General features: G+C 39.7%; 3 protein-coding genes across 9 annotated transcripts; 1 reads left to right on the top strand and 2 right to left on the bottom strand.

The window, feature by feature from the left end:
• Window positions 1-5,491: 5,491 nt before the first annotated feature.
• CCDC25 (coiled-coil domain containing 25) lies at window positions 5,492-46,037 on the bottom strand. Of its 3 annotated transcripts, none has more exons than XM_019440852.2 (9): window positions 45,910-46,037; window positions 40,855-40,902; window positions 35,353-35,392; window positions 30,550-30,601; window positions 25,348-25,423; window positions 21,676-21,779; window positions 21,027-21,229; window positions 13,413-13,458; window positions 5,492-8,801 (listed from the first exon to the last, which is right to left on the bottom strand). In XM_019440852.2, exons 1-9 carry the CDS (start codon window positions 45,935-45,937, stop codon window positions 8,772-8,774), a joined length of 627 nt encoding a protein of 208 aa, XP_019296397.1. In that variant the 5' UTR covers window positions 45,938-46,037; the 3' UTR covers window positions 5,492-8,771. The 3 variants fall into 3 exon arrangements, with proteins under 3 accessions (XP_019296397.1, XP_053757064.1, XP_019296399.1); XM_053901089.1 differs by having other exon boundaries at window positions 40,815-40,902; window positions 45,910-45,979; XM_019440854.2 differs by lacking the exon at window positions 40,855-40,902.
• A 1,399-nt stretch (window positions 46,038-47,436) lies between these two features.
• ESCO2 (establishment of sister chromatid cohesion N-acetyltransferase 2) lies at window positions 47,437-77,077 on the top strand. Its single transcript, XM_019440855.2, has 11 exons — window positions 47,437-47,681; window positions 48,688-48,756; window positions 50,905-51,718; window positions 59,451-59,544; window positions 63,196-63,253; window positions 66,664-66,787; window positions 67,564-67,695; window positions 68,817-68,906; window positions 69,538-69,681; window positions 72,633-72,799; window positions 75,560-77,077. The coding sequence occupies exons 2-11, from the start codon at window positions 48,704-48,706 to the stop codon at window positions 75,690-75,692; spliced, it is 1,809 nt and encodes a 602-aa protein (XP_019296400.2). The 5' UTR covers window positions 47,437-47,681; window positions 48,688-48,703; the 3' UTR covers window positions 75,693-77,077.
• Window positions 77,078-82,935: 5,858 nt separating this feature from the next.
• Window positions 82,936-111,335, bottom strand: PBK (PDZ binding kinase). Of its 5 annotated transcripts, none has more exons than XM_019440856.2 (8): window positions 111,229-111,335; window positions 105,774-105,851; window positions 101,197-101,290; window positions 95,604-95,746; window positions 94,905-95,074; window positions 92,859-92,988; window positions 84,713-84,892; window positions 82,936-83,884 (listed from the first exon to the last, which is right to left on the bottom strand). In XM_019440856.2, the coding sequence occupies exons 2-8, from the start codon at window positions 105,829-105,831 to the stop codon at window positions 83,685-83,687; spliced, it is 975 nt and encodes a 324-aa protein (XP_019296401.1). In that variant the 5' UTR covers window positions 105,832-105,851; window positions 111,229-111,335; the 3' UTR covers window positions 82,936-83,684. The 5 variants fall into 5 exon arrangements, with proteins under 5 accessions (XP_019296401.1, XP_019296403.1, XP_019296406.1 ...); XM_019440858.2 differs by lacking the exon at window positions 111,229-111,335 and adding an exon at window positions 111,101-111,214; XM_019440861.2 differs by lacking the exon at window positions 111,229-111,335 and adding an exon at window positions 110,926-111,094.
• Window positions 111,336-144,179: the final 32,844 nt, after the last annotated feature.

Genomic DNA, 144,179 nt, shown 5'->3' on the forward strand with positions numbered 1-144,179 from the left:
TCAAACTCATTCTAAGCCAGAGCCCTCCAGTATAGCCCACAGATAGGCCTGGTTTGGCCCAGTGGCATTGAGTAATTTTGAGCTCGCATGTACAAATTTGACTTAAAAATCAGATTCATGATGTCATTTGCTATTTATTGGGTATTCGTGAAGTCGTAAAGCTGAGAGCAGTAAGTAGGTGAGTGAACTCCCATTCCAGTTGTGAGACCCACCAATAGTGAGATTACAACAGTCACAAAAGATCCCTACCCTTGGCCTTTGTCTATCTTTCTAGTCTCTGCCCTGCTTTGAGGGGAGCGACTGCTGGGGAAGAGGGGAACATCAGAGCATCTGGGGAGAGCTAGAAGAGGCGGTGACCAGTCGGACCTGAACTAGCAGGTGGGTTGAAGTTTTGAATTATATTTGTGACTAAAGTTTTGACTTAAATGATCAAGTTTTTAATATCTAAAAGGATGTTGTAATTTAAAAATGGAACCGTTCCATTTTGGGAAGTTGATCAGAAAGTCCCGGAATCTGATCTATTGGTACAAGATATCATCAGAGGGTGAGCAAGAGAATCCAGAGTACTACTGAAGAAAGGCCTGGAAGAAAACAGCCATTTCTTTTTTTCTGTCCTGTCAAGTTTAGCCCCTCTGGTGAATCGGTTAATAAAAACTTATTTCCCCCGTGGCGATCATTGGCCAGAGCTGAGAGGCAGCTGCCCCATTTAGAAGCTCATATGGGGTGTGTGTGTGCACTTGCCCACCTCACGGGCCCTCATTCCCATGACCTGCCTGATCCCCACGGCACTTGAATTTACCCTGCTCTCGTCCTACTCCCCATTTTCCAGCGGGCAAAGGGGAGCCCAGAGGGAACAACTGACTTGTGCTAAGTCACATAGAAAAGGAGCTGAGTGTTCCTGAAGTCCACACTCCTAAAGATAAAACCTAGGCACGGAAATGGTGTCCGGCTCCTTTTCCTTCATTTTACTGTGCAAATCCTCACCCTTCTGTGCCCTCTGCCCTTTTAAACCTAGTTAATAGAATTGAAAACATTTTATTTATTTATTTATTTATTTATTTATTTATTTTACTTATTTATTGGAAAACACTTTAAACATTCTTCACTAGATCTTTTTTCCCATCCTCTGTGTCATGGGAGGAAAAAGCACTGGGTGTTGGGCAGCTAAGGTAGTAGGTGGCAAGGACATCTTGACTTACTCGAGGCCAGTCCTGTCCCCATCACCCCCTCTCCCACCCTCAAGCACAAACTGAGATGAAAGCAAGCAGCCTTCTTCCTTTCCTTGTGTCCATTCTCCACAGAGCTCAGATTCAACTGGAACACAGGATTTCATTGAGGGACAGCCTGTCCTTTAACTCAGTGTCCAAGCAGAGGTGGTTCTGTGGGTGGGGACACCAAGGCACTCCTAATCCTCTTGTTCCTCTCCATTTCTCTCACTGCCTTCCCCTAAGCACCAGCAGCCAGGGAAGTCTGGGAAGTGGCTGCACTGTTTCTTTTGGCTTAGATGCCCCAGGAGGCAAAGGCAGAGAGAAGCCCCTCTCCCTCTCCTTGTTAGTTGAGCCACTGCTACATCCAGGCCAATAAACAGGCAGAAATTCCCCCAGCTAAAGCTGAGTCCAGATGGGGAAATTCTACCTTTGATAAAAAAAACTGGTGGTTTTTACTGGTTGCCTCCAAGAAGGAGAACTGGGAACACTTGTCCCGCTGTACCCTTTTCTTCTTTTAAGTAGACTTTGTTTTTTAGAACACTTTTACATTTGCTGCGCAACTGAGAAGATACAGAGGTTTCCCATTTATCACCTACCCCCACGCATACACACAACCTCTCTCATTATCAACATTCCCACCAGAGGGGTACATTTGTTACCATGGATGAACATCCACTGACCCATCCTCTGACACAGAGTCTAGTTTACCTTAGGGTTCCTTCTTGATGTACATCCATGGGTTTGGACAAATGGATATTGACATATATCCACCATACAGGATCACACAGAGTAGCTTCATTGCCCTAAAAAGCTGTGCCCTCTGCCCTTTTATATTTAATGAATATAACTGAAAACATTTTTTTTATATTTGTTTTTTGAAAACATTTTCAACATTCTTCCCAGTTCAGAATCCCAGGAGATCCTGGGGGTGGGGGGCTCCTCCAGTAGAGTTCATTCACGGCGCTTTCATGGAAGAGTGGGCAAACTGAAGTGCGGGAGGGTTTGTGTTTCCAGCACTTTCTTTAATCCCTGATGCATGAGAGGTTGTCTGAATAGAAACGAAGGAGAAAACAAGTCCAGGTAATCAATGTATTGTTCTGTTCACCAAGGTTTTACTGTTACCAATCTCCAATCGTTAACTGGTTTTAAACATGGTGGATAATGCTTTTCACCATGGCAGAAGAGGGACCAAGCAGGACCTCACTTTGGGGGTGAGGGGCAGGAACATGGATGTACTGCCTTCTCCCTTCTTGTTGAAAAAGGAAACATTTTCTAACCCCATGCACCTGTAAAGGCTTCTCTGTGACCAAAATTAAGCCCTATTTGAGACCTTCTACCCCTTTGCAAAGACTTTCCCCCCCCCTCCCCACATCAAACATTTTAATAATGTCCCAGAAAAGGTCAGGGAGAAGGAAATTTCACAGTTCCTAAGCAGGTAGCTGTAACTTCAGCTCCTCCTGCAGCAAAGGAGGTAGAAAGACCAGGCTGACCTCAGGAAAAGGCAGGGGCAGGGTGCTAGGTGTGGCCACAAAATTTACTACCTGCTAGGAGCTCTGGAAGCACCTTGGGGGAGACTGGGAGATGACGGTGGGTGGGGGTTGCCCAGGGATGCCTTCACATCCAACATTCACACCTCTGGACAGCAGCCTTGGGAGGTCTCATGCCCATTTGCAGATGAGGAAATGAAGCCTCTCAGAGGTGACGTGGATAGACCAGCACACAGCAAAGGCAAAGAGAGCAGGGCCCGCACAGTTTCATGCAAGGTCCGGAGCAGGACTGTCAGCACGGAGGTCCCCACGGTGACTTTTGTACACTGTACAGTGGCTGGCTGAAGATGGGCTGGTTGTCATTCTCATCGATGAGGGTGATCTTCACCTTGGCATAGCCCACACGGTTGGGCAAACTTTCATTGGCAAAGAGGTCAAAGTTGTGGCGGTCCGGAGTCTCAGAGTCCAGGAGGATGGCCACCCAAATGCGAATGTCTGCTTTCCCGTGGACAGAGGTCGGGGAGATGACACAGTGCTGGGAACTGTTCCCTACCAGGTACACCTTGACCATGCTGTTCAGGCCCGGGTTCCATTACTCTGTAATGGACCAGACAGCAGAGATGAAGGAACACTGGAGCTCGGAGCCCCCTCCAGAGGAAATGGAGTTCGGAGAGGTTGAGTGAGCCCTCCAAGGTTGCACAGGACATTGGAGGCAGTGAGGATAAAAGCCCAGGCCCAGCTTCTAGGCCAGGCTGCCTTCCGGGCCGAGGGAAGTGGGGTCAGGGCATCCCCCAGTTGTGGCTCCAGGGACCGGAACAGAGTACCACTGGGCACTCCAGGGCGGGTCTCAGTGAACATCTGCAGGTGAGGCCAAGCAGGGAAGGCTGCCCTGAGAAGGGGAGTTTTGAACTGGTTTTAGGAATAAAGGGAAAATGGATTAGACTCTTAAAACAGTTCTACTTTTGAAAGAGGTTATGTAAGCCTCACTGATACGGAGTACATTAACTATAAAATTAAAAAGTCAGAGTTTGAAGTGATAGAACAAAGCCAAGGGCTTCACAATGGAAGAGAATTCTGGCAAGGCTGAACTGGATAAAGGGCACTGCCTCTAACACTGTTTTTCTCTTTACCTTTTTCAGTCTGTAATTTTGACCCGTTGACCCTGGATTTGGCCAAGAAGCTAAAAAGGTTCAAGAATAACAGACCAGCCTTTAAAACCTGAAAGATCCTATTCTCATAAGCATATCCCAGAAGTCTTAAGCAATGTTAGCCTCCTCTATGCAGGGCAAACTGCTGAGGCAGAAACCAAAATACCAGCAGGAGTGCGGGCAGCGAAGGGTTCATCTAGGCAGGATGTGAAATGTCAGGCCATTAGTCTTATATTTTTACTGCAGTGGTTACAGGATGGGGTTGACATGGGAATGAAAACGCATACTGACTTGGGAGAGTTGTTTTTTTCTCCCCCCCCCCCCCCCCCCCCCGCCAGCCTCAAATATTGACACCCACGCACCAGGTTTGGGAACGAGTAAAAGCTACATAAGATTTCAAGGGTGAGCCTTCATTTCCCTTGGCCTCCATTCCTTGGCCATCAACAAAAGCAGAAAATGCCAGGTCAGTGCCAATCAGTATGTGCCAACAGCAGGGAGGTTTCTTATTTCACCTGGCCATGGGGCAGAACTAGAGTCACGGGCATGAAGGGGGGAAAGTTCCTCAAGTTATTGATACCATGAAATCAGAAAGACACAGTAAAGCAATCAATGAGAGGCAGAAAAACAGAGGGCAGTAGATTCTAATGATCAACCATGGTTAACACACAGTGTCAGATAAGCATTTGTGTTTTCAGTGTACCCTCGACTCTAACGGGTACGCATTCATCTCTACGTTTTTTTGTATGCAAATTCTGGTTTCAACCTATCTTTCCCATATGGGTTAATTTACTCAAAAACTTAAACCTCTTGGGGCGCCTGGGTGGCTCAGTCAGTTAAGCAACCAACTTTGGCTCAGGTCATGATCTCGCGGTTCTGGGAGTTCAAGCCCTACATTGGGCTGTGCTCAGAGCCTGGAGCCTGCTTCGTTCGGATTCTAAATTCTCTCTCTGCCCTTCCCCTACTCATGCTCTCTCCCAAAAATAAACATTAAAAAAAAGTAAAAAAAACCTTAAAACTCCAGAATTCTCATAGTGAAGGAGGTGAAAACCAAATGGATGTGGGTATTGCCCCGACCAGTGAGAAACAGAACTCAAATGTCTTCTAATAATCATTTAAGAATTCCAATATGCTTTTGCAGCTGGGAGAGAAACTTGAATGTTTCTGTGGCTCCCTCTACCCCCATACCTGCCTGCAAACGCACTCAGTTACAGAATAAGCACTGCCACAGAAGGGCTACAGCTGTCAACAACGCTGGTCTGGACCACTCCACTCCTCAAGGGTATCATTCCAGCAAGTCTTCACATTTGTAGCCTTGTCCTGGTCAAAATCTCAGCAGACCCCTAGGATTTGTGGCAGGCAGGATTATCAAGTCGTGAACTTCAAATACCAGAGCTCAAGTATCATGGCCCTTGAGCGCCAGGCTTTTGACTTCTCTTCCTGGAATCTCTTCCCGGATTCCTAGGCAATCTTCCCTTCACCCTAGTTTGTTCTTTTCCTCCCACTAAGAAGCAAAACTGTTTGAAGGGCATCATTTCAGGCAGCCAGGAACCTCCCCGTTCCTACTGGCCTAAAATAAGCATGCAGAGCCCATCAGTGAGCCTGAGGCTTGGAGGAGCAAAGTGAAAAGTAAAATCCCCTACACACTTGGTTCTACTCAAACTATAAGCTTTTATTGAATTTTACATATCATTCATCTAGGACATGATGACTATGCAGCTGGCATCTTCTCGTTCGTGAAATGATACAGCACACATAAAGTCTCTTGCCCCGTGCCGGGCCCACGTGTGCCGAGCAGAGAGCTGTCACGGAGTGAAACTCGAATGTGAGTCTGCCTGGGCACTGGCAGTGGCTTCCTCATCTCTGAGCTGTCACACTCGCTGGAGTTACACGGGTCAAGGCTGACAGCTTGGAATTTAAGTTTCTAATTTTACACTTCTGATTTTATTAAGTTACAGACTGTTTCATAGTCTACTTTAACATCAGAAGGTTGCCCACCGACTTTACTCATGTTGAGTATGAGATTTGTTATTCACCATGCTACACTTCCAACCAAACACAGAAAGAGCAGGCTTCGCATCACAGCTTAGGAAGAACTGGAGAAGTGTTCTATTTCCCTACCCTGTGCAGTTTTCCCCATAACCTGTTCTATGAGAACAAGGGTTTCCCCTCTCAGATGCAAACGTGGAGGGAGAGCACTGGCTCCGAGCTGGAGGCTAGGGCTTAATTCTCTCTACTCCTCTGCGTACTCCTGACGCCTTCCTTCCTGAGTGGGGAAACCCTGGCACTGAACAGTTAAAAGGCTCACCCAAACCTGTGCTTCGAGACAGAGTCATAAACAATACAACAAAATAAACGTGAGCTACCGATGGGGCTCAGCTAACGCTTATTGCCTATTCTGCTAATGTCAAAGCCTTCTGTGCTTTGGGAAGTTTCCGAATACGTGTTCCTGCACAGGAACTGTGACAGAGCTCCCTTGCCAGAAGATCGTGAGCCCAGGTCAACAAAGGTGGGTAAGAAACAAATTCTTTAGCTGTAAGAGTAAGACAGAGCAGAGTTTGTGAAGTAAATTCAATAATGTGAACCTCACCCACAGGCAGGTGAGTGGGGAAATGAGACAGTTAATAAGAGAAGCCCTCAGGAGGCAGGGATTTGATCAAGGGCACAGCTCATAAAAGTAACGATTGGGAATTTTCCTATAGCAAGTTTAGGAAACATGCCAATAGCAAGAAATGAGATGGCTCCAGTGCCAGAATTTTGACCTGTTGTCACTGAACCAGTGTCCTCAAGAGAAAATGTCCTTGTTGTTGTTTTTTTCCTGGGATCCTGGGTGCTGGGGAAAAGACTGCCCAACACACACAGGCAGGGAGCTAGGAATCCAACTTGGAGAATTCAGAGAGGCCTTGACGTTGTAAACCAGTGTGGGGAGAATTAGGACATGTTTGAAATTCGGACCCCAGGATCTCTCACACTGCACTCAAAATACAGGCCTGCTTCAAAAGGCCCAGCTACACCTGTTGTGACGTGGGTTACAGAGGAGTCCTTCGGAAGTGGTGGCAGGGTGAGGTGACGCAGGTGGGGCTAGAGGCAAGATGTCCCCGTTTTCGGTGTTTGCCGCAGCGTGAAAGACGTGCCTCCGTACCGGGCAGGGCGGCCAGCTCACTGAAGAGGCACCGCTATCAGCTCACACTCAATCCAGAGAGGGTTTGGGGAAGGTCATGCACTTTGGCCCAGCGGGCATCTGGTGTGGGGACGAGATGCACGTGACAGTGGGGGAGGAAGAAGATACCCCTCTAGAACCTGCCATGTTGAGTCTCAGATGGATGAGGGTATTTTTTTTTTAGAGCCAGATCATCCCCAAAACCAGCTTGGGGATGGGGATAATGAGCAGATTCTAAGAATTCATGTATCAATGTCCTTCCAAATAAAAAATGATTCTTTATTATTACATTTTTAAAATCACAGAACCCCAGGGTGAATATTATTACACACACACACACACACACACACACACGCACCATCATTAATTTCTGGAGTCATTTCCCATACCCCCTCTCAAAAATCTGGCTGAGCTATGCCTCAGGGAAATTTTCCAGTTTCCAACTCCACACACCAATTTGGGATAAATAGAAACACTGAAGTCTTTTGGTTTTACCCATAGTTCCAAAGTGCTATTATAGGTAGAGTATTTGTTGGAGGAGATAATTTTTGCTGGGTTAGAATACAGTGAAGAATAAAAGAAGTTGCGTGTAGAGCTCTGGGTGTGGTTAAAATGTGAATCTGCATGCCTCCTGACCTGCAGGCTTTATTCTTTTCCCCTTTCATGGTTTTGTTTTGTCTCTTCCTATAGGGACTGCAATAAAAATAGGTCTTCTATTTGGAATCACACTGAAGAGGAGGTGGTTCAGATGAGCAGTCTTGTTACATATTAAGTTATTGGGTCTACAATTGAGAAATCTGAACTCTGGGGTTACAAATCAAAATAAATATTATTTCAAGGTAAATAAACAAATTACTTGGCTGGCTCATGAAATGCTTAATGTTTTTTCCTAAAATCATAACCGCAACACGGACTTTTATTTTAGGCTGCATCCCAAGACAAAAATCAGGTAACCTACATCTTCAAAAGGACGCAGAGCATGCCTTCCGGTTTCTCCCCTCAGTGCTGAGAAATGGCTCCAGAGCCTGGAAGTCGTCAGGCACGTGGCTTGGGTTACGTGGTGTTCAGGTAAACACTGCCACACGCCCAACCTTGATGAACACTGACTACTTCTCTAAGTACGATGGTACCTGGGGGGGAGGCCCTCGCTCAGAGAAAGGATGCAGAAGGGAAAAGTTAGGACAAGCTGGGAGCTGAGGACAACTCCGCTAAGAGACTCAGGTGACACAATGGAACGGGAATACTGAAGCCAGCAACCTTCTGAAAATATCACCACCACCATCAAAACCCATAAGCTTTTTTTTTCTAGTCAGGAAATCAAGGCTGAGGGGAACATTCGCATATACTGCTCACTAATACATTCTTCTTAACAGAAGTGAAGCTATTTTAAGAACATGAAAAGGTTTTCAAGACATCTGTTTTCAGGGACAGAGCACAGTAACAAATACTTTTCAGAGCTGGTTCATTCTAAAGTCTATCCCAGGAACAAGGGCAGCCAAGTTTCATGAGGTACTAAGACATGTTCCGGCAAAAATATTTTCACTTTCCTAAAGTTATGTGCTATTTTCAAGTCCAAATATATTATAAATATCTGATCCTTTTCTGTTGGCAAAAAAGGAAACACTTTTTTTTTTTAAACTCTGAAGTTGGTAATATTTGTGTAGAATGAAGGTAGAATTTTACTCATTTTTTTATAACTCAGAACACAGATGAAATCAAAACGTCTGCAACTGTCCCTAAATTCACATCTTTAAAAGGTCCTTTCCTCCATTTACATGAATTCATCTGAATCATTGCCGTCCTGTAGGAAAGAGAAAAGGTACACTGTGAAAGTCTTCAAAATAAATAACTCCGTTTAAAAAATGTACACAATTAGTCTTAAGTAATAAGCTTCCTCATGCGTAACTGCAGCGGTCAGAAAGTAAAAAGTAAAATCACTAAATTCACTCACGAATTCTCTATCTGAAAGTAGGAGTTGTTTAAAAGAGCTGGCTTCTCTAAGTTGTTAATAACATAGTGACAAGTGACCAGTGGTTTCCAAAGTATGAAGTAAGGCTCCTTCAGCAAATACACCAAGATAGGAATCCAAACAGATCTTGCCTCAAACCTTCTGCCCATGATCCTGCCAGTATGCAAACCCTTCTTTGGTCTACATTCCATTATTTTGAGCCTCAAGGTTATCACAAGATGTTTTTTCTTTTTTTTTTTTTTTTCTAAATAGGAAAAGTGATTGGGAAGCCACAGGCTAGACACCAAGTTAGTTAGCCTGCCAAGTTATTGATTAAAAACCCGACATGATGGTATGTAGTATAAAGGCGCTGATTTTATTGTGTGGCTTATACACGAGTCCTGAAGGCCAAGTACAAAAGAGTGCCAGACTCCATTTTGAGCTACCGCATGCCCTGAACACTGCTCCAGGTGCCAATGTTTACTAATAGTGTAAGTTTGGGACATTCGCTTGAAAATGTCTCAACCTGAACATATCAATTGTTGCAGCTTCTCTTTCCCATTGCTTGATACCCGAGCTGTTAGAGAAGAGGAGAGGGCTCAGGCTTACAGGTGTATATGTTTTTCACCTTCTTAATAGCTCTTATGAAAGATGGGTAAGGAAACAGGAGATATAGGCAGGAAACAATGGTCTGAAGTTTGGTTTGATCTCCGGTTTCATTCAGTAGTTTCCTCTGTGCTTTTCTTCAATTAGCACAATGCACCCAGGCCACAGTAAAAATGTCTTAGATAACTGTACCCAGAGAAAACTCCTGTTGGTACTCTATGCCAGAACCAGAACTGTGACTGCTCTAGAGTCTGACGCTGACATCACAGCATTACAGATGTTCAGAGAGTCACCATCTGTCTCGAAGGTCAGCATTAGATCTGGAACACTGAGGAGGAAAAATGCTCTAAGATAATCTGGGCTGGTGACAATGAAAGTGTGTCACTCTCTATAAAAGCCGGGAGTCAGATCCGCAGAGTTCCGGCGTGTGTGCAGATCTGTATCTGGGGATTACAGTAACTTTTAAATATATGTCTGAGACCAAGACTTTATTTGGACAATTTTTACATTTAAGATTCCCTTTAACAGTCAATATGTTTTTCCTTCTTTTTTTTTTTTTTTTAAAGTTTATCTATTTTGAGAGAGAGCAAGTATGTGGCAAGTGTGAGTGGGGGAGAGGCAGAGAGAGAATCCCAAGCAGGCCCCATGCTGCCAGCTGCCAGCACAGAGCCCAACTCGGGGCTCGATCTCACAAATCGTGAGATAATGACCTAAGCTAAAATCAAGAGTCAGATACTTAACCAACGAGCCACCCAGGCGCCCCAATATGTTTTTCAATGTAGCAAAACAGGTATCCTGTCATCCACCTATAAAGTGATAAGGAAATAAAACTGAATTGAAAGTTAACTGTTTATTGGCACCAAATTTAGAAAGGCTAGGTAGAAGTTACAGATTGAAAAGAATTATTCTAAATAGAACAAAAGCTCAAAATTAAAACCAACTTCAGAGTGGAAGACTAATATTTTTCCTGATAAATTTATATGAGCTTAATTAAAAATCAAGTCCTTTGAGCGCCTGGCTGGCTCAGTCGGCTGAGCGTCTGACTCTTGATTTCAGCTCAGGTCATGATCCCAGAGTCGTGAGATCAAACTCAGCAATGGGCTCTGCACTGAGCATGGTTCTTGCTTAAGATTCTCTCTTCCTCTCTCCCTTTCCCTTTGCCCTCTCCCCAGCTCGTGCTCTCTCTCTCAAAAAAAGAAAAAAAAAAAAAAATCAAGTCCTATCTTATATAAACACTAGGCTTTAACTGAAAATCAACTGAGTGTGCAGCCAAATTAGATCATAAAAGGTCTGTAATCCCCTCAACAGCAGAAAGTTACAAGGAGAATTAAAACCTATTCTTTTGAAGTCGGGGGGAAAGCTGTAAGAGTCCTTCCACTACAAGAGAGAATAAAAATACCCAGTGCAAAAACTTCCTTGGAAATGTGAATCTGATTGAAACCTGGAACTCAGGGACAGAGGAATAAGCAACAGAGGGAAGGGGAAAGGTAGAAGAGTTCGTGATCCTTTGTTCTACAAATCTGACTTGCTAATCCTGGAACTTTTAACATCTGTCACTAATCAGATCACGTGTATGTGTGTGTATGGATATATGTATGTATATTTGTCTGTGTGTATTAATTCCAGAACGCTCAAACTTTAAAAATCAACAATGATGGAAATGAAAATGCCTAATGTCGTACATAACATTATATAGGTGCCAGATTTCTGCTGGCGTAGTCTCTAAATAACAGAACATTTTGATAAACAACAATAAGCACAAAACAAAGACATTAGATTTAGGGTATGTTAAAGACTTGTTTGACTATTAAGCTGTTTTAAGAGTTCCAAGAAATCCAAGAGTAGTTTCCAGAAGCAATTAAATACATCTCATCGTCATTAATCCTGATACTGTGTGGGGAAAGAGCAACTAAGGACTCTATCAGTAAGAAATAACAATGACTGGGGTGCCTGGGTGGCTCAGTTGGTTAAGTGTCCAACTCTTGATTTTGGCTCAGGTCCTGATCTCATGATTCTGAAATAGAGCCCCACATCGGGCTCCATGCTGGTGCATGAAGCCTGCTTAAGATTCTCTCTCCCTCTTCCTCCTTCCCTCCCCCGCTCATGCAGTATCTCTCTCTCTCAAAAAATAATAAAAAATAAAAAATAACAATGACCATTTATATTCATAGACTAAGGAAGAACTTTCATATATATGTCCTTGTTTAAATTTTAGTGCAGACCCATGAAGTAACAGGTCTCTTCCACTGCTGATGAAATCTCCCTCAGAGAGGTTACATCACTTCATTAGGCTTATCCAATTAGTAAATGACAGTTTAAGGCTCTAAACTTCAAATTCAAGGCTGTATTTAATTACATAATGCTACCCTGGAATGTTTCAGGATAAAGTACAAGGCTACATCTCTGACTCACAAAGAAGCCTCATAAATTTTGTTCTTCACAGAGACATGAATAAGAATATTGTTCTTACTCATTTTTAGAAGGACATCCAGATATGAACAAGGTGTAAAGTCCTACTAAGAATTCCAATTTATGAACTAAATATGGGGTTTGACTAGATGACCTTTAAGGGATCTTACATTCTATTAATTCTTTCTAAGCATCTGAAGCAATACTGCTTAACAGTATTTTCTGTGATGATGGAAATGTTCTATTTCTGCACCATCCAATATGGTAACCACTAGCCATATGTGGCTAGTATGACTGAGGAACTGAGTTTTTAAATTAAATTAAGTTTTCATTAAATTTAAATAGCCACACGTAATTAGTGCCTAGTATCCTACACAACACAGATCTAAAGCATATATAGTTGATCCTTGAAAAACATGGTTTTGAACCACACAGGTCCACTTTTACAGATCTTTTTCAATAAATATAGTACAGCACTGTAAATGTATAAACTTTTTATGATTTTATATTCTTGTCTCTAGCTTCCTTTATTGTATGAATACAGTACATAATATGTATAACATAAGATATGTGTTAATTGGGGCGCCTGGGTGGCTCAGTCAGTTAAGCATCCAACTCTTGATTTCGGCTCAGGTCATGAACTCTTGGTGTGTGAGCTCAAGCCCCGCATCGGGCTCTGCACTGACAGTGTGGAGCCTGCTTGGGATATTCTCTCTCTCTCTGCCCCTCCCTTGCTCACTCATGCTCCCTCTTTCTCTCTCTCAAAAATAAATAAAAAAAAAAAAAAAAAAAGGGGGGGCATGTGTTAAATTGACTGTTTATGTTACGGGTAAAGCTTGTGGTCAATAGTAGGCTACCAGTAGTTAAGTTCTGGGAGAGTCAAAAGTTATATGCAGATTTTCAACTGCGTAAGGGGTTGGGGTACCTAACCCCATATTGTTCAAGGGTCAACTATATTTGTAAACTACACTATAAAATATGCAATATAGCAAATATATCCACCCAGTTTCAATCTTCTGCAGACTGTTAAGTGATAGCTAAATTGTGCTATCGCCAGTCACTTGAAAATAAATTCGGGGAAGATAGTACTCATGGACAAGAAGTCTCTGACATGGTTCTAAGAAAATAATTAGGTGCTAATGCTAAGAAGATTCTTTCAGTACTGTAATATGGATCATCGTTGCTTTTTATCTTAGGAAGTACTATCAGACCACACTTCACAACAACGTACAACAATCTCTTTCCACAAGGTGACCTACTTTAAAAACACATGAGCGAGTCCACAGGGGAGGAGGGGCGATGCCTCATAGAATCCACTTGAGTGTACGATGGTTACCAAATCATGTCAAGCCATCAGCAACACACGAGTCGGTATTGGCTAGTAACTCAATTATTAAAAACTCTTAATTATTTTAAGGCACAACATTAGAGCAAATAACTTGAACATACCTGATTTGAAGACATATTCTCAACTTTCATTAGCGACGAATAGCTCCTAGAAGAAGAAACACACATTTGCAATCAGGTTATCGAGCCAACAAGTATTTCCTGAACATCTACCATGCATCCAGCACTGTTGAGGGTCTTTTTGGAAGAAAATATAATCACTGCCCTCAAGGAGAGTGCAACAGAAAAGAGGCAGAGATCTCTGAACAGTAAATAAGATGTGCCCAGTGCTTTATAGTTTACAAAGTGCTTCCTCAGACTCATGTCATCTCCACACTGACTGGGAGGTAGGTGGCATTATTCAGATGAGGAAATCCATCTACAGCCAAGAGCAGATCGGATTCCTAGTCGGGGCATACTGCCCAGGTCGCAGATGCTACAGGAATTCAAGCGGAAATGCATCAGCGTGGGCAGGGCTGCTGGGGCCCTCTCCTCAGATGAGGCAGAACCCAAAGGGAGCCTAATAAATATGTGGGATCAGTGAGGGAGGCAGACGCAGAGAATGGTAGGGGCAAAGACAAAGAGTTGGTGTTTATAATGACATTTCAAACCAATTCAAGTGGAGTCTGAAGGCCAAGTAGGGAATTAGGCTGAATGTGTAGGGCCCAATTATGTTGTCCTAATTGAGTGAGTTAACACAATGTGAACAGCAAGAAGCCACAATATAAGATGGGAGTAGAGAAGAGACATAAGAGATTCAACAAGCATTTAGTAAATATCCGTGATGTATAAAGCCCTATGCTAAGCCTGGGTGGAGGATAAGACAGGAAGAAAACAGAAAATGATGAATAAGCCAAAGCCTTGCTCCCAAAGAGCTTACCAGGAAGGGAGATAAGGCCTATTCAAGCCACAGCTATACAAAAAGTTCAATTAAAAATACACAAAGAGACAAAGGAAAGTGATACCACATAATACCAGTGTTTTAAAAAGGGTAATCTGTAGTAGACAGAAAAGAGGGAGAAGGGAAATAAAGGCAAGGAGATTAGTTAATAATAACAGTATTTACCATTTACCAAGTATTCTTTATTTGCTAGAATCTGCGTTATATGCTTCAAAAATTACTACTAACCCCAACCACCTTATAAGGCAATTGATAGTACTATGCCTACTGAATACCCTATGATTTCACTCATGTGGAATTTAAGAAACAAAACAAATGAACATACGGAAAGGGGGTAAAAAAAAGAGAGAAGGAAACAAACCACGAGAGATGATTAAATATGGAGAACAAACTGAGGGTTGCTGGAGGGAGGTGGGTGAGGGATGGGCTAAATGGGTGATGGGTACTAAAGACGGCACTTGTGATGAACACTGGGTATTGTGTTTAAGGGATGAATCACTAAATTCTACTCCTGAAACCAAAATTACACTACATGTTAACTGGAATTTAAAAATTTGAAATGAAAAAAAAAAAAAAATGAACATACAGGAGGCAGAGTCAGGGAAGTTAAGGAAGCTGTCCAAAGTCTCCCAGCTAACCAACTAATGGAGAAGCGGGCTTTTGCACCCACATCAGACTCCTGAGCTCACACTCTTGCCATCATGCTCCAGGCTGCTGCAACGTCCCCACCTGAGGACACGAGTCCATGCTGTTAGCAGCTGTCCTGGTAAGAAAGGATAAAGCTCAAAGAATCAAGGATGACATCAAGGTTTCTAGCTTGGGCAATTTGAAGAAAGTAACGCCACAGCTGAGATATATCCAAGTAGATGTGTACTGTAGAAACTGAAAACTGAGAACTCGAGAGAAGAAATGTCACAGTTAGAGACAACCATCTGGGAGATAACTGGAGACAGATCAGGTGAAGGATGTCAGACAAAGTGGTGTCTGGAAGAAATAAATAGGTAAGATCCATACACTACATGAAAGGCATGCTGAGAAAAGAGTGGGCAGGGCAGGAAATCTCAATCATGGCTGCACTGTTAAACCACCTGTGGAGGTTAAAATGACGATGAGTACTCACAAGCCAGGTTCCAGTACCAATGGGTCTGAGGGCCCCTCCTCCGAGCTCCATCCCACCCATCCAATGGCCTATCTGACACTTTTTTGGGTACCTCAAAGGTATTTTCAGATTCATATGTCCCTGTGCAACCCATGGTCACCCCACTACCAAAAAGTTTGGTTCTTTTCCAGGACTCCCTGGCTCAAAGAATTGTATCACTATCCATTCCATTTCATAGACCAGAAACCCAGGAGCCATTCTTTTTCTCTGCCCCCACACCCTCAATCTGAACTATCTTCAGATCTTGTGATTTTATCTACAAAGTTACTTCTCCCTGGTCCACTTCTCTCCACCTCCACATCACCACCCTATTTCAAGCTACCAACATCTGTCGTGTGGACGACTGCACAAGCTTGCTAGCTGGCCCCGACACACCTACCTGGTTCCCTTCCCAATCTTGCTAGCTGGCCTCGCCACACCTACCTGGTTCCCTTCCCAATCTGGTCAGCAAAGCAAGATTTCCAAAACATAAACCTTTATCATACTTGGGTTCAAATTTCAACCTTCTAGGCTCCCAATTTTGAAAAATCTCTATCTCAGGTAGTCATAGTCCCTATCTTTTTCTTTTCTGATTTGTTACTCACTTACCCTCTATTAACTACATTTCTCCATTATTTATTTCTTCTGGCTTCAACATCCACATGGTGGAACCTGGTCTTGATGTTAATAGTGTTTGTCACACTACCACAAAGGCCAAATAAGTGAACACAAGACTGAAATGGAGTAGGTAAGCTTTTACTTGGATGTGACAACAAGTTCAGCTATGGAGATGAAACCACACTACTGGACACACTGAAGACAGCCATGGATACTCTTCCCCAGTATATGCCAATAAATGATGGTGTCTACTGGGAGACTCCCAGGTAACCTGCTTAAAGGTTTTCTCCAAATGCCTGCTCACTAAAACCAAAGGTAGACTGAGTAGAAGCTGTTCTCCTTCTCTCACTCTCCAAGCCAAAGTCACTTCTAAGACTCCAACTACTTTGAAAACCTGTGTGGAGTCTCTCCTGTTATTTTCTCTTACTCTATGTATGGCTTATAAGGTAGCAGTCATGGAAAGAAAATAACATGTGAGGATTCCTCCCTACACCTAACTCTATGCAAAGAATCTCTAAACCAGAACCCCATTAGATCCTAGCCTGACAGGGCATGTGTGAGCTACAAAAACTGTTTAAGGAGCTAACGAATAAGGTGGTGAGAATTAACACACAAAGTCTAAGGAAGGGGAATTTTTACAAAATGGTTAACAGAGGGTGTTAATATACTACCCTCCCAACAACTCAAATATTTCTAAAACCTACCTGAGAAGATGGTCTTTATGGAGACTTATGTACATTACCAGATCATTACAATTTCTGCACACTGAGGACAAGGAGTAAAGGGCTCCATCTACAAGAACAAGATGGAGTTGTCTCCAGGGGCTACTGTTGTGCCTCTGAAAAGGAAGTCAGTGCCTTCTGTGTGGTAGGCTTTGCCTTGTTCACTGCTGAGCTGAAGGCTGATGGATAAGATCCTACCTAGAGCTCAAAGAACTTGGGACAATGCAATGGCAATTTGATCCACTTTTTTCCATTGCCATTCTTGTTCAAAAAGCTGAGAGGGTAAAGGAGACCAGAGTCTGAATAATGGTTTCAGAATTGGAAGGAAGCTGGAGATCTGTGGATGTGAGGCTGTTGAGTGTTTCTTCACTGAAACCATCTGGAAGCACTGGGGATAGCTTCCAAGATAAGAATAGCTTCCTGGCTTCTCTGTAGAATCCCCTGCAGATTCAAAAGTCAATTTCTTAAGCAATCAGAGCAACTAAAGTGGACATTCCCTACCAGATGTTCCAAATAAAAGAACCAACTGCTGGTGAAACTTAATAAAATTTTCGCTGTCAGAAAGCCAAGAGAAAGACTTTGGAATGAGAGGCTTCTGTAGGCACAGCATTTGACCTCTCAGGTGGAAGAGTCAAAGACCAAAATTAAAGTGACGTATGAAGCCCTACGGATGTGAGAAAAGATTCTAAAACAGCTCAGAAGCGCGGAGCTTGCTGCTGGGATCTCGCCAAAGCTGCGGAACACGGCACCCAGACGGCAGCGGTGAGCCTGCCAAGCCAACACGTGCTAGGTCACTGCGTCGGTCCCCAGCCCCGCAGCTCTGCCCCGCCTCCTGCTACCTTCCGGCAGCTTGTGAAAGCAAGTCAGTTTTGCGGCGTCGGTTTCACAGAAATGAACACCAAAAAAGTGGGGTCTTTTGGTTTCCTGAGATCCGTGAAAGTGTATTAAAAAGAAAGCGGTAGGGACGAAGTAGAAAAACACAGAATAGAAAAGTGATTTTTCCATTTATTCCACTTACGTTTTCTTTTTGATATATATGTTACCAGAGTGATAAGAGGATAAAAATTTGTGTCTGAGAAAACAAATGGAAAAAATACAAGTGACTAGGGACAACTTAGAAAATAGGATTGATTAGGAGCACCTGGGTGGCTCAGTTGGTTAAGTGTCAAACTCTTGATTTTGGCTCAGGTCATGATCCCATGGTTGGTGGGATCAAGCCCCACATCTGGCTCTGTGGGGATTCTCTCTCTTTCCCTCTCTCTCTGCCCCTCCCCTGCTCACACGTGTGCTCTCTCTCAAATAAATAAATCAACATTTTTAAAAAAAGAAAGAAAATGGGACTGACTAAATTTGCTCTTGAAGCAAAAATTTCATTCAATAACAATGAGAATTTTCCCTCTCAGCTAATTTAAATGTTTTGTGTTGTTGAAACAATAAAAGAAAATTTGAGATATGAACATTGTGTTTTAATTTAAACTAGTAAAATCAAACATACAAAATTCCCTAAATTTTACAAGTACACAGCTTAATTTGAAACAAAAATGTAATGTATTTTAAGATAAATTGCCATAAGTTACTTGATTTATAGTAAAATTTTACTTTAATACTGAATAGACTGAACGAGGCAGAAAAGTGTGGTAATAGTGTGTACGAACTTGAGAATCAGATTAATTATGTGACTTTGGGTGAGTTACTTACATGCTTTTTAGGTTCAGTTTGCTCTTCTAGAAAACACCAATAACAATATTTGACTTACATGGCTATTGCTAGGATTAAATGAGATCACGCAGCTAAACCCAGTACAGTGTTTGGAAGATGACAAGTGTCCCAAAATGTTAGCTATTCTTAAGTTTTTAAAGTTTTTAAAAAAACTATTATTATTTTTTATTTTAGAGAGAATGTATGTGTGCAAGCAGGGCAGAGAGAGAGATGGAGAGGGGGAGAGGGAGAGAGGGAGAGACAGGGAGAAAGAGGGAGAGGGAGAGAGAGAGAGGGAGGGGGGAGAGAGAAAGGGAGGGAGGGAGAGAGGATCTTAAGCAGGCTCCATGCTTAGCATGGAGCCAGACACAGGGCTTGATCCCACCACCCTGGAATCATGATCAGAGCTGAAACCAAGAACTGGGCGCTCAAGTGACTGAGCCACCCAGGTGCCCCTCTTATTAAGTTTTCAAGTACATTAAGTGATATTATTATGCCTAACATATTAGGTTTCTAAACAAAATTGTTAGGTTTGTAAAGGGCACAAGAAGGCATGTTTTCGATCTTTCCTCCACTCCACACTAAAAACAAAAATGAGTAAGCTACTCTCAATCCCACACTGCTCAAAATTACACACATTTTACTGCACTGATCAAGTTGATAATTTTTCTTTCACTCACAACACAAAGCAGACTCACAATCTAGGTCAAAAGAAATCTGTGCATTTGTTTATCTCATGTTAGCAGATTATAACTCAAGATAACACTTCTGGAGTTCTCCATTTGAATATTATATTTTAAATGAGGCCACTTATCCTGTTTTAGCAGAACCCCCAACAGGAATACATGCATGCAGATAACTAATACCAGTACTTGATCATAATACCTGCATTCTGACCCAACAATCTTTCTAATAATCCAGTGTATTCTACGGAAATCAAGTCAGCATGTGGCAAGACAGCTCATTTTGATCCTATGCCATTTCCAAAGGCACAGCAATACATCTTTCCCAATTTCTTTTTGTTACATTTACACAAATGATATCTATGGAAAAATGTGGGAAAATCTAGAAATTCTATAAGTAGAAGTTGCAGGACTAGATTCCTTCTTCGACAAAGAAAACCTAAGAGCCTCCTCAGGTATAGCACAACATACCCAGTGGTAGGGAGAATAATGATCCTACTCAAAGATGTCTACATCCCAATATCCAGAACCTGCAAATATGTAACTTCATCTGGCAAAAGGGACTTTGCAGATGTGGTTGGGTTAAGGATCTTATATGGAGAGGTTGTGGATTGTCTGGGTGGGCCCAATGTCATCACCCTGGTCCTCAAAAGCAGAGAAGGTTGGAGAGGGGGCTGTGACTTTGGAAGGAGGATGTAAGAGATGCCAGATTGCCAGTTTTGACGATGGAGGAAGGGGCCACAAGCCAAGGAATGTGGATGGCCTCTAGGAGCTGGAAGAGGAAACAGATTCTCCCCTAGAGTTCCAGGAAGGAACACAGCCCTGCTAACACCTTCCTTTTAGCCCAGTGAGAACCATGTTGGACTTCTAATGTATGGATAGGTGGAACTGTAAAATAATAAATCTATGTTGTCTGAAGACACTAAATTTGTGATAATGTGTTACAGTAGCCACAGAAAACTAATACAGTCAGTATTCTTATACACTAGTATTTCAGGACCCAAATTGTATTTTAACTATGATTTATCATTTTACTTATTTTTATTTAGAAAAATTTTTTTTGATTTATCAACCAGCAGCCTTTTTATTCACAGTGTCATATATCTTTTTTTCCTATTTTTTAAATATGAAATTTATTGTCAAATTGGTTTCCATACTACACCCAGTGCTCATCCCAATAGGTGCCCTCCTCAATGCCTATCACCCACCTTCCCCTCCCTCTCAGCACCCATCAACCCTTAGTTTATTCTCAGTTTTTAGGAGTCTCTTATGGTTTGGCTCCCTCCCTAACTTTTTTTTTTGCTTCCTCTCCCCCTTGGTCTTATGTTTTCATTTCACTTATTTTTAAAAATTTTTATTTTTTTAAGTAGGTTCCATGCCCAACGTGAGGACTGAACTCACAATCCTAAGAGAGAGTCACACACTCTACTGACTGAGCCAGCCAGGCGCCCCTCCTGTTTACTATTTTAAAATGGAGTGTTTTGCGATAGGCCTCATGACATTAATTACTTCAAACTTTCAAAATATTAACAAAAACGGTTCTAAAAACAGATTTTAGGCACTGGTCTTTGGAGCTAAGACAACCTTATTCAAATATACTAATTGATGTTAATCCGTTAATATAGCATATTTTCTTCTGAAGAGGTTTACAAACCAAACTCTAAAGATAACCTATGATAGTTTAGCTAAGAATAAAACCAGCTATTTTATTTCACATGCTCTCATATCCTGCCCCTGTAAAAGCATGTCATTTGACCAACGCATCCGCATAACTACCTTTTTCTAAGCTGTTTAAGGCCCTGAGCTTGTCCTATGTCCCTCTCTCCACCAGTATATACTTCCTTCAGGTTGGTCCCTGGTGAAAATCAGCAGTGAGGAATCTCCAAGGTCAACACCAATACCGTAGCTCAGACATACCTAAGTTCGTCCATTTCTCGCTTCTTCTTCATCTCTTCCTTCTCTCTCCTTTTCATTTCCTGAATTTGGGCTTTTTTCTCATTCCTCTCTTCTCGGTCTCTGCATTCCTTCTCTGCCGCTAGGTCTGGAAACCGCTCCATTCTGGTCTTTTCTAATCGGTTCAGGATCTCATTCACTTTCTTCTCCACTGTCACAATTTTCACCTTTGAGAAAGGGGGGAACAAAACTGAAATCTTTTTTTTTTTTTTAATTTTTTATTTTTTTTAACATTTATTCATTTTTTTGAGAGAGGAGACAGAGTGTGAGCGGGGGACGGGCAGAGAGAGAGGGAGTCAGATTCTGAAGCAGGCTCCAGGCTCTGAGCTGTCATCACAGAATCCAACATGGGGCTTGAACCCATGAACTGCAAGATTGTGACCTGAGTCAAAGTCGGATACTTAACTGACGGAGCCACCCAGGCACCCCCAAAACTGAAATCTTAATCATACGTTTTCCCCCCCAGAACAAAGGAGTCGCTGTCTAGGGGGTGAGCAATGCAGCTGAGAGGGACTTAGAAAACATACATCATACTGAGCCTTTGACAATGAAAGTGTTAGACAGAAAAGACCAGGACTCCACTCCGTGTCCTCTGGTGGCGAACAACACTTACATCCTTCTGCCTGTGAAAGCCTATCTGTCCCACATCCATGTCAGCTGTTTTCTTCAGGTTAGACCACGGTGTATATACCACATTCACATTGTTCATCTTGCAGCCTGCCAAGAGAGACTGTCTTCAACATGCGGGTAGGACACTAAGCAATGCATTCCCTCACCCACTGGCAAATTACCAAAATCCAACAGAGGAAAAGGCTTCGCATAAATAGCCATCGAGTGATTCAAACCACAGAACACTTTTTTTTTTTTTAAACCCACCCACAAATGGCAAATGGCAAAGGTGAACAACACAATTCAAGCAAAAGTATTAGGAAGGAAAGCAGGGACTTCTGAGACTCCCTTATATCGGATGCAAAGTTTATGATATGCACTTTTTTTTTTTTTTTTTTTTACAGCGAAAAGGATCGAATAGGTTTCCTCAAAGGAGTCCTTGATCCAACAAAGGCTAAACAGCAAGATAAAGCAAAAGGCCAAGGTCTGGGATTTAAGGGACCTGCACCACCATGATCAGCTATGTCACTCAGGGAAAGTCCCCACAGCTCCCAGAATCCCATTGGAAACATGAGGAAACTGGACTGGTTCAGTAGAGGTGTTTTTTGTTTTGTTTTGTTTTGTTTTTTTAGTTTCTTTTAGCAGTGGCAACTCTGTTACCAAAGAAAACATATCAAAGTAATAAAAGCACAGATGCTTTGGAAGAGTGCAATGCATGCACTCTTGCTCAAGTGGAAGAATCAGACCAACCCAAATCACAAGACAGTCTACAACTGGTCTCCACTCAAGGTGTCAATGTCTTGAAAGACAAAGTAGTGCCTTTAGATAAAAAGAGACTAGAGACATGGTGAGGAACTATAACACATAATCCTGCATCAGAGAAAAAAAAAAAATGCTATAAAGGGACCATAGTGGGAGAACTGGAAAAACTTACATGTGGGCTGTGTATCAAATAACAGTATTCTATCCATGTTAAATTTCCTGAAATTTGATCACAGTAATACAGTCACTTAAAACAATGTCATTGCTCTTAGGACATGCTGAAGGGTTATAAGATCTATAATTTTCCTCCAAATGGTTCAGCTAAAAAAAAAAAAAAAGAAACCAAAAACCTAATAATTAGAGCATTATAGAGAGAAAGCAAATGCATACAGAAAAATTGTTGAATCTAACTACAGGGTATACAAGAGTTATATTTTTCTTGTAACTTTCCTGTAGGTTTGAAATTTTTTTTTCAAAATTAAGATTGAAAAAAATCTCCATGTGCATGGTGCTAGGGGAGATCCAATATGGATCAATGGGTCTTGCCTTCCAAAACTGAAGGAAGGCAGATAAGTACATAAATAACTATGATGAAAAACAGAACTTATCAAATGATATTGGAAAGGTATAGGTAGAATGGTGAAGTAGCTCAGAAAGGGCAGTGGTCACCCACACTGGAAGAAAGGAAAGGCTCCACGGGAGAGGTTAATACAGTCTAGTGGTTAAGACAGAAGACTACATAGACACTGTCTGACTTCAATGCAGCTACTGCCACACTTCAGAGCTCTGAGACCTTGGGCAGGTTCCTTAATTCCCTGAAGCTCAGCTCCCTCATCTACAGATGAAAATAATATGCATAACTCAGTAGGGTTGATAAATGAATTAATCTGTAATGTTCTTAGCACAGTGCCAGACATGTAATTAACATTCAACGGTAACTCTACTACCATTACCACAACTACTGGGTGGACCTTGAACCTTAGTTTGGCGCTAGACATGGGATGATTGACAGGGAAGACAAAACTGAGGGCAAAGGAGACAACATAAGCAAAGGCATAAGGTAGGAAAACAGCAAATACGTGCTTTGGCTGGACTGTGAAATAATCTGAAGGGAAACAAAGCCTGCCGTCAGATCAGAGATGCTTAACTTCCAGCTTAACAAGTCTGGACTCAATTGTACAGGTAAGGTGAGGCGTGTCACAGGGAGTGTCGAAGCTTTTAGAAAGTTTAATCTAGCAAAAGATTCTAAAATGAATAAACTGGCTGACCAGATTCTATGATGACAAACAAGATTAACCCAACGCCCTCGGTTCTGAGGTCAAGCAGGGGGGAAAATATTTCAACTGCACCGCAACAGGAATGGAGTGTCCCTAGCAAACCTCGCAGGAGAACCCCTTCTTCACTCCTTGGCATCCTCTGCTGGGGACTCACGAGTGAAGTTCCTGGGCTTGGCTCCTTATTTTGCTAAGTGAGCTCTCACTGTGGAAGGCCAAAGAGCGGAGAGAAGTAAGGCAGTATTCTCTTCTGTTTTCTCTAGAACTGGTAAACTATAAAGAGATTACAAAGCAAGAGACTGGGCCCAGAATAAAGAGTCCAAAGATCCTTTAATAAAGTTACATCTGCTAGCCAGGGGCATGGAAAGGGGACAAGAACATGTGAAAGAGGTTGCAACACACAGAGAATAATGATTGTTTTAACTTTATTATTTTTACTTTAATAAAAGAAGCTCTTAACTGGAAATCTTAAGAAACCCTGTCCCACTCATAAAAATGGAATGTCCTAAAACTAACTGCAACTTAATGATTTACGGGGCTGAAAGTCAGTGGCTCTACAAGACCAGCCTTCTACTTTCTTTGGCTAGGTATCTGACTCATTAAAGCTGCCCAAGTTAGATTTAGGAAACACAGTCTAAGCGATGGAGAAGGGGTACACAGTCAGCTCCTGTCCTGTAATCACCTACCCCTGGTACCTGCTCTCAGTCTGCCCTGTGCACTTATCCTCCACCCAAAGCAGATTTCTTTCCAACCCTCTGGATCACCTCTGACCCTCACATCAAACCAAACTTACCTCTACTCTACCTAGGTCTATGTCCTACACACCAAAATCCAACCTCCTAACTAGCTTAATCATTCTTGGCAGCATACCATCTCCTTCCTGGCTCCCCTTTTTAACTCTCATTTCCTCCCCAAAAGTTGTCCTTCTTGACCTATACTGACTACTGACAGATTAAATCTACTACTGACAGTAGAAACAAAGAAGCACCAAGCCCAGAATTACAGGCCTTACCTAAAACACTTAGAGCAATTGTTCTCAACCCTCTCTGCACATTATAATCTCCCGGAGAGCACTGTAAAAATATGGATACTCCTGGATCACCCCAGACCAACCAAGTAAGATTCTCTGGGAGATAAAAAGATCAACAGACTCGATACCTTCACAATTCGCAGGGAGAAAGAAGTATTTAGGAGGAGAAGGAGAGAAAGAAAAAGTAGGAAACAGGGATGTAGAGACTTGAGCTCTAGGATCTAAGGACAAATGACAGAAATAAAGACATCACACAACATTAAAAATAAAACCACGAGACACATTTCTTGCTTAGCCATTAACCTCATTTCTGAAAGCCTTTCTACATAACCTCAAGGGTAGGCAGGTCTAGACAACTTTCTAGTCAAAGGAAGGAAGACAGGGTAGAAAGAGCCAAGAAAGGGCCACCGTCATTAGAGGGGTGGGGAGATGGGTTTTTAGTTCTCTGATAGGTAGCAGAACTGCCACTTGAAAGGACAAAACAGGGGAAAGGCATACTACAAATTATTCCTTTGACTCCAGCCAAAGTCCCCGACATATTCTCTGAAAGTATTCTACTTCAGACACAGAAATCGGTGTTAATTCTGAAAACACCTCTAGGAAAACTGACCTTGAATGCTATTGGCCTTCACAAGATGGGCACAGTCCATCAAGACTTCCTTTGGGATGTCTTCTATCTTTTCCCCCTGAAACAAAAATAAACCAGATGGTCGACTACCTTGTAACTGATCGATACTGGAGCACTTACAGGGTTTTAGTGCCTTACGAAGCACAATTTTATTAAAAGCAGAGACTCTTCACTATATTTCAGAACACTGAAAAATGAAGTCTATTATGGGAATGTTTGAGAGAAGGCAGTACAAGTAATACAGAAAATACTAACACTTAAGAAGTGAGGAAAAAGGGTATTGAAAACCCCCCACCACAATATTAACTATAATTATGCCTGAGTAACTTTCCCCTCTTTCTTGTTACTTTCTTCTCTTCATTCTTACTTCTAGAAACCGTGTAGGGAAATGGTGCCCTATTTTTGATAAGTGGAAGTCTTCTTTGCTGAGGTCCTTACGACCCTGCTCACAAAGAGACACCTCATAGTTTTGGCTGTCAAACATCTGGTAGGTCATCTATCAGCCTTCATTAGAAACTCAGCTCTTAGTGTGTTAGATACAACCATCCACCCTAAGGGAAAAATAATATTGACTCATTTTCTGTACAGATAATGTAACAAAGTCAAAGCTGAATAAGCAAAGCCATCCCAAAACAACAAAAATACTTCAGAGGCAAGAGCAATGGAATCACCTCAGTACTGGCTCCAACCAGGCATGGGATTAAAGAAGCACTTCTGTATGGGAACGAAATGTTCTTCCTACTAAATACTTGAGATTAATTTATACCATCATGTTTCTAAATTTGTTTTTGTTTGAAAATGGGGATCTCTCAAATACATAAATTGTGACCAAAAAATAAGTGATTTAAGTTTGCCATTACTTCAATGACCTATCTCAGGCTGTGCAATTCTCTGACCACTAAAATAAAGGATTCTGAATTTCACATCTTGATAACACAATGTCATTATTAAGAATATCAAACATTACACCAGGTTATAATATGATGCCTTCAGGGACTTCTAAAATACACAGAAGCAGATTGACCCTACGCTAAATAAATCAAAATGAGTAATTAAAAAACAAAACAGCTACCATGTTTTAAGTACCCACCATGTGCCAGGCACTAAGTAAATAGCCATGTGAAATAGTTTACCTTCACTTTAGCAATGAAGAAACGAAGCTTAGCAAGGTTAAGTAACTGGGCCAAGGTCCCCTAAATCTAGTAAGTGACAGGACAGAGGTGAGAGATGAACCCAGGGCTAAAGCCATGTTGTAGCAACTGAGCCCAGAGTAGGGTGCTTAAGAAATTCTCGTGGAAACGTAATTTCTTGGTCCTTGATGTCAGGCTTCATCCTGATAGCCCTTCTTAATACCTGTGTCTGTCAGTATTCCTAAAGCAACCTCATCTTCCTGTTTTGCTACTTCTAATATAATATGAGCAGACTTAAAAAAAAATCACTCAGCTTAGCATTATGAGTAAAGTCAGAGTAAACTCTGTGGAGAGTGTGAGGTGCCCTCAATACGTAAACGTCAGAATGTAACTGTGGGTTTTGTGCCATCCATGTTAATGAGATTAGAGACTCTTCTATGGGTTTTCAAAAACCAAAGCAGCCTAGGAAAGAATACTGCTGAGTATCTGTGATCTTCAAGGTCTAGATTGAATTCAACAACAAAATTAACACATACGATGCTTAGCATGTGCCAGGCATTATCCTAACTGCCTCAGTCATGCTAGCTCACTTAATCCTCAGTAACATAGGTACCGATTGCTCCCTTTTACAGATGAGAAAACGGGCACAGCTAGGTAACTTGCTCAAAGTCACACAGCCAGTAAGCAGCAGAGCCAGGATTCAAATCCAGCAGTCTGGATCCTGAACCACTCTAGTCTTATTCCATCACTAACACGTACTTGGTACCTATTAAGTACAAAAGGCTATGCCGTTTACTACAGATCAACCATGTAAATGGTGCCTAAAAAGCATTTATTTTTACTGAGCACATTATGTGCTTCCAAAAGAAAATGAAATTAAATTTCTTTTCACACATGGAGAAACCGGTGGTAATGTCAACTTGGGACTACTGCTATTACTTCCATTTTCTGACACAGAGTCTAAAAGAAAAAAGTTTAATCTGAACCAAGAGGAAACTTGGTAATACCATACTTTATTTCCTCTAAACTTAAAGTAGTTCCAAAATGGCAAGAAGTTGCCAAGGAGAATCCAGAGTTTTGTTCCAGCACAGAGTTCACAATCTTTCTCATTTCCTTTACAACACAGTTCTCAAAAATATCAACAGTATAAATAAAGATGGGGCACAATGTTTAACCTTGCTAGTAAATTAAGAAGTGAATATTATAACCATAATGAAATAGCATCTTGCATTTATTGAAAAATTGTCAAAAGGTTGCTATATTTTTTAAGTTATAAAATCCCAGGAAGGTCTGGAAAACCTGTATATATCAGGTAGCATTTTAAGCTAGCGTAATATTTTTAGAGGGCAATCTGGTCTTTGAAACATCTCCCAAATGCTTCTATCTTCTGGCTCAGCGATTCTACTTCTGAAAAAAAAATTTTTTAAATGTTTTTATTTTTGAGACAGAGAGACAGAGCATGAGCAGGGGAGGGGCAGAGAGAGAGGGAGACACAGAATCCAAAGCAGACTCCAGGCTCTGAGCTGTCAGCACACAGCCTGACGCAGGGCTCGAACTCACAAACTGTGAGATCATGACCTGAGCTGAAGTCGGATGCTTAACCAACTGAGCCACGCAGGTACCCTGAGAATTATTGTAAAAAAACCCAATTCAAAAAGAAAAACAGAAAGTGGTTCATAAAAAAAAAACTTCGTGTTGGGGATTCATGATGCTGAAAACTATAAACAACTTATATTCTGACAGGGGAGCTTTCGGACAGGGGAGCCAGGTAACTGTGGCATATCAACTCAAAGCAGCCAGTCAAAACAATAAATATGAAAATAATACAGTAACATGAAAAAGTTTTCAAAACTGTCACGTGAAAGAGTAATACAATCAACTAGGGGAATTAAAAATTGTTGTAATAATACAATCAACAGGATGGAATATAAATGGAGACAAAAGAATTGGAGTGCATGGCATGACATCACTGAAAGGCATGGGGTAAAAAAAAAAGCAGCTTACAAATAACTTTGGAAAACAGCATTTCAACTGGAAACTGTAAGGCAAAAAGACAAAAATAACTGCACATATAAACAGCATACTTTAGTTGATAAAGTTGTTTCGTATGGGGATAAAGCTTAACACATCTGAAACCACTTCCACATATAGTGGGAGTCAAAAAGCAAATAGATGGTAGATGGTGGGAACCAGGCTTCTCACTGTGAGAAGGAATTAATAGAGAAGCAAAGAGAAAAGACTAAAATGGCCTCTATAATAACAGATTCATCACAGACATCAGTTTGAGCTCATGCTTAACATAGATACAGATAGAGAAACAATCCAACATACGAATTACTAACGTGGGTTAATATACATACATGTACTTCCTAGCTCTTTCTGCTGAGAGGGCCTAGAAGCAATGACACTCTAGGAGCAGTGAGCACACCAAGTCCAGATCTTGGCTCCTAAATACAATTCCCCAGTAAAAGGAATCAGGGTTCCTTGGAGAAAGGCCCGATTCTAGGACTGGGGCAGGGAAAATACAAGAAGAGCCTACACCATCTTAGAGTGTCACAAAGGAAGTGCTCAAAAACCAAAAGGATGGGAGCATATCAAAGCAACACAGGAGCCAAGCTGAAAGAGCTCCAACCAAAGCTGGAACAATTTCAGCAACCAAATAACATAGAACCGATTATAACCTGAAGTATAAAATAAATGTATGAGTCCATACTGATACACGTAAACTACTGTAATATGTAGGGGAGAAGAGATAGAATCTTCTTTCTAAGTTTATGTAGATACTCCCCACTCCAAGAAGTGAAGCTTAATTCCATCCCCTCCCCTACAAGTATGGGTTGGACTCGGTGATCTGTGTCCAAATAACAGAGTATGGGAGAGGGGAGGAAACCTGGCAAACACTGGCCTGGCCAGGAGATGAAGGTTAGCATCACTGGTGATAAATCCTACTAATGCACGTGCCCCTGACATGATGTGATGAGGAGGGCACTCCACTCCTGTGCTATTCTTCCTCCAAAACCCGTAACTCCAGTCATGAGAAAAACATCGGATAAACTCAAATTGAGGGGCCTTCGGTAAAAAAACCTGACCAGTACTTCTCAAATTGCCATGCTCATGAAAAACAGGGAAAATCTCACTTTCAGAGCGTGAACTGTCACAGACCAGAGACTAGGCAGACGTGACAACTAAACACAACATAGGACACTAGACTGGATCCTGGAACAGAAAAAGGACATTAACGGAAAAACTGGTGAAATCAAAATAGAGCCCGGAGCTTAGTGAACAGTAACATACCAATGTTGCTTTCTTGGTTCTGACAAATCTGCCATGGTCATGTTAAGACGTTAACGATGGGGGAAGCCAGGCATGGGGTATATGGGAACCCCATGTAGTATAGACTATTTCTGCAACTTCTCTGTAAATCTAAAAGCATTCCAAAATAGGACATTAAAAAAAAAAAAAAAAAAAGGCAATACACATACCAAGTACGTATACCCTATGATTCACCTGTATAAAACATATGAATGTTAAGGCATTAGAAATAATAGTGGTCTTATGTTACTAGGAAACATTGCATCTTTTTCCTTTACTATTATAATGCTGTGTTAAATGTCCCAAAGAAGCCCCGATAACTGGGAACATCTATCCTTGGTGAGGCAGGACAATCACATGAGTGTGAGAAAAAGGAACCACATGTGATCTCCACTGGAGAAGACAGAAGGTCCAGAACTGTCAACTGAAATGAAAGGGAGAGAGAGCAGAGGTGACGAACATACCTAAAGTTGCAGGATAATTAGAGCAGTGGTTCTAGCTAAGGTACATACACTATGTCCCCTTTCAAGTTTCAAAGTCACCAGAATTTCCCTTTGTCATTTTCTGGGTCAGGGGTAGGACAGCTCTTCATTTGCTACCTTTTTTTATCTTTTGCACATATTTATTATTTTAAGCAATTTAACTGCCAAAAAAAAAAAAAAAAAAAAAAAAAAGGACAGAGGACAAGAGAGGATGCTCATCACTAAAGAAAAAGCATGAGTCCATGTTTAAATCCAGTTACCTTATGTAATCGAAGGTATACATGAGCCGAAGAGAGTTTGTCCACGTGAAACCTACAAAGAATGAAAACTACTTTTAGCAAGAGGTACAAGACAACCATCTCCTCAGGCCCCTTTCATTTAAAGCATTCCAATCCAAAAAGTATTAACTCAGTGCTTACTACATGTGAAGCACCATGGGGAGTAAAAACACGATCACTGCCTCCAAAGGGCTCACTGTCAACTGGGAGAGGTAAGGTAAACAGGGCAAGTTCTGCAGCTGCATGAGACTAAGAGCCAAGCTGAATACTAGAGACAATAAATGGCAATGCCTTGGAAAGGGCAATTTTTTTTCAAGTGAGAAAGAGCTATCAGTGATCACAAACTTCACTGATCAACTGAGACTCAGAGGGTATCTGACTAAAACACAGGACGTAGAGAAAACACAGGGAAAGGAATTTCAGGTGAGGAGAGAAGGGAATGAAAGAAGTCATCAAGATCCACGGTGTTGCAAGCCTGGGAGACTGGCAGGACTATAGAGGAAAATACTTTACAGGTGGAGAAGGCACCAGTTTGGGAAAAAAGATGAGAGGAATGGTTTGGGACGTCCTAAGTTTAAAAACAATCCAAAGAGAAGTACAGAGTTGGACAAGCCATAAAATGGGTCAGACCAACAATTCATCCCTCCTTATATCTGACAATGGCACTAATATGTTTTCTGGGAAAGCACGGGGATTGCCCTTTATGATACAGTCCTAAAAAAATCCCAATGTCCTAAATTTACCTTTCATTAAGCCTCTATCATCCACCAATTGAAAGAAACCTTTCTAAACTTAATTCCTTTTACACCCTAGTCTAACATTTGGAGATATTTACCAAATAAAGTTGACGTTCTCTCTTTCCAGCTTCCAGAGATGCCCCCAGAATTCTCGCACCAAACAATGGTAACACATGATGGTCACTTTGGGATTCTGATAACATTAATCATCTCTTCCTTACTCCTCATCTTTCTAGACTGAAGAGTGTTCAGTAAAACCCTAAGGAGGCACCACTACACCCCATTATATATTTCTCTAGACATTTTCTTAGCATTAATGTGTTTTTAGAAGTGAAAATGGTCACACACTCATGCCTACTGTAAGACGTGGACAGCATGATTCTATACAAATGTTAAGATTATGGTGTTTCTAATGCCCTCTTAAGGAAGTTAAGCATTTTGCTAGTCACCATGGATACAGAAAAATACTACACATTTTTGGCAGTCTGTGATACCTCTAGGTTTTTTTTGTTGTTTGGTTTTTTTTTTTTTTTTTTTTTTAACATGTATTCATTTTTGAGAGACAGAGTGTGAGCAGGGGAGGGACAGAGAGAGAGGAAGACACAGAATCCAAAGCAGGCTCCAGGCTCTGAGCTGTCAGCACAAAGCCCAATGCGGGGCTCAAACTCACAGACCGTGAGATCATGACCTGAGCTGGAGTCCCACGTTTAACAGACTGAGCCACCCAGGCGCCCCCTCTAGGTTTTATTATTATCCATTACTGGTAACCAGAATTGGACATTGATTTATTTTTCTCATATAAGATTTATATTCCCTATAAGAGATTCCTACTGATTACTGTCTTTAGCTTGGCCTTTTCCACTGAAAAAAAAATGTGTTTTTGCAAATCCAGAAATTATGTATCTAATTATCCTCTTTCAGGATCTTAGGAAGCAAGTTCAGTTGAAAAGTAACTTGCCCCATTCTGACTTGTCTTAAGCCAATTCTCTATTTATAACAACTCTTTCCTACATACCCATAATAAATCAATTGTATCCTGATTTTTCTTAAAGGTCTGACATGGAATTTTGTCCAAAGAGATACATAAGTAATTCAATGTCTATCTGATGGAGTCATACAAAAGTAATCAAAATCCTAAAACACACACGGGAATATCACTGCTGATGCACAGAGCAACTCCAGGCTGGGAGGTATATTGCTACAAGGGCAGGGGGAATGTGTGGAAGTGTGGGGCTTTGGTTGCACTGTAAATCAAAAAAGCCAGCTCCCTAAACAAACTATCTTGGGGAGGTTCCTTAAAAAAAACCTTTCCAAACCTCCCAAAATGTTTACTCCGAAAAGTTTAAATTATGCGTAGTAGAGTTCCCTAGTTCCTTCTGGTCCTTGTTATCGTCCTCTCCCTACTTAATCACTGTTTTCTTTACTGAATGCAGAGACTAAAAAGTTCAGTAAATGAGCACCAATGACCTGGGGATGCGGACGCAGGGCCTCAGAAGCTGGGCAATTGAACTCCTGAAAGTGGGGTCCCTGGAGATACTATTCTTTGGGGGTTTGGAGGCAGTAAACACACACTATTTCTATCTTCTTTTGTTTAAAGATAAATTCATTTCCATTCTCATTTAGTCCTGGGAAAATCCTTTCCTTAAAGGTGTTTTCTGGTATAAACTCAGATGCTGATATCCACGCAGGTGAAGTTCTAAGGTTTACCTCAGAGTGAACCAGGTTGAAATGTGCCCTGGGGAATATCGATCAACTGAATCATTCTTAGCATGCCCAGGAATGTTTCCAGGATTGACACAACAGTCTTGAAATTTAGGGCTGGCTATTCTACCTCACAGCAGACCTCGAATAGCTTCTCAAAGTAAAAGTCAATCACTTCCAGCAAGAGTCATGAATTTCAGGGTGTCAAAATGGGTATCTGTAGACACCAGTTTGGTTAAGTAGCATTCCAGGAGATAGTCAACCATAATGAAATCAAAAACCCAACTGAGAATACATAGGGCGTAGGCTGTAAATTGGAAATTTCTCTTCCACTTATATAAGTGTAAAAAAAAAAAAAAAAATCAGGTAAAAGGCTGTGGCAAATTGACTTTTGTGGTACATCTGGATATGTAACCTTTTCTATGCAGGTGTTTATGCTTCAAACCTGACATGTTAAAACTTCACAGCAGATAACTACATAACAGATGCAGCCACGTAACAGATGCAGTAGCTCTAATCTCCCTTGACAGGATCTGGAGATCTCTGGGTTTTAAGAACAACCGGAATAATCCAGCCTGGTGACAGGTGCTCAAAATGGAGACACCAGAATGCAGTTACTATGAAGAAATGTCCAGCAGAGATCATTTCTACACAGGCAAAGAGTTAGTTAATTAGGAAGTCAACAAATATTTTTTGAACATGTACCAGGTGCCAGGTCCTATGCTAGGTAACGGGATGTGGGACTGAACAAAACAAGTGATCGCTGTCCTCGTGAGGCTTATGGTCTAGGGTTCTAGGAAGGGAAGCAGCATTCAATCCAGAAGCCCTCAGCAGTGCAAACTGAACACCTGAAGTGAAGGGGGTACCAAGCGGTGTCTCCCTTGATGACACTTGTTACCTGAGCTCAGCAGATGGGCCTGTGCTGGAACAGGGGGCAGATAAAAAAAAAAGACTTTAAAATTCCTCAGGTTTGTCGTGCCTCTTGGTTCCTGGAGTGTGGACATTTAGAGATGGCAGACAGGAAAGCATTTCCTGCTTTTTAAGTTAGTCTCTGTGTAATAGTTTTCCTAATAAATGTCCAATGCTGTCCACTTCATTGAAAATCAAGGAACTCTCCTAAAAAGTGACAACCTAAACTCTGTCTCTGTAGGGAATTAAATGAAGGATTCGGGCCCACACTTGGAGAAAAGAGGTCTGGAGAGAGTTGCAGCAATGGCCTGAGGAAGGAAGGAAGTCACCCTCAGACAAAGAGCAGTAGCCTAAGGGAAGAACAAAATTGGTGATTCAGAACTAGAGCCGGCTGGGGGGCCAGCAACAACCACAGCAGATCTGTTCAGTTTCTTTTAGCCTTAGTGTCCTCATCTGAAAAATGGGCACAGTACTAAGAACTATTTTACAGGGCACTGTGAAATTGAGTATATCAATAAGGTAAACACCTGCCAATACCTTGCATCTAGTTAGGTATTCAATAACTAATGACAGTGTTCATTATTACTATCATTAAAGCAAACAGGATCCATGTGCCTATCTTCAGGGACAGCATTTGGTAGAGGGGTGTTTGTGGAGTTGTGGAGACCACACCCCACTCTAGGTGTAGAATTAGGCACCAGGACTCAGCAAACTGAGTCCGAGAGTGTTACATCAAAGTAACAGGAGTCCAGGTCCTCCTAAAAGGTTCCAGGTCTGAGTGGTAGAAACTCCCACGTGGCATTCTAAGGCAGTTAGAAAAAGAAAAGAATGCAACTAAAATGAGGAGTTTTTGGTTTGTTCTGTCATTGCTTTTTGGGCTGGGTTTTGTGAGCAGCAAATGAAATTATCTCAGAAGGCAAAGAAAGCATGATTATTATTTTTTAAATTTCCAGAAAATATTTTAGAAAGAGGGGGTAGAGCCTGGATCGAGACAGGGCTAACCTCATGAGGGAGTTGAGAAGACAAAGGGAACCCAGCCTGTTTTCTTTAAAGCTGGACCTGGTCAGATGCCCTATCTATTCCATCCACATGGAAGCTTCTATTTCCCTCACCACTTCTTGTGAAGCCCTCATCCATCTTCTCAAGAAGAGTGGCCTGAGCACGTGAGTGTGGCGGTCTCACGAAACCACTCTGAGAAGACACACCATGAGGTAAAAGAAAGCTTCTGAGGTCCGGCCTCCAACCTCAGGGTTGCTGAGACATCATCCCCAGTTGACACGGCGATTAGAAATGAAGGGAGCTGGCAGTCAGCTACTTACCACCGAACATGAACAAGACACAAAGTAGGAGTTTCAGTTTTCATCATAAAAGTGAGGTGGTTGGCCAAATCCAAGAAAGTATATAATGCATAGAAAGCAGAACCGAAATTGTGACTTACCAAATATCTTCAGGCCAGCCATACTTTATTAGATCTTCGTCTAGAGTGAGATACAAGAAAACAAAGAAAAGGTTAAAAAAAAAAACCTGTCAAATGAAAATATGCCAGAGTTTATACCAATCCTTCCCACAACTGTTTCTCTCCCTTAATGGAGAAAAGAGTAGTTGAGAGAGGCTTTGATGCCTGAAAATAGAGAAAAAAAAATTTGTAAAAATAGCTTTTAGAGTTGTCATAATTGATATAATTTTTATAATACTTAAAAGAAAGTTCAAGATATTTATAATTTTTTAAAATTGTATTTATTTATTTTAGGGGGGAGGAGCAGAGAGAGAGGGAGAGAGAGAGTGCCAAGCAGGCTCCGCAGTGTCAGCATGGATCTCACAAGCTGTGAGATCATGACCTGAGCCAAAACCAAGAGTCAGACACTTAACCGACTGAGCCACCCAGGCACCCCCAAAGATATTTCTATTAAAAGTTAGTTAAACTTCAAATTAGAGCAGCTGAGAGGTTAGATGAGGTCTTGGGAAATTGATTCACTGTAATAAACTTATTTGTCAAAATGGTTTTGTTCATCAGTGAACTGTGTTTTACTTCTTAAAAGAGACCTCTTAATTATAAAATAGTAGAAAATTAGAAAATAAAACCACCACCAGAAGTATAAAAAAGGAAATAGAAATCACGTAAAATTCTGTCACATATGAAAGTAAAAATAAAACAGAAGAAATAGCTATAAGTTAAAAGTAACTGTCTCTGCAGGACAAAACAAGGACAGGATGGAAAATATTATTATGATACATATTCTGTTACTATTTGAATTCTAAAGCTATGTATTTCTTAGATAAAAGTAAAATTAAAAATTAAAAAGGTCTTTGGAAACAATGACTACTTAATTCTACCATATGAATAAACTTTTCTATTGTTCACATGTTTTGTTTATTTTTAACTTTATTTATGTATTTTGAGAGAGAGAGAGAGAGCAAGCAGGGGAGGGCTAGAGAACAAGGAAGAGAGAGAGAATCCCAAGCAGGCTCTGCACTGTCAATGCAGAGCCTAATGTGGGGCTCAAACCCACGAACTGGGAGATCATGACCTGAGCTTAGGTCAAAAGTCAGATGCTTAACTGACTGAGCTACCCAGGTACCCCTGGGCTGTTTTGATTACAAATGCTTCAGTAACTATTTTTAAAATAAATATGTTCATATTCCCGATTATTTCCTTAAAGCATACTTATATTTGTAAAAGGTAAATTATTAGTTCAAAATGTATACTTCTGTATTTTTAAGACTAATAACATATATCACTACAGAAAGGTAAGACCTATACACACGAACAGCCATGCTAATAATTAGAAATGACTAGTGTCTAATACAAAAGCATTAAAGTATTAGATACAAAGTTAAAAATTATAAGGCAAACAAAATGATTGATGTGATGACTTAAAATGTACCCAAGGAAGTATAATCTATCTAACTTGAATGGGGTATTCATTTTCCAGAAAAGCAAAAGGATGATAAATCTTGGATAATCTTAGAAACTGTAGACACTAGGGGCGCCTGGGTGGCTCAGTCAGTTAAGCCACTGACTTTAGCTCAGGTCATGATCTCGCGGTTTGTGAGTTCGCGCCCCACAGCCCCTCTGTGCTGACAGCTTGGAACCTGGAGCCTGCTTCCCATTCTGTGTCTCCCTCTCTAACCCTCCCCTGCTCACATTCTCTGTCTCTCAGAAATAAACAAATGCTAAAAAAAATTTAAAAAAAAACTGCAGACACCATACATTTTCTGAAGGGCTTTGTATTAGCTTACATGGGAAGCTGAGCCAATAGCCAACAAGTAATCAAAAAAAGGAAAGGGAAATATAAAAACCTCTTTTCCTCAGTCAGGCAATGTTTGGCCTCCTGGTGACACCTGCTGGCTAATAAAAGGAAAACATCTGAAAGCTTTTTAGTGAAAGAAAGTAAATTATTCAATTAAAAATGCACTGATGTTCCATCCAGCCCTTAGGCTGAAGTCATCAAGGCTATCACGAATAAGTATGATGTGCTAGGAGCACTAGGGAACAGGGTGCTTTAAAAATGTAATCTCTTTTTTACAAAGCAATCTAGGAAAGTTGGCACCTCCAAATGACTCCAAGGGCTCCTGGGTTTTTTTTTTCCCCACATACATTTTATTACTTTTTTTAAAATTTATTTTAAGAGAGACAGAGTGGGGGAGGGGCAGAGAGAGAGGGGAGACAGGGATACGAAGCAGGCTCTGCATTGTCAGCATGAAGCCTGAAGTTGGGCTTGAACCCACGAACCGTGAGATAACCACCTGAGCCAAAGTCGGACTCTTAACCGACACAGCAACTCAGGCACCCCTCTACATACATTTAAATGACAGCAAAACTCGACTCAAGTGGACTCTAGAAAGAATCTAAATTTATATCTGCAGACATAAATTCTATATTTAGATTTATATCTGTAGATATAAATTCCTACAACAGACATTTAAAGGATTCTATGTCAAGCCCACCCTAACCCACTCCTCCTTGGCTCTCCCTAATCACATTTATGCTGCCCCCTCCTCTACTTCTACAGCACTTATTCATATTGCTTCATTTCACCTATACTTTTTAAAATAGACATTTTTTATTTTACTCTTTCTTTTTGAGAGTGCGTGAGTGAGCAGGGAGGGGGAGGGAGAGGGAGAGAGAATCTTAAGCAGGCTCCACGCTCAGCACAGAGTCCGATGTGGGGCTCGGACTCATGAACCGTGAGATCATGACCTGAGTCAAAATCAAGAGTCTGCTGCTCAACCAACTGAGCCACACAGAGGCATCCCTAAATTAGACTTTATTTTTGAGAGCAGTTTCTAGGTGCAGAGCAAAATGACCGAATACTTGTTTTTGCATGTGCCTCTCCACCTTTAATACTATGAAAACAGAGACTACATCTTCCTCTTTGGATGCTCAGACAGGCTGGCGTATGGGTCCACACAGATAAGCTCTAGCAAACACTGAACTAAAATGGAAGGAAAGGGGCGCCTGGGTGGCTCAGTCGGTTGAGCGTCCGACTTCGGCTCAGGTCATGATCTCACAGTCCGTGAGTTCGAGCCCTGCATCGGGCTCTGTGCTGACAGCTCAGAGCCTGGAACCTGTTTCAGATTCTGTGTCTCCCTCTCTCTCTGACCCTCCCCTGTTCATGCTCTCTCTCTGTCTCAAAAATAAATAAATGTTAAAAAAATAAATAAATAAAAAATAAAACGGAAGGAAAAAAGAGACCTGGTGGGAATGTCACTGGCACAGCTGCCTTAGGTCAGTAACACTAGCAGCCCAGCAGTGTGAGCCAGTATCAAGGCAGTCCTTCACTGTAAGAAATGTATCAAGTCCCCTGCCCAGAGTTACACGGTGCAAAACCCAGGCAACCATACGTAGCAGCTCTCCTTTAGGTGCTTCTCAGTAACCTAAGTCTTGGGTTAGCATCCTTGATATGGTAGAAAGGAAAGCAGATTTGGTTAGGTGTGGATCCCTATCTACTGCAGATAACCATGGCTGGTTATAAACAGCCTCCTTGCTCGAGGTAATACAAGGAGATAGCATCCCTGGTCAGCTACATTCATCAGGATGGGGCTACGAAAAAAATACAAGTTGCCTCTGATGATGTAGGAGTTACTAAGAGAAACATAAAAACAAGTATACTGCAGACTGGGTGCCTCCATTAAGTCAGACTAGAGACAAGGTCATGAATTCATTATAATGAAAAACTGTTTAAAAATTAGTTATTTTATTCTGCTGGTTTTTTTCTCTTGGCTAGGATGTAACAGGCTTGCTTATTCTGATTCTGCCTTATGGTAACCAGTATTACCACACAGTTCTAAACCATTTATATAGATCCGATTAAGAACTATATATATTTAAATATCGGGGTGCCTGGGTGGCTCAGTTGATTGAAGGTCTGACTTTGGTTCAGGTCATGATTTCACAGTTGGTGAGTTTGAGCCCCACACTGGGCTCGCTGCTGTCAGCGTGGAGCCCACTTTGGATCCTCTGTACCCCTCTCTCTCTGCCACTCCCCACTCACACTCTCTCTCTCAAAATTAAACAAAAAAATTTTAAAAATAATATTTAAAAATAGCTATTACATATATCACGTTATATATTTTATACATGTTTTATACATGTTTATTACTTTTTATGTTATGCATACATATATGTTTATGTTATGTTGTATGTTAATCATATATATGCGTTAATTATACAGTTATATATTTACACATATCATAGTTATACATAACATTACTGTTCTTTGACATCTTTTAATTTTTGGCCTTACTTATTTCATTAATGTCAAATGTCCCATACTGAAGAATGTTATTCTTGTCTCTTTTAAAGAATCAAGTTTAAACTGTTGTCAGTTTCAAACTGCACCTAGAACAGACACTGATGGTTGTAGGGGGGAAAAAGAGCTAAAGAAGCTCCAGTGGTGACAGCTGCCATTACTGAGTGCCTACCCTGGGCCAGGCACTTTACCCAGGCTCTTTGGTTTCACCTTCACGACCCTGCAAGGCAGATACTGTCTCATGATCCTCTTCTTCCATTTCAGCAATGTGAGGTTCAAAAAGGTTAAGTAACTATAGCTACTTTATTAAGAGCTGGGATTTTAACCCAGATGGGCCAGACTTCAGGGCTGTCTTTTCTAGAAAATTACACTAGCCCTGTGAGAAGAGCGATTGTATCTTCTCCAAGCGTGAAGAAGTGTAATTCTGTCATTTCTCCAAGCTCCCTTGTTGCAGATGTTTTCTCCCTCAGCCCAGTGCTGTCAACTCAATGCTCTAGAGCAAGAAACCTAAACTTCTCCCTCTTCACTCATGCAGTCAAAAGGCCATCCCCTTAAACGTTTTTTCCTTTTAAGCTTTAGTTCAAATTCATTAGTGGGTAAAAAAATTAATTGAGCAGGTTGAGACTAGCTTTTGAAAAACAAAACAAGAGGGCACAGCAAAGAGTATGGGTATTTTTTGTAAATTTTTGTTTTAGTTACATAAATGTATGCAATATGGAATAATGTAGTTCATTCTGAGGAGAGTGGTCAATAAAGTCTGAAAAAACTGTTAACATTTCATGACTCAAAAAGAGCCATCTTCGGCCTCAAAAAACATAATAGATATGTTTCCTCTATTCCTAAATGTGGTAAAAATGTACACAAAATGAGCTTTTCAACCAAGTCACAGATTATTTTTACTTGACATAAACTAGCATAGGTTAACCTGATTCGTATCACCGTAAATCAAATGATACCACAAAAACTCTTAATAAAGTTAACTTTCTAATCAGCAACAAATGGTCCAAGAGGCTCTAATGTTATTTGATATAACTAAATTCTAGGAAAGTAACCCACTGGAGTTAATGGGCCTAACTAGTAGTAGTTAGTTGAAAACTCATATCCAACCAACCATGTGGGGTGGGGGGAGGGGGCAATTGACACTTACCTGTTAGAAATTTCAAAATCAAATGCTTTTGAAAACTTACTTTCATATTTATCCTTTCCCATGTAAATAGTGTAAGCAGATGAGTTAACTAAGACAAAACAAAAATATAAAAAACAGTTAGATAACTTCATCCCCAGCAAAACTGCTTCATGGGAAAATCAAGTGACAAATGCTTCGATTAGGGGTTGCAAGACATGGCCTGTAGGTCAGATCCAGCCCTGTCTTTGGATAGCACACAAGCTAAGAAATGACTTCTACATTTTTAAAGAGTCGAAAACACAAAATGAAGAAGAATAAAGCTACAGAGATGTGGCTCACAAAGTCTAGAATATTTACTACTGGGTCCAAAGAGGAAACGTTTACTGATCCTTACTATAGAAGCTACTTCCCTACTTTCATCAGGACATAGTTTAATACAACTCCAGTTTAGTCCTATAATTTTGCCGTCTTCAAAACAGTTAAAAACAAAACGAAACAAAAAACCCAACCTTCACCTCAACCATTTAAAAACAGGTTCCTATACTTAGCTAAGCCTTTTCATTATTTAGCCAATATTAGTTTTTTCCAGGTGTGCTACACATTATAATGGGCTCCTAACCTATTCTGGGGAAACACGGTTTTCAAACATCTTCTAAATCAGTGATTCTGAACCCTCATTACACATTAGAACCACCTAATTGTGTCCCAGCTCCATTAAGACTAACCAAATCCAAATCTCTGGTGGGTAAGCAATAGTGTTTTTTTAAAAGGATCTCCAACTATTTCCAATGTGAACTCAGTGTTAGGAACTCAGTGTAAGTCAAACTGAATATTCTAGGTATGGCTTACCTTAGAAATGACATTTGCTTTACTAAGCTAGTGTCTTTTAATGTAGGCATCTTCCAATCTGGGGTCAACTAAAAAGTTAACTTTCCTAATTGAAATTCTATCTGGGTTCTGGGCTTCCAAGCTGGTCTACCAAAACTTGTTTGACCCCATTTGTAGCAAAACTCCTGAATTAATGGTCACTGGGCCCCTAGTCTGGGCAGTTTGTTGACTGTCACTAGACAGCACAGAACCAGGATGTGTGAGTGGAGCTCTAAAGGCCAGGGAGCAGCACTCTTTCATTTATAAATTCTTAAATAAATTGCCTGTACTTCCAGTAATGAGAAGCTCTCTAAATTATCATAGTTGCCTCTCTTGGGGAGGGAAAAATCTCAGATCCTTCAGTCAACAGTTATAATGACTACAACCCAAAATTACTTGGAAGTAGTTGAGAGAACTAATTGGAAAGGAGAGAGTATTTGCATTCACAGAAATATCTGCCTATAATTGAGCATTACATTAGCTTGGTAAGGCCTTAGCATAGCCAGAACAGCCATTATAACAAATACCAGAAGTGCACAAATAAAACCATTTCAGATTCTCTCTGCACGACCTAGCAATATTCACCCTTTGATCCTACAATGTCACCATTAAGTACATACTATAATTACTCTATCAAGCAATGATGTTCTTTTTACAAACTAAACACTCATTAATTGAGACTGGTTAAACACACTATAGAATATCCATAAACAAATACCAGGCACCCACCGAAAAGAAGAGGTAGCAGCAATTAAATAGAACAGCATTTTTGTATGTATAAAGCAAGATTCAATTTGTAAAAAATGAATATATAGTTGTATGTACATATTTACAAATATATTTTTAATATATGCACCTATTTTCTGTATATGTATGGAAAAATATACATATAACTGTTAATAATACTTACCTTGGCTAGCTCACTCATGAAATATGTAGATGGTTTTGTAATCAGACTGAAAGTAATTTTTAAAATGATTAAAATAAAATAAAGCTGTTTGTGCAGGCTAAGCCATCTAAATCACAACCAAGAGAACGACACACTATTGTTTGGACGGTTGACCTATAAAATGAGGTGATTAAGAACATAACTCAAATGCAAACTGAAGAATATTCTACAAAATAATTCAACAACAGTGTCATGAAAGGCAAAGGCTGAGCAACTGCTCCAGATTAGAATAGACTAAAGAGTAATGAATGACAGTGGAATGCAACAATGATTGGTAATTGCCCTTTGTTATAAATGCATTAGGACACTAATGCAAACTGAACAAAAGCTGCTGATTATATCATAGTATTGCTGCAATGTTAATTTCCTAATTTTGATAATGAGGAATGTTTTGTGATTTTAGAGCGGGGGAGGAAACCTGAAGTATTTAGGGGTAAACTGCAAATTACCAACAAATGGTTCAAGAAAAAAATGTCTGTGTGTTTGGAGAGAGAGGTAAAGAGAAAGGAAAAGAAAGAAACAGAAGTTGAAATGTTAGAATCTGGGGGAGAGGTTATAAAGGAAATCTTTTATTATTTTTGAACTTTTCTTAAAGACTGAAATTAGTCAAAATAGAAAATTGAAAACAAAAAGGAGCAAGAATTCTCAATGAAGTTCCTGTCTATGTTAACAAGGATGAAAGAAAAGTAAATTGAATTATTCTAGTACTTTTGTTATTCTTGCCCAAATAATATGTTTGATTAGTATGGAAAGTAATTATCTTGAAGGTACTGGATTCAGGTATAGCACCAGTCCACTTTAGAGACTCTGATAATTTCATAATTTACAGAACAATCTATCTGGATATAGAGGCAATTAAAAGGTACTAAAAGTACAGGAGGACTCAATGAGCTAAGTGTTGATACCTTGTGGGTCCATAAATCAGATGGTCTTGAATTAGTGGAAATACAGAAAGGCTAATGTTTCATTATTCCATTATGACAGGGCATGAAACATGAATGAAGTTAAAGAGATTTTAGTCAGATACTAATTTTAAAAGGAAAGGCAGAAAAACAAAACAAAACAAAAACACCCTCAGATTTTCTCCCCATTTAAAAAATTTTTAAACAGTGGGGCACCTGGGTGGTTCAGTGGGTTAAGCACCTGACTTCAGCTCAGATCATGATCTCACAGCTTGTGGGTTCAAGCCCCACATCAGGCTCTGTGCTGAGAGCTCGGAGCCTGGAGCCTGCTTCAGATTCTTTGTCTCCCTCTCTCAAAAATAAAATAAAATATTAAAAAAATTAAAGAATATCTTTAAAAATTTTTTTAAATGGTAAACCATAAGTTGGTTGAAATGCTTGGCTATCTATAAGAAGTCATTTCCTGAAGATTCTGTATGTTCGAGCTCTTTTCTGTAATGGAATTATGTAGTTTTACCACTATTTAACTGAAAAGGTTATAATTTTTCCATTAACTTTGTAGTTTTAAAAGATTTGCTGCACAAGTGCATTTTTGTTAAAGACCAAATATTTTTCCAACAGGAAGCAACTGTGACCTTATAACAGAAGCCAATGAGAAAAATATGACCCATAATCTGTGGGCACCTGGGTAAGTATGACTAGTGCTCAAAAAATTTAGAATGGTTTTAAGGAGAATTAGGCAGCTAGCATAAAATACATTTAGTACCTATATACGCTGCCTGTATTTTTTTTAATGTTGATTCATTTTTCAAAGTGAGCGGGGGGTGGGGGGGAAGAGAATGGAATAGAGGAGCCTAAGTGGGGTCTGTGCTGACAGCAGAAAGCCTGATGCGAGGCTCAAACTCACAAACCAGGAGATCATGACCTGAGCTGAAGTCAGACTCAACCAACTGAGCCACCCAGGCACCGCACCACCCCCCCCCCCCCGCCTGTATTTTTTTATTCCATTGTTGAGCCTGTACAGATATCTGTGTTGTTGGGAAGCTAAAAACTGATGCAAACAAAACAGAACAGAAAAGACGAAGGATGAAAATGCTACCAGGGGCCTGTAACGATTTTTCAGGCTAGTGTGAATTTTATTTTTGATAATTTTAATAATATGGGTAAGACAAGCCAAATCTATAAAGGCAGAGAAATAGCTTATGGCACACTGTGGCAGTCTAGACTACTGAACAAAATGGTGCGATGTGGCAGTGTGATGGTACAGGAGGGGTGAGTGGAAGCTATCTGTATTACAGATTCCTTGGGTCTTACTGTTCTCATCTTTACATTATCACCCTATTCGAACCCACACAAGCAACATGGAACTAGTTAAACTTAAATCTCACCTTTTACAAGCAAGAAGTGAGAGTAGCAATAGAATAGCATGCGTTTTGACTAAGTTAAAAAAAAAAAACAAAACACACACACACACATTAGTTTATTCAACAAGCATTTATTAAGTGCTATGAGCCAGGCACTAGGCTAGGGAAACAAGATAAGGAGATCCTGCCCCTGTCCTCAAGAAGTTTACACTCTATCCAGATCAAGCAGACAGCATTTAATACTATATAAGAGCAACGCCAAAAGTACACATGCGGTGTTGGTGGGGTGCCCCAAAGAGGTTTATCTAAGCAATCTCGGGGGGGGGGGGGAGGGGAGTAAGATCGGGAAAGGCATTTGAAAAAGATGGGGCAAAGTTGTCTTAAGGAAGTTAATTGGGGATTGACCAGGCAAAGGGAACAACATAAGCAGGAAAAACGAGGTCCAGACCGTAGCATTTCCTGGGAACTAAAATCACCCTTTTCTTGTCAGCCAAAGACAAATCAGAAACACTATCACATGTCAATTTTTGATATCTGGGACATCAACTCTGCCGCTTTTTATTGTTTTCTGTTGCCTTCCAAGCCCTACCACCCTATCCTAGAACGGTACGGTGCCCTTCCTGTAAGGCAGAGTTCTTGGCAGGTATTTCCTTTCTCCCTCAAAGTGGATAATTACCAGGACGCAGCCAGAATAAAGGCTAAGGAGGTGAGGGTGAGACCTGGGATGGGGGTGTGAAAAAGCCCACAAACTCTGCCCAATTCCAGATAGCGAAAGGAGGTCTCTCCAAAGGAAAAGAACTTCCGAATGCAAAGACAGCAGGTGTGACTGTCCATTTACCTCCCCGCAGGCCGTGGTCAGGGGCACACGGGGACGACAGGGACAGATCCAAGTGGGGACCGAGAAGGGGAGGGAAGAAGCACCCAGTGACGAGGAGGCGCTTTAGGCGAAGTGCAGGCTGAACAGCAGCCTGGGGGTCCCGGCTACAGAGCCCCGTTGTCGAGCTGTGACTGAGGAGGTCACAGCGCCCACTCACCGCTGCTGCTGGTAAAGTAGAACACCATGATCCCGGCGGCGGCACAGCGACTCCAGCGCGGAGTAGGAGCACTCAACTCGCAAGATACCAGGATACCAGAAGCGCGGAGGCCGCCTGTCCCCCGGAACTCCTCGCTCACTTCCGGCGGACGTCGGGTCGCGTCATAACGCCAGCCCGTCGGCGCCATCTTTAATCCTGGCGAGGAGGAAGTTATAGGCGGGCTAAGAGGCTATATTGGCTTGGGGGTTGAGAAGGAAAGATGGAGCTAGGGCAATTCGTGGTTGGAAGACACAGCGAGAAAACTCTGTCTTCTTGAAAGAAAAACACCTTTGGCCGATTTTATTTGCAGAACTTTCACCGAGTGGGCAGTCTTATCTTGAGGCTTATGTATTGGTTATATCTGCCACCCATCACCGCCTTACGGGTTCCCTGGCAGCAGAAACTGTTTGCCTTCTTCACAGGTGTTCACTGTGCTATTCACAGTACTTGACACTGAGTAGAAGCTCATTTTACTTGGAAATGAACCCGAATTCCTCCACCTTTCGCATTCTAGTTCCGCCACTTGTAAGGCGCTCCTTGAGCACACTGTGCTTCACTTACCAAATCTGCTAAATGGAGATGAATAGACCAACTAATACATAGGTTATCTTGCTAAGGTTAAGTTAATAGGCGTAAAGGGTTTAGAACTTAGTGCTCAACCAAAGTGGTTTGTTAGTGATATTCCCCAGAGGCATATGCTTATTGAGGTTTGGACTCTTGGACTGTTCTGCCTTTAAATCTGAGATCTCCCATCTATTACCTGTGTGTGATAGGGCAAATTCCAAACCTCGAACCTCGAGATCTAACTGCTTTTGTCAAGTTGGAATAATTGTACTCACGTAAAGCTCCTCAGCAGTTAGTTTTGACCTGATTTTTTTCTCTTCATTCCAACAGACTATAGTCTATTAAGTGAAGTGCATCACTTAACTAAGAATGTGCCAAAGACTGTACCAGGAGTTAGTGATCCAAAGATAATAACAGCAGCTGACAACCCAGGAGTACTTTAAGAACCATACGGCTTCCCAAAGCAAGAACCTAAGCTATATTCTATAAATAGTAATTGTTTCTAGGCCCTCAGTTTTATTCTCAGTAAAATGGGAAAGATAATACATATCTCAGATTGTGACCAGAAGTGAATGAAATAAAACTCGTAAAGCGTGTGAGACTGCCTGGCACATCACAGATGTTCAGTGCCATGATTTAATTTTTTTAATTTAAGTTGAAAAATAAAAAAAAATGAACTAGAAATCTAACGTTATTACCAATAAAAAAAACGTTAAACTAAAGACAAAGTTTTAATTGTGGAAGATAACTGCCTCGAAAATCTTGGGGAGACTCCTTTGCAAAAACATGCTAAGCCAAGCGACCCCAGAATGTACCTGGAGTTCAGGAGCGTGCCTTTATTCTGCCGAAAACTACATTTCCCAGAATGCATCTAAACAAGACCACGGGAAAGGAGCGCTGCGCTGCCGCAAGGGATTATGGAAGGCGTGGATTCCCAGCGGGGAGAGTGAGTTTCACCTGCCAAGGGCGGGAGAATGTTTGGAGACCGCCTTTCGCACCGACCCGGCCAGCGCTAGTGAGCGACCAATCACCGAGCCAGCCCCCTGGAAGGTCTGAAAAGCGGCGAATCAGAACGCAGAGGCTTCAGCCTTCATGGGCGCGCGGTAATTTGAATACAGTGGAGGAGACACTGGCTCCGCTGGAGAGTGGTCGCCGGCTCTGAGGCTCAGGTGAGTGCTGCGGCGGGCCGAGGCGTGGGGTGGAAGACCGAAGAGAACGGGAGACTCTGTGGAACGTGGGGGTGCATGTCGAGGACAAAGAGCTTTAGCTCAGGGCTTGGCTGCTGGAGACCGAAGCCACCCACAGGTTCTCCGCACTTAGAGGTCACCGGGTTTCCATCTTTCTGACGCACTTTTCTGTCATGCCTTCTCTCATTCAGCCCCAGAAGAGTTTTCTCTTAAGCCGCGGCTGGACATTGAGTTCCAGAGACCCTGGTTTTCCTTTTAACCTCGAACGTGCTTGTGTAATACTTTTTTAAACGTACCTGATCCGAAGGAAGGGGAGGGGAAACCTTCTGTTGAGCCAACATACCATGCTGTCTCATGCTCGAGAATGAACGTGCATGATTTTATTTTCAGCAGCCTTAGGAGGTCCGAGGATTTTACAAACTAGGAAACAAGCGGCTTGTTCAAGGCTCCTCAGCCAGGAAAATGGGAGGGGATTATGCTAAACCCGTTTTCTTGCTGAACTCTGAAGGAAAGGCTAGAAACTGGTCTCTGCCTTCACTGAACAGTCAGGCTGTTGGGGGAAGACAGTTAAGCCAGCAAGAAAATGCCTTAAATGGCATATTAAAGAAGTGTGGGGTCTGGCGAGGGTAGTCACAGGAAGATATCCCCGCAGAATATTTTAACTTGGTGTGAATTAATCAGGCTAATTAAAGAGGAAACTGTGCCCTGAAATGGGGTTAAAAAAAATACTTCCTCCTTGGGAGGACTATTTTCCAGCCTGAAACGGATGTACTAATTCTTTTATTTCTTGTTCCTAATTGTTACTGTGATGCAGTGTTTTCCTTTTTTTTTTAACCTCCATGCTTAAATGTTTATTAAAGTGATTTGCTTTTTAAAATACCCTCACCCATCTAAAAACTTTTTCAGACTCTTAAAGTAAAATTTTGATATGGTGATTTTTATACAAATTGGATACATTTGGTTATTATAATTTTCCTATTGATTTTAGGAGTTCAGTTAAGAAGATGTCAGCTTTTACTCCAAGAAAAAAGAAGCAGCGTTCTTTGAGCTGTGACAAGTGAGTCTCATCTTATGGGTAGAAACTCTTAAAAAAGAAAAATCCAACTTCTTGTCTGTCTTATCTTCTCTCTTCTATTTCTTAAAATTTCCACTATTCCACTTGTCTGCTCCTTGTGGCTATAGTATATTCTTTTTTTTTTTTAACGTTTATTTTTGAAAGAGAGAGAGTGAGACAGAGCATGAGTAGAGGAGGGGCAGAGAGAGAGAGGGAGACAGAATCTGAAGCAGGCTCCAGGCTTTGCGCTGTCAGCACAGAGCCAGATGCAGGGCTCGAACCTACAGACTGAGATTAAAACCGAGCTGAAGTCGAATGCTTAACCGACTGTGCCACTGAGGCGCCCCCGCTATAGTATGTTCTAATTCTAGTATGGAAATATTGTAAGCTTTCAAAATTAATTATTTGGTGCCTTTGGAGAGAATCAGAAAGAGCTGTTTTCTATGACTTGGAAATGTATGTCAAATCTTTTATTTCCTTGCTCCTCTCAGCTCTCTTATGTAATAACTAACATAGTGTTTTTCATATAGTACTCATCTTTGAGTATTCTTTGAAAGTCTGCTCACTCAGTGCTTACTACATGTCTTAACAGGATATAAATTACTTCCCACAGAATAGGCTTGAGGTCAGTTTATTACATAGAACTAATCATTTTAGGGGACATGTAGCCTGTCAAGCCAGGTGAGCTATAACTCTATGGGCTATAATTTGTATATGGCCACAATTTAGATATAGGTTTAAAATGTTTTTTAATGTTTATTTATTTTTGAGAGAGAGACAGAGACAGGGTGTGAGTGGGGGAGGGGCAGAGAGAGAGGGAGACAGAGAATCTGAAGCAGGCTCCAGGCTCTGAGCTGTCAGCACAGAGCCTGACACAGGGCTCGAATCCACCAGCTGTGAGATCATGACCTGAGCTGAAGTCGGCCACTTAACCGACTGAGCCACCCGGGCGCCCCTAGATATAGGTTTTGAAACATACACATACACATACCCACATGATATCAAATCCTTTTTTTTTTTTTTTTTTTTTTTTGAGATTATTTTTGAGAGAGAGAGTATGTGTGCAGGTATGTGCCTGCAAGCGGGGGAGGTGCAGAGAGAGAGGGGACAGAGGATCTGAAGCAGGCTCTGCACTGACACCAGAGAGCCCCATGCAGGGCTTGAACTTGTGAACTGTGACATCGTGCCCTGAGTCAAAGTTGGATTCTTTAAATTTTTTTTTTTTTTTTTTTAACGTTTATTTATTTTTGAGACAGAGAGAGACAAAGCATGAATGGGGGAGGGGCAGAGAGAGAGGGAGACACAGAACCGGAAGCAGGCTTCAGGCTCTGGGCCATCAGCCCAGAGCCCGACGCGGGGCTTGAACTCACGGACCTCGAGATCATGACCTGAGCTGAAGTCGGACGCTTAACCGACTGAGCCACCCAGACGCCCCTCAAAGTTGGATTCTTAACCAACTGAGCCACCCAGGCACCCCAAATCTTCTTTGTTAACAGTGTTTATTTTTGCAAACATTATTGGGACCTTATTTTTTATTTTTTTTTTTATTTTTGGGACAGAGAGAGACAGAGCATGAACGGGGGAGGGGCAGAGAGAGAGGGAGACACAGAATCGGAAGCAGGCTCCAGGCTCTGAGCCATCAACCCAGAGCCCGACGCGGGGCTCGAACTCACGGACCGCGAGATCGTGACCTGGCTGAAGTCGGAGGCTTAACCGACTGCGCCACCCAGGCGCCCCAAGGGACCTTATTTTTGAAAGATATTTGAATGCTTTGGTAAAGACAAAATTTGAGAATCCTATTTTTATTTACATATGTGGGTATGTATGTATTTTTTTAATGGGGGCAGAGGGAGAGAGAGAATCTTAAGCAGGCTCCATGCTCAGCGAAGAGTCCTATGTGGGGCTTAAGCTCATGATCCTGGGATCATGACCCGAACCAAAATCAAGAGTCAGATGCTTAGCTGACTGGGCCACCCAGGTACCCGGAGAATCCTATTGTTAAACTGATAGACAATGTTTATGCATGGTTATCTGGTAGAGAGGATTGTTTTTAGTATGACCTACCAGTATAGTTGTTTATTACTTAGTAGTAGATTGGCATTAAATTGAAGCAAAATGATACTTATCAATGGACTTTGTTTCTTTTCATAGCCTATTATCAGACATCCCATCAAAGAAATTAATTTTGGACTTTGCTGAAAACGTATTTCCATCACCTGATCAAAAATACATTTCCCAAAGCAGTGATAGCAATGAAGAAAAGGTACTTTGCTCTCAGCAAGGCCATTTCATTTCAAGTCCACTCAAAACAACTGAAAAATCCAGATTGGCATCTGCAAATCAAGGTTCACCATTTAAATCTGCTGTGTCTACTGTATCCTTTTACAACAAAGATCAGTGGTATCTGAATCCATTAGAGAGAAAGCTGATAAAAGAGAGTAGATCCATTTGTCTAAAAACTAATAATGAAGATAAATCTTTTCCCATTGTGACAGTCTGCTCCAAGAAGATAAACAAAAAGCCACAAAAGTGTTTAACTTCTAAATATCAACCGAAATATAAATGTATCAAGCCTGTATCAAAGAATTCTAAAAAATCCAAGCAAAATCGAGTGGCCTATAAGCCAGTTGTGGAGAAAGAGAATAATTATTACTCAGCTGAAAATACTCTGAATGCTCCTCGGGTTCTAAGCCAAAAAGTCAAACCACAAGTTACACTCCAGGGTGGAGCGGCCTTTTTTGTTAGGAAAAAGTCCTGTCTTAGAAAATTGTCTTCAGAAAACAAGCCATTACTGGAACTCACGCAAAAGAATCCATCAGAAGTGACTGAAGATTCTGATGTAGAGACTGTCCATAAAAGAAAAGGTTTTGAGACAAGGCACGTGCCAAAGTGCTTGTTACTAGAAAAGGAACCGAATGTTGAACTGCTTTGTGCAAGAAGTAAAAATGGAGAGAAATTAATAAAGGTAAAGAAAACCGAATATGTCACTTTAAAAACTAAGTTGACTATCTGAAAAAACTTCAATATACCAAAGATATATATATATCTATAAATATATATAGATAGATAGATAGATGTATCTATAGATATATATATATAACATGGCTGAACAAAATTTTGGTGTCTTTGCAGCCCAGAGGACTGCTTTTATTAGCCAAATAATATAGTTTAATCACTAGAAAGAATTTAGGGCAGGTGCAATGATGGGACTTTTCTCCTTTTTTTGGCTTAAGGAAGCCTACAACATTTTTTTGCGTTAAGGTATACATTTCACTAAATCCCCTTATTACTAAAATCCAGAGAAGCTTAGCAATTTTTATTTGGTAGTGTTTTTAGAATGTAGAAATAACAAAACTTAGGTAGTGGATTTCCAGCATATGGACATAATTGTTTTTTGTTTGTTTCAGCTTGTTATTTAAAGTACTGGATTATTCCACAAAATTTAAATTAAAAAAAAATTTTTTTAATATTTATTTTTGAGAAAGAGGGAAAGATGGAACACGAACGGGGGAGGGGCAGAGAGAGAAGGAGACACAGAATCTGAAGCAGGCTCCAGGCTCTAAGCTGTCAGCACAGAGCCCAGTGTGGGACTGGAACCTATGTAGTGTGAGATCATGACCTGAGCCAATGTCGGATACTTAATTGACTAAGCCACCCAGGTGCCCCTCCATAAAATTTAGAGACGACAGAAAGTATTAAAAATTTTTTTTATGTAAGCCCACTACCTACAGATAATCACTGCTCATGTATAGTTGGGTTTTGGTTTATTTTATGCAGTATGTTTTCATGGTTGCCATTCTATGCTTTTTCGTTCTTGCTCATATTTGACACAGCCAGCCTGGACTAGTGTTGTTTCCTAGAAATAGGATACCAAATTTACAATTTTCTAGGGGGAAAAAAAGGTGAAAAATGTTTAACCCAATATATTTTAAATGTTACCATTTCAATATAATCATAACAAGTAATTAGGTATTTTTTTAATTTTATTTTTTATTTTTTAAAATTTACATCCAAATTAGTTAGCATAGAGTGCAACAATGATTTCAGGAGTAGATTCCTTAATGCCCCTTACCCATTTAGCCCATATACCCTCCCACAACCCCTCCAGTAACCCTCAGTTTGTTCTCCGTATTTATGAGTCTCTTCTGTTTTGTCCCCCTCCCTGTTTTTATATTATTTTTGTTTCCCTTCCCTTATGTTCATCTGTTTTGTTTCTTAAAGTCCTCATATGAATGAAGTCATATGATTTTTGTCTTTCTCTGACTAATTTCACTTAGCATAATACCCTCTGGTTCCATCCACATAGTTGCAAATGGCAAGATTTCATTCTTTTTGATTGCCGAGTAATAATACTCCGTTGTGTGTGTGTGTGTGTGTGTGTGTGTGTGTACATATATATATATACACACATATATATATACCACATCTTCTTTATCCATTCATCCATCGATGGACATTTGGGCTCTTTCCATACTTTGTCTATTGTTGATAGTGCTGCTATAAACATTGGGGTGCATGTGTCCCTTTGAAACAGCACACCTGTCTCCTGTGGATAAATGCCTGGTAGTGCAATTGCTAGGTTGTAGGGCAGTTCTATTTTTAGTTTTTTGAGGAACCTCCATACTGTTTTCCAGAGTGGCTGCACCAGTTTGTATTGCCACCAACAATGCAAAAGAGATCCTGTTTCTTGGCATCCTCGCCAACATCTGTTGTTGCCTGAGTTGTTAACGTTAACCATTCTGACAAGTGTAAGGTGGTATCTCACTGTAGTTTTGATTTGTATTTCCCTGATGATGAGTGATGTTGAGCATTTTTTCATGTGTTGGTTGGCCATCTGGATGTCTTTGGAGAAGTGTCTGTTCATGTCTTTTGCCCATTTCTTCACTGGATTATTTGTTTTTTGGGTGTTGAATTTGATAAGTTCTCTATAGATTTTGGATACTAACCCTTTATCTGATATGTCATTTGCAGATATCTTCTCCCATTCGGTTGGTTGCCTTTTAGTTTTGCTGATTGTTTCCTTCACTGTGCAGAAGCTTTTTATTTTGATGAGGGCTCAGTAGTTCATTTTTGCTTTTGTTTCCCTTGCCTCTGGAGATGTGTTGAATAAGAAGTTGCTGCGGGCAAGATCAAAGAGGTTTTTGCCTGCTTTCTCCTTGAGGATTTTGATGCCTTCCTGTCTTACATTTAGGTCTTTTATCCATTTTGAGTTTATTTTTGTGTATGGTGTAAGAAAGTGGTCCACGTTCATTCTTCTGCGTGTCACTTTCCAGTTTTCCCAGCACCACTTGTTGAAGAGACTGTCTTTATTCCATTGGATATTCTTTCCTGCTCTGTCAAAGATGAGTTGGCCAAATGTTTGTGAGTCCATTTCTGGGTTCTCTATTCTGTTCCATTGATCTAAGTGTCTGTTCTTGTGCCAGTACCATACTGTTTTGATGATTACAGCTTTGTAGTATAGCTTGAAGTCTGGGATTGTGATGCCTCCTGCTTTGGTTTTCTTTTTCAAGATCACTTTGGCTATTCGGGGTCTTTTCTGGTTCCATACAAATTTTAGGATTATTTTTTCTAGCTCTATGAGGAATGCTGGTGTTACTTTGATAGGGATTGCATTGAGTATGTAGATTGCTTTGGGTAGGATTGACATTTTAACAATATTTGTTCTTCCTATCCAGGAGCATGGAATCTTTTTCCGTTTCTTTGTGACTTCTTCAATTTCTTTCATGAGCTTTCTATAGTTTTCAGTGTATAGATTTTTCACCTCTTTGGTTAGATTTATTCCTAGGTATTTTATGGTTTTTTGTGCAACTGTAAATGGGATCAGTTCCTTGATTTCTCTTTCTGTTGCTTCATTGTTGGTGTATAGGAATGCAACTGATTTCTGTGCATTGATTTTATATCCTGCAACTTTGCTGAATTCATGAATCAATTCTAGCAGTTTTTTTGGTGGAATCTTTTGGGTTTTCCATATAGAGTATCATGTCATCTATGAAGAGTGAAAGTTTGACCTCCTCCTGGCCGATTTGGATGCCTTTTATTTCTTTGTGTTGTCTGATTACAGAGGCTAAGACTTCCAATACTGTGTTGAATAACAGTGGCGAGAGTGGACATCCCTGTCTTGTTCCTGACCTTAGGGGGAAAGCTCTCAGTTTTTCCCCATTGAGGATGATATTAGCATTGGGTCGTTTATATATGGCTTTTATGATCTCGAGGTATGCTCCTTCTATCCCTACTTTCTTGAGGGTTTTTATCAAGAAAGGATGCTGTATTTTGTCAAATGCTTTCTCTGCGTCTGTTCAGAGGATCATATGATTCTTGTCCTTTCTTTTATTGATGTGATGAATCACGTTGTTTTCCAGATATTGAACCAGCCCTGCATCACAGGTATAAATCCCGTTTGGTCGTGGTGAATAATTTTTTTAATGTATTGTTGAATCTGGTTGGCTAATATCTTGTTGAGGATTTTTGCATCCATGTTCATCAGAGAAATTGGTCTATAGTTCTCCTTTTTAGTGTGGTCTCTATCTGGTTTTGGAATCAAGGTAATGCTGGCTTCATAGAAAGAGTTTGGAAGTTTTCCTTCCATTTCTATTTTTGTGAACAGTTTCGAGAGAATAGGTGTTAACTCTTCCTTAAATGTTTGGTAGAATTCCTCTGGAAAACCATCTGGCCCTGGACTCTTGTTTTTTGGCAGATTTTTGATTACGAATTCGATTTCCTTACTGGTTATGGGTCTGTTCAAATTTTCTATTTCTTCCTGTTTCAGTTTTGGTAGTGTATATATTTCTAGGAATTTGTCCTTTTCTTCCAGATTACCCATTTTATTGGCATATAATTGCTCATAATATTCTCTTATTATTGTTTTTATTTCTGTTGTGTTGGTGGTCATCTCTCCTCTTTCATTCTTGATTTTATTTATTTGGGTCCTTTCCTTTTTCTTTTTGATCAAACTGGCTAGTGGTTTATCAATTTTGTTAATTCTTTCAAAGAACCAGCTTCTGGTCATTGATCTGTTCTACTGTTTTTTTTTTTTGGTTTCGATAGCATTAGTTTCTGCTCTAATCTTTATTATCTCCTGTCTTCTGCTGGTTTTGGGTTTTATTTGCTGTTCTTTTTCCATCTCCTTAAGGCGTAAGGTTAAGTTGTGTATCTGAGATCGTTCTTCCTTCTTTAGGAAGGCCTGGATTGCTATATACTTCCTCTTATGACCACCTTTGCTGCATCCCAGAGGTTTTGGGTTGTGGTGTTATCATTTTCATTGACTTCCATATACTTTTTACTTTCCTCTTTAACTGCTTGGTTAGCCCATTCATTCTTTAGTAGGATGTTCTTCAGTCTCCAAGTATTTGTTACCTTTCCAAATTTTTTCTTGTGGTTGATTTCAAGTCTCATAACGTTGTGGTCTGAAAATATGCACGATATGATCTTGATCTTTTTGTACTTACTTAAAGGGCTGATTTGTGTCCCAGTATATGGTCTATTCTGGAGACCATTCCATGTGCACTGGAGAAGAATATATATTTTGCTGCTTTAGGATGAAATGTTCTGAATATATCTGTAAGTCTATCTGGTCCAGTGTGTCATTCAAAACCATTGTTTCCTTGTTGATTTTTTTATTAGATGATCTGTCCATTGCTGTGAGTGGGGTGTTGAAGTCTCCTACTATGATGGTATTACTATCAGTGAGTTTATGTTTGTGATTAATTGACTTATATATTTGGGTGCTTTCACATTTGGCGCATAAATGTTTACAATTGTTAGGTCTTCTTGGTGGATAGACCCCTTGATTATGATATAATGCCCTTCTGCATCTCTTGATACAGTCTTTATTTCAAAGTCTAGATTGTCTGATATAAGTATAGCTACTCCAGCTTTCTTTTGTTGACCATTAGCATGATAGATGGTTCTCCATCCCCTTATTTTCAATCTGAAGGTGTCTTTAGGTCTGAAGTGGGTCTCTTGTAAACAGCATGTAGATGGATCTTGTTTTCTTATCCATTCTGTTACCCTATGTCTTTTGATTGGAGCATTGAATCCATTGACGTTTAGAGTGAGTGATTAGTGAGATATTTTAAATTCTGTTTTTGGTACTAAGTCCTTCAAGCCCATGTTTATTTTCACTTGCACCATATCCCAGTTGGAACTAGCCATGTTGCAAATTCTTCTTAGCTACTTGTGACTGGTGGCTACCCTAACAGACCGTGTGGGTCTGACACTTCTATTATTGACCTCTTATCAGTAATCTTACCAGAGGAAAGTTTCCCCCACCCCAGGTACCTGGGGCAGAAAGCAATTGAGACTTTAAGAAAGGCTGTCTCCCAGTTTGGGGCTTGCATGTCTGTGGTGACTTGTTTATACTCGTCACAACTTATGCAGCTAGAGAAATGATAGGCTTTCACATGCTGTTCAGTACATTCTGAGGCTTATTTATTGAGCAGTTCAAACTCTACAGTCCTTGCCCTCCTCACCACCTCCTCTCATTATCGTTCTTATTGCCTCCTCTCAAATTCAACCCCAGTTGCTACCTCTTGTAGTCATCTAAATTTCAAGTCTCAGTAGCAAAAATTATAAATTGGTGGCCAGTAGGCCACATCCAGCACGTGGGTGTTTTGCTAGGCTTACATAATGTTTAACAAAAAAAAAAAAAAAAAAAAAAATTGAGCCAGCATTCTAAAGAAATGGTGTTTCATGAAAGTTGAAGTCTGATGTATCATGAAAAATGGAAATCTGACCAAGCTAAGCTTTCATTCCTCTATAGCAAACTCTTGGGACAGATTATCAGGCTACCATTTGACAGGTATGAGCTCCACTAAGTCAACATGTGTATATGTATTTAGATCAGTCCAGTTGTGCTATGAATCAATTTCACTTACCTGCTGTCCTTGTAGGCATTTAAGTTTGCAATCCCTACTAAATATTTCTGCCTGCTTATCAAGTATTGCCAAGTATATTGTTAAATGGAACATGTTCTTGATGGCTAAGCCATGACACTCCGATTTTATTCATTCTTCGTATTTTTTTCTACCAAAAAACACCCCTGTGTCTTGATTGGATTTTTGGTGATATGAGTGTATAAGTTTATCAAAACTGATATATCTGCACTTCACATAAATGCACGTCAATTTTTTTTAAATGTACAATTTGCACTAAAATTCTTAGTTTAGCAAAACAAAGTGGTGGGTGGGTTGCTGTCTGCATTTCCACCCATCCATCTCCTAGTTAGTTTTCTCTCTATTTGGTGATGAAGATACGATCTTTATACAGTGACATGATGAATTCTCTGCAACACTCTCTTCTTAAAAAACTCTCTTCTTAAAAAACACTTTGTTTTTTAAACTTCATTTTCAGGGGGCTAGGTACTGGGTTCTGTCTAGTTTTCAGTAATTTTTGAGAACCTAGGCTTTGATCATCTTACATTTGTGGAACTGAGCTCAGCTCAAGATTTTTTTTTTAAAGTTTATTTATTTATTTTGAGAGAGCACAAACGGGGGAGGGACAGAGAGAGAGAGCGAGAGAGAAAATCCCAAGCAGGCTCCACACTGTCATTGCAGAGCCCGATGCGGGGCTCGAACTCAGCCAACTGTGAGATCATCACCTGAGCTGAAATCAAGAGTTGGACACTTAACCGACTGAGCCACCTAGGCACCCCACTCTGCTCAAGATTCTTAAGATTTTGTTAAACACCCACTACTAGTATTCATCTCTCCTAGCTAAGGATGACTCCTCTTTTCATTAGAGGGTACATCACCTTTCCCCAACTCATGGAGCCCTGAGAAATGGCAAACTGTTGTGTTGTCCCATCTCTGCTGAGCTGTAATGGTCTTGAATAGGAGTTCTTTTTTTTTTTAATTTTTTTTTTAATGTTTACTTATTTCTGAGAGAGAGAGAGAGACAGAGTGTGAGCAGGGGAGGGGCAGAGAGAGAGGGAGGCACAGAATCCGAAGCAGGCTCCAGGCTCTGAGCTGTCAGCATAGAGCCCAACGAGGGGCTCCAACCCCCAAGCTGTGAGATCATGACCTGAGCCAAAGTTGGACACCCAACCAGCTGAGCCACCCAGGCGCCCCAGGAGTTCTTTTTTAATCAAAAGTTTGTTTTTTTTTTCCCTTTTATCCCAAGCTGTATATTCTCTTAAGTCTCACCAAATTAGTAGTGTTAGTGAAATATTTCAGAATGCTTTCCCTTTGTCTTTCCCACTTCCCTGCTACTGCCCAACAAGTGGGATTTAGAAGCCTCTCCAGCTAGTCCAGAATGTTCTTTTTCTTTCCTTGGCTGCCTGTTTTTAAAGCTTATGACAGAAGGTTGTCCCTTCCAATTTGGTGGCTGCTGGGGAAATTTTTGCCATTTTTACTAATTGTTTGGGGTTTTGTTTTTTTTTTTTTGTTTTTTTTTTTGTTTTTTTTTGTTTTTTTACTTATTATCATAGAAGGAATGTTCTGTAGTCTTCATCCTGTTATCTCTATCAGGAAATAGATGTTTTGACAGAATTAAATATGCACACTCTGTTATGTACATTTCATAAATATAGGGGAAATTATCCTTAAAATAGTCTGAAAGTTGAGGATTTAAAGTCAGTTAAAAAGTGTAATTTGTAATAAACTAGATATTTTGTTTTAGAAATAGATCTGTGGGGATCCGTTCATGAAATAGAAAATCGTTAAGAATTAGAGTTTTTTTTAATTTTCCCTATTCATTTTCAGGATTCATCAGGTGGAGTAGTTTCTTCAAGAGAATGTAAACCTAATGAAAATAAATGTTTTCCTTCAGAAGATTCTCTCAGTGAAAACAAGGCGGGTAAGTAAGAAAACTTCTCAAAATGAGTTCATGTAATTATTACATGTGTCGATACGGAATTCTGTACAATAATGTTTTTTTTTTTTATTCAGTATGTGTACTTCTATTTGTATCTTTATGTTTATCTCAGTGACACTGTTTTCTGTAGTAAGCAGTGTAGTGCAGTTTGAAAACGAGGAAGGTAAGGAGACCTTAGGCTGGAATTTAAGACAAAATACTGATGCATAATTGGTCTATGGGATATAGCCAGGGTACTTAAGCTCCCTAGAACTTGGTCTTTTCATTACACCTACCCTACCTGTCTTTTACCCAAAATAATAGAAAGGAGTAAAAACAATTTATGCTATATATTCATCATCAAAACTCTACTGTAAGTAAGCATAATTTATGAAGCCATCAAAAGGACACTTGGGCATCAGGAACCTTGGGATTTTGTCTAGGTCTGCCACTAATTAACTATGTGGTCTAGGGATGAGATCTCTAGTCTTCATTTTTAAATTTCTCTTAGTTCTGAAATCCCATTACTAACTTGTAATGTCATTGTTCAATTAAACAGTATTTACTAAACCATGAATATACACAGAGGTTAACATTCTACTTACCAACCAGATTCTGGATAACTTTACTTTGTTGGTTATAGCTGTAAGTTTGAAAATAAATTAAAATTCTTGGAGTGTATATATATTGATTACAGTGAGAAAACTGCAGTTCACAGGAAGAAAACAGATAAAACAAAGAGCATAGTCTGGAGCAATAGCCCTTAAGAGGACCTAATGATATATATAGAGAAGGATTGTTCATAATGATAATTATGAGATACCCTGTTAATAACTAGTATTTACTAGGTGCTGAATATGTACCAGGCAGTGCTAAGTGTTAGTATGTGTTATGTTTCCTATGGGTTGTGCTATTACTGACCTAATAGAACATGTAACAGAACAACAGTGGCTTTCTCTTTACAGTAGTTAATAAAGTTTGCTTTTAAAATAAATTTATTTTAGGCGTGCCTGGGTGGCTCAGATGGTTAAGCAACCAACTCTTGACTTTGGTTCAGGTCATGATCTCAGAGTTCATGGGTCAGCACATCGGGCTCTGTGCTGAGAGTGCAGACCCTACTTGGGATTTCTCTTTCTCTCTCTCTCTCTCTCAAAAAATAAAAAAAAAGTGAAAAAAAAATGAAAATAGATTTATGTCAGTATACTAAAGTCCATTTAAAGAAAAACATTTCATGAACAAAAAATAATACAGATGGCACAAGGATATGGCAAAATTCATAAAGGTACTGTACAAATGGTAAAGGATTGTAGCAATAATTACAGTTTATCATTTCTCACAACCTTAGGAAATGAGTTCGTATGCCCATTTTATAGAAGAGGAAACAGACTTAGGTTAAGTAACTAACCCACAGCAGATCAGACCTGTCTTGGCCTTGTTTCTAGAGAATGAGCTCTATTTTTCAATGCAAAGTTAAAAGTTTGCTTTTTACTCAGTAGCCCGCTTGTCCCCTATTTTTCTCTAAACAACTACTATTTTAACTTTGGCTTTTTTTTTTTTAATAGGACTTTTATTTTGTAATAATTTTAGATTTATAGAAAAGTTATAAAGACAGTACAGAGAGTTCCTGTATATTACTCCCCTCATTTCTCCCATTGTTACTATCTGATGTCAACATTGTACTTTTGTCAAAACTAAGAGACTGATACTAGTACATTACTATTAACTAAGCTCTAGACTTTATTTGGAGTTCAGCAGTTTTTCATCAATGCCCTCTTTCTGTTCTACAATCCAGTCCAGGGACCACATCGCCTTTAGTTATGTCTCCATAGTGTCCTTCGGTCTGTGACATTTTCTCAGTCTTTTCCTTGTTCCATGTTTTTCATGATTTTGACATTCTTGAGTACTGGCCAGTTATCCTGTATCATGGCCCTGAATCTTGGTTTGTCTGATCTTTTCTCATCAATAGAATGGAGTTAATGGGTTTGGGGAAAGAATGCCCCTGACGTGAAGTACCCTTCTCACCACACTGGATTGGGGGTACTGATGTCCATATGACATTATAGATGTCCATGTGACATCACTTGGTCAAGGTCAAGTTTGTCAGGTTTCTCTACTGTAAAGTCACTCTTACTCCTTTTCCATACTCTGTTCTTTGGAAGTAAGTCACCAAGTCTAGCCCATCCTTTCATGGAGGGGATTAAGCTCCATCTTCTGGGGGAGTGGAGATATTCACATATATTATTTGGAATTCTTATGTAAAGAAGTGTTGTCTCTTTTCTCCTAATTGTTTCCTCCATCTTGAAGTAAATGGAGTCATGGACACTTAATAGTATGGACTCATGAATATTTTTATTTTGGGTTGTAATCCAATACTACATTATTTGTTCTGTTCACATTGTTCTAGTTTTTACCAATGGGACATCTTTTCAAGTCATCCTCTTTGGCATGCCTTGTCCTTTGTTTCTTTTGAGCACTTCTTTATTTTCTGGCACTACAGGGTATTCCAGCCTCATGTTGTATTTTCTCTGCCCCAGTCCTAGAATCAGCCATTTCTCCCAGGAAACTGGTGTGTTCTGTTAGGCTTCTATTTAGAAACCAAGATCTGTTCTTAGTGTGCTCACTGCTCTGGAGTGTTACTGCTTCTAGGCCTTCTCAGGAAACAGAGCTAGGAAATATACATATGCATACCATGTATGCACACATCTATAATTGTTTCTGTATCTCTCCATCTGTACATATACTAAATAAACCTAAGTTCAAATTTGCTGTCCCGGTCTCTAATCCAATACCACAGGGTTTATCCCATCCTTTCTTGTTTATCCATGGCTTCCCTTAGACAGGGAAAAACCTTTCCACTATTCATTACCCACCCACTTAATTGTTCAGTCCCAGTACACCTGCACAATAGTTTCAGAATCGTTAGTTCATACTCCTGTGAGAAATATTTACCAGTTAGAGTCTAATATTTACAGTCCTTTTGTCTTTAGCCTTATAATTTCTAATTAAAACACAGTTTGATAAAGATATTTAGGTCACCTGCCCATTCTTCCCCTACCTCCTTCATCGCGGTCATGCCACCCTGTTCTAATACAGTTAGATTCATTCGTCACAGTGTGCATTCCATCCTGGGATCCCTCAACGTCATGGCTGATGTATAAATTTATAAAGTTCAACTTAATATTTTCTTTCATGTACTGTGCTTTTGGTGTTATATGTAAAAACATATCCAAACCCAAGTTGTTGTGGAGTTTTCGCTCGCATTTTCTTCTAGAAGTTATATAGTTCTACACTTTACAAATAGATCTGTGACCCATGGTGAGTTAATTTCTATAGAAGAGTGTTGTTGGGGTTTTTTTTTTTTTTTTTTTTTTTTTTGCATATGACTGTCCAATTGTTCCAGCACATCTGTCGACTCTCCTTTCTCCATTTAATTACTTTTTCTCTGTCAAAAATCAGTTGACTGTATGTGCGTGGGTGTGGTTGGGGCTCTCTATTTTGTTCCATTGATCTAGACCATACTGTGTTGATTATTTGTTAAGTCTTGAAATCAAGTGATTTCAGTATTTAGGTCTTATTAACATTTAAAGTTTTATGATTTAAAGCTTTGAGTTTATTTTATAATACAAAATTACTGTCATTTTTTTCCCCAACCAGTTTCTCCTGATTCTGTTGTCTACCCGATCTTCAGTGTGTCTTCAGTCAATACAAAAAGGTAAGGATTGCTCTTGTTTTAATGTTTAAGGTTTATTTAATTGAGTCCTTCTGGGTATCTTTCTTTCTTGCACTATGTAATTTGGAGAGTATTTTTTTTTCCTCCCCACTAAGGGGATATTGAGAATAAGATGAAATCAGGCCCTCTCCTAGAAACTTCATAAGAACCTAAGAGTTAAGAGAAGGGAAATATCTTTATGGGTTTGAGTGATAATAATTGCTAACATTTTTATACAGTACCTGACCTATAATAAATAGTTTATATCCATTATTTCACTTGATTCTTAGAACAGCCCAGAAGATCGATACTATTAATAATTCCATTTTCAGCTGAGGAAACTGATAGTAATTCACATCGCTTAGAAGCAACAGCTCTTAGCAGCCACTAGAATCCGTATCTGAATTAAAGCCCATTCAGCTGTATTGCCTTTCCTGGGTGATAGTATATTAATGATAGTTCATGTTCAATGAGCATTTACAACCTCATGATGTAGGTACCAGTGTTACCCCATTTTATAGACTAGGAAACTGGCCAGAGGAGTGAGTAACTTACAGCAGCTTTAGTGCTGTTAGAAATCCTGGCTAAAAAGGGATACAGGAGTACTGATGCATAGGGGAACTTGTACCCCAATGTTTATAGCAACACTCTCAACAATAGCTAAATTATGGAAAGAGCCTAACTAAATGTTCATCAACTGACGAATGGATAAAGAAATTGTGGTTTATATACACAATGGAATACTACGTGGCAATGAGAAAGAATGAAATATGGCCTTTTGTAGCAACATGGATGGAACTGGAGAGTCTTATGCTAAGTGAAATAAGTCATACAGAGAAGGACAGATTCCATATGTTTTCACTCCTATGTGGATCCTGAGAAACTTAACAGAAGACCATGGGGGAGGGGAAGAAAAAAAAAATGGTTAGAGAGGGAGGGAGCCAAAACATAAGAGACTCCTAAAAAATGAGAACAAACTGAGGGTTGATGGGGGGGTGGGAGGGAGGGGTGGGTGGGTGATGGATATTGAGGAGGGCACCTGTTGGGATGAGCACTGGGTGTTGTATGGAAACCAATTTGACAATAAATTTCATAAAAAAAAAAATCCTGGTTGAAGCTGCCACTATGCTGGTCAAAGCTAAGACTGGGAAGAGGAGAAGCATGAATGTGAGAACAATAGGCTAGAAAGCTCTGGCAAAGAAGTATCTTATGGTCTTAACATCTTCCTAAGTAGTTTTGGTACTTCTGTCCCCCTTGATGATAAATAACTGTATGTATTGAGCAAGGAACTTTCTAGCTGAGTTCTACTTTTAGGGTACCTCCATCACCTCAGAAATTGGGTTGGGTAGCAACTTTCCCTCTTTAAAGGCCATGTTCCTAGTTTTTTGCACCTTTCTGTTTTTTCATCTATGTCTTCTTTCATGACTATTTATTGAGGATTGAAATCTACCACAATTAGCTGATATAAGTGTATAAACTAATTAATCTAGCCTAAGGAGATATGAGAATACTATTGGTTGGATTGTTTGAAATTTCTCTTTATGTAGGACCCAAAGGGTCAGATCTCGTCAATCACTTGTGGTTTAATCTATGACTTTTACTTTAGGCAGATTACAGATTCTCCAGGTTCATTGTCTCACATTCATTTTTTGTTTATTCACTCATTTGGCAAACATTTATAGAGTGCTATATGATATTGAACTATTATACTGAGTTTTGGAGATGTGAAAATAAATAACACATGGTCCTATCATGGAAGTTATGATTAGAGGAGGACGGGCATTATAATAAAATGTTAAAATTGCTAAGATAGAAATAAAGAGATTGTGGTCATACATGCAGGGATGGGAATTTGCTGAGTTACTCAGCAAAGGTTGTATAAACGGCACGAGTCAAGCAGCCTAGAGAGTGTGTTTTGTGTTACGGGCACATACCATTAGTGGTTTGTCAAAGCAGTTCAAGAGCGTCATGTCCAGCATTTTTTTTTAATGGAATACTGTATCTCTCACAGTTATTTATTAACAGTAAGTTATTTAGTAAAACTTTGTGGTTTTAGTTTTATATGTGTATCTATATTGGTCATAATGTAAAATAAATTTCTTACCGTCAAATGACAGGATAGTTTGGCTTAGTTTAAAAAACACTGGACACTTATTTTTCTAGTGTTTTTTCTTTTTTTTTTTCTTGTGAGTTTTCTCTGAATCTCTTGCTTTGGTCACCTGTTTTTTTTTCCTTGCCTTTTTTTTTTTTTTTTTTTTTTAAACCTCTACTCTCCACAGATTTTTATTCCTTTGGTCCTTGGAAAACAAAGGTCCTTTTATTATAAGACTTGGGTTACAAACTCAGGGCCTATAGAGATTGGGTGGAGATTGGAGCCAAATGGGGAATGCATACCTCAAATAAAAGAGCATGCATTGTGTTAGTTACATTCTTTGAAGAAATAATGGTCTGGTGATCTTACAGTGTCTCTTGCAATATTGGAAATACACATTTTTAAGTGAGATCTCTAGATTTTAAAATATTGGTAGCTAATCCACAGTTTTATTTATTTATTTTTTTAATTTTTTTTTAACGTTTATTTATTTTTGAGACAGAGAGAGACAGAGCATGAACAGGGGAGGGGCAGAGAGAGAGGGAGACACAGAATCGGAAGCAGGCTCCAGGCTCTGAGCTGTCAGCACAGAGCCCAATGCGGGGCTCGAACTCACGGACCATGAGATCATGACCTGAGCCGAAGTCGGACGCTTAACCGACCAAGCCACCCAGGCACCCCTAATCCACAGTTTTAAACACTGTAAGCCAATCAAAACATATCTGTGAGCTGTATTTGGCCCAAGAGCCTCCAGTTTACCACCTCTTTAGGCCAGTCCCCACATTCTTTCCTAATTGGAACAGGTTGCCTCAACAACATCTATCCAGCCAAAATATTTTTTTCCTAAGTTTGAAAATAGTGGGGTGATGCTTTAGGTGTGAGGACAAGTGAATATATTAACCTCACTCACTGCCCAAGTATAGAGTTGTTGGATATAATATACTGGTAGCTGACTTCCTGTGGAACTGTGAGATTCAAGAATAGAATCTTCTTATTTGCTGTGGCGTTACAGGGATTTCTTTATGCTTAGGGTAAGCATTGCCCTAAAATTTGGTAAAGCAAAAAATAAAATAAAATCACTTTTTAAGAGTTAAGTCAACTGCTATTCTTTATTAGTTACCTTGGGTAAGTTATTGATCCTCTCTGAGTGGGCCTCCGGTTTCTCGTTGTTCTGAGCCCTATTGCTTCATTAAGTTATTGTCAATAGAAGGCATTAAAAATTGCAAGGTGCTCTGCAAATGTTATAGACATAGCTGTTTTCATCGTAATTTCTCAGACATTTCAATTTATTAAATAATGTTTATTAACTTTTATTTCAAAGATCTTTAGTTGAACAGTCTTCTGTGGGATCCATCATATCTGCTAACCTCTTGAAACAGATCAATACACAGAAAAGTACTAATACTAGAGATACAAATAAAGAAACAAAAGACCAGCTCATCATTGTGAGTAAATTTAAAAGCTCCTCCTGTATGTGGCTCTCATGTAGAACATGAAGGCAGACATGTTGTCTTAGCAGAGTTAACATGGTCTATAGACATTCTGAGTTGTGTATATGCCAGCTTTGTTGTAGTGGTAGCATTTAAACTAGTCAAGTAGATTTTCAAACTGATAGTGTTGGGCAATGTGTTATGAGATAGAATGGAAGTTAATAAGCCATGACAGTGAATATTCCTGATTTTTCTATATTTATGAATTTATCTGTGCTTTTCTGAACTTTTATTATGTACTGTATTTATTTTTTATCAACTTTTGGGGCAAAGAATTTTAATATTCCTAATCACTTAAGGAAAAACACTATATAATGAATATACAAGTCCTGGGATTTTTGCCCTGCGTCTTTGAAACAAGGCTTTTTCAGGTCTCTTCACTTAAGAGCTTAATAATTATGCTCTATTGTTCATCTTAGCCATTATCTTTATGATTTGATTTGATTCCTTCTTAGAACTATGGGTCAAGCGAAAGAATCTTGATTTTTTTTTTATACCATCAAAGAGACCATTTCACTTCTTGCATCAGTTTATTGCATTTTTAGGTTCTTCTCATTCCATTTTGTTTAGGAGGTGGAGGGAGGGGACATAGTAACCAGACTTTCATTTAGTATTTCACTTGTGCCAGCATAAAAGAAAAATAGGGAGAAATTTGAATGAATGGTTACATGAACTAAATATAGAGCTATTTGTGATGTGTTTAGATGGACTTGTTCTTTTCCCAATTACAGGACGCAGGTCAGAAACATTTTGGAGCCACCATGTGTAAGTCCTGTGGCATGATCTACACCGCATCCAGCCCTGAGGATGAAATGCAACATGTCCAGCATCACCACAGATTTCTGGAGGGGATCAAATATACAGTAAGTCAAAAACAGTCTTTCAATTTGTTCTAAAAGTAAAACTGGTTTAAAAGGTACATTTCTTTTGCTTAAATATTGGAAGATCTGTATCTTTAAATATCATCTACAGTTTTGTTGTCTTAATATTTGAGGCTGATGGTACTTAAAAGCTAACTTAAAAAGTTTTTCTTTTTTAACATTTATTTATTTTTGAAAAACAGACAGAGTGTCAGCAGGGGAGGGGCAGAGAGAGAGAGGGAGACACAGAATCCGAATCAGACTCCAGGCTCTGAGCTGTCAGCACGGAGCCCAACATGGGGCCCGAACCCACGAACTGCGAGATCATGACCTGAGCCAAAGTTAGATGTTTAACCGACTGAGCCACCCAGGCGCCCCAAAAGCTAACTTTTAATAAAAGTGCCATTTCAGACTTTCTATCCTGATATAAGTGTTGTTCTAGGTTGAGTGAACACCCTTCATCCTTAACTCTAGCCTTTTGAGCGGAGCTGCACAATTAGGATATAAAACTCAAAGACTTGAGGAGACCCTACTTCCCCATACCTCCTCACGTTATTAGGAGTATTCTTTGTAGATAGGGTTAGAAAAACCGCTTTTCTGTGATTTCTCCAGGCTTTTTCTTTTCTGAAAGGAGAGGTCCCACCTTTTCATCAAGCACGTTTCTGGTATCATGCATCCTGTTGTCCTTTATGTTCTACCTGCTATTCAAATGCATTTCTTTTTTTTTTCCTATAATATTTTTAGTGTGGTTTATTAAAACTCTGCTTATCCTAGCCCTCTTCTACCTTCCCACTCCTAATAATTCATCATTTTTTCTCTATATTCTTATGAAGTCCTCTTAATTGACTTTCCATTATTTTATAGTAGATAATATAAATGTCTCCCAGCACGTAGGGTGTCAGTCAGTCTGTTGAGGACAGGTACTTTATTTCAGGCATCTTTTACTTCCCTTCCCACATTCCTTTAGTCAGATTTTGTCCTTTTTCGCATCATTCATTGTTCATCTTTTTGTCCTCTCTAGACCAAATTGTTTAATGGTTTTGTGTGTGTGTGTGTGTGTGTGTGTGTGTGTGTGTGTGTGTTCTCTCTCTTCAGATTAAACTGAGTTTTTTTTCTTTCGTCAGGGCTGGAAAAAAGAACGTATAGTAGCACAGTTTTGGGATGGGAAAATTTTGTTAGTCCTGCCACATGATCCGAGTTATGCTATCAGAAAGGTATGGAACATTAGTTTCTTAATCCTTGTTCTCCTACTCCCTCTCCTCTCACCAAGAATTCAACCCATGTTGAAGTGTAAAATCCCTTTGCTGATAGCTAATTCATTCTGGTGATTCTGGTTCTCATGCAGGCGTCAAATTCATAGTGGTTTATACAAAACTAAATTTAGAATTACAAGATGAAGTGACAGTCAAAGATTTAAGAGAACAGATAAGGCTCTATTGCTTATCTTTTACCTTCGTCTTCACTTGTGAAAGATAAACTAAATTTTTCAGTATTGAGAAATTAATGACCCCAGAGTCTCTCTCTTATGTTGTTACTGCGTGTCTCATGGGCTGGATGTATTCAGTGCACATTGAATAAAGCTGAAACAAAATCTGTTTTGGCACTTCCCACCCCTTACTCCCCCTAGGCATCTGCATTTCTTTCTGCTGAAAGTGCTCTTTAAAATAGGATTTTCAGACTCTGTTTTCAAAGTGGCAGATACATGCATCAGTAGTAAAATAATTTTGGGGATGTGCAAATTTAGGAAATAGAGGTAAAAGGTACACATTTTCTGTACATAAATGTATATATAGTTTCCGTTCTTTTTAAAACAAATTTATCTCTTTTGTTTTTTAACATCATTAGGTAGAAGATGTCCAGGAACTTGTTGATAATGAATTGGGCTTCCACCAAGTTGTTCCCAGATGTCCAAACAAAACCAAGACTCTTCTCTTCATATCTGATGAAAAGAGAGTAGTTGGGTGTTTAATTGCAGAGCCCATCAAACAGGTGTGGTATATGTCTTTTAAATTATTGGCATAATGTGTGAGCAAAATAAAGTAATTGGGTGAAGGCTTCAATAAGCAGTTAAGAATGCTACCATTGATGGGGTGCCTGGGTGGCTCAGTTGGCTAAGTGTCCAACTCTTGGTTTTGGCTCGGGTCATGATCTCGTGGTTTGTGAGTTCAAGCCCTGCATTGGGCTCTGTGCTGACAGTGTGGAGCCTGCTTGGGATTCTGTCTCTCCTCTCTCTGCCCCACCCCTGCTCATTCCCTTCCTCCCTCCCTCCCTCCCTCCCCCCCCCCCTCTCTCTCTTAAAATAAATAGGTAAACTTAAAAAATAATAATAATAAAAAAATGCTACCATTGATGGCATTTTCCCCTGCTAAAGTATCCTGGACCATATAGATAATTGAAGTCATTTATTTCTATCATATTTGGTATTTTGCTGTATATAAAAGCAGGATAAGTAAGTCTGTCCTGTGTTCATGTAGTCATTTCCATACCTGGACTAGTGATTTTAAATAAGCAAATCTGTAGAGCCCAGATATTGAGGATGTGGCTTAGTGCAGGTTAATATATTTGGCAAAATAATTATTGTCCCTTAATTAGAATCTATTTTAGGTACTAATGAGCAATGTTCTGGAAGAGGAGTTGGCAAACTTCAGCGCCTGGGCCATGTGTGGCCCACCACTTGTTTTATAAAGTTTCATTAGAACAGAGATATGCTTATTTATTTCCATATTATCTGGTTGTTTTTATAACAGGTATAACAGATCACATGGCCCAGTGAACCTAAAATATTTATAACTTGGCCCTTTACAGAAAAAGGTTGCCAGCTTTTTTTCTAGAATAGAGAGAGTTTTTGCCTTCAAGGAGCTTATAGTATAATCTTTAGCAAAGGAGAATTATAGTTCAGAGGTGTTCTTTTTACCTGACTTTATAGGATCCCACACTTAGGTCTCCTTCCTTTTAAAAATATTTGATTTCTCAATACATCTGAAAATGATACTAGCATAAATTTTTTACCTTTGTGTAAGTGGTTCCCTTTCTTCCCTCATTTCTACTATCTTTATTACTCTTCCTTATTTTCTCTTTTTTCACCATATATACATATACATACATATATACATACATATACATATATATATATACCTATATGTATACACACACACACACACACACACACACAATATAGTGTCCCTCGTGTGTTTTTCAGAAGCTGGAGAGAAAAGCAGCTGGTTTGTATTAGTAGTCAATTTGGCCTTTTATTCTAAAGAACTAGACTATTTATGTAGTGATAATAAGCAAATATAGCTAAATAACATATATTCTCTTCTACTTTTTCATATTTCAAGAGCAATGTTTTCTTGATGGTAGTTAAAACTTAAGTACCCACCTATCAGAGCAGCTATATTAAAAAATAGTGACAAGGCACCTGGGTGGCTCAGTCGGTTGAGTGTCTGACTCTTGATTTTGGCTCTTGTCACAATCTCAGGGTCATGGGATGGAGCCCCATATTGGACTCCACGCTGAGTGTGGAACCTGCTTAAGATTCTCTCTCTTCCTCTCTGTCTCTCAAAAAAAGATAAAAAATAGTGACAATATCAAATGCTGGCAAGGCTGCAGGGAAAACTAGATCTTTTAGACATTGTTGGAGAGAACATAAAATGTTAGGACTACAAAATGTTTGACAGTTTCTTAAAAAACTAATCCTACATTTATATGACCCAGCAGTCCTACTTCTGGTTATTTATCCCAGAGAAATGAAAACCTACTCTACACAAAAGCCCATTCCTGAAAGTTTATAGCAGCTTTTTTGGTAGTGGTCAAAGCCTAGAAACAAAGAAACTGTTCTTCAGTAGGTGAATGATCACTCAAACTGGTACATCCATTCAATGGAATATTAGCAAATAAAAAGGAACAAACTGTTGATATATGCAACAACTTGGACAGACGTCAAGGGCATTGTGCTAGTGAAAAAAGCCAATCTCCAAAGATCACATGATGTATGCTGCCATTTATATGGCATCCTCAAAATAACAGAATTATAGAGTTAGAGAATAGATTGAGGTTGCCAGGGCTTAGAGATGGTTGAGGGAAAAGGTGGACATTATTACACAGAGACAACAAGAGAAAGATCCTTGAGATGATCCAGTAGCTCTGTATGCTGGTTATGGATACAGATGTGATAAGTTGTTCCGTGACATGGGAATATATGCAAACATTATACCTATGTTAATCCCTTGGTTTTGGTATTGTACTGCACCTATAGAATATATAATCATTGGAGGAAGCCAGATGAAGGATACATGGATCCTCTGTACTATTTTAAAGATCCTTAAATACCACCCAAATTTCATAGTTAATATGCAAAAATCTTTAGTGTTATCATTTTTTTTTAGGATATCATAAATAAATGCAGTTTAGACTGGAGAGAATGGGAGAAGTTTATGTACTATATTAAAAGTAAGAGTCTGATTTTTATAATTTTTTAATCAATAGAAGAAGGAAGTTTCATAATGGTATGTAATCCACTGGAATATGGGAATATCTCAACACCAGTATTTTTTTAAGCATTGTGTGACCATATTTATTTATTTCCAGAGAAAGAGAGAGAGAGAGAGGGAGCTTGCACACAGGGGAGGGGCAGAGAGGGGGAGAGAGAGTCCCAAGCAGGTTCTGCCCTGACAGCACAAAGCCCAATGCGGTGTTTGATCTCATGACCTGAGCCAAAATCAAGAGTTGGATGCTTAACCGACTGAGCCACCCAGGTGCCCCCATGCATTGTGTGACTATAAGTGGATAAGAATCTAGGAAGTATCAGAATTTTAACATTTTTGGTGAAGGTAATAAGATTAATTTTAGATACTTAAGTCTTGTTTGAGGAATGGTTTTTACAAAGAAATGTGAACTCAACTGTACTATTAGCTCTAGATGCGTCTGTATTATCATTGTAGGCCTTCCGTGTCCTGTCCGAACCAACGGGTCCAAGCTCTAAAGAATGTCATCGGGCTTGGCAATGTTCAGATGTACCAGAACCTGCAGTCTGTGGAATAAGTAGAATCTGGGTCTTCAGACTGAAACGAAGAAAGCGCATTGCAAGACGACTGGTGGATACTCTCAGGTAAGAAATAAAATAAAATAAAATGGATCTAGACCCAGATTGGCTTTCCCAGAACCTTTCCTGGTTTATGAGTCAAAGGGAATGATGTTATAAAGACACTTCTGTTTAAATACTGCCAAAGTCAGGCTAAGGCCAGCAATGGCACTGGAAAACAAACAAGCAAATACACTAGATGTACTCAGTTTAGGGCACAACATTCCAAATGTGAAACATTGTAGCCCAGTGCTTATTAAACCACCTGTGGTGAAAGACGAGTTTAATTGCAGAGCAACACTTTAATAAAATGAAAATGAATTGCTAGAAAATGAAATAGGAAAACAAAATAAAAAAATGAGAAATACAAGTCCCCATTTTTATTAGATTCAGCAAATGTGAACTTTAACATTGCAATAAATATAATTTATACAAACAAAATGCAGGCTTAAAAAAGCTACAGAAATTGTACATTCATTGTTCATTGACTACTGTGTGACTCAGTAATTGATGAAGACTTATAAATCTAACTAAATGTAAAAATGAGTTAGCCAGGCAACCCACAAAATGGGAGAAATTCATCTAATAAGAGTCCAGTATAACCAGTATATATAAAAGAACTTTTACTATACAACAATAAAAAGACAAATGGCCCAATTAAAGATGGGCAAAGGATTCCAATACACAGTTCTTCTTTGAAATACATATGGCTGCCACCAAGGATTCGCAAACCAAAACCATGGTGAGATACCACTTCATACTCACTAAACTGTTAGTGATATGACTTACTTGCTCGTTAACATACCTGATCTAGGTTGGATGGATGAGTTTCGTTTCACAACACTTACTCTCTCGACCTCTATACTTAAGAGAACAGGTTACAATCCAGGGACCATACTTTGAGGAGTGATCTAGTCTTATGAGTCCTGTACGCTTTTTAGGGAAGAACACCCAAGACCGCTGTGGGATCCAGTGTTGGGCCATAATCCTAGTCACCTGCACATACCTTATAAAGGGGAGTAGTGAGAATTAGTGTCTATAATGATTTTATTTGATAGTTAATTATGAAAAATCTCTATTTTTTGAATGTTTGAGAGAGAGAGCATAAGCGGGGGAGGGGCAAAGAGAGAGGGAGACACAGAATCAGAAGCAGGTTCCAGGCTCTGAATTGTCAGCACAGAGCCCGATGTGGGGGCTTAAACTTGTGAACTACGAGATCTTGACCTGAGCCAAAGTCGGATGCTTAACCAACTGAGCCACGCAGGTGCCCCGAAGTACCTCTATTTTTTATATTTTATGTTAAATATTTTATACTAAGAGATACAAATTTGGCATGGGAAATACCAGTATCTAAAGTAGTTCCACCAGGCAGTAGTAGTCCAATGCTTCTCAAACTTAAAAGTGCATAGGAATCACCTGAGGATCTTGTTAAAATGCAGGTGTAATTGAGTAGGTTGGAGTGGGGCCTGAGATTCTGCATTCCTGATATGCTCTCAGGTGGTGATGAGTGTAGATCATACGTCGGGTACTAAGGCAGTAAGTAGGTTATCTATAAGCAGAAGTTTCCCTTAAAGGAGAAATAAAAACATGCATCTGAGAACACATCTCTTTTCTCACATCTGTGAGTTGAAATACAGGTAACATAAGTGGCAGCTATCCTGTATGAGGGGCCTTAGGCTTCATTCTCTCTGGTTTATACAGGCAAAATATGTTTAAATCCTTACAAAGGTAGAATATCGCCCCTAGTTGTTTTACATAAGAAGCAACAGAGGCTCACCAGGGATTATTAGTACACGTTTACACAGACAGGCTAGTAAAAGGACAGAGTTAGGACTCAAACCCACAGATCTCATGTTCTTTCTATAACTGATGTCACTTTATAAGTGAGACAGTAAGCTCTATTTAATCAAACCAGTATTTTGCTTTGGATTCTAGTAAATTCAGCCATAAACTTTGTGTGAAATTATATAGTATACCATATACTTAAATCTTAACTTCTAATTGAATCCAATCTTTAATTTTATATTTTTAAAATTTCAAACCTGTGGCGTGCCTGGGTGGCTCAGTTGGTTAAGTGTCCAACTTTGGCTCAGGTCATGACCTCACAGTCGGTGAGTTGAAGGCCTGTGTCGGGCTCAGTGCTGACTGCTCGGAGCCTGGAGCCTGCTTCGGATTCTGTGTCTCCCTCTCCCTCTGCCCCTCCCTGCTTGTGTTCTGCCTCTCTCTCTCTCAAAAATAAATAAAACCTATAAAAAAGTGCAAGAATAGAAAAAGAAGCCCTTATTTACCTTTGCCCAAATTCATCAAGTTTTAACATCTACTTTCTTCTTGAATTATTTAAAGGTAAGGTATGTATATTACGCCCCTTTAGTCCCTCGTACTTCAGCGTGTATTTCTTAAGTCCAAAGATCTTTCCTCATGTAAGCATACTTGAGTTATCAAATACTGGGTGTTTAGTGTTGATGTAATGCTTTCCTCTACTGTATGGTCCATATATCAGTTTTGTCATGTGTCTCCGCGTCCGTCATAGCATTTCTTTTTCCTGTCTAGATCACATTGCATGTAGTTGTCCTAGCTCTTTTGTCTTCATCTCCTTTCTCTCTCTTTCTCTCTCCCTCTCTCTCTGACCCTCCCGTATACTCTCTCTCTCAAAATAAATAAACCAAAAAAAAAAGTGCTTAAAGAGATCAAAATTGTATATTTGGACTGCTTTAAAATACGTATGCTAATGTTTAATCAGAATTTTAAATTAGTTCCATTGTTAAATTGTCTTTTCCTCTTTTTTAGGAATTGCTTCATGTTTGGCTGTTTTCTCAAGACTGATGAAATAGCATTTTCTGACCCAACACCAGATGGCAAGTTATTTGCAACCAAATACTGCAACACCCCTAATTTCCTTGTATATAATTTTAATAGTTAAAGCCAGTCTCTACTATAGAACAGTTACTGTGTGGACGATTTCAGACAGCCCCATATCCTATAATATGAACTATTTCATAGATACCAAAATAAAAATACTAAGACACACATATATACACATAAACCTGTATTAGTTTTATTATGAATCAAAAAGTGAGGGATAAATTTGTTGAAAAGTATCTGGGGACTCAAAAAAAGGAAAAGTCTTTGGATAATATATACTGACTAGCATTGGAATACTTAATTATGAAACTTGATAGCTCTAACTGGAAAATGACATGCCTCCTTCATCGAAACATTGACAAAGCAAGGTGGTTTCCACAGAAATGTGGCCATTTCTCTCTTATGAAGCACACTTTTGCACAGGGATTACCTCATGCCCCATCAGAAGCAAATAAAATTTAAAGATAGGCAAATAATTTCCATGCCCAATCTTTAATGGTAATTCCCAAATTCTGTACACAAAATTTTTAGTTTATAGGTATTGGCTGTAGCAACTGAGTTTCAAAATATTTAGAAAGTGTTTCGAATTTTTAATTTGTAATAGGGCTTTCCCATCTTTATGGTAAATAAAGAATGGGCAAAATTTCCATATCCTTTGATGTAGAACAGAATTCTGTAGCTTAATGTTTTAATCTTTTTGCAAATCATATCAATCAAGACATACTTGTCATCAGATTCAATTAAAATTAACCGTAGTAATTGCACTATTGTCATTTCATTCATTTCAGTGTGAAAATGCTAACTGTACTAATCTTTAGTACACTTGTTACTGGGGATTGATGTCATTAACACAATAGATGCCCATTTCGTTTAGATGATTCATATGGTTACATTTTTAATATTTTTGCATGTTTAAAATACATCTTGTTCTGAGACATCTGGCAAAGGTGGTGACAAAATGAATAGTGATAGAACTATTACTATTTTATAGTAATATAACTGAGGTTAGTAAATGAATATATCTAGGCCGGAGAACTCGTGATAACATTATGTAAATACACCTCCGTATGCACACATTTTTCTAGTATAATTCTTGGATACTTTCTTTGAAGAGCAAAGAATTACTCATATTGTTTTGATTCTAAAAATCACTCAACTGCTGTCTGGTGGTAAGACGCTAGGGAAGTAGTTTTCCAGGTTATAACTCGGTAGAATCTGTTCACGTGCATTCTTTTATTTGCCTGTAAGGTAACATGTTTCCAAAATTTAAAAGCCTGCATTCCAGAAAGAATATGGAAGTGTTAAGATGTAATTTTGCAAACATTTTAATGCTGTTTTCTGCACTGCTGTTTTTGTTTTAAATATTTTATTTAAAAATTTTTATTAACATTATTTTGCTTGCTCAGTGCTTTTGTGATGAATCAATTAAAATTCTTCTCAATATTCTCTTTGTCTATTTTTTTATACAACCAAATGTATTGATTTTTTCTGTATTTTTGTGATTATAAAAACAGTACATGCTCCTTGATTCCAAAAACCAATCATTGAAAATATAGCCAACACGAAAACCTGCACACTGGATGTTTATAGCAGCTTTATTCATAATTGCCAAAACTTGGAGGCAGCCAAGGTGTCAGCCACAAAAAGGCACATAGGAAACTTAATATTACTGAGTGAAAGAAGCCAATGTGAAAAGGCTGCAGACTGTATGATTCCCACTGTATGATATTCTGGAAAAGACAAAACTGGAGACAGTGAGAAGCTCAGGAGCTCGAGGGGAGTGGAGGATAACTAGGTGGGGCACGGGACTTTGAGGGCAGGGAAAGTACTGTGCAGGATACTGTAAACGGGTCCATCTCTAACGTTGTCCAAACCCATAGAACGGACAACACCAAGAGTAAAGAAACCCGATTTGTCAACGTAGGTTCATCAGTTGCAACAAGTGTCCCTAGTGGTGGGATGTTGGTAGTGGGGGCCATGCATGTGAGGGGCAAAGGGTTTGTGTGGTAAATCTCTGCTTCCTCTGATTTTGCTGTGAACTTAAAATTGCTCTAAAAAAAAATAAAAGCTTCAAAAAACAAAAAAAAAAAAAACAAGGAAAGCCTGAGAAATTATCATAGCCACAGAGACACGACAGCTAAATGTAACGCAGCGTCCCGGCACAGAAGGGCAAAATAAATCTGAATCAAGTATACCTTCATTAGTGTGTCAGTATTGGCTCATTGGTATGTTAATTGTGACAAATATACTAATGTAAGACGTGGGTAATAGGGGAGGCTAGGTGTGGGGTATATGGGAATTCTCTTTGCGGTTTTCCTGTAAAGCTAAAATGGACATCTCCATTATCAACGCCTTCGTAATTACTACCCAGGTCAAAAAAGTAAAACACTGCCAGCTGCCCAGAGTCCGCCACACATTCTCTTTAATCATCATTTTCCCCAAATGTAACTACCTTTTGATGTCTAAAAGTTTCGTCTGGTTTTGAGCTTAATATAAATTGAGTATGTTGTCAAGATGCATCCATGTTATTCTGTCTAGTTGACACCCATTTTCATGGTTGTATATTCCATTAAAAGAATATACCATAATTTATTGGGGTGGCTGAGTGGCTCAGTCGGTTGAGCATCCGACTTCGGCTCAGGTCGTGATCTCGCGGTCCTTGAGTTCGAGCCCCACATCAGGCTCTGTGCTGACAGCTCAGAGCCTGGAGCCTGCTTCAGGTTCTGTGTCTCCCTCTCCCTCTGCTCCTCCTCCACTCATGCTCTCTCTCAAAAATGAATAAATGTTAAAAAAAATACCATAATCTATACTACTGATGATAAGCATTGCTACCTTTGCCTAATATTATATGCTACCTTTGTGATAAACTGCGTCCAACGTATGGGTCTCTTTCTGCCTGTTTATTCCCTCTAGCCTCGCTGGTCATCCTTACACCAGTACCACATTGTGTTATCAGATTCCTGAAGTTGGTATTGTAAATTCTTCCACCTTTTTTCTCTCCGGGAGTATTTTGACTATTCTTGATCCTTTGCATTTGCATGTACAGTTTACAATCGGTTTAAGATCCTCAAAAAGCCATCACCAATTAAAAAAAAAATCTGTTGGGATTTTACTGGAATTGCATCACATCTACAGATCCGTTTGGGAGGATTGAATGTAAAAGATATATTTTTCTGGTGTATTTCCCCATTTAGTTTCTCAGCAATTTGGGGTTTTCAGTGTAGTTATGTAATTTTTTAGGATTTACTCTTAAAGCATTTGATACTTTCTTTGAAACCACTGGAAATAAGATTGTTAAAGTTTCATTTGCTGATAAAACACAACAGACTTTTCCATATTGATCTTCGGTTCAGCGGCCTTTCTAAATTTATTTAATTCTAAAGATTCATTTGCAGATTATTTTTGGATTTTCAGGTTGTTGGGTTTTTTTTTTTTTTAAGTTTGAGAGCTTGCATGCATGTGCGAGGCGGGGGGGGGGGGGGGGGGGGGGGGGCGCGGGGCGGAGAATCCCAAGCAGGTACCACACCCAATGCAGAGCCAGACACAGGGCTTGATCCCAAGAACCGTGAGATCATGACCTGAGCTGAAATCGAGAATCAGATGCTTAACTGACGTGAGCCAGTCAGGTGCCCCTGGGTTTTCAGTTTTGAAGTAATGTCTCATTTCATTTTTCATGAAAATACCATTTTCATGAAATACCATAGACTGGGTGGCTTAACAATTTAGCTCTCTGGTTGGTTCCCGAGTCCAGTTAAGTCCAATTTCAAGGCACTGGCAGATCCAGGACTTGGTGAGGGCCCGCTTCCTGCCTTGCTTGCGGTCTCCTTGCTGTATCCTCACATGGCAGAGCTCCTCTCTCTGTCAGGGATATTAATCCCTCTCATGAGGGCTCCGCCTTCATAATCACCCCCCAAAGGCGCCCCCTCCCATCACATTAGGGATTAGGCTTCAACATGAATTTCAGAGGGACAAACTTTCTAATCCATAGCAACTATAAAATATTTACCATAGCTTGTTAGATATACACTCTTATGTTAAGGAAGCTCCTCTCTATTCCTAGGATTCTAAGAGGCATTTGTTTTTCTAAGAGGCTTTTAAACATTTAACGCTGGATTTTATCAAAATTTTTCTTCTTTGGAGGTAACTGATTTTTCTTCATTGGATGAATATGGTGATTACATTGTTCTTAAGTCAACCTAGTCTTGCTGAAATAATCTCGACTTGGCCCTGAGGTTTTTATGTTACTGGCTTTGGTTTACTACTATTTTGTTTGGGATTTTCTTCATCTGTTCATGAGAGCGATTGGGTATCTATAGGAGATGCACTGATGTTTACTTTTTTCATTTATGATGCTTTTTTTTTCTTTTACTCTCTAGATGACTCTTGCTAAGGCTTATTAGGCTTATAAATTTTATTTGTATTTTCAGAAACAACTTTTGGCATTGTTGATCCTATCCATTATAGATTTCTCCATTTTCTATTGTAGGTTTTGTCTTTAAATTTATACGTCTTTCTTTTGGAAGGGAGTTTTACTTTTTCTTATATTCTTAGCTCACCAATTTTTCAGGTTTCAATAGCATTTAAGACCATATATCTCGGGGCACCTGGGTGGCTCAGTCAGTTAAGCATCTCTTGATTTCAGCTCAGGTCATGATATGATCCATGGGATCGAGCTCTGCGTCAGGTTCCTTGCTGGGTGTGGAGCCTGCTTGGAATTCTCTCTCTGCCTCTCCCTGCTCATGCTGTCTCTCTCAATAAACTTTAAAAACAAAAAAGACCATAAATCTCTATAATCACAATTTCAGCTGTATCCCACAAGTTTATATATATATATTTTTTTATTTACTTTTTTTGAGAGCACATGCACACAGGGCAGAGGGAAAGGGAGAGAGAGAATCCCAAGCAGGCTTCACACCCAGAGCGGATCCAAACTCGGGGCTCCATCTCACAACCGTGAGATCATAACCTGAGACAAAATCAAGTGTCAGACACTAAATGGGCTGAGCCACATAGACACCCTATATATAGTATTTTATTTATAAATCTCTAATTTCAATCAACAAATTGTCGATTGAAGTAGGAACCAGGAGGCAATAAATAATCCTCAGCATTTCTTGAGCAGCTACTTATCCCCATTTTCTTTTTGAGAGAGAGAGCGCAAGCACAAGCACAAGCAGGGGAGGAACAGACAGGGAGACACAGAATCCGAAGCAGGCTCCAGGCTTCAAGCTGGCAGTGCAGAACCCAACACGGGGCTTGAACCCATGAACTGTGAGATCATGACCTGAGCTGAAGTCGGACGCTTAACCAACTGAGCCACCCAGGCGCCCCTGTCTCCATTTTCTAGAGATGCAAAAGGCTCTTGGAGGCCTTACACTGATAGCAAAGGGAGATTTTCTGGGAAGTGAGAAAGCTACTTGGGAGGAGCCTGTTTATTTGCTAACTATAATTAATTATAATTAATACAGCAAAAAGATTAGTCCCACTGTATCCTCCAACCAGTCACATTACTTTTCTGAAAATGAGGCAAATGGCCAAAAGGAAGGCAACATCTGAGACTTAAAGAACAAGTTCCAGAATAAGAATAAAAAATGTTCTTACAGTTGGTAGCAAATTTTCTGCAACTCTGTGTTGAGGACTTCAAGGCTCTATTCAGACACAAGATGGAAAGCATGCGGGATCATTTTGCAGTGCCTGCCATCGACAAGCCTGGTCAATGTGCGGTCCTTGGGCATTAGTTTGTTCCCATTTAGATATTCCAACTGTAGGAAGTGGACACAAATTTCTCAGGGATAAAAAGTATCCCTGAGCTGTAATTCAGGAGAATGGACCAAGAGAGACACCACCTTGTGAGCTTAGCAGACCTATTAAGAATGAAATCACATAGAAGTCAAAGTGAGGGTAACTAAATATCAGGGTGCAAAACTGTTCAGATTTTTCTAGAAGTCAGCTTTCAGGTTTTTTTTTTTAAGTTTGTTTCTTTGAGAGAGCAGGTGTGAGTTGGGGAGGGTCAGAGAGATTGGGAGAGAGAATCCCAAACAGGCTCCATGCTGTCAGTGCAGAGCCTGACTTGGGACTCGAGCTCATGAACCGAGAGATCATGACTTGAGCCAAAACCAAGAGTTGGATGCTTAACTGACTGAGCCACCCAGGCGCCCCGACAGTAATTATTTTTTAAGTTTATTTATTTATTTTGAGAGAGACAGAGACAGTACAAGTTGGGGAGGGGCAGAGAAAGGGAGAGAAAACCCCAAGCAGGCTCTGCACTGCCAGCACAGAGCCCGATGCAGGGCTCAAACCCATGAAGCCATGAGACCATGACCTGAATTGAAACCAAGAGTTGAACGCTTAACCGACTGAGCCATCCAGGAACCCCCAAGGTTATTTTTTAAAAAAAAATAAGATTTATTGTCAAATTGGCTAACATACAGTGTGTAAAGCGTGCTCTTGGTTTTTGGGGGTAGATTCCCGCGGTTCATCACTTACATACAACACCCAGTGCTCATCCCAACAATTGCCCTCCTCAATGCCCATCACCCATTTCCCCCTCTCCCCCACCACCCTCAGTTTGTCCTCTGTATTTAAGAGTCTCTTACGGTTTGCCTCCCTCCCTGCTTGTAACTTTTTTTTTCTTCCCTTCCCCCATGGTCTTCTGTTAAGTTCCTTAAGATCCACATGAGTGAAAACATGATCTTTCTCTGACTTATTTCACTTAGCATACCTTTCAGCTCCGTCCATGTTGTTGCAAATGGCAAGATTTCATTCTTTTTGATCACCAAGTAATATTCCATTGTATATATATATGCCACATCTTCTTTATCCATTCATCAGTTGATGGGCATTTAGGCTCTTTCCATAGTTTGGCTATTGTTGAAAGTGCCGCTATAAACACTGGGGTACAAGTGCCCCTATGTATCAGCACTCCTGTATCCCTTGGGTAAATTCCTAACTGTGCTATTGTTGGGTCATAGGGTAGATCTATTTGTAATTTTTTGAGGAACCTCCACACTGTTTTCCAGAGCAGCTGCACCAGTTTGCATTCCCACCAACAATGCAAAAGGTTCCCGTTTCTCCACATCTCTTCCCACAGTCAAGTCTGGGTGTATCACCTGGAGTCACAGGGACAATTCATTAACTAAAAATTCCCAGGTGGCTTCTGTGGCACACAGATGGAAGATGCTGATCCAAATCATCACCTTCATTTCAGATTAACAAATGAGGCCACAAGAGAGAAACAAACCTACCACATTCACTCAACACACCTAATGACACTCAAATTAATGAAATCTAAAACAAGACACCTGGTAACTACAGTCTCCTTTATTCTATATCATTCTATTAGTTTTATTATTTTTACACCAGAACTGTGATATGCTTAAGGTATAGATTAAACAAAAAATAAAAAAGGGATCTCAATACAGAAAATACATTTAATAAATAAAGCAAAAGCCAAAGATTGGGGGAGACCCAAGAGCGCAAAACAAGCCTTAACCAAAAATGTCTGGAAATACCCAAGGAGCTAGTCTTTTGAGCCATTTCTCGTGGCTTCCAGTGACCATATTTAATAAGGAGCACATCAGCCCAAAAAGGCCAGCAAAAAGGTTAATGGTTTAAAAGATAAGCAAAAGTAGACTTAAGTTGTACTGCGCAAAGTGCTTTCAACAGATCCATTAAAAATAAAGAATATGTGTGAGAAACACAATATGTGAGTGATGGTCACTCAATCCAAATCAATGTTAGACATACAGTTTACAGCATTTTATTACTGCTAGTGTTTTAAATCTGTATGTATGTACAAATCCAAATATTTGAGTAGCTAGTTTCTTAAACTTTCTAGAAAACCTACTACAATCTCAAATGCTTATCATCATAAGCATGTTAAGAAATATTGTAATTGTTCAAGTGTTAACTAGGTGCTACGGTCCTAAGACAGGCCACTTCCAAAAAGTCTAATAACTATGGATTATCACAGTAACTATATATTACAGTAAACAGAACAGTTATACACATGAGCCATCTGGAAAGCTCAGCAGTCATGAATATGAGGTGATCACTGGACATACATTTCCAAAGCTTCCACGATGTGTGCGGCAGAAGGGCGATCCTTAGGGTCTTCATTAGTGCATACGGAGAAGAGTTCAATTACTTTCTGGTACGTTTCATCCAGCTCTTCCATATTAACGGGTGGCCTCGTCCCCAAAGCTGCATAGTAGGCTTCATCATCAAAGTCACTTTCATCAAAAGTTTTATCTGCTCGTGAAGGCGTTGGAGATTGAAACAAACAAAATAACTTTTAAGTCATGGAAAAGCTTAGCAACTGCTCAAACTCACCCTCCCGAAACAAGATCTCCTCGTCCACTATGTTTTCGGTATGCACAGGCCATCTCTTCAATTATCCTGCCGTGGTGAAGATTAGATACTGTCACGGTTTATAGGTTACAACCCCCACCCTCTTACTGTGATAGCTTTCCAATCTTTTCCTTAGACTGTAGTGGCAGGATTCTCACACAGAGTCGTGACATGGAGGCTTTTCTTTCCAGGAAGCAACTTTATTCGTGCTGGCATGGCTCAGTGGGGCTCGTACCCGAAGAACTGAGCCCCGAACGCCACGTGGCATAGTTTTTTTATGTTTTCTATTTCTTTGTCTCCCATATACGGTAACACACAAACATGCAGTCTGATTGAGTGGTCTCATGTTACAAGGTCATGAGGGATGTTGTCACATATGCATGCAGCCAGGTTGCCTTGAGGTTTTTTGGTTTTGTTTTTTTTTTTTATTTTCTTAGGGAGGGGACCCTACCACAAGACAAGAGGAACTTTTAAGGAAACGTTTTGCTCTATAGGATTTTCTCAATTTATCTCCCTATTATCAATTAAGCTACAACTCATTTATATGAGAGAAAACTGAGATAGCACCAAGTTAGTCAGTAGTAATATAATCCACATCTCATGCAACTACCACTAAATCAAACATCTGTTTTAAGTTTCAATGTAATAGATAAAATATAATTTTATAAGCTAATCTTTAGTTCAAACTGAAGAGACTGGGATTTATGTTAAAAAAATATGTGGCTATACCTTCATCATCATCATCATCATCTGGAAGATTAATGTGTGGAATAGATAAAGTCATCATTTCCCACAGAGTCAGGCCAAAGGCAAATATGTCTGCCTTGTCAGTAATAATACCATTCTCTTCCAAAGCTTCCTTGGGTTTCCAAGGCTCGGTGCCAATGTAACAGGCCTCGGGGTCAGTCACTGAAATGAGTACAAGTAAGTCGGTCATAAGGGCAAGCACTAGAAATCACTAAGAAAGGCAAGCAACCCAAAGAAAAATGGGCAAATGATTTAGCAGGTAGTTTTAAAGGTTAAGAAATGTAGACAGTAAACACGAAAATACACTCAATCTCATTAGTAAGAATTACTTTTTCCTTATCAGATTGTTAAATATTAAAAAGCTAGTCAGTTGGCAAGGGTGTAGAGAAATAGCAATTCTCTTAGGAGGGGGCAGGAATACAGAGAGACTGTGGATGTCAAGAGCACAGACTCCGGAGCCAGACTGCCTTGCCTGGGTTTAAAGGCATTTGCGAGTTGTGTGACTGTGAACAGATCAATGCATCTCTGTGCTCCAGCTTCTCCATTTTCAAACCATACTGTCATCAGGCAGAGAGAAGTACCATTTCTCTGCTTCTGTAATTGCTATGTCAGGGGAAAGGATAAGGGTCAAATCACACATTGGCTCTGAAAGCTTCTGCCCAGGAATGACATAGGCCTACTCATATTTCCATTTCCTTCTTCCTTCCCTCCCTTCCTTCCTTCCTTTCTCCCTCTCACATTAATAAAGACAGAACAAATGGGAGGAGGGAGAGGGAAAAATGAGAATCTCGCACTCAGGAAACCAAAGAGTCAGTAGACAAGCACTCATTAATTCATTCATTCAACATTCTGGGTTGGGGGGGTACATCTAATAAGTACACTCTGAAGACAGAGTGAGAACGAAGAAGCCAGACTGGGGCAGCACCCAGCATCGGGTGGCAAGGACGAAAGATGTCTCTATGAGAGCCTTTTCACTTACACCAGCTTTTGGACAGTACACATTGGAAGGCAGTCATGTCCAGTATAAGCTCCCTGAAGGTTTTCCCCCATCCCACCTTGTACCTAAGAGGCACCTAATAGAATGCCTGACTAGGTAAGAGTCTAGACATGGTCGACAAGGGCAGTGAGTCTGGTGATAAGGTTAAGGAGTCAGTCATACCTCATTTTATGTTGGTCAAATTCCTACAGGGATGTACCACACCAAATAGCTTTCTAGAGCTCAGGATCTAATACATCACCTCCAATTGGAGATGCCAGCCAAGTGCATTTCCTATATGTCCGTGGATATTTGCCCAAGCGTGAGATTAGAATTTAAACATAATGGACGTGGTTCCCCCACATATGTTACTGATCAAGACTGCTTCTCTGTGAAGATGGATTGTTCTGACAAAAGTCTGGTGTGATCATCAACTGATGGTTGACTCATTCTTTTTTGTCAACACAGAAACAACGGATATTTTATTGCCCTTTGCTACATTCAAAAAGGATAAGCAGACATTACCTGATTTAGTTCTCATGGTCATTATGCCAAACTGAAAAATAATTAAACTGGAGCTTCTCCTCATTCTTCAATTCTTAGCCGAAACATTATTTATTTAGGAAGGCCTTTCTCAACATCTAGGCTGTGTTAAGTGGCACTGTCGTGTTTATATAATCCCTTCTATCATAACAGTCATTATGCTGTACATTATTCAAGAGCAGCTTGCTGTCCTAGATTATGAACAGTAAAAGGGTTAAGAACTGAAAAAAACAGAAGAGGAAGGAGAACGTCCAAGTATATTCTACAGGGTGCCTGGGTGGCTCAGTCAGTTGAGCATCCAACTTTGGCTCAAGTCATGATCTCGCAGTTCGTGAGTTCAAGCCCCATGTCGGGCTCTGTGCTAACAGCTTAGAGCCTGAAGTCTGCTTCAAGTTCTGATTCTTCCTCCCTCTGCCCCTCCCTCGCTCATGTTCTGTCTGTCTCTCTCCCTCTCAAAAATAAACATTAAAAAAAAAATTCAAATGTATTCTACAAGGTCAGCATTGTCCTGATACCAAAACTAGATAAAGACACTACAAAAACAAAAAACAAAAACAAAAAAACCCAATAAAACTACCAGCCAATATCCCTGATGAACATATATGTAAAAATCCTCAATAAAATATTGGCAAACTGCATACAATGGTGTAATTAAAAGGATCCTTCACCATAATCAATGGATTTTATTCCAGGGATGCAAAGACGGTTTAAGATTGATAAATCAATCAATGTGATTAACCATACCAACAAAACAAAGGATAAAAATCATATGATCATCTTGAGGCACCTGGGTTGCTCAGTCGGTTAAAAGTGTCTGACTCTCGGGGCGCCTGGGTGGCTCAGTCGGTTAAGCGTCCGACTTCAGCCAGGTCACGATCTCGCGGTCTGTGAGTTCGAGCCCCGCGTCAGGCTCTGGGCTGATGGCTCGGAGCCTGGAGCCTGTTTCCGATTCTGTGTCTCCCTCTCTCTCTGCCCCTCCCCTGTTCATGCTCTGTCTCTCTCTGTCCCAAAAATAAATAAAAAACGTTGAAAAAAAAAATTTAAAAAAAAAAAAAAAAAAAAAGTGTCTGACTCTCCATTTTGGCTCAGGTCGTGATCTCACAGTCCGTGAGATCAGATCAAGCCTTGTGTTGGGTTCTGAGCTGACAGCACAAAGCCTGTTTGGGATTCTTTCTCTCCTTTTTTCTCTGTCCCTCCCCTATTTGCATATGTGTGCTCTCTCTCTCAAAATAAATAAACTTAAAAAAAAATCATATGATCATCTCAAAAGACGCAGAAAAGGCTTTTGACAAAATTTGACATCTGTTCATGATGAAAATTCATAAAACAAAGTGGGTTTAGAGGAAATATACCTCAACATAATAAAGGCCATAAATGGAAAACCACAGCTAACATCAGTCTCGATGAAAAACTGAGAACTTTTCCTCTAAGATCAGGAACAATGTAAGGATGTCCACTTGTGCCACTTTTATTCAATATAGTACTAGAAGTCCAAGCCATTGTAATCAGACAAGAAAAAAAAAAAATAAAAGACATCCAACTTAGTAAGGAAGAAGTAAGCTGCAGATGAGATGATGCTTTGCACAGAAAACCCTAAAGACTCCACCAAAAACCTATTAGAAGTAATAAATGAATACAGTAAAGTTTCAGGATATAAAATTAATATACAGAAATCTGTTGCTCTCTATATACTAATAACAAAGTAGAAAAAGAAATTAAGAAAACAATTCCAGGGGCACCTGGGTGGTTCAGTCAGGTAAGTGTCCAACTTCAGTTCAGGTCATGATCTCACAGTTTCTAAGTTTGAGCCCTGCATTGGGTTCTCTGCTGTCAGCGCAGAGCCTGCTTCAGATCCTCTGTTTGCCTATCTCCCTGCCCCTCCCCAGCTCACTCTCTCTCTCAAAAATAAACATTAAAAAAATTTTTTTAAAGAAAATCATTTTAAATCATTTTAAAAATCATCATTAAAGACAAACAAAAAGCAGAAACCAGACCTACAAATTCAGAGAACTGATGGTTGCCAGAGGGGAGAGGGATGCGGGGCATGGGCAAAATGAGTGAAAGGGAGATACAGTTTCCAGTTATGGAAAGAATAAGTCATAGGGATGAAAGTTACAGCATAGCATTGTATGGTGACAGATGGTAGCTACACTTGGGAAAGCATAGCGTAATGTGTAGGTTTATCATACACCTGAAACTAACATAATATTGTGTGCTAACTATAATTAAATCAAACTATAATCAATTAATTAAAATCAATAAAAAAATAACATACAAAAATTCTTAAGAAATGGTAAGGACTGTGTCTATCCTATTTTCCTCTATATTCATAATACCTCGCACAGCGCTTGGCCATACTAAGTATTAACAATATTTGTTAAATAATCTAGAGATAACCACTGTTAAAAACTGGGCTTGTCACAGCACACCTTATATTATAGTTGTGAAACATGGGAATATACCACCTATTGAAACACAAAACTTAAAAATAACTTGTAAAGAGGCGCCAGGGTGGCTCAGTTGGTTAAGCATCCAACTTCAGCTCAGGTCATGATCTCACAGTCTGTGAGATCAAACCCTGCATTGGGCTCTGTGCTGACAGCTCAGAGCCTGGAGCCTGCCTCATATCCTGTGTCTCCCTCTCTACCTCTCCTCCACTCACAATCTGTCTCTCAAAAATGAGTAAATGTTAAAAAGAAAAAAAAAGAAAAGAAAAAGAAAACTTTTAAAGATTTAGGTGTATTTTTTCCCAAACTTTTCTTAATGTGTACATATTTAAGTGCTATTTTACGATCTGTTCATCTCACTCAATATATCTGGATATACCATTCCTACAAATATAAACCTGTATCATTTTAATAACATTCTATTGTTTGGTGGTACAATAAATTAAACCACCCCTTACTGGTGGACATTCGCCTAAAGTTTTGCATAGTCTATTCTGCTACAATGTATATTTTTATAAGTTAGTACATACACAATTCAGTAAAAAAAGATTAATTTCTCTCCCAGCACCTGTTATTTTTAAAGTGCTTAGGAGTAAACTTCCTCATAAAGAGAAAGCCTTAGCCCAAGAGAAAAAAGAAGAGAATTGCCTTCTCTTAATGCATGGCTGGTTTAGTCAGCTATGCTGACTATAAGCATATATTGATGAAGCAGAGAGTGCCGGTAAAGGAGCTGCAGAGACATTTCCCCCAGGCTTACACATGTGTTTTTGAGAAAGCCAGATCAAGTTTTTAATTAAAAGTATGTATTGAAAATAAATGCCCTCAAATATACACCTTCAAGGAAGCACAAACCCAGGGTTTATGGCTTCACAGGATGGGCTGATGCTGGGCACCAGTGAAGATTTCACGTGTTAGTATTTTTATCAGGATAGTTATCGTTTTCGTTACTGCTGTGTTTTCAACACTGCATGAGTTTTGATTCTTCTGTCTTAACTCTATTTCTTTTACAAGCCTAAGTCTCTTGGTTTTGCAGAAATTAATATATCGGATTACTATAAAAAATGTCTGCAGTGCCCAATTATTTTTTGGAATATGTTCTTGGGAATGAATTATAGGATCAAAGGGCATTTTGAAAGGGTTTTTTTTGTTTTGTTTTTTAAATATAGATTTCCAAATTGCCCTCTGAAAAGACTGTACCATTGTAGCAGTTACCAGTGCTGTTCATCAAGTAGGTCATACTCTCCCCCCATCTGGACACAAAGATGGATGCACTTTTTGGCCTGTCAAGGTTGGATGGAGCCATCTGACTTGTTCTGGTCAGTGAGTTGTGAAAGAAGTGCCTTGTGTCATTTCTAATCTGGGGCATTTAATTGTTAGTGCAAGAATTGTGGAGCAGCACTTTCCAACAGAACTTTCTGTGGTAATAAAAATGTTCCATATCTGCATTGTCCCAATATGGTAGGCACTAACCACAGGCAGCTACTGAGCACTTGAAAAGTGGCTAGGGTGGCTGAGGAAATCAATTTTTAAACTTTTCAAATATTTATTAATTTCAATAACTGTATGTAGCTAGTGGCTACTGTACTGCACAGCTCTGGAGCCTTTTTACCCTCCATATGTACAGTGACGGCAGTGTTCCGTATAGCGGATGTTCTAGCCGCTTAGGTCCTAAAAATGAGAAACATAGCCATAATGGATCTGTAGCTTGAATAAGCTGTGGTTGCTTTAAGCCACTGAAGTTTTTGAGGGTGTATGCTACCACAGCAAAACTTATCCTAACCTGAATGATACCTGATATGATACTGAATGATAACCTGAACTGCAACTTCTACTTAGCGTATGAGAGTACATGTTAAGCTAATTTGGAAGTAAGTCAGCCAAAGACAAATACATGATTTCACTCATGTGTGGAATTTGAGAAACAAAACAGATGAACATGGGGGAAGGGAAGGAAAAATAAGATAAAGACAGAGAGGAGACAAACCATTAGAGACTCTTAAATACAGAGAACAAACTGAGGGTTGCTGGTGGGGTGTTGGGCGGGGATGGGCTAGATGGGTGATAGGCATTAAGGAGGGCACTTGTTAGGAAGAGTACTGGGTGTTAGATGTAATAATGAATCACTAAATCCTACTCCTGAAAAAATAACATAACATAAAATGGTTTCTAGTTTTAGTGTCCTTCTTAAGCCCAATTTTAATGAATTATTTACCTGTAATTTTTTTCACTACTCTTTTTTAACATCTTAAAATCCTAATCCTCACATCTTAATCCTACAAGGATTAGACTGAGAATGGAAAATAGCTTTATTTTTTCTAAAATGTCCACACATCATCATTTACTGACTCAACTACTTCTTTCTCAATACTACTAAACGTCAGTGTTATATAATAAATTTGATATATTTGGGACTACTTGACTCCTTACATTTTTCTGCCTATTTTGGCAGGAATATCACTGCTTTCACTACTGTGGCTTTATAATACTTAACATCACCTCAGGAAAATTCCCATTCATCATTCTTTCACAAAATTTTCATGGTTATGTTTGAACATGTATCAAGGTTGAACTTCACATGTTTACAAACCATGAACTTTGACATGTTCAAAAATAAAACAGATCATTTTGGGATAATGCAGAATTTATGGATTTATTCATTTACTTCTGCTTTCTGTCTCTAAGGCTTCAATTATTTTTTTACCTGATGTGAATTCAGAACTCAAACTTAGTTTCATAAAGGTTAAATAATGAAAATGTTTTGCTTTGAGTACTATTGACCATATCAAATAGGTTTTGATTTTCTAAATACAGTATAGCTGGAATTTGATTTCAGCTAAGAATTATTTACAAATATTTTAAATTCTTAAAAAATGTGGGTGTTTTGTTTCCAATTGTGTCACTAATTTCTAGATTTGCAGCACTGAGGACAAGGTAATCTCAGGTTCTCGTAACTTTATGTGCGTTCAGGTTTAATAAATACTTGGATGCGTAGAGATTCACCTTATTATCTACTCAGATATTCTACATCTTAGTTTTGTCTATTTGACCTACTAAGGATTGAGAAAATTATGCCAAAAATATCTTACTTGCATCCTGTTTCATAATTTCTCCTTTATTTTCGAAAGTTTCAACTTGGTAGCAGTTATATAGCCTAAAGGCTCATAACAGTCCTATCTTTATGAATGAATACAGACATCTTTATAAAGTCACTCTATTCATCTTGGCTTTTTTCTTCATTTAACTCGCTGATTTTTACTAGAAATTAAAGTGTACAAAAGTTCTGGGGCGCCTGGGTGGCTCAGTTGGTTGAGCGTCTGACTTCGGCTCAGGTCATATCTCACGGTTTTTGAGTTCGAGCCCGCATCGGGCTCTGTGCTGATGGCTCGGAATCTGGAGCCTGCTTCAGATTCTGTGTCTCCCTCTTTCTCTGCCTCTACCCTGCTCGTGCTCTCTCTCTCTCTCGAAAATAAGTAAACATAAAAAAAAAAAGCGTACAAAAGTTCTAAACAGCATTCATTAACCTTCATTTTACCACATATTCATATGAAGAAGCACATTTAAATGTTATTTATTAAATAACACGTTTAAAGCAGGGAACTTCTTTATGATGCTGGCTCTTGGTTCTTACCAAGATCTTAAATTCGCTGAGAATGGTCAGTATTTATATCAGAGAAGAAGGAGTCGAGAATGGTCAGTATTTACATCAGAGAAGGAGTCGGGGCAGGCCAAAGGGCAAGCAGCAGAAGATCTAGCTTTATTAGCACCCCTCTCTCCTTCTTCCACCCATTTCTTCTTCTACCAGTTTCCCCAATCTTAACATTATGCGAAACTAAATGAGTTCCTTTATAAAACCTTATTAAAACTGTTTTCTACTCCCAGATCTTTTACCACATAAAAATCCCAAGCCAGGTTAGAAATAGTTCCTAAAGTTATCTTCAGTTAAATTATATTAATAAAAATGCAATAATTTATATTGGTGTGACAAAGCAGGGGGCTGGAGGCTGGGTGGAAGAGAGACAGGAAAGGAGTGGTATTATTTATTGTATACTTTTTATACATAGTTTTTAATTTTAAGTATATAAACTTATTACCTATTTAAATATGTAAAAATTAGAAACCTAAAAATTGCATAAAAATAAAGTTAAAAAAAAATACTACTTACCAGTCATATTTTCATCCAGTGGTAGAGAGACTCCTACATCACAGATTTTAATTGTTTCAAAATCACCTTTAATTACAACATTTGAGGACTTTATGTCTCCATGAAGCAGTTTCTTTTCTTGGTGTAGATACTAAAACAGTTGAAATTTAATACATATGAGCAAATATATAAACTGATAAAAATATAGGATAACCTTCAAACAAAAATAACAACTTGAACTCCCTTCCTGAACTGCAGGATTGTATCTGTTCATCATTTCAAACTATCTGAAGTCAGACCAGGGAACATCCTTTGTTACCATAGTCCGCCATACTGACCAGACCTAAAGGAGTCTTTGAAAATCAATGTCCATTTATAGGTAAGCTAACTTTTTTATTTTCAAACTCATCTCATACTTGTCTATTAAAAGAAGACACTGCAGCTTTAAAAATATACCACAATTGGAGCACCTGGGTGGCTCAGTCAGTCATGATCTCATGGTTCGTGAGATTGAGCCCCCCAACAGGCTCTAAGGCGGGGTGGGGAGTCTGCTTGGGATTCTCTCTCTCCCTCTCTCTGCCCCTCCCCTGCTCATGGCTCTCTCTCTCTAAATAATACAAATATATTTTAAAAAATACACCAAATTTTCCTTGAGGCTAGTCATTTTTAGAAGTAAATTTGGGATCTTCACAATGAGGCACACTTTTCTCAAATGACTGAGGTGATGCAGAACAGATGACTAAGGGCTACACAGAGGTCACAAGCAGAAGAGGAAGCAGAAGTGTAATCTAAGACTAAATTTTGTTTTACACATCAACTCTTTCTTAGTAATGCTACTCACCCATAATCAAAAATAATCTTGCTACACTGTTATTTGTTCATCAGCATCTGAGCATCTACTCTGTGAGCTGGGTTTGAAAATACTCCAGAGACAATTTTTGGTATGTATCTTGGAACACTTACTGTGCTTAATTTATTATTTTTCTAAAAGTTTATTTATTTATTTTGAAAGAGAGAGAGGGAGGGAGAGAGAGTGCAAGTGAGCTGGGGAGGGCCAGAGAGAGAGGGACAGAAAGAATCCCAAGCAGGCTCCACACTGTCAGTACGGAGCCCAACATGGGGCTTGATCTCACGATCTGGGAGTTCATGACCTGAGCTGAAATCAAGAGTCAGATGCTTAACCGACTGAGCCACCCAGGTGCCCCAAAACTAATACAATTATTTTTTTCTTTTATTTATTTTTTAAAGAATATAATTTATTGTCAAATTGGCTTACATACTAACTCCTAACATGCGACTTTGATATCAGTATCAATCATGATCCACTTTTGAGTCATTCAATGGTGTTTTAGAACCAGCATTACTTCTGTTTGGTTATTAGGATAAATAATTCTTTTCCCGGGGTTCCTGGGTGGTTCAGTCAGTTAAGTGTCCAACTCTTGATCTCGCTCAGGTCATGATCTCAACACTTGTGAGTTCAAGCCCCAAGTCAGGCTCCTCACTGACAACATGGGGCCTGCTCTGGATTCTGTCTTCCCCTCTCTCTGCTCCTCCCCTGCTCTCTCTTGCACTCTCTCTCTAAAAATATATAAATAAACTTTAAAACAAAAGTTTTCCTTCTTTACACAGTATCTATCAAAAGTCACAACAATTTATTTGCATAACATTGAGAGAGCTTTTTTCATTTAACCCACACATGTAAACTGATGTTCAAAACTTAACATCCCACAAGACAATTTTAAGAGGTTTATTTACATGAAAGAAGGGTTAGGCTGCACCCCCAGGAATAATTACTAAATTTGTGTTAAACTGATTAATCCTTTTAACTACACCTAACACAAGATCTCTATAAACAAAACTACCTGGGTTGGGTTATTTCAGGCTACGTAAAGGCTTCAAACAATACTTTGCTGATCAAAACAAGGAAATAGTGCACTATGCAATATGTGAGTTTGTAAAGACTTTAACTTAAGGCAACTACCTCTTTTGGGGAAAAAAAAAATCCCACCTTGTAATTAGGTATATAAAGTCCCACAGAAGTCATTTAAAATATAATGGCATGGTTACCTTTAACCCTTTCGCCATGTTCAAAGCAACTTTTAAAATTATGGCTGCTGGAAAAGGATCTTGGCTGTCTTTATTTCGTTCTTCTATTAAGTCATTTAAAGACTTTTCCCCTCCATATTCCATAGCAAGACACAAACTACCATCACTGGCTTCAGTGAAAGCACGATAACCTTAAAGAAAACAGGATATTTTCTTACTAGAATAGGGAAGAACAACTGTATTTATGTTTTTTTACAGTGATCAAAAACATGTCTGGAGTAACACTGACAAAATACAATGAAACCACTATTTATGAAACTAATTCAGTAGATATAATTTAAAATGACTTCAGTGCTTGCCAACAGTATTGCAAATTAAAATATTTTTAAATGAAATGCTCTATGCCTTCCTAAATATAATGGTTTCACCAGTCTTAATTATATTAGAAAATAAGGAAATTCTCTAAATAAGATCATTGTATATTCCTGAATTCTTTACAGTGCCACCATCATAATGACTATATTTATTCCCATGAAATTTTAAATATATATAAACATTACAAATATTACATAATAATTTATATTCTAAAACAGTCACAATAATTTGATTCTTGCCAAACTCCACCATCATCTTCATTTTTATTAGTGAAACTGATTAAGAGATTATATACACAGTTTCTGAATAAACACACATACTGCTACGAAATAAATTTAAACTTACCTACAATGTTTGGATGATGGAGGTTTTTCAAAATCTTAGCTTCATCTATTAGCCTCTTTTGATACATACTTTGATAATGATCATTACATCTAGGGTTAATCTTTTTCACAGCCCAAGGAGAATGAGACAAACCTCTTGGAGATCTTAAAAAAATAATCAAAAATTATATAGAAAGAATAAGAACCACAATGTATTTCAAATGACTAGGAAGAACTTACACATTTTGAAAAGAGCTCAATAATAATTTGTTTTAAACATTTTCAAAAAATATTTTCAACTATCAACACCTCTGCTCCATATCCTTTTTAATGGAAGATATCTAGCTGATATATCTGTTAATTATAAGAGGAGTCTGACATCTATTGCTGAAAGGGATGGGTTAAAAAGAGGCAATTAGAAGGAAAAAGATGGAATGTTATAAATTTTAAACTTCAAAATTATTATACTATTTTCTAATTTTTCCATTCCAGCATGTCAGACTACCAACTACTTATCAAACATTTAACTATATGTACCACAGGCAAGTTACAGAATGGTAAATAATAAACATTAATGTCCAAGAAGTTTAAAGAAGAGATGTACAAAAAACATGTGACTCATATATGATCACGCAAAGAATAACAGATTGTTCTTAACCAACAAATATTGTGTCCCTACACTAGCCAGTCCATCCTATACTGTTCACCATCTACTCAAAAGACGTATGTTTAAGGAGATAATAAACATACAAATGAGAAAAAAATATAAAGTGTCTATTTTCTAGGAAGATACAGCCATTTTAAGAATATTTAAGGTGTAAACATTTTGAAGTCTAAATAAATAGGTAAAACAAAGTCAGGGAAAAGCTTACCTGATAAAGTAGGTAGTTATTTATGGGTACAGCAAATTAACAAGGACAAAGTATATGCGACATATGGGCACAAAAGCTAATGAAAGAGCCTCAGAAGTTAGAGATAAAAAGTTTAACAACAGGAAGATAAAACAATAGACGGAGCCAAGAACCTACTTAGCTTTTTACTACTTCATGAACACAGCTCTATGATCACAGGACCTTTTTTCTCTCTTTTTTTAAATCAAAAAAACATGCACTTAAAGGATTGCTAGATTTAACTTACATACATCTATCATACACAAGTTTATCCGAACTATTCTTAAACCTCCAGTTTTAGATAACAGTATTTGAAGATGACCTCTTCCATATCATTTTATTATGAAAAATATATTTTTCAGGGTGCCTGGGTGGCTCAGTCTGTTAAACGCCCATCTCCTGATATCGGCTCAGGTTGTTGTGATCTCTTGGTCCTGAGATCGAGCTCCACTGCAATGACAGTGCAGAGCCTTCTTGGGATTCTCTCTTTCCCTCTCTCCCCGCCCTTCCCCTGCTGGTGTGTGCTCGCACTCTCTCAAAATAAACTTAAAAATATGAAAAATAATACACCACGGTTTTACTTGAGGCTAGTCATTTTTAGAAATAAATTTGGAATCTTCACAATGAGGCACATGCACACTCACTCTCTCTCAAAATAAATAAACATTAAAAAAAAAAGAAAAATATGTATTTCAAGTTTCAAAGGGTACCCCTCAACTCCTGAGTGTTTAGAATTCAGTGAACAGGGGCACCTGGGTGGCTCAGTCAGTTAAGCATCCAACTTTGGCTCAGGTCATGATCTCCTGGTTCATGGGTTCAAGCCCCATGTTGGGCTCTGTGCTGACAGCTCAGAGCCTGGAGCCTGTTTCAGATTCTGTGTCTCTCTCTCTCTCTCTCTCTGCCCCTCTCCTGATCACTCTGTGTCTCTCTCAAAAATACATAAACATTAAAAAAATTTTAGAATTCAGTGAACAATTCCATATTTGCTTTTTCCATAACATATCTCAATCTACAGACATATATATGAAATCTGAATAAAATATTTTGCCAAACTATATGTTGGTTTGTTGAAAAGATAAAACAGGCAGATCTTTAATGAGATCGCAGTAGGAAAAAAGATAAAAGAAGACCCGAACAATAATACTGTTAACAAAAACAGCCACAGATTTGTCAGAGATACAAAAATATGTGAATAAATACAACTTTTACCTCAATAAAATTAAAAGACAAAATGGACAAATTTCTAAGAAAACATAATCAAGAGTTTATAATATCCTTGTAACAAATAGTAAGCCTAAATAATTTTACAAGTGAGTTTATTAAACTTTCAAGGAAGCTATCGTTCCATCTTACATAAACTGTTCCAGGGAATAGAAAGAAAGGGGACTATGAATTTAGTATAACCTTAATAAACAAATCAAACAGGGACAGCAAAAATGGAAAATCACAAGCCAATTCCACTTAAATCATATCTGTAAAACTCCTAAAGAGCAAAATGAAGCCAGCAGTTTTATTAAAAAATAGTAATATATCACAACTAATTTAGGAATGCAAATTTGATTTAACATAAAAAAATATAGACTTCTAGATTAAAATGATAGCTTGAAACTACACATATGATTTTGATACCTCCCAAGCCCCACTAAAATAAAAGCAAATGGGTATATTAAGACCTATATCCAAATAATGCAGAGGAGACAACACATTTCTGGAAGCTTGGAAAAAAGATTAAAGTAACTGACTTAACAGGCCCAGTGAACTTCCTGAAAGTTACTTAAAAAGCAGGGGCGCCTGGGTGGCTCGGTCAGTTAAGCGTCCGACTTCGGCTCAGGTCATGATCTCACGGTCCGTGAGTTCGAGGCCCGCGTCCGGCTCTGTGCTGACCGCTCAGAGCCTGGAGCCTGTCTCAGATTCTGTGTCTCCCTCTCTCTCTGCCCCTCCCTTGTTCATGGTCTGTCTCTCTCTGTCTCAAAAATAAATAAACGTTAAAAAAAAAAAAATTAAAAAAAAAAAAAGCAGATGAATTCCTAGATGCCCTCCCCAATTCTGTATCACTAGCAGTTGTCCACCTCCTAATCCCCCGGCTTCTGAAGACTGGAGACTGGCTTTGGAAGGGATAAAGGCAGAGGGTCTTTAACTGAGTTTAGTACTGGCACAGTTGAGAACCTGTGAACCACACAAGGAAAGGGTAATTCATGGCCAGATGCACACTAAATGCTCAATGTGTTTTCACATGTGTATATTAATATCCAGATCCGGATACACAGCGCTTATAGCACCCTCAAAAGACTTAGGATGCCATTTTAGAATGGAAAACTTTCAGATAGTTCATTAAAAACAAGACAGACAGGGGCACCTGGGTGGCTCAGTCAACTAAGCATCTGACTTTGGCTCAGGTCATGATCTCATGGTCTGCGGGTTTGAGCCCCGTTTCAGGTTCTGCTGACGGCTCAGAGCCTGGGGCCTGCTTTGGATTCTGTGTCTCCCTCTCTCTACCCCTCCCCCACTCATGCTCTGTCTCTCTGTTTCTCTCAAAAATAAACATTAAAAAAATTAAAAAAAAAAAGACAAAAATGAAAAAAATAGACATATCAGAAGATGAGGTTGGAGAAATCTCCCAGAAAACAGGGCAAAAAGACAGAGAGAAAAAAGAACCCCCCCCCCAAAAAAGGTAGATAATAGGAATTCCTGATAGAGAAGAGAATGGGGGGTAGGGGGGAAAGGTGGTAAAAGGTTGATAGTTTTATCAACAAAGTAATTTAAAAAATAGTATCTTAAAATTTAAGAGTAGGAATTTTCAGATTCCAAGAGGTCCATACCCATGTATGTCACTGTGAAATTTCAGGAACACTGGTGACAAACAGATCATACAAGGTTCCAGGACAGTGGGAGGGACAGATTACATAAAACAGATCATATAAAAAGCTTCAGAAATGTCAAGAGCACCACTATAAGCTAATAAACAATGGAGCAATGCCCCCGAAATTCTAGAGGAAAATTATTTCCAGAGGAGAATTGTGATCCAGAAAAACAAAAAGGGCCATTCAAGTACATGGGTAAAATGAAAACATTTTCAAAAATGCAAATTCTCAAAAATCTATTTCCTGTGCATCTTTTCATGGGGAGCTACTAATGCCCTCAATCAAAATGAAATGTAAACCAAGAAACAGTAAGATGTAAGATACAGAAAAACAGGATCCGATTCACTAGAGAAGTAAAGGAAATGTCCAGGTTCCCAGTAAAAGAAAATCCCAGGTTGACAGGGCCACATTAGGAGTGGTATGGTCAGGCAGTGAGGGCTATTTTTCAGTATCAACAATGTGAAGCTTTCTAATTAAGTCTCTCATACATAGAACTTTGTTGGCAACACAGTTTACATTTAAGGACATTTTTTTAAAAGGGGGAAAAACGAGACTAACCATGAACCTGTGAGAAATGTTTTCCTTTCAAAATAGTTTGGACAAGAGTTTTTAGACACTAAAGAATGTCCAGAAAACAAATAGCACAGAAACACACAAAGAAGGTGTTTAAACTGCAAAAATTCTTCAAGAATAGCCACTTATATATAATTGCTATGTTATTCTCAATTCATTAGCTTTAAAAAAAATTTTTTTTAACATGTATCTATTTTTGAGAGACAGAGACAGAGCACGAGCAGGGTAGAAGCAGAGAGAGAGGGAGACACAGAATCTGAAGCAGGCTCCAGGCTCTGAGCTGGCAGCACAGAGCCCCAAGCGGGGCTCAAACTCATGAACCATGAGATCATGACCTGAGCCGAAGTTGGATGCTTAACTGACTGAGCCACCCAGGCGGCCCTCAATTCATTAGCTTTTACTGAAGAAAGCATTTCTATTTGGAAACAACATAAACCTGGATGAAGCTAAGGATACGGTGGAAGTCAGGCTAATTCTAAGAATGCATTAAGGAATATATATTGACCTAAGTTGTTTGCCACTTAAGAAACATGAAACTAGGTACAGAGTAATGAGTCAAAGAAAAAAAATTTTTTGTTTTAAGTTTATTTTTTTATTGAGAGAGAGTGGGGAAGAGCAGAGACAGAGGGAGAGACAGAATCCCAAGCAGGCTCCGGAGCCTTGACAAGGGGCTCGATCCCACAAACTGTGAGATCATAACCTGAGCAGAAATCAATAGTCAGACGCTTAATCGACTGAGCCTCCCAGGCGCCCCTACAGAAACAATTTTTTTAAGAATGTGTTTGTTGACACTTATAATTTCATTTTTCTTTTAACACAAATGTCCTGCTTTAAAATCCTGTATATACCCTTCTCACTTAACAACGACATAAGAAATAAAAAACTTTACTTCTTTAAATGAGAGCATCTTGAGAAGGCCACTCTCCAAACAGAGATAAGCAGTCACTGACATCCCCCAATATTAGCATCCTTTCTGAGATTTTCTTATTGAGAATCCTGCATTGTTACCATACAGGAACCCCTTTCCTCTATCCCTTTCCCTTCCCACACAAGCCAACGAAAAATTGTAAATTACTTCTTTAGTAACCCATCACCAGGAAGTTAGGATAAAAGTATATCAGGAAAAACTCTTGACAAATTATAAAATGTTCTAGGACTGGAATATAGCAGTCAGATAAGATCAGGAACATACCTCAAATCAAAATATTTAAATTTTCATATTCTTCTTTGTCTCCAAGTACAGTGCAACTATATTTCATGTGAAAAGGTTAATCTGGAATGTTATACTCACCTTTTCATAAGGTAGACATTTACTCCAGTACCAAAGCCAAGCTTCTGCATAAATGGAGAGGCAGGAATATTTATACATGGAGTTGAACATAGTGCTGATGTCAGAAAGAAAAATTAAAATAGAAAGTAAATGTTTGAAAAGACCTCTACACAAGCATCCTAATATTTTCAACATATGAGTATTAATTGGCATAGTCTTTTGGAGAGCAATCTGATACTATTATCTACCCTAATTTTAAATGGATATCCTTTGACTATGTCTACTTTTGGAGCCCTATCTTATGGCAACACCGAAGCAGGGGTCAGCAAACAGCCTATTTTTGTTTGGCCCACAAGCTAAGATTTATTCTTAGATTATAAAAGTGTTGTGAAGAAATAAAGAAGAATATGAGGGGTGCCTGGCTGGCTCAGTCAGTAGAGCATGCAACTCTTGATCTCGGGTTGTGAGTTCGAGCCTCATGTTTGGTGTAGAGATTACTTAGAAATAAAAGAGTCCATAGAGTCCCTATGTGGCCCACAAAGCCTGAACTATTTACTGTATGCTGTTTGCCAATGATTGAAAGACATCATAGACACACATGCATGCACACATATATATTTGAATACTGGGGATCTGATTTTGTGACTGCAAAAAACAAACAAAACATCTAAATAGTCATCACTAGAGTCATAATTATACTATATTTGTATTACAGAGCATAATACAGTCATTAAAAAAGATGAGATAGAGGAGTCCTACTTTTGTTCGTGAACAATTGAACAATCTTCTCATCATGAACAATTAAAAAACTTGATACAAGTTTTCAGACATTTGACAACAAATGTCTGAGAGAAGAAAAACAAATGAGGTAAGGCCTAGCCCTGCCCTAACTTATTGCTTGAAGGCACTTTCTGGGCTGCAGCACAAAGAAATAGAGCCCAGAAATCTTAATCAAATTTAGAAGATGGAGATCAGGGGTCAAGGAGGCCTAAGAAGCTAGAATTTGTGGAGCAGGGAACTACAGGGAGCCACAAAATGAGAGAGAAAGCTCCAGAGAGCTGAAAAGAGGTCTCCCTTTGTGTGTTTGGTTATCTGACATACGATGAATAGAACATCCCAAAGTCAAGAAAAGCACCAAATGCAAGCAGTAGACTCAACGACAGTCAGAGATCACACAGGTCTAGGAATAGTTCTCTCACCATCAGCCAGAGTGTGGTAACTCTGTAACACACAGGGTATTGATTAAAGTCCTCTAAATGGTCACAATTTAATAGTATAGCTATATTTTAGCCCAAGGAAAAGGTTTAGAATAAAGCTTCAAAGCCTCAAAAGAAATAAGCTAATAATGTGCAGGTAACTGGACCATAACAAAATCACACACCCTTGCAAGGAACAAGAAAATATAGCCCTCAACAATGTAAAATGTCCAGCAGCCGAAAAAAATTACCAGGCATGAAAGGAGAAAGATAATCCATACCAGGAGAAAAATAAACCAATAGAAATATACCATAAAATAACAGTAACGGAGACTTCGGAGGTTAAGAACCTTAAAATATAAATCTTAAAAAAATATACTCAGTAATGTAAAGGAAAATGTAAGAACAAGCAAAGAAGATGTAAAAAAAAAAAAAAAAACAAAAAAAACCAAAAACCTCATGGGACTTCAAGGAATAAAAAATACAATGGATAAGAATAACATCATCTTAGAGGAGAAAGTAACTGAATTTTAAGACAAAGCAACAAAAACTACCAAGATGAAGCACAGAAAAAAAAAAAAAAGATTAGGAAAAATATACAGGGGTGTCTGGGTAGCTCAGTCAGTTAAATTTCTGACTCGTGATTTCAGCTCAGGTCTCGATCTCACAGTTGTGAGATGGAGTCCCCTGTCAGGCTCCTTGCTGTGTGTGGAGCCTGCTTGAGCTTCTCTCTCTCCCTCTGCCCCTCCCCTGCTCGCACATGCTCTCGTGTGTGTTCATGCTCTTTCTGTGTAAAAATAGTAAAAATAAAGGAAAAATATAAAGAAATCACCAGTGAGCTATTAGACAATAGCAAAATAGATTTAATCCAATCACAGGGAATTACATTAAAGGTAAATAGTCTAAACAGTGTTGTCCAATAGAACTCTCTGTCATGATGGAAATATTCTGTATCTGTGTTGTCCACTATGGTAGTCACTAGCATATGTGGTTACTGAGCACTTGAAAAGTAGTACAACTGAGGAACTAAATTTGTAATTGTATTTAATTTCAATTCATTTGAACCTAAATTAAACAAAAAAAAAATTTTTTTTTTAATGTTTATTCATTTTTGAGAGACAGAGAGAGTGTGAGTGGGAGAGGGGCAGAGAGAGAGGGAGACACAGAATCTGAGGCAGGCTCCAGGCTCTGAGCTGTCAGTACAGAGCCCTACGCAGGGCTTGAAGCCACAAATGGGGAGACCATGACCTGAGCTGAAGTTGGATGCTTAACGAATCGAGCCACCCAGGCGCCCCATTTGAACCTAAATTTAAATCAGCACATATGGCTAATGACTAAACAGTCCTATTAAGGGTAGAAGTTTTCAGAATGGATATAAGCAAAACAAGACATAATTACATGCTGTCTATAATAAACTTACTTTAAATAGAAAAACACAGACGGGTTAAAAGTAAAAAGTTGGAAAACATATGCTTCAAACACTAATCAAAATTAAACCGGATTGGTTCTATTACTATCACATAAAGTGAACTTGAAACAGTACAACACTGGATAAAGAAAGACATTTCATAATAGTAAAGGGGTAAATCATCAGGGGTGCCTGGGTGGCTCAGTCGGTTGAGCGTCCAACTTTGGCTCAGGTCATGATCTCACGGTTCATGGGTTCGAGCCCCGCATTGGGCTCTGCTGCCAGCTCAGACCCAGGAGCCTGCTTCAAGTTCTGTGTCTCCCTCTCTCTCTCTCTGCCCCTCACCCACTCATGCTCTCTGTCTCTCTCTCAAAAATGAATAAACATTAGAAAAAAAATTTTTAATTAAAAAAAGGGGTAAATCATCAAAAGAAATAACCATCCTAAATGTATAGGTGTCTAGCAACAAGCTTCAAAATACATAAAGTAACCACTGATAGAACTCAAAAGTAAATAAATCCACAATTGTAGGTGTAGACACCTCTCTCAGTAAGAGAATAAATAAAATCAGTAAAGATACAGAAGATGAACGAAACAACCTAAGTAAATCAACCAGCTTGACCTAAATGATATTCATGGAACACTGTACCTAACAGCAGAAAGTATGATCTTTTCAAGTGCCTGAAACATTCACCAAAATAGATAAGCATCAAGTCAAGAAAGAAAATGTAAAATACAAGTATCAGACATGAAAAAGGAGATATCACCACAGACCCTACTGACATTAGGAGGGTAATAAGGTATTAAGAGTATATCATGGATAACAGTTTGACAACTTGAAAGTGAAAAAATTTTATGAAAAACACTAACAAAGCTTACACAAGAAGAAATAAATGATTTGAAGAGCCCTATACCTACTAACCCTGAAGGCACAGTTAAAATTTTCCTCCTAAGAAAACTTCAGGCCACATGGCTTTACTATCAGTAAAGGAAGAAAACCAGTTAAGGAAAAACTATCATTCTACATACACTCTTAAAGAAGAAAGAAACACTTTCCACCTTACTTTATGAATATAGAATACGTTGATACCAAAATCAGAAAGATATTCCAAAAACAGACGCCTACAGCCCAATATCCCTTATGAACATAGAAAATATTAGCAAACTGACTGAAGCAATGTATAAAATACATCATGACCAAACTGGCTTTACCCCAGGAATGAAAGGTTGGTTTAACATTTGAAAATTAACATAATTTACCACCTTGAAAACTAAAAAAGCAAAATATCCCAATAGATTCTGAAACAGTTCTTGACAAAGTCAACATCCATTCATAATAACCCTCAACCTGATGAAGGAGAATAGAAGAAAATAAAAGTAAATCTCTCAACCTGATAAAGGATAACTATGAAAAACCAAAATCTAACTTCACTAGGAATAAGCAAGTATCCACTTGCACCTCTTCTATTAAAAAATATACTAGAGCCAGTGACATAAAGAAAGAAAAAGGAAATACAATACAGACTGGTAAAGAAAAAAAGTAACACTGTATTTATTTATCTAAGACAGTACCTACTATGTATATAATAGCCTCAGCAATCTCTAAAAAAGCTAATAGAATAAGTGACTTTAGCATGGTTTCAGGATACTATTTGTTGAAAAGATTACCCTTTATCCACTGAATTGCCTTAGAAAATATCTTTCCCTCCCAGGAGCACTGCATGTATGAGAAGAGGAAAGATAAAGTAGTTCCTTAATGGTTCAAATTGATTCTTCACCAGGGAGAACCTCCAAATCTATTAGGAGGTCAACAAAATTAGCCAAAAGATGGCCAAACCCTGGCCTACAAAATAAGTCTTGTTAAAATCAACATTATAAAGAAGACTTATGCTAAAATTACTTGTGTATGATAAATAATAACTAGAGGATCAAACTCTAACAATACTAAGACATTTCTAATAGCAGTAACAATGAAGAAAGATTTTATATCTTACCAGATTTCTTTTTTTCAGATAATTTGCTTGGTGTCTTGAAATTATTGATTTCTTCCATTGTAATAATCACTCTAGGTCCTATGATGAAAACAAATTGAAAGTTACACTCCAGTTCTGCAGAATACAACTCTCATTCATGAAAAAAAAAATCCTATAACACTATGACTCATTTTATCATATAAACATAAAATTTGAGAACTGAAAAAGACCATAACAAATATTTACTTTAATTTTATCTACAATGAGAAAATTAAAATCTAGAGAGGTACAACTACTTACCCAAGGTCACTGTTTATTTATTTGTTTGCTTGAACTAAAAAGCAATACATGCACTTGGTAAAAAAAGGTAATATATACATTTGGTTAAAAAAAATCACCTAGTACAAAAAGGTGAAGTTAAGTTTCCCTCTCACACTTCCCAGGGGCCATTGTTCATAGGTCTTTTATAAGCTTTAAAGAAACTTGTCTATGCAAGAGGCATTCATTTATAATAGCCAAAAAAAGGAAATAGAAGTATTCATCAGATGATGAAAAAACAAAATACGGTATACAACACACACAAGAGAATATTATTCAGTCAGAAGAAAGAGTCCTGATGTATACTGCAAAGTGAATGAACCTTAAGAACATTATGCTAAAGGGAAAGAAGCCAGACACAAGACGCCACATGCATGATTCTGTTTACACAAAACGTCCAAAATAAGCAAATCCACAGACAGAAAATAGATTAGTAATTGCCAGGAGCTGAGGAGAATGGAGAACATAGAGTGACTGCTAGTGGGTACGGGGTATCCTTTTGTGATGATAAAAATGTACTAAAATTAGGTATTGACTTAACATATTCAACTCTGACTATTCCTAATAAAATCACCAAATTATATCCTTTCAGAAACTGAATTTTATTTTATGTGAATTATATCTCAATAAATTCTGTAAAAATTATCTATTAACAGAAAATGTACATACTTCATATACAAGCAATTAATCTAAGCTTTTTATTTCTTCTGTAACATATTTCTTAAGGAATCTTTTAAATAAAAACTTTAAATATTACTTTTTCTTTTTAAAAAAAAGTTAGGTTTCATATCAGATCTATTGTAAAGCAAACTGTCACTACATGTCTATAAGCTTGCTTGGTTTGTATCCAAAGTATATAAAGAACTTATACAACACCAAATAATAATTCAATTAAAAATGGGCAGAAGACATGAACAATTTTTCCAAAGAAGACATAGATGGCCAACAGGCACATGATGAAAAGATGTTCATCATCACCCCATCAGGGTAATGCAAATCAAAACCACAATGAGGTATCACCTCACACCTGTCAGAATGGCTAAACTCAAAATCACAAGAAACAAGTGTTGATGAGGATGTGGAGAAAAAAGAACCCGCATGCATTGTTGGTGGGAATGCAAACTGGTGCAGCCACTATGGAGGACAGTATGGAGGTTCCTCAAAAAATTGCAAATAGAACTACCCTATGATCCAGTAATCTCACTACTGGGTATTTACCCAAAGAATATCAAAACACTAATTCAAAGGGATACATGCACCCTGAAGTCTATTGCAGCATTATTTGCAATAGCCAAATAATGGAAGCAACCCAACTGTCCATCAATAAATGAATGATTAAAGATGATGTGGTTTATACATGCAATGGAATATTAGCCATTAAAAAAGAATGAAAGCTTGCCACATAAAACAACATAGATGGATCGAGAGAGTATAATGCTAAGTGAAATAAGCCAGTCAGAGAAAGACAAATACCATATGATTTCACTCATATGTGGAATTACAAAAAACAAAACAAATGAACAAAGGTGGAAGGGGGAAACAAAAACAAACGAAAAAACTGACTCTTAACTATAGAGAACAAGTTGGTGGTTCCCAGGGGGAAGGATGGGGAGGATGGGTGAAATAGGTGAAGAGGATTAAGAGTACACTTATCTTGGGGTGCCTGGGTGGCTCAGTCGGTTGAGCTTCCGACTTCAGCTCAGGTCATGATCTCATGGTCTGTGGGTTCAAGCCCCGCATCAGGCTTTGTGCTGACAGCTCAGAGCCTGGAGGCTGCTTTGGATTCTGTGTCTCCCTCTCTCTCTGCCCCTCCCCCACTCTCACTTTGTCTCACTCTGTCTCTCAAAAATAAATAAATGTAAAAAAAAAAAATTTTTTTTAAAGTACACTTACCTTGAGTACTGAGTAATATACAGAACTGCTGAATCACTATATTGTACACCTGAAATGAATATAACTATATTCTAACTGTATTCACTGTATGCTAACTACACTGGAATTTAAATTAAAAAATAAATTAAATATGGGGCGCCTGGGGGGCTCAGTCAGTTAAGCAACTGACTTTGGCTCAGGTCATGATCTCACGGTTGGTGGGTTCAAGCCCTGTGTCGGGCTCTGTGCTGACAGCTCAGAGCCTGGAGCCTGCTTCAGATTCTGTGTCTCCGTCTCTCTCTGTTCCTCCCCTGCTCATTCTCTGTTTCTCAAAAATAAATAAATGTTAAAAAAAATAATTAAAAAATTAATTAATTAAATATTGGGAGACAGAGACCATATGTTTAAATTTTGTATAGAGCCCAAAGAAATAGCATTTTAAAAAACTCTGCCAAGAAAAATCACCTTAAAGGCCCAGCTTTGTCTATTAATGAGACCTTTGTTGTTTTTTTTTTAAAGTAGCTACAGTCACCACTATCTTTGGATTTACCTGAATTTAGAACACCAAAGATCCCCTTTCCATGCAAGTATACACTAATTTTACCAAGTGAAACGTTTAACTGGAAGGGAGGAACACGTTTTTTCAGAACAAGTTTCATACTTTTCAGGAAGGATAAACTATTTTAACAGAGTGGGCTGAAGCAGCTACTTCTACTTTGGAAGTAATTTCCCCACGTGGTTCTGATTCCCCTTCATCCATCTTCATTCATCTACCCTCACGAGAAGTTGTAAAAGGGGCACTGCGATGACCTTCTAAGACTTCTGTCTACCTAAAGGAAGCTACTCTTCATTCACTCAGTCAGCAAACACTTATTGAGCATGTACCATGTACTGGGCACTGTTCTAGGCACTGGAGACCCAGCAGTGAACAAGACCCAAACAAACAGTAGAAGAAATACATAAGATAACGATATATAGTCAGGGGAGATACACCAGTGAAGGGAGGCAGAGTATTGGGAAAGGGCTTGAAATCTGAGTTAGGGTGGTCAAAGGAGGTTCATCCGAAGAGATTCCTTTGAAGGAAGTGAGGGAGCTAGCCCAGGGGAGCTGCATCTAGGGGAAGTATGCAGGACAAAAGTAGTGAATATAAAGGCCCTGAGGCAGAAATAAATGTTCAAGGAAAAGCTGAGAGGGCAGGACTAGGAAAAGGGAGAAGGAAATGAAGAAACAAGAGTTTGGGGATGAAGGATGGCAAATCAAGCAGAGCACTGAAGCCATAAAGACTTCAGCTTCTTTCACAGAGCTTCGGTCACCATAAGGATTTCAGCTCTTGCTGGGTTCTGGATGTTATTATGAATCTGGAACCAATAAGATTCCCTAATGTTTGGATTTTTGTTAGGAATGAGAGAAAAGTCAAGGATAGCTCTAAGTTTTCAGACTGAGCAACTGAAAGAACAGAGGTGCCATTACTGAAATCAGGAACTCAATTCTGAATGCTTGATTAAACATTTGAGTAAAAACGTGAAGTAGGCAGCTGGATATAGGTCTGAAATCCAAGTTGAAGATACAAAGTTGTGGCACATTCGCATGTATATGGTATTAAAGTCAAGAGACTGGATAAGATCACCTAAAGAGTATATATAGATAGAAAACACAGAGCTCTGAGGAATGAATGTAAGAAATGAGGAAAAGAGTAACCTGAGATGTAACCATGTTACTCATGTAACCAAGAGTAACCATGGATGCTGAGCCAGATGCGAGGCTGGAACTCATGAACCGTGAGATCATGACCTGAGCAGAAACCAAGAGTCGGTCACTTAACTGACAGTCACCCAAGGGCCCCTAAACAAGTCTTTTAACATTACTTTCTAGAACACTCTAGGACTCAGTTCCACTTTCCACTCCAAGCTACTTACATCTAAAGAGGCCACACCCTATCTATGCCTAAACTGTGTTTTGTCGTGGAAAAAGATGCCTGAGGCATCTATACACAGTTTAGGTCTCAGTCTGACAGATGGCTTCTGGCCACAAGCCCAAACTCTCATATTATATATAATCTCTCTCTGTATATAGATCTATCTATATATTAATTGCTAAATAACCATTGTAATCTAAATCACAAAATCCTTACGAAGGTAACAGCATAAAATTGTGATTATCTTACATGAAGATACATTAAAAATGAGAGTAGTAGGGCTAGGCAAAATTTCATAGTCTATGGAGTATTTAGGATATTTAAAAAAAATCAAGTACTGTTTAAGAAGCAGTATTTAAAAATTAACAGAGCTCAGCAAGCTAATCAAAAGATCTATTGGATCAGATGTCAATAACTTTTGGACCCTAAGCCACCCTAAGACTAAACAAATACATGGATCCTACTGGGTAGAGCTAAAGTGTATAGATAGACAGGAAAAAAAGAAAAAAAACAACAAAATGAGAGAATTGGTAGCGTTAATTGAAAAAAGGAAAATGGGCAGGAAAGGTAGACTGAAAAAGAAAGGCAAAGTTCTGACCAGATTATTTCTAGGGTCCTGTACACTTTACACGCTATGGATTCCTGCACGTAGAGTCACATGACTGTTCATCCCCTGATCCAAGAGCGTATAGCGGGCTGGTTGTTAAAATCCCTCTTCCACCTGCTCAGTCACCTCACTTGAAAAATGAAAGCAACATCAGGTGAGACGTTCAAAGAGGGGAAGTGTGCTTCCTACTCCTCTTTCTCAATCCCCACCCTCTCCATTCCCACCAGAAATCCTTCACCAGTTCCAGCCGCCCCTAAGAGCTGGAATTGAGACTCACTCGGCTGCGGGGTAATGAACCGCCGTTTCCACCAGGCACGCGCCCCCGTGTTCGAATCTGGTGCATCTAAGCTGTACCTACACACTGGGGTCCAGCCTCAAGCAGACAGACACCAGAGTCCCGGGCCTACACGGTCTATAAAACCAACTGTAAAATACAGACACCTTGCTAGATGGGTGCTCACCATCACCTTCTCCTGCGGATATTCCTTAAAAGTACACATGGCTAGGCTGCTCTTGAGAAAAGGCAATTTCTTTCTTGAAATCCCCACCCTAGCCGTGATTCAGACTCGGGTTTGGGTCGCAAACATTTTTCGAAAAGTCATTCCCAGTGTAACGCCACATTCCCAACGTCTTCACCTTTCCCTCTAGGCCCCTGAACGGTCACGAAGCAAACGCAGAGGAGTCGGCTGGGGGGGTGGGGGGGGCGCGTTCGGCTCCAACCCGGGCCCACGCGTGGTCGGGGGTCCGCAAAAAGCTCCCCTTACCGCAGCCGCGCTGGGGTGGAGAGGTCCAGGCCAAGGCTATCTTGAACACTGATCCCGCGTGGCCGCCAACAAGACCCTCAGCGGCTGCCTCAGCGCCCCGCCACCTACCAACACGCGAACTTGTTAACAGCCGTTGCGACGGGACACTCCCCGCTTTCAAAACCGCGCGCGCCGCCCCTGCGAGGCCGCAAACTACGGGGTGGCGCGAAGGACATAACAAGCCGTTCTCGCTTGTTCTCGCAAGTCGTTTCCCGGCCTTTTCTAGTCTCCGCGAGCGTATCTTGCTATCAAACGGGGACGCCTTGAAGACAAATAAAAGGAAGAAGCTCAAGAAAGGACAAACTGATTTTTATAGCCACGGTCAGCCTTCCACAGGGACAACTCCGGTTAAAAAGAGTATTTATACATGTAGCTAAGGCTGAAATTCTTCCCCAATTACAAACAGTGGTCTCAAAATGTGTGATGATCATTATATAAATTTTTATTACAGATTTATTTGGTCATGAAACACTCTAACTAGAAATGCATTAGCCTCGAGTAACAATTATTTTTGGCTATGAAGAAAAATAGTTATTTAGAAATCTTGCTAACTCTTGTAATGACCACTTTCAGTTCAACATTTGTTCATTTCATTCATAGAGCACCTACCATTTGCCAGGTGTGTATGGAACGCCACTGCACAGGATGGACTATAGTAGTTACTACAAGAGGCACACAGATGAAGTCATAGAATGACCTCCTGAACAGGAAGAGCTTAGACTCTGTGGGGTAGGAGGAGGAGGGGAGGGATGAGGAAATGCCCTAAGAAAACACACACACCCACACACACACACCATTATACAAAAAAGACTATTTTGTAGGTCATTATGATCGTAAACTCACTTTTCAATTAAGGACACTATGGCACAGAGATGTTAAGTCATTTGCCTAAAGTCACAGAGCTAATAAATGGTAGAATCAGAATTTGAACCCACGTTGAACTTGGATTCCTTCTTTAACAAATGTGCTCAAACTTTCTTCCAACACACACACACACACACACACACACACACACACACACCCCTCCACCTCCAGGGCCTTCCAATTTGGTCACCCTCTGCTAAGCATAGATAATCTCATTGCACCTTCCTATTTGCACGCTAACTTTTTTTTTTTTTTATAGAGGCATAATATAAACCTCATCATCTTTTTTAAAATATTTATTTATTTTTGAGAGAGACAGAGACAGAGTGTGAGTGGGGGAGGGACAGAGAGAGAGGGAGACACAGAATCTGAAACAAGATCCAGGCTCTGAGTTGGGAGCTCAGAGCCCAATGCAGGGCTTGAACCCACGAACCCAAAATCATGACCTGAGCCAAAGTTGAAGGCTTAACTGATTGAAGTTAAGGCACCCGGAGGGGGAGAGAGAGAGAGAGAGAGAGAAAGAGAGAGAGAGAGAGAGAGCGAGAGCATTAAGCAGGCTCCACGCTCAGCACAGAGCCCAATTTGGGGCTCCATTCTATGCTCCTGGTATGCTGACCTGAGACGAAATCAAGAGTCAGACACTCAACTGGCTGAGCCACCCAGGCACCTCTAATTTCGTCATCTTTTTTTAAAAAAATCTATAATTTTCTACATTTTTAATTAAATCCTATTTTTTTTTTTACAATTCTCTATTTTCTATTCTTACTGGCTAATAAAATCCTGCCTAAAGCTAGAGACTTAGAGCTTCATTAACCACTACTTGTGGGAAAAAACTCCAGGGAGATGAGGGTATTGACACAGGTGTAACATGAGGCAGAAAATATTCACAAGAATGAAAGCCCTTGGGTAAAGACTTATAACCATCCTGTTTCCCATCTTGCAACCAAAAAAGTATCTCCAGAGATTATTGAGAGAAACATCTGAATTTCATAAGCTTAATGTTATTGCCTGTGAAATGGAATTGTTAAATCTCAAAATCCTGCATGCCAGTCAGTTGTCATGGAAACAGCTTCCCACTTGGACTGGTTATTTCTTTCAGGGTGTAAATGGCCTGGAATCCTTGGTTTAGGCAAAAGAACCCCAGACTCTATTTGGCTCTGGGCTGGTTGTACCCAAAGGAATATCTGCATTGTCACCTTTTTTATGGCATAAACTCCAGCTTCTCTGTTCAAGGCCTCCTCTTCTGACTTTCAAGAGCCTAGTTGGAAGCAAAAAAAAAAAAAAAAAAAAAGAATCTTAACATTTTTTCCTGCTGCTGTTACATTTGCATTCTCTTTCTTTTTTTTAAACATTTATTTATTATTGACAGAGAGGGACAGAGCATGAGCAGGGGAGGGGATGAGAGATGGGGAGACACAGAACCTGAAGTAGGCTCCAGGCTCTGAGCTGTCAGCACAGAGCCTGACATGGGGCTCGAACCCACAAACTGAGAGATCGTGACCTGAGCTGAAGTTGGATGCCTAACCGACTGAGGCACCCAGGCGCCCCACATTTGCATTTTCTTTGAGGCCATATGGATCTAATGATTGGCTAGAAGAATGGTGGGAACTTTTTGGAAAGAGGAAGAAAAATACATTTCAACATTTTCATCTTCTCACATCCGTATATCCAACCAGTCAATTCGACATGTCCCTAGGGTGCTGTTTAGGCAACCGGAACGGTTTGTCAGGCTTCCCAAGATGTGGAAATGCCTCTGTGTCATCCCTTTCCAGGGAGAGGACTTTGGATATGCCAAGCAGCCTGTTTCTTCTCACACAGCTCTAGTTTTCAGGAAATTTCTTTTTTAAATTGGACGTATATCAAACTCTAGTCTAATGACAACATTTAACTAATATCTTTTAAAGTAATTTCTATACCCAACTCAGGGCTCGAATTCATAACCCCAAGATTGGGAGTCACAGGCTGTACTGGCTGAGCCAACCAGGTGTGCCCTTAACTGTGACCGACAACTTGGCCCCTTTTTTTCTTAGAGTATAACCGTCTACTGGGGAAGGTAGACAATAAATAAGTAATTAAAGCACTTGCAAATTCTGATCAAGGCTGTGGAGAGCATAGGTAGGCTGCTGTGACACAGAATAATGGGCATTTATGTAGAAGGTTCTACTATCACAGGGTAGTCAGAGAAGCTTTATCTAAGGAAATGGTTTTAAACGCAGGCTTCGGGGAACAGAAGGAGCCAGCCTCAGGTAGAACCAGGGAAAGAGCCTTTCAAGTGGAAGGAAAGGTGAGCGCTAAAGCGGTTGGATTGTTTATGGGGCTGAGAAGAGAGAGGAAAAGGTGGCTGGGATATAGTGGAAGGTACGTGAAAGTTGGCCCGGGATGAGGCTGGAGAGCTAAGCGGCCTCTTGGTGCAGTAAGAAGCCATTGAAGAATTTTAACAGCAGAATAACATGGTCTGGTTTTGGGTTAAGGAAGATTACTTTGGAGGGAACATAAAAAAAAAAACAACAAACACACCTGTTATGGGGCACCTGGGTGGCTCAGTCGGTTAATCATCTGACTTGTGATTTTGGCTCAGGTCATGGTCTCCACTTCACGGGTTTGAGCCCCATGTCGGGTTCTGTGCTGGCAGCGAGGTGCCTGCTTGAGATTTTCTCTCTCCCTCTCTCTCTGTCCCTTCCCCGCTAATGCGCCGTCTCTCTCTCTCTCTCTCTCTCTCTCTCTCTCTCTCTCTCTCTCAAAATAAATAAATAAACATTAAGAAAAACCAACAACCCTGTCATTTCTTTTGCACAAATGATGCTGGGGCAATTGGATATCCACAGGCAAGAAGAACAGAAAAGAAAGAAGAATCTTTACCTAAAGCTCACCTATAAAAAAGTTAACTCAGAATGTAACATGGTCCACACCCAGATATATTTTCAGATGAAATGCACGTATGTGCACCAGAAGACATAACTGTTTATGGCAGTGTTATCTGTAATAGTCACACTGGGAAACCACCCAAACATCCATTGACAGTAGAAAGGCTAAATAAATGGTAATATATTTCTACTGTGGAATACTATACAACAATGTCACTATCTGCACCAACTGGGATTAACCTCAGAATCCTGAGCAAAGAAGCCAAACACAAAAATATAATATGGCATAATTCCATTTACATAAACCTCAAAAAGAGGCAAAATGAAACCATAGTATTTAGAGGTATGTGTTTAACTGGCAAACAATATATACAGTAAAACCTTGGTTTACAAGCATAATTTGTTCTGGAAACATAATGCTTGTAATCCAAAGCACTTGTATATCCAAGTGAATTTGCCCATAAGAAGTAATGGAAACTCTGGGGTGCCTAGGTGGGTCAGTTGGTTAAGTGTCCGACTGTTGGTTTCAGCTCAGGTCATGATCTCACAGTTAGTGGGTTCGAGCCCTGCATCAGGCTCTGCACTGATGGTGTAAAGCCTGCTTGAGATTCTCTCTCTCTACCTCTCTCTCTGACTCCTCCCACATACACACTCTCTCTCTCAAAGTAAATAAACTTAAAAAAAAAAAGAAATAATGGAAACTCAGATGATTCATTCCACAACTCAAAAATATCCATATAAAAATGATTAACTGTAATGTAATACAAAATAATAAACTACAAAATAGAAAGGAAAATAAACAAATTAACCTGCACTTTCCTTTGAAAACCTTAGTGGCTGGTGTGAGGGAGACAAGAGACAGGAGAGTTATTGTGTAGGACGACTTTCACTATCACTAACGGAATCCCTGCTATCTATTGGTTCAATGGAATCTTTTTCTTGTCGTGCAACTTTAACAAGGAACCTATTCAATGATCCAGAATGAAGCAAAGCATTCCTGAGCTAACTCTTGGATGGAAAAGCAAAGGACTGTCCATAAGTTCTTGGAAGTGACAAAAAATACACTAGTGCCTGTTGTGGGCACCTTCCAACATTTGGAAAAATCACTGATTTCTGCCAAACAACATGGCCCGAGACAGAGTATCCGAGCATGGGAGAAGATGACCCACAATCCCACAGAGAGAGAGAGAGAGAGAGAGAGAGAGAGAGAGAGAGAGAGAAGCCATTGGCTTGGTTGTGATCATGTCGTGTTTGGTGTCATGTACTACTCGTACTGTAAGACATCGCTCGTTTATCAAGTTAAAATTTATTAGAAATGTTTGCTCGTCCTGCGGAACTCTTGCGGAACAAGTTACACACAATCCAAGGTTTTACTGTATACATGTTTCTGAAAAACACCAAGGTGATCACCATAACAATCAGGTTTGGTGTCGATTGGGAGAACAGGAAGGGCTCTGTAGTGCTGGCCTTCTAACCCTCACCTGGGCGATGCTACCTGAGGGCTGGCTTTGATCAATCATTGAGCTGAACTTTTTGTTTTGAGTACTTGCTTTGTTAAGAAAAATTTTTTTAATGTTTATTTTTTGGGGGGAGACAGAGTGGGGGAGGGGCAGAGAGAGAGAGAGAGAGGGAGACACAGAATCCAAAGTAGGCTCCAGGCTCTGAGCTGTCAGCACAGAGTCCCACACGGGACTCGAACACACAAAGCGCCCTGACTTTCTTTGTTATATTTTACAACAAAGGAGCTTTAAAACAAAGTAAAGGAAGGAGAAGAAAGTGTGTGATGGAAGGTAGGCTGAGAAGTTGGGTAACCTGCTCAGTGGACACAGTGCATGGGCTCTGATTCTGACTTTGACCTCCACTGAGATGTACTTGGTGCAGTTTGGAAGGCAGAAGTGAGTTGAATTGCCCTTCCTACCCCTTCACCTCTGTCCCCTGGTAAGCAGATTGTGGGGTTTGGGGAGTTTCTGCAGCTGTGTTCTAGTGTGTAGTCACTCACTCCTGTGGGCATTAAAAGACATCTGCATGGCAATGGTGGTCTCTTGACCCCTGGATTACACCTATGGTAGATATCCTTGAACCTGACATTCCCAGTCTCAATTTCCTGCCTGTCAATGGGCACCGATATAAAATCCTCCTAAAAGAAAGAGGGAGAGTAGAGGCACGTGGGTGGCTCAAGTTGGTTGGGTGTCCGACTTTGGCTCAGGTCATGATCTCACGGCTGGTGAGTTCAAGCCCTGCCTCGGGCTCTTGTTGGCAGCTCAGAGCCTGCTTCGGATTCTGTGTCTCCCTCTCTCTCTGCCCCTCCCCGCTAACGCTCTGTCTCTCAAAAATGGATTAACGTTAAAATATAAAAAAGAAAGAAAGAAAGAGGGAGAGTGAATAATGCAAGTAGCAATACAGTCCACCATGATATACTAGAGATTTTCGTAACTGTAATAATGTTCATTATGGCAAACAACAGGAAAAACATATGTAAAACATAAGGCTATAAAACTTTTAAAAATATATATGAAACGTACAACCATAAAACTTCTAGAAATAAACTGGTGTGACTTGGGGGAAAAATTCAGAACCAAGGGCGAGGTGAAGAGTTTGTGGCCCTGGCGCTACAAGCATGCTTTAGAAGGAGGAAACGTGATAAATTGATCCTCATCACAACAAAAAGCTTTTGTTCTGCAAGAGACCCTGTAAGAGAGTGACGAGACAAGCTAGAGAGTGGGAAAAAAAATATTTGTGAACCACATGTCTGCTAAGGATTTGTATCTAGACTTTGAAATATAACCCTCTGAAAATTCAACAGTGGAGAAAACCAACAGTCCAGACAGAAAATGGGCAAAAGACATTGTAAAAGGTTAAACTAATGGCCCCCAAAGACCCCGGGTTCTAATCTCTGGAATCTGTAAGCATTAGCTCATTTGAAAATCAAGTCTTTGCAGATGGGATCAAGTTAAAGGATGTAGAGATGGGGAATTTATCCTGGATTATCCAGAGAGCCCTAAATGCAATCCCATGTGCCCTTCTACAAGGAGGCAAAAGCGATTTGACACACATGTACACATGCAAAGGGGAAGGTAATGCGAAGATGGGCAGAGAGAAATTTGAAGAAGTGGCCCTGTGGCCACAAGCCAAGGAACACCAGCAGCCATCAGAAGCTGGGGGAGGTGAAGTGTGGATTGACCCTCCTCACTCACACCATATTCCACAAGGATCCACATGCCGGCCAAAGCCTGCTGCAGCCTTGGGACAATGTTTCTATCACCTTTGCCCTTTGCACTTACTCTCACAAAGAAACCACCTTGGCCTAATTTTTGTCGTCTGCTTCATGGAGGCACCTATGTGAAGACGGGAAGTGGTAAAACACTGGGCATAGTTTAACTACTTTTGGCTTCATCCTCTGCCCCCTCCCCCTGAGGACAGAAAAAAGGGCCGTCAGTTCAGATGGATTGTGATCAAGAGATGGAAACGTTCGAGGATAGAAAAGCGAAAACAGGAATGGGAATATCGGTGAACTCTGAGAGGGACTCTGCTTGGCTGGAGCGGCGTCTTCATGCTGAGGATCTGGGAGAGGGTTCAGCTGCAGCCTTGGAGCAAAGCAGGGGCTGGGAAGCCATCCACACAGCTGCCTCTAGGAAGGCTGAACTCCACCAGTCTTTACTCATCCTCAGTGGCTAAAGATTTCCACTTGCCGCTCTCTGATTTTCCCTACCGCCCAATGAGAAGGGAAATTTTGCTGGTTCTGGGAATACGGGGCTTGAAAAACAAGAAGTGCTTTGGAAAATGTGCTGGGATCGGAGTGGCCTGTAATTGATGAGTTCCTTCCTCCACTGTGGTCCAGAGACCTGAGAAGATGTGGCAGAGAATTCTAACCTCCCTCTGGGGAGAAGCCTACTTAATGCCTAACAAAGATGAGTATTCCAGCCTCTGCGATTGTGGGACACTTCTGGGCTGGCCCTGACATGTGGCCACAGTTTGGGCACCCTGACATTGTTTTTGCTCCACAGTGTTCTTTGCTTTCCAATTCAGCCAGAAAACATTTTCCTGATGCTCAGCTTCCTGGGATGAATCAATACAGTGAGTAATAGGAGGGAGTTTTTGGTGGTTTGTATTTTAACTACTCAATACCCGCCTGGAATGTATAGGGAGCATGAAGGTATCGGAAGGCCTACTTGCCTTGTCCTCCTGGAAGTTATCCCGCCACAAGGCAACAGCATCTACTCAACAGATTGTGTGATGAGAAATAGACCAGATGATCTCAAAGCATCTGAAAATCATAGGTGTGGGGCCGTTTCCCCGGGAAGATAGTTCAATGGAGAAGCTGATCACGTGCACCATATATTAAAACCAATGAAGCAGAACCATAAAAACAAGCCCAAAGCTTGTCACCACCAAAACGCCAACTGGAGATCATTTTTCCAGTAACATGACACACGCAGTTTTTAAAATAATTACTCCTTAGGGGCTGTGAAGAGCTAAGTGGATGTCAGAAGGGAAGGACCCTCCAAAATCCCCAAAGTTATGACCCTTCATGTACCTGTTAATATTCTCAGCACAAATTCAGCAATCCTGGATCAGTCTTAAGCTAGCTATATAGCTATGAAGAAGTGGGTGTTACAGTGAACAGGAGTGAATTATTTATTTCTTTGAAGTGGAAACCAGAACTAGGTAGACTTTGATGAGGCTCTTTCCTGTGCATGGAAAGAGAAACTACACTTTAAGAACTGGCTCCTGAAAATTCCAGAAGTGGGTGAACTCATTCATCTCCTTCCTCCTTCTCTTACTCATTCATTTCTTCATTGCACAAATGATCCTGACCCAGGTGCTAAAGGTTAGGAAGCTGAAAACAAAAAACAAAAACACCCTGCCTTCAGGAAGCCCATAGGCTCCTTAACAAATACATACCCTACAGTGTGTCAAGTAGAAAATTGAGAGCCTCCGCTTGAAGGGTGGGGAAGCTTTCTCTGATACGGGTCTTGCAGGATGAAAAGTTTGCCTGACCATCCCGATTGGTGGGTGGAACAGGAGTGGCAGGGCTCTCCTAGCAGAGGACAGAGGGCACGGAGCCATGAGAAAGGACGTATAGTCTTAGAGCAGTACAGAGCAGGAAATGTGACTGGGAAAATAGGTAGAAGTCAGGCTTTTCTAATGGTAGGAATTTGGATTTTGTTTGTCAGGTGGTAGGGGGTCATAGAAGGGTTTAAAGCAGGATTGTTGTACAATCAGATTCAGATGTTAGATGGAAAGATCTTCTCAGTGTGTGTTGCTGGGGCAGACAACTGGAGATTGTCCAGGTGAGAAATGAGGAGGGTTGAACTGGCCAGTGACGGTGGGCTGGATGGACAAAATTAATCTGGACAGTGTTTGCTGGGCAGAATCAACTTGTAAGAATTGTGAGGCTTTTAGAGGCCTATTGCCAAAACAAAAGGAGGTTAGTCTCTCAGGAAGAGTATTGGAATGCGGTGGAAAGAGGAAAAAGGCCAAAGGGCTTTCCCACATATTGTTCCCCTGTGGTGGGGAGAGACTGAAAGCTGGAAGGAAAGGAAGCTAGGAAAGGCTTACACCAAGCTGAATTGACATCACATTGAGTTTCCCTTGTGGTTTAGATGTAAAAAATTCATTTGTACATAGTTAGAAATTCCAGGCCAGATCAAGACTGAAAGCATACCTTTTTGCATCTTCTGTTAAGTTTCTTTAAAAAAAAAAACGGGGAGAGGTCTACTTTGAAAAATGTGTTTATTTTCATTCGTGTTGAATCAAAATTCGCATACAGTGATTTTACTCATATGAGGACTTTAAGACACAGAACAGATCAACATAAAGGAAGGGAAGCAAAAATAATATAAAACCAGGGAGGGGGACAACAACATAAGAGACTCTTAAGTATGGAGAACAAACAGAGGGTTACTGAAGGGGTTGTGGGAGGGGGGATGGGCTAAATGCATAGGGGGCATTAAGGAAGCTATTCCTGAAATCATTGTTGCACTATATGCTGACTAACTTGGATGTAAATTAAAATAAAATAAAATAAAATAAAATGATTTTAATATTTCCCCTAGCTTAAGGTGGAGATTACGATAATTAATTTTAAATATTTTTTCTTTTTTTATATGAGTATTTAAAGCCATGCATTCCCTCTAAGCATCGCTTTAGCTGCATCAGATAGATTTTTTTTGACCTTTATTTTTGAGAGCGAGAGAGAGAGAGCGCGCGCGCGCGGGGAGGGGCAGAGAAAGGAGACACAGAATGTGAAATAGGCTCCAGGCTCTGAGCTGTCTGCACAGAGCCGGATGTGGGGCTCAAACTCATGAACAGTAAGACCAAGACCTGAGCCCGTGTCAGATGCTCAACCAACTGAGCCACCCAGGCGACCCCCCCTTTTTTGTTTTTTTGTTTTTTAGTTAGACTTTGACATATTGCATTTTCATTATATTTTCATTCAAAATATTTTCTAATTTCTCTAGTGACTTATTCTTTAATTCAGGCTTATTTAGAAGTATGACTATTAATTTCCAAACATTAAAAGAGTTTTTTTGATAGCTTAGTATTATTGATTTCTAATTTAATTCCATTTAGTCAGAGAACATACTTCATAAGATTTTTTTTTAATTTATTGAGACTTATTTTTATGACCCAACACATGGTCTATATTAGAGATATTTCCATGTTCATGTTTAGAAACAGTATATTCTGCAGTTTGGAGTGGATTACTCTATGAAGGTCAATTAAATCAAGTTGATTGATGGAGTTGTTCTAAATGTAGAACAACATATATTCTATTTACTTAAGTGACTTCTACATCCTTACTGATTTTCTGTCTACTTTTTCTATCAATTATTTGGAGAAGGATGCTAAAATCTTGAATTATGATTGTAGATTTGTCTCTCTTTTAGTTTTGTTAGTTTTTGCTTCAAGTGTATTAAACCCTAAGTGGTCACACGTTTTTTCATTGCGAGGCACAGAATATCCAGTTGTGTCCCTTTTAATGACAGTTGTTACTGATGCTCAGTCCCTAGGTCCATTAACTTATTGGAGATTACATAAAGTTGATATTTTAGTTCTATCAGTTCCTTTTCATTTAGTGGTTTCTTCTCAGCTACTATTTCAAAAAAATTTTTTAATGTTTATTTATTTTTGAGAGAGAGAGAGAATGAACAGGGGAAGGGCAGCGAGGGAGGGAGACAGAGAATCTGAAGCAGGCTCTGTGCTCTTGTGGGTTGTGAACCCACAAACCATGAGATCATGACCTGAGCCAAAGTAGATGCTCAACTGACAGAGCCACCCAGGCACCCCATCTTCTCAGCTACTATTTTTTGTGTAAAGAATCTGAATAAATGCTTCATTCTTTCCATTTATCAATTTTCAAAATAATGAATTAGTTGCAATTATCCTTCCAGATGATCACTTAAGGTTTCTCTAAAAATATCATTATAAACCATGGATTTGAACAGATTTGACGGATTTGTAATCCACTGTAACTCTTGTCCTTACCGACACTCATACTATAACGTCTTTGGCTTGTGAAAGCCTCTTCAAGTTGGTTCCCGGATCTTGTTTACATGATCTTGATAGTTTTTGGTAGCTTCATCTTTAATTGATATGACTACATGTTTCAGACCCATCTTGTACATTTCTCACCTCAGACCTGGTATTGGCCATTTCAAAAAGCCTCCGTGTTTTTCTTTTTAAAGTGGGAAACGATATTTCAGTACCACAATCTGGGGGCTAGGGATGATCTTTTCATTTGGTCACTGTTTCTAGATCCAACTGTTTCTTTAAAAAAAATTTTTTTTTAATGTTTATTTATTTTTGAAGGAGAGAGAGACAGAGCATGAGCAGGGGAGGGGCAGAGAGAGAGGGAGACACAGAATCCAAAACAGGCTCCTGGCTCTGACCCGTCAGCACAGAGCCCAATGCAGGGCTCGAACTCACAAACCACAAGATCACACCTGGGCCGAAGTGGGACGCTTAACTGCCCGAGCCACCCAGGCGCCCCTAGGTCCAATTGTTTCTTAAGTAGACTTTTATAAATGACAACTCTCCTCTCATAAGCCTTGCTTGTGACAAGATGGGTCAGTCCAGGATACACTGGGACAAGTCCAGGAACAGACATTTTTCACTTCAGTCCCTGACTTTGCCTTGCGTATTCCTGGCATTCACCTCATCATTTAGGTTTTAGGTCCTGAACTCGTGTTCCCCTGAGTTCTCCTAGTTTCAACACATGTCTGGTTGACCTGGACTTTCTGATTCTCTCAGGGCTAGAGTCCTTTCTTCCTTACTAACCGTGCTAGGGACTGTCTGGTCACCACAGCTCTGATTCCCCCATGATGTCACTGTTCAGCTGTAAGATGCAACAGAAAGCCTATGGCAGAGTAAACCCTGATTTGCTGGCTTTTAAGGAGTGAGACCTTCTCAAGCAGGAAACCCTTTAGGAAAAGGCCCGTCTGATCTGTCTAGGAAGCATGAAATGTCATCAACCCAGATCTCCTTTTGGCTTGATGGAATCTGAGCTTTACTCCCCACCCTGAAGTCCAGGGAGGAGACTTTTTGCCAGAATTGTTATTTATTTCAAAACACTTTATATTCTGAAGAAGGGGGTAAAAAGACACATTATTTGTTTTGGAAGATATTTTGCTTTGCCTCAGGTTATGTCTCATCTCCCAAATAATTTGTGGGATGAGTGGATTACCTGATTTCTCTTGTGAAAGGAAAAAAGGAAGAGAAAAATAACTCATAATTCTCTGGAGAAGCAACATGGAATTAAAAATGGAAAAAGAGGCACCAGTTATACATTCCATTTACCTCCAGCAAACACTGTGTAGGGGACGCCTTGACCACAGAATACACAATGCCAGAAATGAATGTCGACTCCTTTTTTGCAAATGTGACATTTTTTCCGCAGAATTTGATTCTGATCTTTGCTGTGACTGCCTATGGCCACTCAGTTACTGGAAACCCACGATGCCAGTTCTTTGCTAAGTGGCTTTGGCAAGGCCTTTCCCAGCATTTGATCTCAGTAAGAAGGCTCCAGAGACTTTATTAGTTGTATAAAGAATTATAGAGATATTAGCCTAAGTTGGATGAAGCCCAGAGCAGCTGTACTGCTCTTTAAGTGCAAGAAAATTTCTCAGAGATATATTATGCTAAGAGAAAAGTATCCTGGGATTTAACCCTAAATTATGTGAATAATGAACATGAGAATTCCTAAATTTTACAGAACAACTCTATTCCTGGAAATTGTTGTGTTAAATCTAATGTTGCATACCCAATCCTACTTCCCTATTCAATACCTTATAATTTCAAAATTGCTTCATCTCCATTTGTAGTTGAATGTCAATGTTATACTGTTATCTTTCAATCTCTCAATTCTCCAAGTTTCTTTGACAAATACTTGCATGTAAAAAAATATAAATATACTATGATAGTTGTGTGTGTGTGTGTGTGTGTGTGTGTGCGTGTGTGTGTATTTATTTATTTATTTATTTATATTTTAGAGAGAGAGCTTGTGTATGCAAGCAAGGGAGAGGGGAAGAGGGAAAGAGAGAGAGAATCCCAAGCAGTCTCCTCAATGACAGTGCAGGGCCTGATGTGAGGCTCAAACTCACCAACTGTAAGATCATGACTTGAGCTGAAACCAAGAGTTGGATGCTTAATTGACTGAGCCACCCAGGTGCCCCTAAATGGATTCAATTTAAAAGATTATGTCTCAGGGGGGCCTGGGTGACTCTGTCGGTTGACTTCAGAGCAGGTCTTTGGATCTGATCTTGCGGGTTGAGTTTGAGCCCCACCTCAGGCTCTGTGCTGACAGCCCAGAGCCTGGAGCCTGCTTCGGATTCTGTGTCTCCCTCCCTCTCTGCCCCTCTCCCTTTTGCACTGTCCCTCTCAAGAAAAAATAAACATTAAAAATTTTTTAAAAATGAAAGCTTATGTTTCATAGTCCTGAGATTATAGCTCTTTCTTTATTGATGTTTAAATTCCCTCTTCTCTCTGAAATTGTGATGGTTCGTATAGATGGTCTTTCAAAGATGTCCATGTATGACAAATATTAAAAGTAAGCAACCGTGGATATAACAGTCTCCCAATTTTTTTTTGGAAATTAACTGGTCAGTGAAATTCAAAAGTGTGGAACCTGCTGGCTTACTTAACCTTCTAAAATGTATCTTCCTGTAATTAATATGTACTGGCATGAGATGGCGGTGATGCTTTGGCCATGCATGTTTTACCAAATGAGATAAATATGCTCTTCCTTTTAAAATCCTAGAAATCACGTTTTACTGTTGAAATAGGCACAGTCAATATCTTTTCCATTAATCGTTAGACATCATCACTTTCATCTTGTTCGAATTCTCAATTTATTCTAATGTTTGATTAGCCTACTCCAGCGTTTTTCAAAATACATTTTGTACAGCACTCGGTCCTCATGGAATCGTTTTCCACACTTCCTAGCAGCTTTAAACAACATTTAGATTTCTACTTCTGGAATGACAGAGTGGAGAGTGCCACAGTCTCCAGCGAAACAAGCATAACTAGTGAAAATTATTCTTAAAATCTTAACGTTTACAAGCCTCGGGAAATTGTCCTTAGGGCATAACAGGTAAAGAAATATTTATTCAAGAAAATCTAGTAAAACTTGGTAAGAACAGTGAGAGTCCGTAGCATTTGAACCGTGACTCATTGCCTCCTTGCCTACTCCCAGCTCAGTGTGACAGAAACTCCACATCAGGCAGGCAGGTAGAGCCAAGGATAGCAGGACTCCTTCTTCTCCCAGCATTTACTTAAGGGATCTGGATCTTCCTGGGAGGGATAGACAACTAGAATTTTTCGTCAGTCACAGCCACATGTTGGCAAGGATGCGGAGCATCAGAACTCTTGTGCACTGGTAGAAATATAAAATGGCACCACTGCCTTGGAAAACAGCTTGGCAGTTCCTCAATGGTTTAGTCATATGGTTACCATAGGACCCAGGGGCTCTACTCAGGTATACATTCCCAAGAGAAATAAAAATGTACGTCCACACAAAACTTGTGTATGAATGTTCATAGCAGCATCATTTATCATAGCTGAAAGCTAGAAACAACCCAAACACCATCAAGTGATGAATAGATAACCAAATCTCATATGTCTATATAATGGAATATTATTCAGCAACTTAAAAAAGTTAAATGCTCATCCATGCCATAACATGAATAAACCTCGAAAGTGTTATGCTAAGTTAAAGGGTAAAAGAAGCCTGTCACAAGACACCACATATTGTGTGATTCCACTTATTGTCTAGATTTATTGTCTAGATTTATGGTCTAGATTCCATTTGCTGTCTAGAATGGGCAAACTTGTAGAGACAGAAAGTAGATTAGTGGCTGCCCAGGGCTGGGGGAATGGGAGAATGATGGTCGACTCCTACAAGATAGGGGTTTTCTCTTGGAGGTGGTCAAAATATTATAAAATTGACTGTGGTTATGTTTTCACAATGCTGTGATTAGAATAAAAACCATCGAACTATACACTCTAAATGGGTGAATTGTAGGATATGTGACTTGCATAGCAATAAAGTTGTTATCAAAAAACCTACAAAAATCAACACTTCACTATCTCATATTTTCTGTGGATCAAGAGTCTAGGCATGGCTTAACTGGGCACTCTGTTTAGGATCTCACAAAGCTGCCATGAAGGTGTTGGGCAGGGCTGTGATCTTATACTGAGGTTGGGATCCTCATCTAAGTTTACTGGTTGTTGGCAGCATTGAGTTCCTTGCAATTGTAGGGCTGAGGTCCTCAGCTTCTACAGGCTGCCTGCCATTCCCTGCATGTGGCCTTCTCTGTAACATAACAGTTTGCCTCTTCAAAGCCATTTACTAGCTTTTGTGATTTTGAATAATTGATCTAACCTATATCCCACATTCCTCATTTGAAAATAATAATTATAATAATAATAGCTGCTTATTATGGTTGTTGTAAAGATTAAATATGTTAGTGCATGTGTGCCTAGCTTCTCATAGCCAGTCAATAAATCTTAGCTAATGCTATTATTAATAGACATAGGATATTAATAGATGCTGCATAAAGAGTTCTATTAAAAAAGTTTGAAGAATCCAACTTCTAGAATGATGCATTAAAGATCTACAAAAACCTGCTCCTCTATAAAGCAATGAGAATATTGGCAAAAAATTGCCAAAATCAACTTTTTAATAACTCTGGATATTAAACATTTGCAACAGTCTGAAGAGCTTTTATTAAAAAAAAAAACACCACTGAATCTCAGTAAAAAGAGTGAACTCTATAGCATTTTAACTTGTCCTATCCCATTCCCTTCTCCTCAACTCCATGGTAGCCTTGAAAACCACCAGCCTCACAATGATGGTATCCATGAATCAGCAAGCTAGCAACCACTGAAGGGAAAAATGTGTTTGAGCCCCCCTAAAAGACTCATTCTCAGAGGATTGTCACTCTTTGATCTGACCGAAAGTTCCCTTGAAACACCCACTTGCAGGGCTTTTCTTTCTTTATTTGATCTGACTCAGAATTTGCTCAGTCCAAACAGCTTTTTCCCTAGGGCATTTGTTGAGAACAATTAGTGGCAACTGCTTAACATCATAGCTGGCTTGGCAACACTAACAGTTGGGGCAAACAAATAGCTGACCAAAAATTGTAAAAAGAAAAGCTGGGAAATGGAATTTTCACAGGAGGCTTTGAAAAGCTCTGACACATTCCTGGAAATCTAGAAAGCCACATACTTGGGCAGGGCTGTGAACATGCTCAGGGAAGTCCTGTGAAGGCTGTCATCTCTCACCTCTGCTTGACCTTGAAGCTCCATGCAAGCAGGGAGTGAAGACCAAGGCAGTGTTGCAAACTGCTTGCTAGAGCACTGAAGGCATTTACCAGATGCCACACAGAGCCTCTGGGCAAACACTGAAAGACTTGTTTGTTCAAGGTATTTAAGGAAATCCCTATCCAAATATTAGCTGACTACTAAGGTAACCTACTAGAGACTTCAATGGCTACACACTGAGTGTAGACTTTACAGAATTCACTTAGGAAAGTCACTAAACAAACAGTAACAATAACAAAGACAACAACAACAACAAGAAACAGCAACAAGAAAAAAATCTGTGGAGTGGAAAGAGGGGGATTGCATAAAAGAATTTCAATTTAAAGTAAAAATAGAGGTTATGAAATGGAGAATCTCACTCGTGCCCTCAAAAGTTAAGGAAGGAAGACAAAAGTTAAGGACTAAGATACTGATTTCCTGTAAATGCCTGATTTACAAAAAACTGACAATGTTGGAATTTTCTTGGATGATGAGAGGCAGATCAGAGGTTTTCCAAAGGTGTGAAGGGGAAATGACCCAAGTCAGATTAGTCTCAGAAATTGGGCTGAATTGAGCTTTGTGTGTGTTTGACTGGACTGATTTTGGCTCCCTGGAAAATTTTCAAGGATGGTCTCCATTTGTTTTGATTTTTAACTGACTCCAAGTGAACTGTTCCTTCTTTACATTCCCTGCCTATAAATACAACCTATCCCAAACCCTCATTGGACTCACCTATAGCTTGCTTCAGTTCATCTGTTCTGAATTGCAATTCCTTGGCCATTCCCAAATGAACTCATCTTTTTGAGCTTACCTCAGTTTATCTCCCTATTTAGGTCAACACCAATTTCCAGAGTTACCACAGTATATTATTTATATGTCCAATTTTCAACAACAAAAAATTGTGAAGCATGCAAAGAAACAGGAAAGTGTGGTCCATACACAGTGAAAAAATAGCAGTCAATGGTAACTATCCCTGAGGAATACCAGATGTTGGAATTACTGGACAAAGAATTGAAATCAGAATTTAAATATTTTTAAAGAACTAAAGACAACATTTTTTTTTAAGTGTATTTATTTTGAGAGAGAGAGAGAGAGAGCATGTGAGCAGGGGAGGGGCAGAGAGAGAGGGCGTGAGAGAATCCTAAGCAGGCACCACGCTGTCAGCTCAGAGCCTGATGCGAGGCTCTGTCTCACAAACCATGAGATCATTACCTGAGCCGAAATCAAGAATTGGATGCTTAACCGATTGAGCCACCAGAGAGATTTCTATCTCTTAATAAAGAGATACAAAATATAAAAAAGAATGAAAACAAAGGAAGACAGCAAACGTGTTCTGTAAGAAATACTAAAGGAAGTAAGTCCTTCAGGCTGAAATGAAAAGACACTAGACAGTAACTTGAATACATATGAAGAAATAAAGAACCCTAGTAAAGGTAACTGCATAGGTAAACATAAAAGAGAGTACAAATATACCTTTCGTTCATAAGTCTCTCTTTCTTCTATCTGATTTAATTTTATTTATTTTTTAAGCTTATTTATTTATTTTGAGAGAAAGAGGCTTGAAGGGGCAGAGAGAGAGAGGGAGAGATCGAGAATCCCAAACAGGCTCTGCACTGTCAGCACAGAGCCCAGTGTGGAGCTTGAACTCACGAACTGTGAGATCATAACCTGAGGTGAAACCAAGAGTTGGATGCTTAACCAACCGAGCCACCCAGGTGCCCTCTTCTATATGATTTTAAAAGCAGTTGTATAAAGCAATACATTTGACTCTTAAACAATGCAGGTGTTAGAGGTGCAGTAGAAAATTTAAGTGTAACTTTTGACTCTCCCAAAACTTCACCACTAATAGCCTACTATTGATTGGAAGCCTTGCTGATAACATAAATGTTTATTAACACATATTTTGTATGTTATATGTACCATATACTGTGTTCTTGCAATAAAGTAAGCTAGAGAAAAGAAGTGTTATTAAGAAAATCATAAGGAAGAGAAAATATATTTACAGTACTGTACTGTATTTATGGGGAAAAAATCCACATATAAGTGGACACATGCAGTTCAAACCTATGTTGTTCAAGGGTCAACTTATACTGATGTGCACACAATGCATAAAAATGTAATTTGTATAAAGACAATAACAATACTAAGAGAAGTGGAGGAAATGGAGGTATATAGGAGAAAAGTTTTTATATAATGTTGAAATTTTTTGTACTAATCAAACTAGATTATTATAAATTAAACTGTTACTTATAATTTTCAGGACAACCACTGAGAAAATAGATTTTAAAATATAGTAAAATAACAAAAAAGGTAATATAGTATACTAGAAATACTCAACAAAAAGGCAGTAATAGAGGAATAGAGAAATAAAAAAGACATATAAGATATGGAGAGCAAATATAGCAAAATGGCAGAATAAATCCTATTTTGTTAGTAACTACATTACATGTAAAAGGATTAAACAGTCCAACCAAAGGAAGAGATTGGCAAATTGGACTTTTTTTTTTTTTTTTTGAAGTTTGGGAAATAATGGTCAAAGTAAAAGTAAACAGATTTCTTTACTTTCCAGAACCTTGAATACGCTTCGGGATATGCTGGTCTACATAATTCTAATGAGTAATAAATCCTATCTTGGAGTCAAAGTTCTATGCGCTTCTGGTCAATTTTGTGTCAGAAGTGGTTTGTACACAACATTGCAGATTTTGTTGGCAAAACTTTCTTAGTTTCTCTAGCATGGTTGTTGGGTTTCTGACTTTTTCCCTTGCAGCTCCCCCATTTTAGCTACTAGAAAAATATCTCCCCGAGTGGAACACCATATCTCTTCCTAGTTCTCCTGAGTTTCTTTCAAGTGGCATAAATAGGAAGGCAAAGAGTCACTTACCAGTATAATACTTCTGATGATGAGAATAACCTGGAGACAATTCTTACCTTTTCCTATCTCTATTATAAAAACATATTGTCAATGTCAATATCAAGGTGTTACATGTACAGGAAAACATTTCTCTAGAGCTCACTGAAATAGGGTATTACACTAGAAGCTACAAATCTTTTATTTTAATTTTGTCATTTATCAGCTGTCTCAGTTTATTTGGGCTGCTATCACAAAACCCCACATACTGGGTACCTTATAAATAACAAAAACATATTTCTCATAGTTGTGGAGGCTGGATGCCAAGTTCAAGGTGCCAGCCCTCTCCTGGGGTGCAGACTTATTGTGTCTTCACATACTGGAAGGGGCTGGGGAACTCTGAGGGATTTCCTTTATAGGAATACTAATCCCATTCATGAGGGCTCCACACTCATAACCTAATCATTCCCCAAAAGGCCACCTTCTAACACCATACACAGGGTATTATGATTTCAACATGTGAATTGGGGCAAGGGAGTGGAGGACACACAAAGATTCAGACCGTTGTACTATGTGACTTTAAGCAATTTACCTAACCTCACTGTGCCTCAGCTTCTTGACATAATGGAGATCATAACTGCCTCAAGAACCTCACAGGGCAATTATGAAAGCAAAATCAAATAACACACAAGCTGCTGTAAACTAGGTTACACTATGCAAATATAAGGCTTTATTTTTTTATTGATGATGATTAATCACTGATTGACTATGAATGATTGGTTAGCTTAAGAAAGAATTGTTGTTCAAATATGTTCCCCTTTCAAAAAATTTTTTTAAATACTTATTCAATTTTGAGAGAGAGAGAGAGAGTGGCAGACAGAGCTAGAGTGGGAGAGGGGCAAAGAGAGAGGAAGACACAGTATCTGAAGCAGGCTCCAGGCTCTGAGCTGTCAGCGTAGAGCCAGATGTGAGCTCAGACTCACGAACTGCAAGATCCTGACCTGAGCCAAAGTCAGATGCTTAACTGACTAAGGCACCCAGGTGCCCCTGGAACGAGTTATCCTTGATTAAACACATTTGAACCCAGTTCTGTGGTTACTCACTACCATGGCCATAGAATAATCAGTCATTTACTAGAATGGTGGTTCTCAAGCTTTAGTGTGTTTTGGAGTCACCTGGAGAGCTTGTTGAAACCCAGGGCTCTAGACCCCTTCTCCAGAGTTTCTGACTTAGAAAGTCTAGATTGTGTCTGAAAATCTGCATTGCCAACAAATTCCCAGGAAAGACTGATTTTGTTGGTCTAGAGACCACAATTTGAGAACCACTGTCTTGTCTTAGGAGGATGGGAATTTTTCATTCTTGTTACAAATTGTTACAAATGCCCTGAAGGAAAAATGACAGGGTAATATGAAGGCATAAAAAAAAAGAAAAGAAAAGGGTTGGGGGTGCCCGTGTGGCTCAGTCAGTTAAGGTTCTGACTCTTGATTTCAGCTCAGGTCGTGATCTCATGGTTGGTGAGATCAGGCCCTGCATCGGGCTCTGTGCTGATGGCGTGGAGCTTGCTTGGAATTCTGTCTCCCTCTCTCTCTGCCCCTCCTCTCTCTAAATAAATAAATAAATACTAAAAAATAAAAAAAGCAGGGCATCTCGGTGGCTCTGTCAGTTGAGCGTCTGACCCTTGATCTCCGCTCAGGTCATGATCTCACAGTAGTGAGATTGAGAAACAAGTTGGGCTCCATGCTGGGCATAGAGCCTGCTTAAGATTCTCTGTCTCCCTCTCTGCCCTTCCCCTGATCACTCTTTCTCTTTCTTAAAAAAATAAAAATAAAAAAAAAGCTGACCTAGTTTGGAGGGATCCCACTGCTCTTTGAGAAGGAGAGGGCATTTGAGCTGAAATTGAATAAAATTTGAACAATAAAAAAATTTGTTTATTTTTGAGGGAGGGGTTGAAGGGAGGGGCAGAAAGAGGGAGACACAGAATCCAAGGCAGGTTCCAGGCTTTGAGCGGTTGGCACAGAGCCCAACGCGGGGCTCGAACTCACAAACTCGAACTCACGAACTGCGAGACCATGACCTGAGCTAAAGTCGGATGCTCAACAGACTGAGCAACCCAAGCGCCCTGGAGCTTGATGCTTTTGATGAAGGAAAGGGCCCGTGCACTGGAGTGCAGGGGGAGTGGGGAGTGGAGGCAGCAGGTGAGGCTGGGGAAAGGGGCACAGGCCAGACCAAGCAGATTCTGAATTTCATCCTAAGAGCAAAGGGAATTTGTTGAAAGAGTTTTCTCAAGGGAATGAAAAGACCAAGTTTGTGTATATTTCTTTCAAACAAGCAGGGGATGGGCAGAGAGAGAGAGGGGGACAGAGGGTCCCAAGGAAGCTCTGTGCTGACAGCAGACAGCCCGATGTGGGGCTCAAACTCACGAACCATGAGATCATGACCTGAGCTGAAGTCTGACGCTTAACTGACTGAGCCACACAGGCGCCCAAGTTTGTATTTTTTAAAGTTCTCTCTGCCCACTGTATGGAAAAACGATTGCAGGCAGGCAAGAGTAGAAATGGTATGACCAGCTGGGAAGGTAATGAAGTTGCCCAAGGGAGTTGGTGGCATGGGCTGAGGAGGTGTAAGTGCAGTGGAGAGCTGCAGGCAGGGGTGGGTGATGAGCTGGATGGAGTGGCAGGAGAGAGGGCTATTAGCATGCCAACTGGTCAATGGTGTGAAGTCCATCGCACTAGAGTGTACCGGATGGCAGAGGGCCATCATGTGATGGTGGTCATGAATTGTTATGGATCCTGGATTCGGGTTGGAAATATTGTATTATAATTTTTAAAAATTGACATACAGTTGGGGTGCCCGGGTGGCTCGGTAGGTTAAGCATCTGACTTCAGCTCAGGTCATGATCTCACAGTTCATGAGTTTGAGGCCCTGCGTCGGGCTCTGTGCTGACAGTTCAGAGCCTGGAACCTGCTTCAGATTCTGCGTCTCCCTCTCTTTCTCCCTGCCCCACCCCCACTCACACTCTGTCTCTATCAAAAATAAAGTAAAAAAATAAAAATAAATAAAGTTTTAAAAAATTTAAAAATTTTGACATACAGTAAAGTTCAGGAATTTTTTGGGGGGGGAGAGGAGGTGGGAGAATATACATTTCGTTGAATTTTGGCAAATGCATAGATTCACATAACAACCACTACTATCAAGATACCTAATAATTTCATCTCCCAAAATTCCTGCATCTTGTTCTTTGTACTTCTAAAACCTGGCAACCACAGATATACTCTTGGGCTTTATAATTTTACTTTTCCAAGAATGTTAGATAAATGGAATCATACAATATATCATCTTTTGGGTCTGGCTTCTTTCACTTTGCATAATGTATTTGGGATGCATCTGTGATGTTGTGTGTATCAATATTTCATTTTTAAAAAATTCCTAAGTTGTAGGAATTGTTTACACTGTACAAGTATACCACAATTTGTTTATCCACTCACCGATTGAAGGACATTTGGGTTTCCAGTTGGGGGCATTATGAAAAATGCTGCAAGAAAGATTCATGTGTAGTTTTGCCTTATGTGAACATCAGTTTTCCATTTCTCTAAAGTAAATGGCCAGAATTGGGGTTGCTGGCCTGAATAAGTATATGTTTAACTATAGAAAACTGCTAAACTATTTTCTAAAATCATTGTACCAGTTTGCATTCCCACTAGTAAATTATGAGAATTCTGGGTACACCACATCTTCATCACTGCTTGGTATCGTCATTTTTTTGTTTTTTGTTTTTTTTTTAAATGTGGCCATGCTAATGGGTTAATAGTGGGGTGGTTTTCATGGTGTTGAATATCTTCTCATGTATTTATTTACATACGTATATCTTCTCTGCTGAAGTGTCTGCTCAAATTTTTGCCTAATTTTTTTTAATGTTTATTTTATTTTCTTGAGAGAGAGAGACAGAATGGAAGCAGGGGAGGGGCAGAGAGAGAGAGAGAGAGAGAGAGAGACAGAGAATCTGAAGCAGGCTCCAGACTTTGAGCTGTCAGCACAGAGCCCCACGTGAGGCTCGAACCTGCAAACCGTGAGATCATGACCTGAGCCGAAGTCAGATGCTCAACCGACTGAGCCACCCAGGCTCCTGAGCCCCTCTTTTGCCTAATTTTTAATCAGGTTGTGTGTTTTTTTTATTGGTGAATTGGCTATATTGATGGACTGACTTTGTGATATCTGGGTAATAATGTAGGCCATTGGAAATATAAGCTTTGGGTTCAGGGGCAATGTCTGGTCTGAAGGTATTCATTTGAGAGTTAGTGGCATATAGATGCATGAAAGTCCAATGAGTGCTCATAGAATTGAGTCGTGGGGAATTCTAGCATTTAGTGGCAGAGTGGGGGGAGGGAAAGGTGAGCCTGCAAAGGAGACCTAAGATAAACAGCCACAGAAGTTGAGGGACACCAGAAAAGTGTGGTGTAAAGGAAACCAGTGAGCATGCTCTAAAAAGGAGATGGTGAGGGATGGCTCAGTCCGTTAAGCATCCAACTTGTGCTCAGGCCACGATCTCAAGGTTCGTGGGTTCGAGCCCCATGTCTGTGCTGACAGCTCAGAGCCTGGAGCCTGCTTTGGATTCTGTGTCTCCCTCTCTCTTTGCCCCTTCCCTGCTCACACTCTCTCTCTCTCTCTCTCTCTCTCAAAAATAAATAAACATTAAAAAAATTACCAAAAAAAAAAAAAGGTTGTGGTGAAGCAACAGAGGTGAAGCTGGTAAGTGATCATGTACAGTAAACACTACAAAAGGCCCATTTGGTTTAACAACTAAAGAAAAATTTCTCTACTCACAACACTTCTGACACCAAACATGTGGGTTTTCCACAACAAGCATTTTTCTAATTCTCTGCAGACACCAACTGGATGTCCTGCAATTTAATTTAATTCTAACACTAACTACTTGGAGTTAACAGACCCCACAGGTTAGGGGCTAAGTCCCCCAAGATTGCCCCACAAGATACCAACTGCAGGTCTGGGCTTCCCATGTTTCTGACTAACTGGCTATAAATCAGGGCTTCCCATGACTCTCTCCTCTGGATTGATCATTTTTTAGAATGGCTCACAGAACTCAAGGGAACACTTTACTTGTTATTATCAGTTTATTCTAAAGCATAGAACTCAGGAGCAGCCAAATGGGAGAGATGCAGGGGGCAAGGTAGAGTGAAGGGGCATGGAACTTCCATGCCCTCTCCAGGCAAGCCAGTGAGCCAGCACCTCCACCCTAGAAAGAAGCTCTTCCAATCTCATTGTTTAGGATTTGTATGCAAGTTCCATTATTAGGCATGATTGATTAACTCATTGACCATTAATAATTGACTCAGGCTCATGTCCTCTCCCTTTCCCAGAGATCAGAGTGGGGCTAAATGTTCCAACCCTCAAATCAAATGTTTCATTCCTCAGGTAACCAGCCCTCATTCTCCAAGAGTCACCTCATTAGCATAAAGTCAGGTATGGTTGAAAGGAACTTATGAGTACCAAAAGTCCCCTCCTTCTAGCTCAGGAAATTACAAGGGTTTTAGGAGACCTGTTCCAGGAACCAGAGACCAAGCAAGACCAAGTATACATATTTCTCAATATCATTGCAACTCACTGGTAAGTCACTGGTAAGCTCAGGACTATTTCAGTGTCCCTAAAGGGGTAGATGTCAGATTGGAGCACGATGAGAAATGGAGTGGGAAGTGAGGAAATGGAGTCAACAGGTCATTTTTTAAAATAATTTTTTAGATTTGCATGTAATTGACACACAATGTTCCATTAGTTTCAGGTGTACGGCATAGTGATTCAATTTCCCTCTGCGTTATGCTATGCTCACCATGAGTGTGTGCTCATCACCACCTGTCACCATACATCACTATTATAATATCACTGAAGCAGATCATCTTTTGAGATTTGGTTCTGAAGAGGAGACAGGATAGTAACTGGAAGTAGTATCAAGGGAATTGTGTTCTTATGCTTTACCAGAATTTTAGAATTTCTTTTTCTATAAATTTTATTTTATATTTTTATTTTATTTTGGAGAGAGAGAGACAGGGTGCTAGTGGGGGAGGGGCAGAGAGAGAGCGAGACACAGAATCTGAAGCAGCTCCAGGCTCTGAGCTGACAGCACTGAGCCTGATGCAGGGCTCGAACTCACACTGTGAGATTATGACCTGAGCCGAAGTCGGACGTTTAACTGACTGAGCCACCCAGGCACCCCCAGAATTTTAGAATTTCTAATTTAAGACTTGGCTCTTTTCATTCACTTACTCAACATTGATGAGGTCCTGCTACATGCCAAACACAGTGCCGCTGATACAGGCAGGCTGGGACCCAGGACCCAGAGGGGGTCCCACAGGGCCAGCCAAGAGGGTCCTTGGCTACATGCAGGATAGAAATCAAATGTGAGCCAGCAAGAAGTGAAAGCAGAGTTTATTGAAGATATAGAGAGAACAGATATATACAGAGCATCTGAGAGACTCAGAAATAAAAAGGAGAATGAGTTTCATCTTTGTTTGGGGTCTGGGGTTTTATTGATGATTGTGCTGTGGTGCACGTGTCCTCTCAGGCATCCAAAAACTGGTCAGAATAAGGATAGAGTGCTCAAGTGTCCCCCATAAGTCACTTATGCCCTGGAGCCAGGGGTCTTGGGTCAAGGTGGAATGTGTAAATGATGACCTCACCCGGTCACTCCTTAGGTGTTATCTATTTGTTGGAAGACTCCAAAGAAATCATTATATCCTTGACCTCTACAAGGAGTACAATCTTATGTGTACTATGATCCATGTGTAGGGTGGGGATGTAGGTCCTCATAAGAATAGAAGCAGGAAAAGGAGCAAAAATGCAGGTTTTTTTTCATGGGGTCCCTTCGGTTTCCCTGTCTCACTACTTGCTGAGGAAACAGCTAAATATGATCAAGGTCCCAGATGACGGGCAACTAGCTGTGTATATAGTTCCCGAGCAGAACAGACAGTTCTGTGTTCAGCATTCAGGTATGAGAGTGTTCTTCCTAGCAATGTTTTTCTTGTGTAGAAATTGTGAGTTGTCTCTTACAGGTTTTGAGGTCATAAAATAATGGTGCTGGAAGGGAACTGAGAGATCATCTAATACAACCCCGTCACCCACAAAGGTAGACATTTGAGTCCCAGAGAGGCTACATAGCTTGCCCAAGGACACACATCTAGTAACTGGCAGATTCAGGGAATAAGCTCTTATCTTCTGCTTCCCAGATCAGGGAATTTTCCACTACCCCACGCCAGCTCATACACATAAGTGTCAATTTCTGCATTTCTGAATTCATATAGCTTAACCGTTAAATGATAATGTTAATGAATTCCATGAGTCAGTGTTTAGTTTCCATATTCTCCCAATTAACTGTGGTTTGGGGGTAATCCATTCCAAGGTCCTGGATTATAGAGTGCAGTGTCAGCTGCTTTTTCAAGGTAATTCATTCCAAAACTCGGACCAATTACATCTAATGTAGTTGGGAGTTAGCTGAATTTGTTTCTAAATGTCCTTGAATTAAAAATCAATAGTCCTGTTTATTTCCCTAATAGCAAATACTCTTGGAGCAATTGCGGCATGGGTTGGGGAGTCCACAAAACCCAGAGAAGCAAATACTCTGGGGAATGTAAGGTCAAGCTTGAGGCAACCCCACTATAACCTGGTGGATGATGTGCTGGAGTGACTATTTTGGGAGTTGGCATTTCTTTGTTGTTGCAGTGAGAGATGATAGCAGGAAGAACCTATGGTGATTTCTGACCTTGACTCCCCTTTGGTAATCTGGACTGGGCTCCTACCATCTGGGAAATATCAATTTCATTTGGAACTAGGAGCGCCTTCTACCTCATCTAGAACTGGTTACTGCCCAGCCAGCAGGGGGTCAAGGAGAAATGGAAAAAAAAAATCATCCATTGTACAAAACAGCCATTTTCATGTCTAAGTAGAATGGCTTTGGGCAAGTGATATTGTCATTAAGTAGTAGAGCTGGAAAGCCTTTCTCAGCTCACATAATTTGCGATTACAGACAAGAGAGCCAGGATGAGACCTGAAACAGCTTACAGTATTCACATTCATGCTGGGGCACCTGGCTGGCTACGTCAGTAGAGCATGCAAATCTTGATCTTGGGGTCATGAGTTCAAGCCCCACGTTGGGCATGGAGCCTACTTAAAATGAAAGAAAGAAAGAAAGAAAGAAAGAAAGAAAGAAAGGTTCACATTTGTGGGTGGTGCCTGTCCTCTCTCTGTGTGCTCAGCTTCCTCACCTGTAAAATAAGGAGATTGAACAAGATGACTTCTAATCTCCTTTCCTCCTCTGACATTCAGTGCTCTTTGCAAGTCCTTTGGAACCTTGCTACTCAACACGTGGTTGTGGCCAATCAGCCTTGTAGCATTACCAGGCAGACAGAGCTGCAGAATCGTGGGTCCCACCCCCGACCTACTGAATGAGCATCCAGGTTTGAGCAAAATACACAGGTGATTCACGTACACATTACGGTCCATTTTAGAAATCTGATTTTGGCCCTAGACACTTTGTTCTTCCTCTAAGGCTTTCAGTTCACATTCTCTCATTACCCTGCAGGTGTCACCAGAGAGCCAACAGTGGTCTTACTGAAGAGGAGGGAAATCCATAAAGCGTTTTTCCCTCCATTTACTTGCTATCTACTCTACCTTCCTGCCCATCAAATTCCCTTAGGCTCTTTGGCCTGTTACCCAGTAAGCTACAAAGAAATGGACTACAAAGTGTATTCTGAAACTGTCCTTACTCTGCTTTTCCAGAAAAGAACTGGACCTCTAGGAACCCTCTTGTCTCGTGAGAAGACTCCCATGCAGTGATTCAAAAACCTCAAAATCTTGTGTTTGCTTAACAATTCAGGTAAATATGAGATTGATATCACCACTCTAACAATGTAATATAATGAAATATGGTTTATTTTGGTCCCAGAATTTATTTATTTAGTATGGCATTTGTACTGTATTGAGTTATTAATCAATTCCCTATAATTTTAAATTATAATGACTATCTTTCCAGTAAACCAGAAGCCAAAGTCTTCCAAGTTATTATATAAGTGTTATTATTTGTATAGCTCTTTAGATTTCGTAAAAGACTTTCAGTTTAACGTATATTTTTTAATGCTGGTAGCATAAGGTATATGGAATACTCTCGCTTATAGATGATGATCCTGAGGCTGGAAGTTCATTCAGTAAGTTGAGGAACTAAGGCTTGGATCCAGGTCTTCTAATTCCATATTCCATAATCTTTCTTTTTTACCAAATGGCTTCCCCTAATTACAATCAAATTTCTGCCCAACAAATGATATCAAACTATAGTTACTCACCACTGAGGTGTTTTATTTGGGAATTTTAACATTTTACCTACTAATATTTTTTCCCAACAATGCAATTCACCAGTAATAACTGATTAGATAATGGAATTTCCAGAGAAGATCCCTTGATGTCTGTGGTTGGGAAGCTGTTACTGGGCAACATGGACTTTAGAAATAATATTCTAGGAGCGCCTGGGTAGCTCAGTTGGCTAAATGTCTGATTTCGGCTCAGGTCATGATCTCGCAGTTCGTGAGTTTGAGCCCTGCATTGGACTCTGTGCTGACAGCTCAGAGCCTGGAGCCCGCTTCGGATTCTGTGTCTCCCTCTCTCTCTGTCCCTCTCCTGCTCGCATTCTGTCTCTCCCTTGAAAATAAATAAACATTAAAAAGTTTTAGAAATAATAATATTCTAAAATACCATGGGATGGGGACATTTCCCTGGAAAGCAAAGTCCATACCTCCTTCTCCCCCCAATCATCCCTCTACACAGCCCCCAATACACAAGTTCTCTTTCTTCTCTCTCAAGAGCAGAAAAGATTTTTCTTTCTCCCTATCTTCTTTTTTTTCTTAGGTATTAAGCACCCAGTATTTGTCAGGCCCTCTAGCAGGTGTTCATAACACAGTGGAGAACCAGTTCCTGCCCTCGGGGGGTTGACAGTCTATTGAGGGAATTGGACACTGGACAAATGGGAACATTAATGTGGAAGGGGAAGAGCAAGGAGGGGACCATAGTAGCTGATTATAGAGGGGCACACTCTAGTGTGAGGATCAGAGAAGGCTCCCTCAGAAGTAGTATATAAGCAGTAGCTGGGAGACAGGTAAGGAGTGGAAGTAGGGCAGAACTCTCTCTACAGAGGCAATCGCATATTGTTGGGTCTTTCAGGTAGACATTGGGGGGTGGGCAGGAGAGTGGGTGGTGGAACATGATGCAACTAGAGAGATGGCCTGGGGCCAGACGGTCAAGGGCTTCATGGGCCCCAACACAGTACTCCGTGCTCTAAAGTTACTGGTGATGAGTCCATCTGTTTAAACATTTCATGGGGGGTATTCTGCTGCTATTCATATGTTTTGAGGAGCTTAAATATTAACACTGGGTTATACTTTTTCATTTTTTATTTTTAATTTTTTTCAGTTTATTTATTTATGTTGAGAGAGAGACAGAGAGGGAACACAAGTAGGGGAGGAACGGAGAGAGGAGAGAGAGAGACAGAGAGAGAGAGAGAGAGAGAGAGAGAATCCCAAGCAGGGTCCACACTGTCAGCACAGAGCCCAATGCAGGGCTCAATCCCACAAACCATGAGATCATGACCTGAGCTGAAATCAAGAGTCAGATGCTTAACCAACTGAGCCAACGAGGCTCCCCCAGGTTTTTTTTAATTTCAGAATTAAGAATACACCCAAAAGTGAGCAGACATCAGAATAAAGGACTGCGTGTTTGCATCTCTTTTTTTGTCTCCATTTAACTCCTATATAAATTCTAATAATTCAGCCATATTCTGGGTTTTCTGTGTATAAGACTGTATCATCTGCAAATCCTTAGCTTTGTTTCTTTCTTTTCAATCCTCACACTTTTCTTCTTTCTTTACTGTGTAGGCTAAGATGTCTGTCACATTGCTGAAAAGTCACAAAGATAGTTGACATTTTTACTTTGTTTTTGATGTTTAGAAGGAAAGTTGCTGATATTTACATCTAAGAATGTGTTACAGGCTTTTGATGAGTACCTTTATGAGAAGTTCCCATTTATCCTTGTTTGCAAAGAGTTCTTGTTATTAACAAATATTGAATTTTCTATTATCTATTGAGATAACCATACATGTTTTCTCCTTTAATCTGTTGATGTGAGGGTTACATCAGTAGATTTTCTAAAGTTAAACCAAGTTTGCATTCCTAGGATAATTCCAACTTGGCATGACATATAATTTTTTTTTTATTTTGCTGGATTCTATTTGCTAATATATTGTAAAGGATTATTTGCATCTATGTTGACAGGTGATATTGGCCTATACTTGTTCCTTTTTCATACATTTTTATCTTGTTTTTGTCATGAAGTTTGTTCAAGTTTCAGCAAATGAGTTGAGGGAGTGTTCTCTCTCTTTCTATTCTCTGGAAGTACTAAGATTTCCATGCGCTGTTGTTTGAGTGTTTGTTAGAGTTTACCTATTAAACCATCTGCAGATTCTATTTCCTTAGAGGTCATTGCACTATTCAAGTTCTTGATGCCTTTTTGGCATTGAAAAATTTTCTGTAATTTCCTTTCAATTTTAATCTAAATTTCATCTGAGTTTTCCAAAAACCCTACACAAGGCAGAGGAGTCTTACCATGTGACCGTGGTCTCTCATTGCCTCCTCTGGCTTGGCCACAGCTGATTAGACCAAGTAGTGAGTGGCTTGCACATAACTCTTTAGGTGAGCCTGTTACAGTGGGTCTCTTTTTTTTGCAATCATTTGAGACTTTACTGGAACAGACTAGACTGTTTTTTTATAACTGATGTCTCCAGAACCTAGCAGAGTGCCTGTCTTAAGGGAAAGGTTCAATAAAATTTTGGATGTGTTACTTCCAACTATTGCAAAAATTGAGAAACTTAAAAGCAGTCATCATTCAGTTTTTAAATATACATTAGTCTTCTTAATATAAATTAGGCACAACATATACTGTTTTGGGGGAGAGAGGAAAAGAAAAGAAGGGCAAGGGTCCATTAATGAGGTGGAAGAGGCCCAAGGAGCCCTTGTTATATACCTTGAATACATACCTATATGACCTTGAATGTACTTGTTCAGAAGACTGCTCATTTACTAACAGCCCTGCCTTACCTATCTAGCCCAGAAGTGTTTTTAATGCAGGATGGGGTTTTCGGTACCTCCATCCACTTCATTCTGCCCTACTTTCCCTTCTGGCGGGGAGGGGATCATTTAGCATCACACCGACCTTATGCTCTGGGAGGCAATCAAGATAAACAACAGAGATTTATTGGCATTTGCATTCCCTGTGAACATAAAGAGTGATCATTGCCATCCAAGATGGCCTTGGTCCATGCAGCAGCAGCAGCACGATGAAGTGAAGACAGGTTTTGCAGCAATATTTGGATTTGGGGTGTATTCATGATAGGTTATAAATAAGAGTGGGGCAGAACCATAGGTTGATAGATGTTACACAATTCACTAGTGTAAAAGGAGATCTCAAAAAGGAGCAAGCAAGCCCAGCAAAGACAGTCTCTTTTAAAACAGGTTGGGGGGCGCCTGGGCAGCTCAGTTAAGTGTCTGACATCAGCTCAAGTCCTGATCTCACAGTTCCTGAGTTCAAGGCCCACATCAGCCTCCACACTGACAGTGCAGAGCCTGCTTGGGATAGTCTCTCTCTCTGTCCCTCTCTCCGCTCCTCCTGCACTTGTGCTCTCTTTCTCTCCCAAAATAATAAATAAACCTAAAAATAAATAAAAATAAAACAGGGTTGGGAGGCCATATGGGAGGAGAAATTTACACACATCCTCAGGGGAAGAGCTATGAACTTTTAGAACTTTAAGCCAGCCACAAGCCTTCAGCCTGGACTTCCTCCTCATCATGGCAATTGGATCATCCCCATTCTTCCCTTGGAAAAGGGTCAGTTCAGGTTAACAAGCTTCAATCTTTCATGCGCATATTAGCCCAACCAACCCTACTTGATCTAATTTCAATCACTGTTTTGCACAGTGGACCTAAATGAAAATTACTCTTGTAACTTTTCACCTTTATTACTCCGTGTCTCTCTGTCTTCTCCAGAACACAATTCAGATTTCTACCTCAATCTATGTCTCCTGAATTTGCAGTTCTAATTGCCCAAATAAACACCTGTTTGCTTAAATTTTCAGCAAATTGGTTTTTTTTAAGTTTATTAATTTATTTTGAGAGAGAGAGAGAGGGAGAGAGAGAGATGAGGGGCAGAGAGACAGGGAAAGAGAGAGAGAGAGAATCCCAAGCAGGCCCCACACTGTCGGCATGGAGCCTGATATGGGGCTTAAACTCAGAGCCTCAAGATCATGACCTGAGCCAAAATCAAGAGTCTGATGCTTAACAGACTGAGCCACCCAGGCAGCCCATGGCAAATTCTTTCTTAATCTACATTCCAAGCAGACTAGGCTTCCCCCTCCTAACATGGTAACACAAATGTCAGGGTGAGAGTGAATCTAATTTTCTTATGCTAAGGAATTCCCATCCCCTTTCTTTGTG

This window comes from Panthera pardus, unplaced genomic scaffold, assembly GCF_024362965.1.
Source record: "Panthera pardus isolate Hobbes unplaced genomic scaffold, ASM2436296v1 HiC_scaffold_13, whole genome shotgun sequence".
Taxonomy (NCBI): Eukaryota; Metazoa; Chordata; class Mammalia; order Carnivora; family Felidae; genus Panthera; species Panthera pardus.

Bases quoted from the DNA above. Each gene is read 5' to 3' on its own strand.
- CCDC25 (XM_019440852.2), bottom strand. From the start codon at position 45,937: ATGGTGTTCTACTTTACCAGCAGCAGCG. The intron at 40,903-45,909 runs GTGAGTGGGCGC...GTTTTGTCTTAG, and splicing joins CTACTTTACCAGCAGCAGCG to TTAACTCATCTGCTTACACT. The intron at 35,393-40,854 runs GTAAGTTTTCAA...ATCTCACTCTAG, and splicing joins GGGAAAGGATAAATATGAAA to ACGAAGATCTAATAAAGTAT.
- ESCO2 (XM_019440855.2), top strand. From the start codon at position 48,704: ATGTCAGCTTTTACTCCAAGAAAAAAGAAGCAGCGTTCTTTGAGCTGT. The intron at 66,788-67,563 runs GTGAGTAAATTT...TCCCAATTACAG, and splicing joins CAAAAGACCAGCTCATCATT to GACGCAGGTCAGAAACATTT. The intron at 69,682-72,632 runs GTGTGGTATATG...TTATCATTGTAG, and splicing joins TTGCAGAGCCCATCAAACAG to GCCTTCCGTGTCCTGTCCGA.
- PBK (XM_019440856.2), bottom strand. From the start codon at position 105,831: ATGGAAGAAATCAATAATTTCAAGACACCAAGCAAATTATCTGAAAAA. The intron at 95,747-101,196 runs GTGAGTATAACA...TATTTTTTTAAG, and splicing joins AATGTCTACCTTATGAAAAG to ATCTCCAAGAGGTTTGTCTC. The intron at 95,075-95,603 runs GTAAGTTTAAAT...GTTTTCTTTAAG, and splicing joins CCATCATCCAAACATTGTAG to GTTATCGTGCTTTCACTGAA.